Source organism: Cryptomeria japonica, chromosome 9 (genome assembly GCF_030272615.1).
Source record: "Cryptomeria japonica chromosome 9, Sugi_1.0, whole genome shotgun sequence".
Lineage (NCBI taxonomy): Eukaryota > Viridiplantae > Streptophyta > Pinopsida > Cupressales > Cupressaceae > Cryptomeria > Cryptomeria japonica.
In genome coordinates this window covers 605,470,560-605,614,738 of record NC_081413.1, presented here as the reverse complement: position 1 = coordinate 605,614,738, position 144,179 = coordinate 605,470,560, and the positions used below count along the sequence as shown (strand labels likewise).

Here is a 144,179-nt window from a genome sequence, read left to right as displayed (position 1 = left end):
TTCGCACATACCATGTTACAATACCATAAGCTTACATACCATACATTCCTATTATATCATCTCACAAATGAGATCTTACATAAATACAAAACCTAAGACCAAATGTGTAGGTCGGCTCACTAAGAATATTATAATTAAATCAATTAAAAATAACTCAAGATGTGATGCATCATGTTGACTCAATACAATTATAACAGTATCCAATCAATAAATCACCTCCATAACATGTCATGCCGATCTAGAATAGATAATGCATACCGATCCATAACCTAGACCAATTTGCCGGCAATAACAAATATGTCAACCTGATTAGACCAATAACCAAAACACCAAAACAAAGTATCCAAACCATGTCTCAACATAAACAACCGATCTCCAGATGATAACGAGTCATCATTAGTGCCAGTGAACAATATAACCTATCGGTGAACAATATACCGATGACTGTGCATAAGTCACTGAACTTATCTGTGAACACAATGTGCTGGTTCAACATAACCATAGATCTCCAGAAGGATAAGTGTTGACATCAAAGACAAAACTAATGCAACACATCCATAATACCAACAATCTCTACCTTTGGCATTGATGGCAACACTAGATGGAAAAACATATAAGTGCCAAAACAGAATGCCAAAAACCAAAAACCAAAAACCAACAATCTCCATAATAGATCAATACCAGAAATCAAAATACAAATGTATAACTCTCCCAATGAAATAATGTCTCCAAAAGAATAATCTCTCCCCCAAGGATAATGTTTTTCCATAGATATCTCTCCCCCTTTGACATCAAATACCAAAGCAATAATAATACCAGAACATACAATCAAATAATATAACCAATTACTATAACCAACTACTCCCCCTAAGAAGTAGCTCTCCTCCATGAAAGCCAAAAAAATGATTTCTCTGTTAGTTTCTATCGATTTGATGCCAATCTTCTATTGTCTAAGTCTCTATCGGTGAGGGTATTACCCCAAGCTACTCTTTGAGATATTCAAAGGTTTCTTTAGGCAAATACTTAGTAAAGATATCTGCAATCTGCTCTTTAGTATTCACATAAACCAATTTCACTTCATTTGCTTCAACATTCTCTTTCAGAAAATTATATTTGACAAAAACATGTTTAGTCTTAGAGTGAAATACCGGATTCTTTGATATATCAATTGTTGTTGAACTAGCACAATAGATGATTATAGGTTCTTTGCATTTTACCTTTATGTCCTTCAATATTTTCTTAATCCATAATACCTGAGTACAATTAGTTGATGTTGTTGATAATAATGTACAACTCTATTTCTTGCTTAACCATGAAATCAATTTGCTAACAAGAAAGAATGCTCCGCCAGTGGTGCTCTTTCTATCATCTACATCTCTTGCCCAATTTGAATCAGTGTATGCACATAAATCAAAATTTTCATCTTTAGGATACCATAAATCAAGATTTGTTGTGCCTTGTAGATACCGAAAAAATCCTTTTTATTGTCGATTCATGATTTTATTTAGGATTACTTTGAAATCTTGAAACAATACATACTGCATTCATTATATCTGGTCTTGTTTGAGTTAAATATAGTAAACCTCCAATCATAGATTTGTATATTGTCAGATTAATAGGAGCTGAATCATCCTTTAATGTCAATTTATTAGTTGTAGTCATAGGAGTACTTACCGGTTTAGAGTTTTCCATACCAAATTTCTTCAATAGTTCCTTCAATTATTTTGTTTGACATATGAATATACCTTTATCAGTCTGTGAAATATGCAATCCTAAAAAGAATTTTATTTCCCCAATCATAGACATTTCAAATTCTTCCTGCATCTTATTAGGAAAGTCTTTACACAATCCATCTTCTCCTCCAAAAATGATATCATCAACAAAAAATTCAATAACTAAGATGCCATCATTAGTCACTTTGAAATATAAGTTGTTGTCAGCATTACCTTTAGTGTAACCAAGCTTTAAAAGATATTTGTCCAATCTAGCTACCAAACTCTAGGAGCTTGCTTCAATCCATAAAAAGATTTTCCTTAATCTGCAAACCATATCTTTATCATTTGTCAACGAAAATCCATCAAGTTGTTCAATATAAACTTCCTCTTTAAGATCACCATTCAGAAATGCACATTTTACATCCATCTGATATACTTTATAAATCTTATGTGCTGCAAATGCAAGAAATAATCTAATTGCCTCAATTGTAGCTACTGGTGCAAAGGTTTCATTGTAATCAATTCCCTCTTTTTGTGAATATCCCTTACACACTAATCTTTCTTTGTTTCTGATTACCTTACTATCTTCATTAAATTTATTTTGAAATACCCATTTAGTTCCAATTACATTTTTGTCTTTAGGCCGGGGAACTAATGTCCATGTATTATTCTTTTCAATTTGTTCTAATTCATCTTCCATTGCTTTTATCCAATGTTCATCTTGACATGCCTCAATAACAGATGTTGGTTCAATTTGAGAAATTAAGCATACCTCTTCATTTGCCAGTCTTCCTCTTGTCATAACACCTTGATACTTATTCCCAATTATCTGACTTTCAGAGTGATTCAGTCTTACATACCGGATTATGAGGTTTTAGAATCTTAGGTAAATCCCTTACTGCCTTAGTTGAACTAATCTTTACAATGCAGTCAAAATTCACATGACAAAGTCTTTTATGCCATAACCAACTTTCATCAATATGTGCAATCAATCATATGTTATCACTGTTATTCAAATGAAAGATATTACCTTTAGTCTGATTACCAGTTGCAATCTCCAATCCAGTTCTTTTAATGATTTTGCATTTTCCATTTTTGAATTGTAACTAAAATCCCTTTTCAACTAATTGACCAACACTCAAAAGATTATGCTTCAAACCTTCAACATAATAAACATTGTCAGTGTTGTGCTTACCATCCAAAGATATAGTGCCTTTTCCTTTGATTAAACAAGATTTATCATTGCCAAATCTTACTAGACCTCCATTGTATTCCTGAAAAGATAAGAATTTACTTTTATCACCAGTCATATGATGTGAACATTCGGAATCTATAATCCATTCATCTTTTTCCTCAATTTGAGCTGCCAGGGCTTGCTCTACTGGTGGAACAGTAGGTGTCGGTTGATCTTATTTTATTGCAACAAAAGCCCATCATTTTCCGCCAGTTCTCAATCAGAATCATCAGTAACTCCTTCATCAACATAGTAACATGATTTATCTTTGTTCTTCTTAAATCTGCATCTTTGATATTCAGGGTTAGGCTTATATGTTCTTTTAGCTTCCTCTCTCAATCTTGCATGTCTATTAGGACATCTAGATACTATATGACCATCTTTATTGTAGTTAAAACATTTAAATGGTGCTTTACCTTCATACTTACTTCCAATAAGACCTTTAGGCATCTTCCTTGCAAATAGTGCTTCAAGTTCTTCCAGTTCTTCATTTTTCCTCCTGATATGTTCAAGTTCTTTTGCATAAAGTGCTTTCCAATCAGATTTGTCAGATGATGATGATGATTCTTTGAAGGCTAAATCTGTCTTAATTGTAGCAACATGACCAAATTCCTCAAGCTCAAATGCTGAAAGTTTTCCAACCAAGGTATGTCTAGATACTGATGTATTACGCATTGTTCTCAACTCATTAATAGCAGTTACTTTCATTTTATATGTCGGTGGAAAAGCTCTTAAAACTTTAGAATGTTGGTATTTTGGATATGTTGATATGGTTTTGTCATTGATGTCAACACTTATCAACTCTGGTCAGCCTACTGACACTTGGAGAATTGGCAATGTTCGCCTGCAAGCAAGTGACTTATGCACAGTCACCAATATCTTGTTCACTGCTAGGATATATTGTTCGCCGACACTTGGAATGACATGGAAAATATTTGGTTAAGTCGAAGATATCGTCTGGACAGTTTGTCTTGGAGATTTGTTCATTGGTATATTCGTGTTTGCATATTTGTTGTTATTGGCAAATAGGTCCAGAATAAGCACCGATAGGCTTATCTATTCTAGATCAACATGACATGCTATGAAGATGATTTATTATTGTTGTAAATGCATTAAGATGACATGTTGAATCGGATATTGCATCGGTTATTGTTTTACTTGCAAATTGTTTTTATTGTAATATATTTTAGAGTTGACCTACTAAAATTGGTCTTAGGTTATGGTATAAATGTAAAATCTCATTTTTGAGATTAGTGTGTGAATGTGAAAAGGATTGTAATTCGGTATATGCGAAAATAAGTAGAGCTATACACGTAGACATTATTCGAAGGTTGAAGGAAGGTTTTGTGAAGGCATATCAAAACTGAACTGGTATTGAATCCAACATATGAAGATGCTATTTTGAGCAGTACATCATTATTGGATTTAACCATCCAATTGTTGTCAGTGTGACTCCCATTTGTGTTTGAGCAATGAGCTTTAGGTGCTTGGCCTTTCTGAATATGCAGACCCCCTATTGTATACACATACTATCTACAATAGTACTATTTTATTGTGGGTAAGGTTTCCCACCGTGGTTTTTCCCCTTACAGGGTTTCCACGTATAAATATTGGTGTTATGTGTTTGTCTTTTTGTTTCATGCATTAATCTTTACCAGTACTAAAATTAACTGATAAACTGTCTACCGACATTAAGTTTGGTTTACCGGTATTAAGCATTAAGTTTGGTTAAGTTGCTTTTGGTTTGAATTTATTTGACAACTGATTCACCCCCCCCCCCTCTCAGTTGTCTTTGGGACCTAGCAATTGGTGTAGAGAAAAGTCATCTTTTTGCAGAAGTTTAACTACTTGAGGAGATCCAATATCTTCAAACTATTTCAGGAAGGACAGTCCTAAACTTGATGGAACAAACTATGGCATATGGAAGATCAGGATGGAGACACATTTGAATTGCATTGGAAAGGACATCTGGGAAGTGACAAAGAATGGCTATACTGCTCCTACTCAAAGTCAACATAATCCACCTAACTTGGCTAAAGATAAAGAAAATGATTGCAAAGCAAGAGAAGCACTTTTGAGCACATTATTAGATCAGCAAATCATGGGATTATCAGATAGATCTACTACTAAATCTATTTGAGACCATTTGGAAACATTGAATGAAGGAGATTCCACATTCAAAATTGCAAAACTTGAAAGATTTCGGGTTAGGTATGAAAATCTGAAAATGGAAGAAGATGAAAGGATTTCTGCTTTTATGGAAAGAGTTAATGAAATTATTTTGGGTATTAAATGTTGTGGAGGAACCTTAAGTAAAGATGAAATTGTTTCAAAATTTTTAAGAGGATTGCAACTGGCATACAAAATGAAAATTACTACTATAAATGAGTTAAGAACAATGCCTAGTACATCAGTAACTCGGGACACATTGATTGGAAAACTTTCAGCTTTTGAAATTGAGGAATTTGGTTCGGTTGCTACTATAAAGACACATTTATCTTTTAAGGCATCAAAATAATCTGCATCATTTGACAAATCTGATTGGAAAGCCCTTTATGCAAGAGAACTTGAAGAAAGCAGGAGAGAAAATGAAGAACTTGAAGCACTATTTGCAAGGGAAATGCCTAAAGGTCCAGTTGGAAGTAAGTATGAAGTTAAAGCACCATTTAAATGTTTTAACTGTAATAAGAATGGTTATATGGCTTCAAGATGACTTGATAGACATGCAAGATTGAAAGAAGAAGCTAGAAGAACATACAAGACTAACCCTGAATATCAGAGATACAAATTTAAGAAGAATAAAGATAAGTCTTGTTATCTTGCTAATGAAGGAGTCACTGATGATTCTGATGAGGATTCAACAGACAATGGATGGGTCTTTATTTCTATAACAAAAGATCAACCGACACCTACTGTTCAACCGGTAGAGAAGGCCCTGACAACAAAAATTGAAGTTAAGGATGAATGGATCATTGATTCAGGATGTTCACATCATATGACTGGTGATAAAAGTAAAAACTTGACTTTTTAGGAATATAATGGAGGTCTAGTAAGATTTGGAGATGATAAAGCTTGTTTGATCAAAGGAAAAGGTACTATATCTCTTGATCATAAGCATAATACTGACAATGTTTACTATGTTGAAGGTTTAAAGAACAATCTTTTGAGTGTTGGACAATTAGTTGAAAAAGGATTTCAGTTACAATTCAAGAATGGGAAATGCAAAATTATGAACATAACTAGTTTGGAAATTGCAACCAGTAGTCAAACTAGAGGTAATATCTTTCATTTGAACAAAAATGAAAAGACATGCTTGATTGCACATATTGATGAAAGTTGGTTGTGGCATAAAAGACTTTGTCATATAAATTTTGATTGCATTGTGAAAATCAGTACAACTAAAGTAGTTAGAGATTTACCTAAGATTGTTAAGCCTCACAATCCGGTATGTAAGGAATGTCAATTTGGAAAACAAGTTAGAGCATCTTTTAAAAGTATTCCAGAAAAATCCAATAATGCTCTTGATTTAATTCATACTGATTTATGTGGTCCAGTTAGATCTAAAAGCTTACAAGGTGATAGGTATTTCATGCTAATCATTGATGACTATTCTAGAATGTGTTGGGTTACTTTTCTCAGAGAAAAATTAGAAGCACTTGGGAAATTCAAACTATTCAAGGTAATGGTAGAGAATGAAACCAGTAAGAAAATCAAATGTCTGAGATCAGATCAAGGAGGTGAATTCACATCTAAGGAATTTAATACATTTTGTGAAGTAAATGGAATCAGAAGACAGTTATCAGCACCCCAGACACCACAACAAAATGGAGTTATAGAAAGGAAAAATAGAACTATCTTGGATGCAGCTAGAAGTATGTTATCAAAAGCAAATCTACCACATGTATATTGGAGAGAGGCAGTAAGCACAACAGTCTACACATTCAACAAAGTTCACATCAAAGGTGAAACTGGTAAGACCCCTCATGAACTATGGTTTGGTATTACTCCTACTCTTAAATACTTCAGAATATTTGGAAGTAAATGCTATATTAGAAGAGATGAGTATATTGGTAAATTTGATCCTAGAAGTGATGAAGGAATATTTCTTGGTTATTCATCTAAAAGAAAGGCATATAGATATTTTAACAAGAGATTGCAGAAAATTGTTGAGAGTACAAATGTGAAAATTGATGAACAGTTTAGAGAAACTTCAAGGTATATAGACTTTGAACCGGCAATAGAGATTTTGAAAAATGAGCCTACACTGAACACATCGGTATAGAATGAAGATCTAGTTACACTGATATCATCTGAAAATTCCACTGTAACTAAAGAACTGCAACAAACAAAGACACCCCAGTATGTAAGATTGAACCACTCTGAAGATCAAATAATTGGGAACAAATATCAAGGAGTTATGACAAGAGGAAGACAAGAAAATGAAGAGGTATGTCTTATTTCTCAAATTGAACCAACATCAATAAATGAGGCATGTGTAGATAAACACTGGATTAAAGCTATGGAAGAAGAATTAGAACAAATTGAGAAGAATAACACATGGACATTAGTTCCCTGGCCTAAAAACAAAAATGTAATTGGAACAAAATGGGTATTCATAAACAAACTCAATGAGGATGATAAGGTAATCAGAAATAAAGCAAGACTAGTGTGTAAGGGATATTCACAGAAAGAAGGAATTGATTATAATGAAACCTTTGAACCGGTAGCTAGAATTGAGGCAGCCATATTATTCTTGGCTTTTGCAGCACACAAGAACTGTAAAGTATATCAAATGGATGTTAAATGTGCATTTATGAATGGAGATCTTGAAGAAGAAGTTTACATTGAGAAACCTGATGGATTTTCTTTGATAGATAACAAAGATATGGTTTGCAGGTTAAGGAAAGCTTTGTATGGGTTGAAGCAAGCTCTAAGAGCTTAGTATGCTAGATTGGATAAATATATTTTGAAGATTGGTTTTTCTAAAGGTAATGCTGACAACAACTTATACTATAAAGTGACTAATGATGACATCTTGGTTATAAAAGTTTTTGTTGATGATATAATCTTTGGAGGAGAAGATGGATTATGTAAAGATTTTTTGTATTGAAATGCAGCAAGAATTTGAAATGTCTATGATTGGAGAGATAAATTTCTTTGTAGGATTGCAGATTTCACATACTGATAAAGGTATATTCTTGAGTCAATCCAAGTACTTGAAGGAGTTACTAAAGAAATTTGGCATGGAAAACTCTAAACCGGTAAGCACACCTATGACTACAACTGATAAATTATCACTAAGGGATGAATCTACACCTGTTAATCCGACTAGGTACAAATCTATGATAGGAGGGCTACTGTATTTGACACAAACAAGACCTGCTATTATGAATATAGTATGTATTGTTTCAAGATTTCAGAGTAATCCTAGAGAAAATCATGAATCAACAGTAAAAAGGATTTTTCGGTACTTACAAGGCACTACAAATCTTGGCCTTTGGTATCCTAGAGATGAAAACTTTATTTTATGTGCATACATAGGTGTAAATTGGGCAAAAGATGTAGATGACAGAAAAAGCACCACTGGTGGAGCATTTTTTCTTGGAAGTAGATTAATTTCTTAGTTGAGTAAGAAAAAAGTTGCACATATTTATCAACAACAAAATCAGAATATGTTGCAACAACAACTAACTGTACATAGGTACTATGGCTTAAGCAAATGTTGAAGGACATAAAGGTAAAATGCAAGGAACCTATAACTATCTATTGTGATAACACAACAACAATTGATATATCAAAGAATCCAGTACTACATTCTAAAACCAAACATGTATCTATCAAACTAAACTTTCTGAAAGAGAATGTTGAAGAAAAAGAAGTAAAACTTGTTTATGTGAATACTAAAGAGCAAATTGCAGATATTTTCACTAAGCCTTTGCCTAAGGAGACTTTTGAATATCTCAGAGATCAAGTTGAGGTCATACCCTCACTGGTAGAAACTTAGATAGTTGATGTTTGTCATCAACCGACAGAACTAACAGAGAAATATTTTACTCTGGCTTTGATGAGGAAAGCCACTTCTCAAGGGGAGTAGTTGGCATATTGAATAAGTTGTATTTTGTATTTGAACCTAGTTTTTGTATTGCTTTGGCATTTGATGTCAAAGGGGGAGAGATTGATATGGAGAAACACATGTTACTCCTAGGGGGAGAGACTTTATCCCATGGGGAGAGATTGTTATTTTGGGAGAGATTGATTACTCTCTATATCTAAATTTTAATTTCTGGTTATGATCTCTTTTGGGAGATTTTTGGTTTTTGGTATTTGGCATTTCTATTTTGGCACTTTGATGGCTTTTCCATCTTGTGTTGCCATCAATGCCAAAGGGGGAGATTGTTGGTATTTTGGATATGTTGATATGATTTTGTCATTGATGTCAACACTTATCAACTCTAGTCAGCCTATTGACACTTGGAGAATTGGCAATGTTCACCGACAAGCAAGTGACTTATGCACAGTCACTGGTATCTTTTTCACTGGCAGGATATATTGTTCACCGACACTTGGAATGACATGGAAAATATTTGGTTATGTCAAATACATTGTTTGGACAGTTTGTCTTGGAGATTTATTCATTGGTATATTCGCGTTTGCATATTTGTTGTTACCGGCAAACAAGTCCAAAATAAGCACCGGTAGGCTTATCTATTCTAGATCAGCAACACACTATGGAGATATGATTTACTATTGTTGTAAATGCATTAAGCCGACATGTTGTATTGGATATTGTTTTACTTGCAAATTGTTTTAATTGTAATATTTTTTAGAGTCGACCTACTAAAATTGGTCTTAGGTTATGGTATAAATGCAAGATCTCATTTTTGAGATCAATGCGCGAATGTGAAAAGGATTGTAATTTGGTATATGCAAAAATAAGTAGAGCTATAAACATAGACATTATTTGAAGGTTGAAGGAAGGTTTTGTGAAGGCATATCAGAATTGAACTGGTACTAAATCCAGCATGTGAAGATGCTATTTTGAGCAGTAAATCATTATTGGATTTAACCATCCAATTGTAGTCAATGTGACTCCCATTTGTGTTTGAGCAGTGAGCTCTAGGCTCTTGGCCTTTCTGCATGCATAGACCCACTATTGTATACACATACTATCTACAGTAGTACCATCTGATTGTGGGTAAGGTTTCACACCATGGTTTTTCCCCTTACAGGGTTTCCACGTACAAATAACGGTGTTATGTGTTTGTCTTTCTATTTCATGCATTAATATTTACCGGTACTAAAATTAACTGATAAAATGTCTACCGACATTAAGTTTGGTTTACCAGTATTAAGCATTAAGTTTGGTTAAGTTGTTTTTGGTTTGAATTTATTTGACAACTGATTCACCCCCCTCCCCTCTTAGTTGTCTCTAGGACCTAACATAGAAACATTCTCATCTTCACTTAAGGATCCTCCACAACATTGTATTCCTAAAATAATTTCATTAACTCTTTCCATAAAAAGCAAAAATTCTTTCATCTTCTTCCATTTTCAAATTTTTATACCTGACCCGGAAACATTCCAGTTTTGCAATTTTGACAGTGGTATCTCCTTCATTCAGTGTCTCCAATTTATTCCAAATATCTTTAGTAGTAGATTGGTCTGATAATGCGCTTGAAAGTGCTTCTCTTGCTTTACAAGCATTCTCTTGATCTTTACCCAATGTTGGTGGATTAGGTTGATTTGTAGTAGGACCAACATAGCCATTCTTTGTAACTTCCCATATGTCTCTTCCAATGAAATTCAGATGTGTCTCCATTCTGATTTTCCTCATACCATAGTTAGTTCCATCAAGTTTCAGACTATCCTTCCTAAAAAAGTTTGTTGCCATAGGATCTCCTCAAGATGTTAGACTTCTGCAAAAAGAGGACTTAGCTTTGATACCAATTGTTAGGAACCGGAAGGGAAACTGAGAGGGGGGGGGGGTTGAATCAGTTGTCAATGAATTTCAACCCAATTATAACTTAATCAAACTTGATACTTAATACCGGTAAACCAAACTTAATGTCAGTTGATAGATTAGCAGTTAATATTAATACTGGTGAAACATAATCCATAAAATAGAAAGAGAAACAACATCCACAACACATAACACAAAGATTTTAACGTGGAAACCCTATAAGGGGAAAAACCACAGTGGGAAACCTTACCCACAATCAAATGATACTACTGTAGATAATATGTGTATACAAATGGGGTCTGCACATACAAAAAGGCCAACCGCCTAGAGCACACTGCTCAAATAGGAGTCACAATGACTAAAATAGGATGGTTAAATCCTAGAATAATGTACTGCTCAAAATAGCATCTCCAATGCTAGATTCAGTATCGGTTAAGCTCTGATAAACACCTTCAAACCTTCCTTGAACCTTCTCTATGGTCTGCTCATATGATCCTCAATATTCGCACATACCATGTTACAATACCATAACCTTACATACCATACATTCCTATCATATCATCTCACAAATGAGATCTTACATATATACAAAACCTATGACCAAATGTGTAGGTCCGCTTACTAAGAATATTATAACTAAATCAATTAAAAATAAGTCAAGATGTGATGCATCATGTCGGCTCAATACATTTACAACAATATCCAATCAATAAATCATCTCCATAACATGTCATGCTGATTTGGAATAGATAATGCATACCGATGCATAACCTAGACCAATTTGCTGGTAGCAACAAATATTTCAACCCGATTAGACCAATAACCAAAATAACAAAACAAAGTATCCAAACCATGTCTTTGACATAAACAAGTGATCTCCAGATGATAACAAGTCATCATCAGTGCCGGTGAACAATATAACCTGTCGGTGAACAATATATCGGTGACTGTGCATAAGTCACTGAACTTGTCGATGAACACAATGTGCCAATTCAGCATAACCATAGATCTCAAGAATGATAAGTGTTGACATCAATGACAAAACTAATGCAACACATCCATAATACCAACACATAGATTTTTCATGTGGAAACCCAAATGGGAAAAACCATGGTGGGAATCGGTACCCATAAACTATGCACTCTTTCGGGTTTGCATATTTGTTGTTACCAACAAATAGGTCTAGGTTATGCACCGGCAAGCATATCTATCCCAGATTAGCACAATATGTTATGAAGATGATTTATTATTATTGTAAATGCATTGAGATGACATGATGCATCACATATTGATTCATTTGTAATTGATTTTATTGTAATATCTTCTAGTGAGCTGACCTACTCATTTGGTCTTAGGTTATGGTATAAATGTAAGATCTCATTTGTGAGATTGATATAGATAGTGGAAAAGGATTATAATAAAGTATATGCAAATATAAGCAGAGCTATACACGCAGACATCATTCAAGACTAAAGGAAGGTTTGAAGAAGACAAATCAGAGCTTAACTAGTACTGAATCCAACATATGAAGATGCTATTTTGAGCAGTACATTATCATTGGATTTAACCATCCAATTGTAGTCAGTGTGACTCTCATTTTGTGATTGAGTTGTGAGCTCTAGGTAGTTGGCCTTTCTGCATGTGCAAACTCCATATTGTACACACATACTATTTGTAGTAGTATTATCTGATTATGGGTAAGGCTTCCCACCATGGTTTTTCCCCTTACCGGGTTTCCATGTACAAATATCTATGTTATGTGTTGTGGATGTTATTTGTCTTTCTGTTTCATGCATTAATCTTACCGGTACTGCAATTAACTATTACGACTTGTCTACCGACATACAGTTTGGTTTACTAGTATTATGCATCAAGTTTGGATAAGTTATATTTGGTTTGAAATTTATGGACAACTGATTTACCCCCCCGCTTCTGAATTGTCTCTAGGACCTAACAATTGGTATTAGAGCCTAGTCCTCTTTTTGCAGAAGTGTAACAACTTGGTGAGATCCTATGTCTTTTAACTATTTCAGGAAGGACAGTCTCAAACTTGATGTAACTAACTATGGCATATGGAAGATCAGAATGAAGACACGTATCAATTGGATTGGAAAGGACATATGGGATGTTACAAATAATGGATATGTTGCTCCTACTCATAGTCAACCTATTCCACCAACCTTGGCTAAAGATGAGGAAAATGATTGCAAAGCAAGAGAAGAACTTTTGAGTGCATTGTCATATCAACAAATCATGGGATTATCAGATAGATCTACTGCTAAAGCTATTTGGGACAAATTGGAGACATTGAATGAAGGTGATTCCATAGTCAAAATTGCAAAATTGGAATGCTTCCGGCTCAGATATGAAAATCTGAAAATGGAAGAAGATGAAAGGATTTCTACTTTTATGGAAAGAGTAAATGAAATTGTTTTGGGTATACAATGTTGTGGAGGAACCTTAAGTGAAGATGAAATTGTTTCTAAAGTTTTAAGAGTATTGCCACCGACATATAAAATGAAAGTAATTGCTATAAATGAATTGAGAACAATGCCTAATACATCAGTATCTAGAGACACTTTGGTTGGAAAACTTTCAGCTTTTGAACTTGAGTAATTTGGTCCTATTGCTACAATTAAGACAGATTTAGCTTTCAAGGCATCATCATCTACAACATCATCATCATCATCTGATAAATCTGATTGGAAAGCCTTTTATGCAAGAGAACTTGAAGAAATCAGAAAAGAGAATGAAGAATTGGAAGAACTTGAAGCACTATTTGCAAGGAAAATGCCTAAAGGTCCAATTGGAAGTAAGTATGAAGGTAAAGCACCATTTAAATGTTTTAACTGCAATAAAATTGGTCATATGGCATCTAGGTGTCCTGATAGACATGCAAGATTGAAAGAAGAAGCTAAAAGAACATACAAGCCTAACCTTGAATATCAGAGATACAAATTTAAGAAGAATAGAGACAAATCTGGTTACTATGTTGATGAGGAACCGACAGACAATGGATGGGCTTTTGTTGCTATAACAGAAGATCAACCGACACCTACTATTCAACCGATTGAGTAGGCCCTGGCAGCTAAAATTGAAGGTAAGGATGAATGGATCATTGATTCTGGATGTTCACAGCATATGACTGGTGATAAAAGTAAATTCTTAACCTTTCAGGATTACAATGGAGGTCTAGTAAGATTTGGAGATGATAAAGCTTGTTTAATCAAAGGAAAAGGGACTATATCTTTTGATGGTAAGCACAATACTGATAATGTTTACCATGTTGAAGGTTTGAAGCATAATCTTTTAAGTGTTGGTCAATTAGTTGAAAAAGGATTTCAATTACAGTTCAAGCATGGTAAATGCACAATCATGAACAAAACTGGCTTAGAAATTGCAACCAGTAATCTGACTAGAGGTAATATCTTTCATTTGAATAACTATGAGAAAGCATGCTTGATTGCACATATTGATGAAAGTTGGCTATGGCATAAGAGACTCTGTCATGTAAATTTTGATTGCATTGTGAAGATTGATGAACAGTTTAGAGGTAATTCAAGGTACATGGACTCTGAACCGGCAATAGAGATAAAATCAAATGAACCTACAATGAGTACACTAGTACAGAATATTGATCCAATCACACCGACATCATCTGAGGGTTCAACAGTGACTGAAGACAAACAACAAGTAAAAACACCCCAGTATGTAAGATTGAACCACTCTGGAAGTCAGATAATTGGGAACAAGCATCAAGGTATTATGACTAGAGGAAGACTGACAAATGAAGATGTATGTTTAATTTCTCAAATTAAACCAGCATCAACTAATGAGGCATGTGAAGATAAACATTGGATTAAAGCTACGGAAGATGAATTGGAACAAATTGAAAAGAATAACACATGGACATTGGTTCCCTATCCTAAAGACAAAAATGTAATTGGAACTAAATGGGTATTTAGAAATAAACTTAATGAAGATGGTAAGGTAATCAGAAAAAGAAAGATTAGTGTGTAAGGGATATTCACAGAAAGAAGAAGTTGATTATAATGAAACCTTTGCACCGGTAGCTAGATTTGAGGCAGTCAGATTATTCTTAGCTTTTGTAGCACACAAGAACTATAAAGTATATCAAATGGATGTTAAATGTGCATTTATGAATGGTGATCTTGAAGAAGAAGTTTACATTGAACAACCAGATGGATTTTCATTGACAAATGACAAAGATATGGTTTGCAGGTTAAGGAAAGCTATGTATGAACTAAAGCAAGCTCCTAGAGCTTGGTATGCTAGATTGGACAAATATCTTTTGAAGATTGGTTACACTAAAGGTAATGCTGACAACAATCCATATTTCAAAGTGACTAATGATGACATCTTGGTTATATAAGTTTGTGTTGATGATATAATTTTTGGAGGAGAAGATGGATTATGTAAAGACTTTTCTAAAAAGATGCAGGAAGAATTTGAAATGTCTATGATTGGGGAGATAAAATTATTTTTAGGATTGCAGATTTCACAAACTGATAAAGGTATATTCTTATGTCAATCTAAGTACTTGAAGGAATTACTAAAGAAATTTGGCATGGAAAACTCTAAACCGGTAAGCATGCCTATGACTACAACTGATAAATTATCATTGAAGGACGAATCAGCACCTTCCAATCTGACTAGATATAAATATGTGATAGGAGGTTTATTGTATTTCACACAAACAAGACCTGATATTATGAATGCAGTATGTATTGTTTCAAGATTTCAGAGTAATCCTAAAGAAAATCATGAATAAGCAGTGAAAAGGATTTTCCGGTATCTACAAGGCACTACAAATCTTGGTTTATGGTATCCTAAAGATGAAAATTTTGATTTATGTGCATACACAGATGCAAATTGGGTAGGAGATGTAGATGACAGAAAAAGTACCACCGTTGGAGCATTCTTTCTTGGTAGCAGATTAATTTCTTGGTTGAGCAAAAAACAAAGTTGCACATCTTTATCAACAACAGAATCAGAATATGTTGCAGTAGCAACTAATTGTACCCAGGTATTATGGATTAAACAAATGTTGAAAGACATAAAGGTAAAATGCAAGGAACCTATAACTATCTACTGTGATAATATGGTAGAATCTGGTATTTCACTCAAAAACTAAACATGTTTCTATCAAATTCAATTTTCTGAAAGAAAATGTTGAAGCAAAAGAAGTGAAATTGGTTTATGTAATACTAAAGAGCAGATTGCAGATATTTTTACTAAGCCTTTGTGTAAGGAAACTTTTGAGTATCTCAGAGAGTAGCTTGGGGTTATACCTATTAGAATTCCCAAAGATACTAAGAGGGGGGGATGAATCAGTATCTGATCGGTAGAATAATTTTCTTGAATTATAACATGAAAACTATTTTAAAACCGTGTACCGATAAACCAAAATTAATATAGTAAATAAGAACAACAACCACAACATGAAAAGAACACCATAACACAGTATTTTTAATGAGGAAACCCGATGCGGGAAAAACCTTGGTGGGATTTGTGACCCACAATATTTGCTTACTGGCCAATAAGAGAATATTACTATTTACAATAGGGGCCTACACATGCAGGAAGGCCAAGTGCCTAGAGCTCACTACTCAATTACAAAAGAAGTCACACAGACTTACAAAAATGGATTATACAAATCCAAAGTCATGTACTGCCTCAGATCAACATCTACTATGTCTGGTTCAGTACCGGTTTAAGCTCTGCAATATACATAAACCTTTATCCAATATTTGCCTTACAATTCACATATTAAGTTTGCATTAATCTTTTCATTCATCTCTCTCCTAAATGATCTACAAGATCTCATACTTATATGAGTCTTATTACAATCCACCATGTCGGCTTACAAAAGATTTTATAATTAATTACAAAATATAATTACACAAAATTCCTATTGGCCAGGGTGCCAGTAATCTTCCTTCTCAGTGTTGGTGAACTGTATGCCCATGTAGAATCTGCCGGTGTCGGTGCCTGTTGGTATCACATGATTGTAAGGTTGCCCTCAATGACAATACCTTCAATCACCTACAATTTCTCATTGGAGTGTGCATTTTCCAACAATACCCCCACCGGTAGAGACTTAGACAGTTGATGTTTGTCATCAACTGACATAATTAACAGAGAAATCTTTTTTCGGCTTTCATGAGAAGAGCTACTTCTCAGGGGGAGTAGTTGTTTAAATTGACTAGTTGGTATTTTTGTGATAAGTTGGTATTTTGTTTGAATCTGGTTTTGTATTGTTTTGGTATTTGATGTCAAAGGGGGAGAGATATCTATGAAAAAACACATTATCTTTTGGGAGAGATTATTTGGGGGAGAGATTGTTACTCTCTGTATCTGTATTTTGATTTCTGGTTAATGATCTCTTTTGGAGATTGTTGGTTTTTGGTTTTTGGCATTTCTGTTTTGGCACTTTGATGGTTTTTCCATCTTGTATTGCCATCAATGCCAAAGGGGGAGATTGTTGGTATTTTGGATGTGTTGCACTGGTTTTGTCATTGATGTCAACACTTGTCAACACTTTTCAGTACTTGGAAATCTTTGGTTATGTTCACCGGCATGTTTAGTGACTTATGCACAATCACCGGTATTTGGTTCACTGGCAGGTTATATTGTTCACCGGCACTTGGAAGGACTTGGAGATTATTTGGTTATGTCTAAGGCATTGTTTGGACACTTTGTTTTGATGATTTGGTCATTGATTTAATCAGGTTTGCATATTTGTTGTTACCGACAAATAGGTCTAGGTTATGCACCGGCAAGCATATCTATTCTAGATCAGCACGACACATTATGAAGATGATTTATTATTATTGTAAATGCATTGAGCTGACATGATGCATCACATATGGATTCATTTGTAATTGATTTTATTATAATATCTTTTAGTGAGCCGACCTACTCATTTGGTGTTAGGTTATGGTATAAATGTAAGATCTCATTTGTGAGATTGATATAGACGGTGGAAAAGGGTTATAATAAGGTATATGTAAATATAAGCATAGTTATACATGCATACATCATTCAAGATTGAAGGAAGGTTTGAAGAAGACAAATCAGAGCTTAATCAGTACTAAATCCAGCATATGTAGATGCTATTTTGAGCAGTACATTATCATTGGATTTAACCATCCAATTGTAGTCAGTGTGACTCCCATTTTGTGATTGAGCAGTGAGCTCTAGGCATTTGGCCTTTCTACATGTGCAAACTCCATATTGTACACACATACTATCTGCAGTAGTATCACCTAATTGTGGGTAATGCTTCCCACCATAGTTTTTCCCCTTATAGGGTTTCCATGTATAAATATCTATGTTATGTGTTGTGGATGTTATTTGTCTTTCTGTTTCAGGCATTAATCTTTACCAACACTACAATTAACTGTTAAGACTGTCTACCAACATAAAGTTTGGTTTACTAGTATTATGCATTTTGGATAGGTTATATTTGGTTTGAAATTTATTGACAACTGATTCACCCCCCCCTCTCAGTTGTCTCTGGGACCTAACATCCTTGTCAACTCAATTTCACTTCGCTCATGCAGACATCTCAATCTAGTTCAACACACACACACTTCTCTTATCACTAAGACACTTAACTTTCTAAAACTTGACCTAAATAGACTTTACAATTAGGTCAGTTATAAAGCCTAACCTACAATGAATCTACATCATAAATTATATCAGATCATTACAACAAATTATAAGACAATTACAGTCATTGAATGATCATAAATCATCACCGCACATCGATCTGATAAGTTGTCAAACCTTTAACACATTCAGCTAAGCACTTCACTGCTTCCCAAGAAATTTGATCCTTATACATGCCAAAACAACATCTTATCTCTTTACATTGATTTTAACACGTCATCATTAACTTATGAACATGAAAAGAATCACCACCAAACCATAAATCATCATCAGTCAAAAATCTTGATACTATTGGCATTTGCATAAAGATTGCATTAATGAAATGTTATATTGTCATTGATGTCAATTAACTGGTAATTATGTTGTTATAATGTTTTTTTCTAGCCGGTAGGAAGAGCTAGTGAAGGGAACTACAACCGATAAGTGAGTTTGTAGAGGAAACCAGTATTGCTATGAAATGGAAAGATGAACCGGTAAACCCTACCTGTTGATATGATAAACCCTAACTGATGAAGTTTGGTGAATCAGTTGTATTGGTTTATGATCAAATGATGAGTGGTAATGATTATGACACATATGCATGTTGTATGAGAAGAGTTTCAAATGATTTTTGGTGCGTAGAGATAACAATTTTTATCTTGGGAATGAGAAAGTTCATTGCATGTAATGCAAACCACGTGATGAGTTACAATGTTTGATGAAGCGGTGATCAAGGAGCGGTCGAGGATATCTTGAATGATGTGCAGTGATTATTATGTAATCCAATGGTCATACTTGAACTGATTCGCTTGTTATCTCTATGAGATAATTAGGTTTGTGATGTGTTACCAGCTTAATGATTTGTTTATAAGGTCGATTAGTTGTTTTGTTGTAGAGTTGGTGATTTGTAATTGAGAGTAAGAGAGTGTGGTTGCAGAACTGGATGATGTATCTGCAGTATGTGTAAAGGAATATAGGAGCATGGAAAGGATCTGAACAAGCAAGTGTAGTGCTATTCAAACAAATCAGCAAACCCCTATTATTTTCTAACAATTACAATAGTCAAATCCCCTAACCGGTTAAGCTCTAACAAGCTTAGTGTTATTCAAATCCTCTAACTAGGTGATCCATTAGCTTGGATTTCAAATCCTCTACCGAGGTTACTCCTTACAGAGTATTTCTTCTAATACGACATTATAGTCAATCCCTTAATTGGGTAGTCCCTAACAGGATTCATTCTTAACGAGACTTTTTGTAAAGCTTTAATAGGCTTGGCTCCTAATACGGCGAACTTAAAAAAAGTTCAGAATACTTGTGGGTATTCACCCCCACCATGGTTTTTCTCATTTGGGTTTCCACGTCAAAAATATTGTGTCAAGTGGTGAATGTTTTTGTGGTTATGTTTACTATGGTTGAATTGCTTAATTGCTAAATCCACTTTGATATGTTATGTTAACCAACAACAATTTGAAATGAGGTTTTTGTTGGTGTAAATAAATATTCATTATGGATATTATTACACTTTACTTAAGTTAACTTAGGATAATGCATCTCTTCGTAGTTTGGATTTGAGACACTTAGGGAAGTGTGCACATAGGGATAGAGCTTGTAGGAGAAATTCCACCTTTTGTGGTCTTGTATTGTTGTTACACTCCACATTCGGTGGCTCCTCCACCTCTTGTGGAATATTATTTTATTTCTCCTACCTACCCCTAGTATTTCTTACCTATCCTTGTTTCTCATTGAGCCACATGTCATGATTGTGTGCTCGTACATCCATATGGCCTTGCTTATATAAGGAGGCCTATATTCATTGTATTAGGGAATCCGGTTGATCATTTTCATATTGATGAGAATACAGTTTGTTCTTGTCATTCTTTTGTCTCTATTTTTATACTTTTCATTGTGCCCTTGATCTTGGCAAAATCTCAAATGGTATCAGAGCCATTGGGGCTTCATTGATTGGTTTTGGGAGACATCGTGGAAGGCTACTATTTTCGGATCTGAGGAACTGTGCTTTTTGGAGTAATCTTGGAGTGTTTTCGACCTCACCATTGCGTCTGAGAGGCTATTTCAATAAAAATTGAGTATAAATTCGACCTATTTTGGCGAAAATCAATTTTTGGGTGTAGAGGAAATTTCTGCCCAATTCGGGCGGTACGGTACAAAATTTTTGGATTTTTTTCAAAAAAAAATTTTGAAAATTATTTTTGGGATCCGTACCTTCTGCCCAGTTAGCATTTTCTTTGGAAATTTTTAGACCCCTCTCCATTGAGCAGTTTGGTTTTCTAGGTCAACTTTGGAGGCCCATAACTTGCTCAATTTTGCTCCTTTTTGGGTGCAATTTTTTTTTATTTGGGCTAATTTTTTGTGCTATTCATAGTGGTGTGGTTATTTTCTAGTTTTGGTGCACAAAGTTTTTGGAATTTTCAGATTCTCTCAGCTGTACTTGTCCAATCTTCAATTCTACAACTTCAAAGGCCTCGTTTGAGCTCATACAACCTCCTTTTTCATGTGCCATTTTTTTTGAAAGTGCATGTTTTTTCATCTACTTTCATAATTTATCATCACATTTCAGAGATTGTACTTTCAGATATTGGTCTTATTTGGCCTATTTGGTACTTGTAAATTGCTTGGATCTTAGTTTAGATCTCTTGCATTATTAGTTTGAGTCTCTTTTGGCCTTATTGAGGTATATGTAAAATTGAAATCAAAAGTACACTTTGCCATTTTTTGCAAGTGGCCCATTGTACATGCACTAAGTATAAAGTGCCAAATCATCACTTTTGGAGGGGGGGTTCTTTGATTGAGTGATTTTGGGGGGGGGTGTATTGTGTGATTGTGTCTCTCTTTCCTTGTGCTCTTTCATTTTTGTTGCAATGAGTCCTCATCAATTTCCACCTTTAACTCCACATAATTATGCATCATGGAAAATTAAAGTATGGAGCAAATTAATGGAAAAAGGTCTCACGCATTACATAGATCGAACAATAGCAACACCACCTGATCCTAAGGTTGATCCAATGCTCAATTAGAATGGCTCACTAAGAATTGCATGGCTCTTGGAACTTTGCACAAGTATGTATCAGATGACCTCATCTTTCATATTGAAAAGTGTACTACAATCAAAGATGCTTGGGATATGTTTCAAAAATTGTATGGTCAAGTTGATGAAATCAGAGGTTATAAGATTGACAATGAGCTCACCAGCTTGGTTCCCAAGAGTTTTGATACAATCCAAGATTATGTCACCAAAGCAAATGACCTAAGAGCAAAGCTTAAGGATTGTGGAATTGACAAAAAGGATGCTCAGTTGATATTCAACTTGTTGGACAAGCTTGCACCAGAATATGCAACATTTGTGTCTAGCTTCCAAACTCATCATTTGATAGTGGGGAGTTCCTATGTTATGCCTTCATTTGATGTTTTCACAGAAATGTTGATATTGGAACAATCTAAGTTGTTGAACATGGGGTTTCTCAAGTCTTCAAAGTCCAAGGCTTTGGTGGCTAATCAAGGGAATCAAGAAAGTCAAGGCAAATATTCCAACAAGAAGAAGAAGCAATCTAAGTCACAGCCACAATAGGAAAAAGGACAATCATCCTCTCCATCACAAGGCAATTTTTCATCCTCTTCCAAGAAGGGGACACCACCTAAGAAGGATAAGCCAACTTGTGCATATTGCAAGAAGTATGGTCATGATGAGCATCGATGCCACACAAAGCAAGTTGATGAGTTAACTAATCTTCTTAAGAAACACAACATCAACTTGCCATCTGCCTACACAAAGAAGGATTCATCTCCTTCCTCTTCTTCACAGTCTAAGGGAAAAGGGCAAGCATTTGTGGCTACAACAAGTTCTTCACAGTAGTGGATACTTGACTCAGGTGCCTCATATCACATGGGTTCTACAAAGGAGCAGTTTTCTTCATTGGAGCCATCTAAGGTACCTCACATTTACATAGGTGATGATACACAAGTAGAGGTTGAAGGGAAAGGTTCATTTGACATGGATGATGGAAATTTTGAGAATTTTCTCTATGTTCCTAACTTGTCTACCAACCTTCTCTCTATCTACCAAATCACTCACTATGGGAATGGGAAAAAGGTTGAGTTTACACCTGATTCAGTTGTGGTAAAGGAACTTGATGATGATGCCCTGGTAGTAGTGGGACAAGTCAATGACAACTCAAGGCTTTATTCATTCTCCCACTTTGTGCCAAGTTCACCTTCTAGGGCCTTGCTTACTCATTCAAATTCTGAAACTAAGCTATGGCATGAGCGGTTTGGTCACCTCAACTACCACTATCTTCAACAGCTCAGCACTAAAGACATGGTCACAGGTCTACCTCGAATCAGTTTTTCAGAGGGTGTATGTTCAGGGTGTTCCATGGGCAAGCATCCCGAGGAGAAGTTTGATAAGGGGAAAGCTTGGAGAGCTTTGGAAGTTCTTCAACTTTTTCACAGCGATGTAGCAGGTCCATTTCTAGCACCTTCATTTAGCAAGGCCCGCTATGTCCTCACCTTCATTGATGACTACTCCCGATTCACTTGGGTCTACTTTCTTATTCATAAGAGTGAAGTTTTTGAGAGATTTCAAGACTTCAAGACTCGTGTGGAGAAGTAATCCGGGAAAGTGGTGAAGATTCTTTGCATAGATAATGGAAGGGAATATGTGAACAAAAGACTTGAGGATTTTTGTACATTTGAGGGGATTGATCTTCAGCATTCTGTCACATACACTGCACAATAGAACAGAGTTGCAGAATGCAAGAATAGAACTCTCAAAGAAATGGCTAGCTGTATGATACATGCATGTTCTCTTGATCCTGCCTTTTGGGCAGAGGCTATCAGTTGTGCCACACACATCCAGAATCGGGTTCCTCACAAAGCTTTGCAAGGTATTACTCCTTTTGAGGCTTGGGCTGGTAGGAAACCAATTGTGAGACATTTCAGAGTCTTTGGGTGTCTAGCATGGGCTCGCATACCTCCACAGAAATGCAAGGCATTGGAACCTCAGAGTCAGCCTTGCATATTTGTTGGATATCCTGAGGGTGTTAAGGCATATAGATTGATGGATCCTGAGACACATGAGGTGTTCAATGAGAGGAGTGTTCACTTTGAGGAAAGCTCTCCTAGCTTAGCCTCTCTACCTCCTCCACCTTCCTCCATTGTAGATAGTGATGCTAGTGATTCAGATGATGAGACTCCTTCAACTCCGACTCACAGGGTTACACCTCTGTAGGGTCCACTTGCAGTTGAGGAGCCTCATTCTCCACCTCCACCTAGACCTCGTTGGGCTCGACAGACACTTGAGTCTGCGGGTTCTCTTTTTGGGGATCCTTTAGATACATGGAGAACTTGATCACAACATCAGGATCTTCCACATGCATTCATTGCTACTGCTTCTGATCCACAGACATTTTGGGAAGCATCAGGGGTTCTTGAGTGGGACCAAGCTATGGAGGAAGAGTATAGTTCCTTGATGAGGAACAACACATGGGATTTAGTCCATCTCCCTAAGGGGAGAAAAATGGTTCAATGTAAGTGGATCTATCAGACCAAGTTTGTAGCCGATGGTAGTGTGGATACGTATAAGGCTTGGCTTGTTACGAAAGGTTTTTCTCAGGTTGTAGGTGTTGACTATACTGAGACCTTTGCACCCATAGCCAAGATGAACTCCATTCACTTGACACTTGCTATTGCTGCAGCTCATGGTTGGGTTGTACATCAGATGGATGTGAAGAGTTCTTTTCTTCATGGTGACCTTTATGAGGAGATTTATATGGAGCAGCCGCGGGGTTTCATTCAGGATGCTTCCTTGGTTTGTAGACTAAGGAAATCTCTCTATGGCCTTAAGCAGGCCCCCAGGGCTTGGTATGCCAAGATGGATTCCTTTCTTCTCTCAGCAGGGTTCACCAAGTGTCATTCTGATCCAAATGTCTATATTTTGTGATAGGATGACTCTCACTTGATCCTTGTGCTCTATGTTGATGATTTGATCATTACAAGGAGTACCGCATCCATCATTAGCAGGGTCAAATCTGCTTTGCATGACAGATTTGCTATGACTGACTTGGGTCTTTTGTACTACTTTCTCGGGAAAGAGATTTCACAGTCACCTTCTAGGATTACACTATCACAGCCCAAGTATGCTCTTGATCTACTTGCACGCTTTCATATGGCTGATTGTAAGCCTGCATCGACTCCCTTTCTTTCTGGAGTCAAGCTTGAGGCTCAGTGTTCTTCTCCACCAATTGATGCCACTTTGTATCGTCAGCTTGTGGGTAGTCTCATCTACTTGACCCATACATGCCCTGATATTTCATTTGCAGTTGGCATGGTTTCCCGCTTCATGCAGGAACCACATGAGCTTCATTGGAAAGCCTCCAAATGCATCCTTCATTACATCCAGGGTACACATCACTATGGGATTCACTATGCAGCAGGCACAGGACTTTACCTGGTTGGTTACATAGACTTTGATTGGGCTGGCGATCTTGATGATCATAAGTCTACTTCTGGTTACAGTTTTCACCTTGGTTTAGGCCCCATTTGTTGGTAGAGCAAGAAGCAGCATGCTATTGCTCTTTCTTTGACTGAGGCTGAGTATCGAGGTGCTATTAATGTAGCGACTGAGACCATTTGGCTTCAGTAGATTCTCACAGAGTTTGGGTTCACCACTCCATGACCGACAGTTCTACATTGCGACAATCAAAGTGCTATTGCTATCTCGAAGAACCCGGTCTAGCATCAGCAGACCAAACACATCGAGATCCATATGCACTATATCTGAGAGTTGATTCAGGAGCAGGTCATTGATTTGCAATATTGTCCTACAACAGAGCAAGTTGCAAACATATTCACCAAACCTTTCATCGAGAGTAAGTTCCAACAGTTGCGAGCTCTCTTGGGGGTGCGGGATGTGTCATTAGGGGGGGTTAGCTGACTTCTCCTTCCTCTCTTATGGGGGGGACTTTTTCCTCTTTGAGGTTTTGTCCTTCTTCTTTGAGAGTCTTTTGTACTTTCATCTCTCTTTTGGGGGGGAGTTTTTTCCCACTGGGTTTTCTCCTTTTCTCCATTTGTGAGAGATTGCATTGCATGGTTTTGCTTGCATTTGCATATTGTACATGGGTACCTATCATGGCCTAGTAGCTGGGACCCATCTTGCATTGTTGACTTGAGTCTTCATTCCCCTAAGTTGCACTTAAGGGGGGGTGTTGGTGTAAATAAATATTCATTATGGATACTATTACACTTTACTTAAGTTAACTTAGGATAATGCATCTCTTCGTAGTTTGGATTTGAGACACATAGGGATAGAGCTTGTAGGAGAAATTCCACCTTTTGTGGTCTTGTTTTGTTGTTACACTCCACATTCGGTGGCTCATCCACCTCTTGTGGAATATTATATTATTTCTCCTACCTACCCCTAGTATTTCTTACCTAACCTTGTTTCTCATTGAGCCACATGTCATGATTGTGTGCTCGTACATCCATATGGCCTTGCCTATATAAGCAAGCCTATATTCATTGTATTGGGGAATCCAGTTGATCATTTTCATATTGATGAGAATATAGTTTGTTCTTGTCATTCTTTTGTCTCTATTTTTATACTTTTCATTGTGCCCTTGATCTTGGCAAAATCTCACAGTTTTACTACTGCTAGTAAAGTATTTGAATGATTTAGTTAAATGGTTTGTAAGTTTTAGAGATGGTTTACTATTAGTCTATTATAATAGTCAACCGGTTTTAACTTGTCAGTAATATTGCATTTGAAGTTCAATGTTTAAACCAGTCAATTGAGAGGTTACATTGAGAGGTTGATTTTTGAGATTGGTGAAAGTCCATATAGTTTTACATCTACTGATTCACCCCCTTGCCCCTCTCAGTAGTCGATCAGATCCTTATTGTTTCATCATACCATCAATTGGTATTAGAGCTATTCAGGTCCTCTAATGTCTAAGCCTAACAACTTGAGGTAAAGATCTTGTAGAACATGATGAAGAAAGAAGGTCCAAAGTTTAATAGAGAGAACTACAAGATATGGAGTGATATAATAAAAGGGTCAGTGCAATAAGTTGAGTCCACTTTTTGGCCAAAAAGTGGAAGTGTTTTCCCTGATTTTTCAGGTTTTGTCTCATTTGAGCTTAAATTTTGAAACACTTGGAGATTGAATCTTGGAAAAAGTTAGATATATAAAAGATAGCCCTCAGAGTGTACTTTCCAAATATGTAATTTATTTTAATACCCACATAATAAAAAATAACTTTTGGAATGGAGTTCTAAAAACTATGTTTTAAAAATGTTTGTTTCAGGACCATACCATGCATGTGTACGACCCACACTTTTTGACACAATTAAAATTATTTTCTCAAACCGTTTTGGGAAATGGTTTGTAACTCACTGAAGATTGATGAACATATTTTTCTGTATTTTTTTTTAAATATATTTTTTTAATTAATTTTTTAATGACCGTAATTATGTTTTTAAACATTTGATGTGTACGACCCACATAATTGGACATAAACTTAACATCTTTTATTTTTTATTTTTTTAAATAGAAAACAATTTTGTGTAGATTGATGACATATAATTTTATTTTTTTCAAAATTCATTAAAATAACTTTTTTATTAAATTAACAAAATTAGTTAATATTTCAAGTTTATGGACCCGATTTAGTATAAATTAAATGAAAAATAGTTAAAATAATCAATTTTTAAATAAATTTACATATTTAGAATACAGTATAATCTGAAATGGGTTTTGATTTCGTATAAAAATTCTCTAATTATAGGCACACAAATTATTTCAGAAGATCATATTTGTGCTTTCATTCATGGAGATTTGAATTTGCAGGTTCATGTCTTAGGTGTGGCCATCCTAGGCCTATCATGGGCCTAATCCCTAGCCAAGTGGCATGTTGTGGAATCAACTTCCATAGAACAGTCCCCCATTTTCAAACAAGGGTATCTTGTGGAAAAAAAAGGAAAAATACGATTTAGAAACGGGGGCCCATTTTTAAAAACAGGCCTCCATTTTGTTTAAAAGCGAGCCCGTTTATTTTTGCTTCGGGCCCTCGTTACCTTTCAGCTTGGGAGCCCAAAGCATAAATGAGCCCCCATTTATAAGAGCACATTTTCCAATGCGTGGACTTCCACAAATTTCTAACTCATTACCTTGCACTTGCCCAAAAATTTATATCAACAATCTAGGAAGTCAATACTGGGAACATGTTGGTACTCAATATGTTGTACCTAGTGGGATTATGACTAATGATCGGAAGAAAGAGCAACAAGAAAACAATCAAGCATTGGAGGCTATTATCAATTCTTTGTTTGATGCAGAGTATGTAGATGTCCATGGTCTGGAGACTACATATGAGGTATGGAAGAAATTTGAAGAGATCTATAGCGGTGATGAGCATGTGAAGATTGCCAAAGAAGAGAGTCTAAGAGGAAAATTTGATGACATGCAGATGGCTGAAGGTGAAAATATTCAATAGTATGGTTAGAGGATCAAAGAGATAGTTGGTGAGATCAAGAGTGTTGGTGGTAAAGTGGAAGATTCCACGGTGGTTAGATATGTGGTGAGGTCAAGAGTTGCAGCCATTCGGGAGCTAAAATCTATTGACAAAACAAAGGTAGCCCTTGAATCTATCATTGGTAAGCTTATTGCTTTTGAATTAAATAGTTATCATGGTAGTGTTCAGAAATCTGAATTTGCATTTAGAGCTTCAGTTTCTAACCCTTCTATGAGGAAAAGTAGAGATGTCAGTCACAACTATGAATCTAGATCCAACAGAGAAGTTGATGATGAAGACAGTTTGGTTGAGCTTGAAGCATTGTTGGCCAAGCAGATGCCAGAGGTACCGGTAAGTACAGAGGTAAATTACCTTTGAAATGTTTTGCATGCAACAAGATTGGACACATTGCAGCTAACTATTCTAATGGTGACAATGAGCACAAGCATGAGAAGTTCAAGAAGTTCAAAGGAAAAGGCAAAAGAGATTGTCTTATTGCAGTTGATGATAGTATCACTGATGAGAAATATGAGGGTGATGCTAATCAAGACATTGTCTTTATATCCATTAAAGAGGAGACATTTGATAAGAAAGCATTATTTTCTCACATGGATGATTCTGATAATTGGATCATTGATAGTGGTTGTTCACATCACATGACTGGTGACCGGAGTAATTTCTTTCCTTGAAGGAATTTGATGGATGAGTTGTGAGATTTGGTAATGACTCACCCTGCATGGTAAAAGGTAAGGGAACAATTTCTCTTAATGGAAAGAGCAGCGCAGATGATGTCTACTAGGTTGAAGGATTAAAGCATAATCTTTTGAGTGTTTCTCAACTCAATGATAGAGGATATCCATGTTGGCATTTGCATTTTGTTGGCATTTTGCATAAGAGATTGCATTAATGATATGTTGTCACTGATGTCAATTGAACCAGTAATGGTATTCATGTTATTGTTGATATTGTTGTTTTTCATATTGGCTAGTAAACCGGTGTAAAGGGTTAAACCTTTCCATGCATTATAAACGGTAAACCTATTAGTTGTTAAACCCTAACCGATCAATTTTGTTAAGTTATTATCTAATAAGAGGTAACGATGGAGACACGTGTGATCATTTTATGAGGATAAGTTGAAACTATTTTGGTGCATTTGTTTATTGTCTAGGGAAGGAGCAAAGTGGATTGCATCTAATGCGCAATGCGTGATGTGTTACAAAGTGATCATGGAGCGGTTGGAATATTCTTGAAGAGTGTGAAGAGATTGTCATGATTTCTAATGGTCAAGATTGTATAGACTTGTTTGTAATCTTGATGATGTGAATTAGTTTTTTGTTGTGTTACTGACCTAATTGATTTGTATTTAAGGTCGATGAAGTTGTTTGTAAAAGTTGTTGGCAAGATTGGCAGAAACTTGTTAAGTGTGTAGTTGCCTAACCAGTGAATGGATCCGCACTTTGAGTGAAGGCAAATTGAAGCTTAAAATGATCTGATCAAGCAAATGTAGTGCTACTTAGATAGATCAATAAAACCTATTATTTTCTAACAATTATAGCAGAAGTGAAATCCCTTAACCAGGTAACCTCTAACAAGCTTGGTAACTCATTAAATCCTCTAATAAGGTGGTCCATTAGCTTGGATTCTTAAATCCTCTAGCAAGGTTACTCCTAATAGGGTATTGTTCTTTTCATCAAGGCATATTTGTAAATCCCCTAACCGGGTGATTCCTAACCAGAATTAGTTCCTAATAGGACTTATTGTAAAGCTTTAACAGTCTTGGTTCCTAACAGGGAGAACTTCAAAAGAGTTCAGATAGCTATCCTTGTGAGTCTCATCTCACTGTGGTTTTTACCTATTTGGGTTTTCCACATATAAACATTTGTGTCAAGTGGTGAATGCTTTTGTGGTTATGATCTTATTTGTTGATTTGATTAACTTTTGATAAGGCATGTTAACTAGAAGTATTGAGAGATGAATATGTTGAGTTATGATTAAGCATTGTTGATGTTTAAAAGATTGAAGTTGTTTACTGTTAAGTTGTCATAATAGTTAAACCAGTTAATGTCAAGTATTCTCATGAATATTGATGTTAACTGTGATTAGTTTACTTTGTGTGGTTGAATTTGAGTTTGGGGACTTTGTATTAGTTTTTCAATATACTGATTCACCCCCCCTCTCTCAGTATTCTATCAGATACTTATTCTTTCATCATACCATCAATTGGTATCAAAGCATCTTAGGTCCTCTTAATCTAAAAGCCTAACAGCTTGAGGAAAAGATCTTGTAGATCATGATGAAGACACAAGGTCTAAAGTTCAACAAAGATAACTATAGAATATGGAGTGACAGAATGAAGATTTACATTAAGAGTCTTGGTAGTTAGTATTGGGATCATATAGAAACCAAGTATATTACACCAACTGGAACCCTAATTGTTGATAAGAAGAAAGAACAAGAAAATCACCAAGCATTAGAGGCTATTATCAGTTCCCTATCAGATGCTGAATATGTAGATGTTCATGGTCTTGAAACTACATATGAAGTGTGGAAAAAACTTGAAGATATTTATAACGGTGATGAACATGTTAAGATTGCCAAAGAGGAAAGTTTGACGACATGAGAATGTCTGAAGGTGAGAATATCCAGTAGTATGGTCAAAGGATGAAAGAGATAGTTGGTGAGATAAAGAGTGCAGGAGGGAAAGTGGAAGATGCCACTATAATTAGTAAGGTACTGAGAACCCTGGTACTGGTCTATGTTATTTGAGTTGCAGCTATTTAGGAGCTAAAATCCTTTGACAAGACAAAGGTAACTCTTGACTCTATTATTGACAAACTTACTGCTTTTGAACTAAATGGCTATGATGGTAGTGTATAGAAATCAGAATCTGCATTTAGAGCTTCTATCTCTAACCCATCTGTGAGAAGAAGTAAAGATACCGACCATAGCTATGAATCTAAATCCAGCAGAGATGTTGATGATGAAGACAACTTAGTGGAACTTAAAGAATTGTTGGCAAAATGACTTCTTAGAGGCACTGGTAAATATAGAGGTAAGCTACCTTTAAAATGTTTTGCATGCAACAAGATTGGTCATATAGAAGCTAATTGCCCTAATGGTGAAAATGAATACAAGAGAGACAAATTTAAGAAGTATAAGGGTAAAGGTAAGAGAGATTGTCTTGTAGCTATTGGCAGTGGTATTACTGATAAAGAATCTAATGATGATGCTAGTGAAGATATTATGTTTGTAGCTATTAAGGAAGAAATATCAAATCATAAGGCACTAGTATCCAGAATGGATAACTCTAATGATTGGATCATTGATAGTGGTTGTTCAAATCACATGACCGGTGATTAGAGAAAATTTCTTTCCCTGAATGAATTTGATGGCGATGTTGTCAGATTTGGAAATGACTCACCCTGTATGGTTAAAGGTAAGGGAGTTATTTCTCTTAATGGGAAGAGTAGTGCTAATGATGTCTATTGGGTTGAAGGCCTAAAGCACAATCTTTTGAGTGTGCCACAACTTAATGACATAGGATACCCATTGAAGCTTAGAAATGGTATGTGCAAAATCTTTGACAACAAAGGTGAATTGATTGCAACCGGGAAATAGACTAGAGGTAATCTATTTCATCTTAATCCTAAAGTTAGCAACTATTTGATTGCAAAAATTGATGAGCTGGCTTTGGCATAGGAGATTTTGTCATATAAGTTTTCACAATATTGTTAAAGTAAGCAAGTCTAAGATAGTAAGAGGTTTGCCTCAGCTAGACAAACCGGTTAATGATCTTTGTAAAGAATGTCAACTAGGAAAGATGACTTCTTCAACTTTCAAGAGAAAGTCCTTCTCAGTAGAGCACTTGTTAGATTTGGTTCATACAAATCTATGTGGACCAATAAGAATAAGAAGCATTCAAGGTGACAAATATTTCATGATCTTCACTGATGATTATTCAAGGATGATGTGGGTCACATTCTTGAAGGATAAGAATGAAGATTTTGGTAAATTCAAAGCATTCAAAGCCTTACCTGAGAAAGAGAGTGACAAAAAGATAAAACGGCTGAGAACAGATCAAGACAGTGAATTCACTTTTGTGGAGTTCACTAAGTATTGTGATGATAATGGTATCAAATGACAACTTTTTGCACCAAGGACACCACAACAGAATGATATAGTAGAGAGAAACAATCGGTCAGTGGTTGAAGCTACTAGGACTATGCTGATACAAGGAGGTGTAGCAACAACATTTTTGAAAGAAGCTGTAAGTACAGCTGTCTACACAATGAACCGAGTTCTAGTGAAAAGAGGTAAGGACAAGGCCCCATATGAATACTAGTATGGGAGATCACCTGATGTTAGCTATTTTAAGATATTTGGAAGTAAATGTTTTATTAAAAGAGGTGATTACATAAGAAAGTTTGAAGCTAAGAGTGATGAAGGCATATTTCTTGGCTATTCCACCAAGAGTAAGGCCTATAAATGCTTCAACAACCGGACATAGAAAAATTGTTGAGAGTGTTGATGTTTGTGTAGATGAATATCCTGAAGTTTTAGAAGGAACCAGTTTTGAGAAGAAGGATGGAGATCCTTGCATTTTGCTTTTGGAACCTGAAACTGTTAAATAAAAAACTAGTAAAGAAAATCCTGATGTACTTGTTCAACCGAAGCAAATAAATTCAAAAGAAGATGGCAATGAAGAAGCTAAACCTGAAGAGAATGATCATGTTATTCCTAGGTATGTGAAACTATATCATAGTCCTGGATAGATAATTGGGGATAAGGATGTAGGTGTACTAACCAGAAGGAGAATAAGAGAGAACTCTTGCATGATCTCCACCTTTGAACCTAGAAGTGCTAAGGAGGCATTTGGTGATGATCAATATGTGAAAGCTATGGAGGAGGAGTTGGATCGAATTGAGAAAAACAACACTTGGACCTTGGTACCCCAGCCAATAAACAAGAATTTCATAGGTACAAAATGGGTGTTCAGAAACAAGTTAAATGAAGATGGTGTTGTAGTTCGCAACAAGGCAAGACTAGTATGCAAAGGTTATGCACAAGAAGACGGAGATGATTATGGAAAAACTTTTGCATCAGTAGTGAGATTGGAAGGTGTCAGAATATTACTTGCATTTGCAGCTCATAAGAAGTTCAAGGTATACCAGATGGATGTCAAGTCTGTATTCTTGAATGGGATACTGGAAGAAGAGGTTTATATAGAGCATCCTGATTGTTATATGCATTGACACATAAAGAAGACATGGTATGCAAATTGCATAAAGCTTTGTATGGATTGAAGCAGGCACCTAGAGCATGGTATGAATGACTTCATACTCATCTGATGAAGATGGGCTTTGCTAGAACCAGTGATGACAACAACAATTATCTCAAGTCTGAAGGAGATGAAATACTGATTAGTGAAGTATTTGTTGATGACATTATATTTGGAGGTAATGATGACATGAGTAATTGCTTTGTAGATGAAATGTAGAATGAATTTGAGATGTCATTAGTAGAGGAAATAATTTTTTTTATAGGATTATAGATACATCAGATGAAGAATGGTATTTTCATTACTCAATCCAAGTATGTGAAAGAGGTTTTGAAGATTTTTGATATGAGTGACTGTAAACTAGTTGGAACCCCAATGGTTACAAGTTGTAAATTGTCCAAGGAAGATGCATCTAAGTCTATAGATGAAAAGGAATAAAGGTCAATGATTGGAAAATTATGCTATGTTGTTCACAGTAGACTGGATATTGCCCATGAAGTTGGTATTGTTGCTAGATTTCAGAAGAATCCAAAGGAGGCACATCTGATGGCAACCAAGAGAATTCTTAGATATCTGAAAGGTACTATTGACTATGGGTTATGGTATCCATATGGTAGAAATTTTGATTTGAAAGCATACACAGATGTTGATTGGATAGGTAATAGTGATGACCAAAAGAGTACTACTAGTGGAGCATTCTTTCTAGGAGGAAGGCTAGTCTCATGGAGTAGTAAAAAGCATAGTTGTACTTCACAGTCTACTGCTGAAGCTGAGTATGTAGAAACTTATATGAATTGCACACAATCTATGTGGATGAGGCACATTTTGGAAGGTTTGAAGATGGAAATCTCAGAACCAATAAATATTTTGTGTGATAATACAAGTGCAATAAACATTTCAAAAAATCTTGTTTTGCATGCAAGGACTAAGCACATTGAGTTGAAGTATCACTTCTTGAGGGAAAAAGTTCAAAGTAAAGATGTTATCTTGGAGCATGTCTCTACCAAGAAGCAACTTGCATATATCTTTACCAAACATCTGCCTAAGACCACTTTCGAGTATCTTAGAAGTCAATTAGGGGTTGTACCTCTTCATGAAGTTAGTTGAGCATGATGCTGATTGCATCAATCCCTGAATTACTTGTAGAATCTTACATGGATTGATGAAGAAGTGGATGTATTCCACAGGGGGAGCATTAAGTTGTATTATGATGTTGATGCACACTGAGAGAAGAATTACATGTTTTTACTTTCACTTTGGCATTGCTATCAAAGGGGAGAAGAATTATGTGTCTAATTAGGTGAACCAGCGATAGGCTGAAGAAGGATAGAGAAAGGTGAATATTTGGTAATGTAAACCAAGATTCATATTCACCAATCTTAGTAGCAAGCAAAGGCATTGATATTTGTATTGCCATCAATGCCAAAGGGGGAGATTGTTGGCATTTGCAGTTTGTTGGCATTTTGCATAAGAGATTGCATTAATGATATGTTGTCATTGATGTCAATTGAATCGTTAATGGTATTCATGTTATTGTTGATATTGTTATTTTTGATATTGGCTAGTAACCGGTAAGAAGAGCTTTATGGAAGATGTTGTAAACTGGTATGTTAAGTTTGTGAGTTGAATCGGTAAACCGGTGTAAAGGGTTAAACCTTTCTATGCATTGTAACTGGTAAACCCTATCAGTTGTTAAAACCTAACTGATCAAGTTTGTTGGTTTATTATCTGATAAGCGGTAATGATGGAGACATGTGTGATCATTGTATAAGGATAAGTTCAAACTATTTTGGCATGTTTTTTTATTGTCTAGGGAAGGAGCAAAGTGGATTGCATCTAATGCACAACGCATGATGAATTACAAAGTCCGATGAAGCAGTGATCGTGGAGTGGCTGGAATATCCTTGAAGAGTGTGAAGAGATTGTCATGATTTCTAACGGTCAAGATTGTACCGACTTGTTTGTAATCTTGATGATGAGAATTAGGTTTTTGTTGTGTTACCGACCTAATTGATTTGTATTTAAGGTTGATGAGGTTGTTTGTAAAAGTTGTTGGCAAGATTGGCAGAAACCTATTGAGTGTGTACTTGCCTAACCAATGAATGGATCTGCACTTTGAGTGAAGGTAGATTGAAGCTTAAAAGGATCTGATCAAGCAAATGTAGTGCTACTTAGACAGATCAAGAAAACCTATTGTTTTCTAACAATTATAGCAGAAGTGAAATCCCTTAACCGGGTAACCTCTAACAAGCTTGGTTACTCATTAAATCCTCTAACAAGGTGGTCCATTACCTTGGATTCTTAAATCCTCTAGCGAGGTTACTCCTAATAGGGTATTGTTCTTTTCATCAAGGCATATTTGTAAATCCCCTAACCGGGTGATTCCTAACCGGAATTAGTTCCTAACAGGACTTATTGTATAACTTTAACGGGCTTGGCTCCTAACAGGGCAAACTTCAGAAGATTTCAGATAGCTATCCTTGTGAGTCTCATCTCACCGTGGTTTTTACCTATTCGGGTTTTCCACGTAGAAACATTTATGTCATGTGGTGAATGCTTTTGTGGTTATGATCTTATTTGTTGATTTTATTAACTTCTGATAAGGCATGTTAACTGGAAGTATTGAGAGATGAATATGTTGAGTTATGATTAAGAATTGGTGATGTTTAAAAGTTTGAAGTTGTTTACTGTTAAGTTGTCATAACAGTTAAACTGGTTAATGTCAAGTATTCTCATGAATATTGATGTTAACTATGATTAGTTTACTTTGTATGGTTGAATTTGAGTTTGGGAAGTTTGTATCACTTTTTCAATATACCGATTTACCCCCCCTCTCAGTATTCTACTAGATACTTATTATTTCATCATACCATCAATCAATTGGAGTTTAAGAATGGAATGTGCAAAATCTATGGGAGCAAAGGTGAACTGATTAAAACTGGCAAGCAGACTAAAGGTAACCTATTTCACCTGAATCCTAAAGTCAACAACTGTTTAATTGCTAAAGTAGATGATAGTTGGCTTTGGAATAGGATATTTTTTTATATAAATTTTGATAACAATTTTAAAGTGAGCAATTCCAATACAGTGAGACGTTTGCCTTAGTTGGAGAAACTGGTTAATGCTCTATGTAAGGAATGTCAGTTGGGAAAGACGACATCCTCAAATTTTAAGAGAAAATCTTTTTCAACGAAACATCTGTTAGATTTGGTTCATACAGATCTTTGTGGACCCATAAGGACTAAAAGTATTCAAGGTGACAAATATTTTATGATCTTCACTGATTATTACTCAAGAATGATGTGGGTCACATTCCTGAAGGATAAGTTAGAAGATTTTTGTAAGTTCAAGGCATTTGGGGTCTTAGCTGAAAAGGAAAGTGACAAGAAGTTAAAGTGTCTGAGGACTAATCAAGGTGGTGAATTCACTTCTATGGAATTCACTAGATATTGTGAAGAAAATGGTATCAAAAGGCAAATTTTTGCACCAAGGACACCACAACAGAATGGTATTGCAGAGAGGAACAACTGGCCATTTGTTGAAGTTGCTAGAACTATGTTGATACAAGGAGGTGTAGCAAAAATTTTTTGGAGAGAAGATGTCAGCACAACTGTCTACATTATGAACCAGATATTGGTAAAGAGAGGTAAGGATAAGACTCCTTATGAATACTAGTATGGTAGATAACCTAATGTCTATTATTTTAAGATATTTGGCAGTAAATTTTTTATTAAGAGAGGTGACTATGTTAGTAAGTTTGAGGCCAAAAGCGACGAAGGCATATTTCTTGGTTACTCCACCAAGAGTAAGGCCTACAAATGTTATAACAACCGGACATAGATAATTATGAGAGTGCTATGTTAGAGTGGACGAGTATCCTAAAATCTTGAGAGAAACTAGTGTGGAGAAAAAGGATGAAGATCCTTGCATTCTGTTTTTGGAACTAGAACTGCTGAAATACAACAAATGAAGAGTGGTATTTTTATCACACAGTCTAAGTATGTGAAAGAGGTATTAAAGACATTTCATATGAGTGACTGTAAACTAGTTGGGACACAAATGGTTATAGGTTGTAAATTGTCTAAGGAGGATGAAGCCACATCTGTTGATGAAAAGGAGTATAGGTCAATGATAGGGGAAGTGCACTACGTTGTTCACAACAGACAAGATATAGCTCATGCAGTTGGTCTAGTTGCTATATTTCAGAAGAATCTAAAGAAAACACACCTAATATCAACCAAGAGGATATTCAGATATTTGAAAGGTACTATTGACTATGGTTTATGGTATCCATATGCAGGTAACTTTGATTTGAATGTGTATACAAATGCAGACTAAGCAGGTAATGTTGATGATAGGAAAAGCACAATTGGTGGAGCATTCTTTCTTGGTGGAAGACTTGTTTCATGGAGTAGCAAGAAGAGGACCTGTATATGACAGTCTATTACTAAAATTGAGTATGTTGCAGCTTATATGAATTGTACCCAGGCTATGTGGATGAGACACATTCTCAAAGGATTCAGGTTGAAGATTTTAGAACCAATAAAGATCTTATGTGACAATACCAGTGCCATAAATATCTCAAAGAACCCTATTTTTCATGCACAAACTAAGCATATTGAATTGAAGTATCATTTCTTGAGAGAAAAAGTGCAGAGTAAAGATGTGTTATTGGAGCATGTTTCTACCAAGGAGCAGCTTGCAGATATCTTTACTAAACATCTGCCTAAGACTAATTTGAGTATCTTAGAAGTTAGCTAGGGGTTGTACCCCTACATGAGGTCAATTGAGCATGATGTAGAGTACACCAATCTTGAAGTTACTTGTAAAATTTTACAACAGGATTGGTGTAGAGTGGAGTTATTCCACAGGGGGAGCATCAAGTTGCAGGTTGATGACGCTTCATAGTGACGTTTGACATTGCATATTTTACTTTCACTTTGGCATTATTGTCAAAGAGGGAGAAGAACTATGTGATTATGGGGAAGAAGAACTATGTGATTATGAGGGAGAAGAACTGTATGATTGATCTATAGCCAGTTACCAGCTGAAGACAAGGAGAGTACATGGTAAAATGTAAACCAGGATTCCTACTCACCATCATAGCAATCAAGGGTATTGATACTTGTATTGCCATCAATGCCAAAGGGGGAGATTGTTGGCATTTGCATGAAGATTGCATTAATGAAATGTTATGTTGTCATTAATGTCAATTAACTAGTATGATGTTATAGTGTTGTTTTCTAACTAGTAGGAAGAGCTAGTGAAGGAAATTGCAACTGATAGGAAGAGCTAATGAAGGGAACTGCAACCGGTAGGTGAGTTTGTGGAGGGAACTAGTATTGTTATGAAATGGAAAGATGAATCAGTAAACCCTACCTATTGATTTGATAAACCCTAACCAATGAAGTTTGGTGAATCAGTTGTATTGGTTTATGATCAAATGATGAGGAATAATGATTATGACACATATGCATGTTGTATGAGAAAATATTTAAATGGTTTTTGGTGCATAAAGATAATGGTTTTTATCTTGGGAATGAGAAAGTTCATTGCATGTAATCTAAACCGTGTGATGAGTTACAGTGTTTGATGAAGCGATGATCAAGGAGCGATTGAGGATATCTTGAATGATGTGTAGTGACTATTATATAATCCAATGGTCATACTTGAACCGATTTGTGTGTTATCTCTATGAGATAATTAGGTTTGTGATGTGTTACAGACCTGGTGATTTGTTTATAAGGTTGATGAGTTGTTTTGTTGTAGAGTTGGTAATTTGTAATTAAGAGTAAGAGAGTGTGGTTGCCGAACCAGATGATGTATTTGCAATATGTGTAAAGGTAGATAGGAGCATGAAAAGGATCTAAACAAGCAAATGTTCAACAAACCCTTATTGTTTTCTAACAATTACAACAGTCAAAGCCCCTAATCAGGTAAGCTCTAACAAGCTTAGTGTTATTCAAATCCTCTAACTAGGTGATACATTATCTTGGATTTCAAATCGTCTACCGAGGTTATTCCTTATAGAGTATTGCTTCTAATAGGGCATTATAGTCAATCCCTTAACTAGGTGGTCCCTAACAGGATTTGTTCGTAATGGGACTTTTTGTAAAGCTTTAATAGGCTTGGCTCCTAACAGGAAAAACTTCAAAAGAGTTTAGAATACTTGTGGGTATTCATCCCCACCATGGTTTTTCCCATTTGGGTTTCCATGTCAAAAATATTGTGTCAAGTGGTGATTGTTTTTGTGCTTATGTTTATTATGGTTGAATTGCTTAATTGCTAAATCCACTTTGATGTGTTATGTTAACTGACAACAATCTAAAATGAGGTCTTACTATTGTTAGTAAAGTATTTGAATGATTCAGTTAAATGGTTTGTGAGTTTCAGAGATGTTTTACTATTAGTTTGTTATAACAGTCAACCGGTTTAACATTTAAAGTTCAGTGTTTAAACCAGTCAGTTTATAGTTTTCTTTGAGAGGTTAATTTTTGAGATTGGTGAAAGTCTATATAGTTTTCTATCTACTGATTCACTCCCCCTCTCTCAATAGTTGATCGGATCCTTATTCTTTCATCATACCATCAGATACCGATTCTCAAACCCTAGTTGATTATACAACAATCAATAACAAACATGACTTTCAGTTATCCAAACATAATGTGGTTTAAGTCATAGACTCCTTATGATGTCATAAGAACACATTCCAAACCACAACACCTGACTCAACATGGATCTCTACCGCAACCATCTCCTTCACTATTCCTGCTTACCAGTTCACTGTCAGTAGACAATTTTCTTTCCAACTTAATTTTCAATCTATTACTGGTTAGACTTAACTAGCAGACTTAGATGACATACCAACCATAAACAAACATGGACAAATATGGTTGCCATCAATGACAACATAATTAACTGATCATCATATCATATTTATATCATCACCAATTGTCCTTTACCGACACACCATCATCTCCATCAGTTATGCCAACATGCCAACAATGCAGGTTCCCTCTTGTGGCATCCGATCTTGTGTGTCGAAGATAAACTTTTGAAACTACTAATGTTATTTGATGCAGGATGCATGTCAAAGGATTTGTGATTTGAAATTGATTGTTTGATTTTTAGATTAGGTCAGATTTCAAATTGGTGCTTTAAAAATTAACCAGTGTATTTTGTGTTTTGAGCAATAGGATCTTTTTGTTTTACCTTTTAGAGGGTCTGCCTCCCAAGAAGCCCTTAAGGCTTGGTGAGAGGGAATGAACCAAGTGGTAATGGGATAAATCCAATTTCTTCCTAACCACTATAAATAAATGTGTTTGTGAATAAAGTTGCAAGCAACATGTGCTGATTAGTTCATACCGACGACTCTCCCCATAAAACCTATAAAGAGAAACCTCTATAGGTTGGGAGCCTTCCTTAACGGAGCATATGTTGCTGCATGTATGGCCATTCGAATGGATGCCCTTACTAGACACCTTTTGTTTTAGAAGCCAAAAAAATCTTCTAGTTGTTGATGCAGGAGGTCGGACGTCTGAAGAGGCTCACATTCTTATAGTTCTTAGTATAGATACAAAGTTCACCATGGGGAATTTTCATGGGGACTGGTGCTTGGCTGCCCTAGAAAAGTGAGTGCCAAGGGTGGAGCTAGTGGGATCATGCATATAAGTATCCGCTTTGAATTGTGTAGCTTGGGGTAACCCTCCAAGTGAGATTCAACAACTATTGTCTTGCCCAACCTTAGGATTGTGATTGAATGTGTTTTTATTGTAAAATCAAACAAATATTTTGTTTTCCATATTTTCTATGTGTATGCAAAACAAACAAGAACATTTCACAATAAACACAACACTTGAAATTGAAACATTTTACAAAAACCTTAGTCTAAACTTTCAAGTATCCATCCACGTTGTAAAAAAAAAACATTGCAAAATAACATTGTCATTGAAACATTGAACCTGTGTTCTCAAAACAATCATTTCAAATCTCTTGAGTCACCATTTTTCAAGTTTTGATCTTTTAGGTCCTCACATAGTCATGTCATCCTAGCTTGCCATTATTTTTATGTCCTTTCATAGTCTTTACGTAGTTGCATCTTTCATCCTTTCATATCTCATTTAATTATACCTAGTCCTTTTCATACCACCCTTAGATCAAACCTTTCTGTAGCACCCTTAGATCAAACCTTTGCATACCAACATTAGGTTATAACCTTGTTTAATTCTCTTAGATCATACCCATAATATTTGCATAGCCTTATGTCATTTTCTTAGGACATGATAAATACGTTTCTTGCTCCTTACATACCTTCATTAGGTCATACCTAAATTCTTGCACATCATCATATCCCTTTAGGACATAACTCCACCTCTTGCATACTTCAATCAAAATTCTAAAAACCCCAAAAGCATTGCTTGCACTTAAGATTTATCATCTTAGGTATGACATTAACTTTCAATCATCAATCACCCTTATCACTTGAGGTGAGTCTTCCTTGAGTTAGGGAAACTATTAGTGTCTTTAAGTTGGTATTCTGCTTGGAGTTCATCATCTCCTATCATATCATGCCCTATCTTTGATCACTTATCCTTGTGTCTAATCATCATAGCACAAGTCAAACCATACATTGCAAATATTTTCAGACCTAGAGTTTCCTTAGTCCTTGCATCAAACATTATTCATCCTCATATCCCATTTAGGTTTTAGCTACACATCACTTTCCTATCATATAGTTGAGTCTGCATTTTTAGCTTTTGCATTCCATCTAGAGTCTCATACATTATCCTAGGTCAAAGATCATAACTATCATAAATCTCTATGGCTACCTTGGCCCAACAAATTCAAGATCTTAAGAGAGAAATATATTACATTCAAGTCCAACAAAAATATTCAATGACCCCTCTTGAGATAAAATTTCATGATATCAAGAATAACAAACTTCAAGGAATGCTAAAATGAGTGTATGATGTCGAACAAAAAGTAATTGAAAATCAAATGCCAAACCTCAAGCAAGATCACAAGACATATTCACCAAGACAAAAATAGATTTCCTCCAAGTATCCCCTAGATAGACAATTTACACCTTTGGGACAATCTATTGAGTCATCTTTGAAAGAGCTTCTTAAGAACAATCTTATGACATTGCTTAACACAACACCACGAGGATGTAAATTTTTTAGTAACTATTGTGCATATCATAGACAAAATGAATATAATACTTAAAAATGCATGGAACTAAAGCATAAGATTCAAGACCTCCTTGATAATGGTTTCATCGAAATTGAAGATTCTAATGACTCACCTAAAGAGAAACAAGGTACTACTCCTAAGTATGATCAAAATTATGAACCTGTGTCTAGCAATGGCCCACATGTAGCCTCCATCTCTTTCATGATGCCTCCATCTCCTAAGGCTTCTCAACAAAAATCCATACCATATCCTTCAAACAATGAACCTAATGATGCAACTTCTCATGTTGACCCTGAAGGGCTATCATCAACATGAATCCAAGATAATCCATTTTTTTAATACAAATCCTTTATATGATTCAGATATCTTAGATTCCATGCCATCACGCACTCCAATTTCAATCACACCCACTCTAAAAGGCCCCATCCAAAATTATTCCCCATCATGCAAACATGTGAACACCTTTCGAGAATCCCCCATACTTATAAAAAATACTACCCCTTCCTTAGAAGTGGCTTCATGTCAAGAGGATAATCTAAAAAATGAAGAAACAAGTCCTATCATAAATCAAGATCAAGACATGAAAACTCTCCAATCCCATCCAATGGTTGAAAAAGATCCTACCTCCCTAGAATCCCATGATGATCCCCTTATACCTTTCAGTTTCTTCCAAGATGATCCCCTTCCATCTCAAGAGTTAAGCATCCTTCCAAAACCTATTCCTAATCCACCTCCTAAGCAATATCATGATGCATCTTCCAACTTTTCAAATGATCCTATTCAAGATGAAGAGTCAAACACCCTTTCTACTCTATCCAATGGTCCTCTTCCATGTCAAGATCAAAGTATCCCTTCATTCCCTTGTCATAATTCTCCATGTTTACCTCAAGAGTCCATAATTCCTATAAAGCCCTCTCATGATCCTCTCATTCCTTGCAAGTCACCTCCACCTCAAAATGGACTTGCCTCTGGCATCAAAAGTAAGAAGAAAATCTTTATTAAAAATATCTTCCAAAGAATGAATTATCAAAGAAAAGGGTTAGAAATTCATGGACAAGATATATTAGAACTCCCTGATATAAAAGAAAATCTTTATTATAATGGCTACATTTCTCACTCTCAAGATGTTGGTATCTCTCATAAATCCTACATTTCTCCAGTTAAATCCAAATGCACACCTTTTGGATCCTCCAAATCTATTTTGGATCCCTATATCCCAAAATCAAAGCCTTCAAACCTTTCATCTATCTTGGGTCCCTATATCCCTCCATCTCCTATCCATGCTACCCCTAGCTTTCAACCCACTAACCTTACCATAAGTCAAGATCAACAAAGAGACACATCCTTGAGAACCTTCCAACGACCTACCCACATGAACCCTCCACATCATTCATATCCATCCATAAATCCTAATGCCATTGGAAGCAACTTGGATGCCAAGCATAAAATTCCAATATTAAAAAATCCACATGAATCAAAGGATCAACATGTCCCATCTAATCAACATGCAAAAACAAAGAAAAATTTGATCCAAAAAGAAAAAGAAATATCCAAAAGGCCACAAAGGCCCACAAAGAAAGAAGAAAATTCAAAATTTGTATGGCTTCCTAAGTCTTAATCAAGGAAATGTGTTCTAAAGTATCACAAAAAAATGAAAAATCAAGAACCATGTGGATTCCCAAGTCGCTCGTACAAGACTTGTACACTAAAGAAAAACCAAATTTGGCATTCAAGTTTGCTACCCCAGCTTCTCCCACATCCACTATCCTCAAACCTATGTCACCTCCTTCATCCATTTTGGCTCTTTGTGTCCTAAAATCCACATCAACCTTTCCATCAAAATCACAAACTCCAAAATCCACTATTCCTCCCTCATTTCATCACCCTTCAAGGTGTGTGCCAATGTTTGTTACAAGCTAGGGTTTTTGTTGCATCAAAAGGTCAACATGTCAATGCCTGATACAACCACTAGACTTATAGAATCCATAGGAGGCTGTTAAACCATGTCATGAATCCCCATGAGGGATGCTAGCCTACTGCCAACAATCCCCTCCCATACCACTTGTTACAAGCTAGGGTTTCCATTGCACCAAAAGATCAACCTGTCAATGCATGATACAACCACTAGACCTATAGAATCCATAGGAGGTTGCTAAACCATGTCACGAATCCCCGCGAGGGACGCTAGCCCACTGCCAACAATGTTAACCTTGTTGATATTTCCATCCACTCCTAGACAAATCTTGCAATATCCTATCCATTAACCAGCACCTATGTTATATCCTTCCACCTATGTTATCCAATTCTTTGCATAAATCCTTATAACCTTCCTTTCCATCTTATCATCCATTTCATCTCCCTTTACTATCACCCTATCGACATATTCAAGCATACCTTCAATAGCCATGGATCATTATAGAACATCTTTTAGGGGTACTATCTAGAGAACAACTTGATTCTAGAGTCATATCTCCTATTGTGCATTCATTATCTTCCAAACAAAGTCAAAATGAAAAAAAAATTTGAAAAAAGTGAAAAATAAAAAATATAAATAAAAAGAAAAAAAGAAAAAAGTTAAGAGAAATAAATTCGTCCATGTGTGAAATCCTCTTTAGTGGTGCCTTGGGAAAGTGCCGTGATCAAAACCTGGCAAACATGTGTCATGCGTAATTCATTATCCTTTTGTGCTTTACACTGAGGGCAAGTTCCATCCGTGCGTATCTATCTTTTATCCCTCATCCTCCATTACCCCTCATTTACTCTATATCCATACATATCCCTTTTCCACCTTTGATCTTGACAAGGTTAAGGATATTTACAGGCTTTGTGTGTCCTATCTATTGCACTTGATCCACACCCTTTAGTTCCTATCCATTATTTTTTGCCATTTCTTGCTTTCATCCTTCATTACCACCTTTGATCTTGCTTGTCTTATTTTCGTCCTATCCTGATCAATCCTTTGATCTTGATCAAAATTAGGGACACAAAATGTAAAAAAATTCTTGATATGGTCATTTCTTTTGGATCTCATGACATTTGTTACAGCATATCCTTTCTTTATATTGCTATATCTGGTCCCTGTGCTTGGATTAACATGTTATCCTATTGAGAGGTAGTCCTTGAAAATCGCATAAGCCTCCTCCATCATTCACTTATCCATTTTCATCTCATTCATTCATTTATCCACTCAAAATCCCTTTTGCATTGCTAGACACTAAGGGCAAACATTTCAAAAAATCCTAAAAATCCTAAAAACTCCTGAAAAAAAAAATCATAAAATGTCATGAGAAAATCATAAAAATCATAAAAAGTCCTGAAAAAAATCTTAAAAATCATAAAAAGTCATGAAAAAATCTTTAAAATCATAAAATATCCTAGAAAAACCCTAAAAATTAAAACATTTAAAAACCCTAAAAATCATTAAAAAAATCCAAAAATGTGTAATAAACATTGCGATGACACAAACATTTCAGACAAGCATGCAACTTTGAAACTTTAACGAACTCATGACATGACGAGATTACGTTTGAGAAAAGATAACAACATCTGATCGACTTATTAAAACCAAACACATTAACTGTAAAAAAAATCATTTGGCATGAAACATATTATTTGTTTGTTTGTTTGCTTATTTTTCTTTTGATTGTTTTTTATTTTCTTTTTTTCGTGACATGTCTTTTAGCTTTTCAAGATGTATTTGACTAGACATTTTATCTCCATGATGTCTTTGACTAGAAAGGCGAGGATGGGGTATGTTTACCTGTTTGCTTCTTGTGGATTGTTCCTTAGTAATATGATGACTCGTCTTAGGACATGATCATTTAAGATCACTGAGGACATAATAGTCTAATCCAAACTGAGGCAATCCTTCTTGTTTGATGTGTTTTCTTTCATGCAATTGGTATGCCAATTCATTTGGGTCTAATCTGTATCTAGATGAGTTTTTCCATTTGCCATAATAAGCTTGATGATGACTTTAGCACTTCAAAAAGCATAAGAATTTTCATCACCTTCATATCCTCTTTCTCATCACTCATTGTTATTTCTCATCACTTTTCCCCTTTCATCACCCCTTTCATCTCTCTTTTTAATCACTTCTTTCATCATCTTCTTTATGCTTCTCATTGCAGCAAGATCAATCAATACTTTATCCAACTGATGCAAGTCTCTTACTATTTATCAATCACTCTATCAATCAATAAAATGGTTTGTTGAAATCTCCACACCCCTAGATCAATCAATCAATCAATCATTGAATCATCTTACCTTGTGCTATCATCAATCCCAATCATCTTAATCAGCTCAATCAGCTCCATCAACTTGGCTATACTGTTCATTTTCATCAATTGTTCAGTAATGACTTCCAATTGTGCATTTCCATCAAATGTACATCTCAATTTAATCACTTGCGCAATATCAATCATCCAATCCTTTATGTAATCTATCGAGAGATCAATCTCCATGAAATTTGTTCGATCAATCTCTCGAGGGGATAACCAATCAATCATCACCCTTATTAGGATATCTCTGGGGCATGTATTAGTTAACCATTTTCTTTGAAACAACGCGACAAACTACATTGTCTCAAAGAGGGGAAAAATGTAGGCACATAAAATTTGCCATCTTAATCCCGGGTGCATCCACCTCATTTTTCATGCATTATTCCATCTATTGTCATTTATCATCATTTATCCATTATTAATAATATTAATATTATTATTGTTCACCATTTATCCATTATTAATATTATCATTAATTATTATTATTTATCATTTAATATCATCAATAATATCTATATTATCATTAATATTATAATTCTATTTATCATTTATTTTGATTAAGTAAAAGCAGGTATTTGAAAGGTACCCGAACCTTATACAAGCCAAGAAAACAAAAATGCTAAAAAAAGTTCCTGATCACTTTCAAAAAGACAAAATGAACCCACCGAAAGGGAACAACTTAATACATCATTACATTAAAAACTCAGAAGAAAAAGGAAAGCACAAGGATAGAAAAGAGACAGAACCAAGGACAACAACTGGAACTAAATACTATTTAGAATTTCCTCAGTGTGAACAACCATTTGTTTCATGTTGTTCACTGAGGTTTTCATATCCTCCAGCTCATGACCATCGATGTCGACCTTATTCTTTGTGTTGGCTCTGGTCCTCCTTTCATGACCCTATTTGTTCACCTGCTCTTCATCACCATCCTTCTCTTCATTATTCTCGAACCTGTTGATAAAGATGTTCATGTTGTCTACCGAAGATTTGAGGATTTGGAAAATTTGATCAGCAATCTGCTTGACGTTGTGCTCTAGCCTGTCGATTCTGCTGCCAAAATCTTTCAGTTTTTTTTCCATTTCCTTTCTATCTCCCATCTCATTGCCCTTTTTTTTTATTGCTAATTTTTTACCAACCATACATTCAATAGCTTCCGCATTATGCAGAACGACCACTAACTCTTTAACATGCTCTGCCAAGGGCTTGTCACCAACTGTAATTCTTGCCATGGCCTGTGTATCAGTTTTCAAACTATTAATATCCTTCACCATAGTAGCAATGGTATCATAGAAAGTCTTAATAGTATCTTTGTCACCACTATCACTTTGACCCCCTTTTTCCTTGTTATGCAAACTAGTGGTGTTCACAGTCACCAAATTATCCTTAACCGGGTTACCCTCCCCTTCTTTGTCATAACTATCAATCCTCTTATTTTCTTCATCCTCCTCCTCAAATTCAACAAGAACATAATTGAGATCATAATTGCTACCCTTTTTAGTGTTCTTTTTCTGAGCGTTCTTTCTAGAGGCTTTCCCTTTCCTCCTTTTAATAGGTTTTTCCTCAAGGGATTCAGTTTTAGAATCCGACATTTCAGATTCCACAATAATCCTCCTCTTCTTGGCCCTAATCCTCCCTTTTTTTCTAGTTTCTTCTGACTCTCCCTCGGTCTCTGAATCAAAGTTGAAACCACTATCCTTACTTTCCGTAGTCTCATCTCTGGCATTTTTGCCTTTAATAGGCTTTTCAATGCACTTCCCCTTTAGCATTTTATAAACCAAGACCATAAGCCCCTGGTGGAGGGCATGATCACCTTTAGGGTCCTTCTGGATCTCCTTTATAGTATGATCCATTGAACAAGCAAGGTAATAGGGAAGGCTAACCCTTTCACCATGACGGAAATGGTTGAGAAGGACGAAGTGATACCCATATGCCCTAGTAAACCTACCATCTAAGGTAATATATTCAATAGAAGCAAATAAGACAAACCTCCATGGCCTACAAATTCTCTTTGGGGAGTGGTAGGAGTTGTCAATTTTGATCATCTTTCTTCTCTCACCATCCATAATAGGAAACTTGTCTGCAACTTTATTTGATATCCCTCTGTCCCTGTAAAATTTCATACCCTTGGTAGTCATCCCTGTGGCCTCAGTGATAACCTCTTCATCTACATTCATCATATGTGATCCAATCAGAATTTTTCCATTTTTCCAGTTCTTGATGAAATAGCTGGTGATTATGGGGTCCTTCCCATTTATTCATTCCATGAAAACATTGAGACCCCCCTACTAAAGGATACCCCAGACTTCTTCTTTCTTTCTCCATTCAGAGCAGGACGCAGGTTCAAATCTTTTCTTGTTACCTCCCATTCTTCCAGCACCTTCCTTTCAATGCCTTATCTCATTTTGATAACTTTTCCTTTGGTTTTTGTGGTTATTCTGTAAGAGCGCCCATAATCCATGCCAAATATTAATGATATGACACCTATTTAATAGCTCATTATCTTCAAGCAAGCCCTACATTGAAAAAGGCGGAAAGGTCATTAGAAATAATGATTAAAAGTACCACGTTGCCTTGTATAGCTTTGGTCCTGATTGAGAAAGGATTTCATTTCACTTGCAATCTCCATTTCACTATAACTAGTAATGATGTCTCTCGATTGGCAAGCCAGGTTGGCTGCCCAATTAGCGCAAGAGTTGGCCTCCCTGTAAACATGTGTAAAAACACACATTTCAAACTCTTCACTGATTTTTCTAGTAGCTTTAATAGCATTACTAATCGACCATGATGGTGGGAATTTCATATTTAAACAATTGATAATGTTTAAGGAGTCTCCTTCACACCAAACTTTAGTGCAATTGGCTTCTTTGGCAAGGATAATCCCATGATAAGTCGCCATGGCTTCGGCAACATGATTGGTCTGATTTCCTATAGGAATACATTTTATGATTTTACATATTCCCCATTCATCCCTTAGGACCACTCCACATCCTGTAACCCCCGGGTTTCCCTTAGAGGCCCCATCAAAATTGATTTTCATCCATCCCCTAGGTGGACTAATCCATATCACTCCCTCTCTAGGATTACTCTGGATGCTCTCTTGAGCTTTTAATCTCCATTTTTTATAGACAAATTGATCCTCCTTAGTGTTAGGATTACCAATACCACCTATAATATTCATGTTTTCCACTATACTTCTTCTTATTTTTTCAAACACAATGTTAGCCTTAGTATTCTTCTCTCTGAAAATTCTATCATTTCTCTCTTTCCATATACCCCAGCATATGTGAGGTAAAGCAATTCTCCATAATAAGGTAGTGGTTCTATTTTTTGAAGGATGATGCCATGACTTGAAAATCTCCTAAATCGAGTTGAGGAAGCTCCAACTGATATTGAATTGATCTAGACAACTTCCCCAAACATCAGTTGAGAAAGGGAAATGAAAGAGCATATGACTTATTGTCTCCTCATTTTGCTTACAGAGAGTACAAAAACTTGGCATGCTAATAGCTCTTTTTCTAATATTCTCTATAGTAAGAATTTTGTCTTGAAGGGATATCCAAAAGAAAATGTTGATCTTGGGGGTAAGACCTTTCACCCAAGCTTTAGCCCAACAAGGACTTTCCATGTTATTGTACTGTTGATGATAAAGAGATGCCACAGTAAAAGTACCACTAGCTGTGAGTTTCCAAATTAACTGGTCTTCTTCTTCAATCCTCACCATTGAGTTCATGACTTTGTTCAAACTACCCAAAGACTGATCCACTTGAGATAAGTCTTTCCATTGTCCATCTTTCCAATAATCCTCCACCTTGGTTCCAAATCTTTCCTTGCATTGGTTCTGATATCTGTTCCACTCAGGGTTTTCATTTAAAGGGAGCTCCAAAAGCCAAGGGTCCTCCCAGAACTGAATAAGATTCCCTTTCCCCAACTTCCATTTTGTGCCTTTGATAATTAAGTCTCTAGTCCTAGAGACATTTTTCCAAATATTAGATCCAATTGGGATAATCTCCACTTTGAGGAAACTTTGAAGATTCGGACATTGGCTTTTATATTTTTTGTCCCATATTTTTTTTCACTCTCCTTGATTTCTATATCCTCTCCAAATCTGCTTGGCCATAAGGTATTCATTTATGTCTCTTATTCTTCTAGGGCCCGGACCACCTTTATTCATAGGTTTCCAGACCTTCTCCCAAGCAATTAAGTTCATTCTCTTCTTCTCCTCAACCTGTGTCCATAAAAAGGATCTCTGAATTTTTTCAATGGCCTCAACATACTTAGTAGGAATCCTAAACAGATTGATGGCATAGAGAGGGATACTTTGAAGAGTGGTTTTTAGCAATTGAACTTTACCTACTTGACTAAGTAGAGATCCCTTCCATCCAGACATCTTTTTATGAAATTTATCCACCAAGGCTCCCCAAAAGGTATCCAGAGGATCCTGACCTAAGGGGAGCCCCAAATAGGAAGCAGGCAAGCTACCAATTTGGCCACCCAGAATGTTACTAATTTTAATCCTCCTTCTCTTCGGGGTATTGATAAAATAAACAAAGCTTTTAGACCACTTTATAAGTTGACTAGTAGCCTCTCCATAGTTATCCAAAGCCTTTTTTAGTCTTCTCGCATCCTTCACAATGGGTTTTCCCATTATTATAGAATCATCAACAAACTACTGATGAGAGCATATTTGATCTGTCGAAGAAGGATTCAAACCACAAAATTCCCTTTTCTCAACCAGCTTTCCAATACATCTCCCCAGACATTCCGCCATGATGATAAAGATCACTAGAGATAGAGGGTCCCTCTGCCTGAAACCTCTTGAAGCTTTAAAGAAAGGAGAGGGGGAGCCATTCATTAACACAGAGAAAGTAGCCGAAGAAACAAGTTGCTTGATAAGGCCAACACTCCTAGGATTAAAACCAAAAGTAGAAACAACATCCATCATAAAATCCCAATCCACTCTATCATAGGCTTTAGAGAGGTCAAGCTTCAGAAAAAAACCTTCTTTTTTAGAAAAGGCTAGAGAATGGATATTTTCATGAACAAAGATGATAGAGTCCAAAATTTGCCTTCTCGGGACAAAACCACTTTGTTGAGGTGAAATAATGGAAGGATGCAATTTTAGAATTCTAGAGGTAAGGACCTTAGAGATAATCTTATAGAGAGAGTTGCATAAGCTTATAGGTCTGAAAAGATCCATTGAATCTGCCCCCAACTTTTTGGGTATAAGAGCTATAAAAGTACCATTAACTTATTTCAAAAGTTTTCTAGCACCAAAAAACTCTTTCACAGCTATGGTAACATCATCTCCAATAATATGCTAGTACATTTGGAAGAAGAAAATGGGAAAGCTGTCCGGACCTGGGGCCTTGTTGCCCTCAAAGGAATTAACAGCTATCAAAATTTCATCATGGGAAGGAATGGCAGTTAAACAATCATTCTGATCATCCCCCAAAATGGTAGGTATACTATCCAGAAGTTCCCTTTGGGCCTGTATATTCAAATTCTGATCCTTAGAAGGTAATTTAGAGAAAAAATCCATAGCAGCCTTGCTCATGGAATCATCATCTTCAACACATCTGCCATTCACTTTAATCTATACAATTCTATTTATGGCCTTATGTCTTAGGGAGGACATATGGAAGTATTTAGTGTTCCTATCCCCCTCCTTTAACCAAACATTTCTCGATCTTTGTTTCCAGTAGGTTTCCTCTTTAGCTATTATTTCATGATATCTTATAAGAATAGCATCTTCAGTGTTTCTAGACATATAGGTGTAACCATTGTTCCGTATCTCATCCTGGATTTCCTTGAGTTCTAAGAGGGTTGTCACTTTTGAGGTAAAGATGTTCCCAAAGCAATCCTTATTCCACTTCTTGACATTATCTTTAACATTCTTCATCTTTTTGACTACTTTATACATGGCATTGCCTTCAATACTAACTTGCCACCAGTCCTTAATCTTACTTTCTAGATCCAGGTTTCTAGTCCACATTTTTTCAAATCTATAAGGGAAATGTCTCCTTCTTTTCTTTACTTCAGCTGTGAAGGTTATAGGGTAATGATCTGATCCTACCCTTATGTGAGAAGATAAAGAACATTCATGAAGATAAAACCAATCTAAGGAAAGAAGAGCTCTATCAAGTCTAACCTGAATCAAATTCTCACCACTTCTTCTATTAGTCCAAGTGTATTTGACTCCTTGCAACTCCAGATCATGAATGGCATTATTGTTTATAAAGTCCATAAGGTCCAATCTGCTATCCAGATTAGCATGACTCCCTCCCTTTTTCTCATTTTCCTTCAAGGGAGTGTTGAAATCTCCCATAACTATCTAGTTGTCCTCAACAAACCTTCTTCTCAGCCCAGTAAGGTATCTCCACATCTCACTTCGACCAGTCTTAGTGTTAGGAGCACAAACATTAGTTAGGAGCCAAGTAGTGCAATTCTTAATGTGCTTAAATCTAATACAGGCCAGATTGTTGTCCTGAATTAACACCTCTCCTTCTATATTGTTTTTGTTCCAGAATGTAACAATTCCTCCCAAAGCACCTTCTGAACTACCTCCGCTGACTCCTCCATTTTTGAAAATATTCAAACTTTCAACTTTATCTTTAACCATCTTAGTTTCTTGAATCAAAAAAATGTCAGGGTTTTTGTCTCTAATCATGTTTTTAACTAAATTATGTTTGTGAGGACTATTAAGTCCCCTAATATTCTAGGAGATGGTTTTCATGGATTTTTAGAAATACCTGCCTCAAAGATGGTTCTTTGGGTACCATCTGCTAAATTCCTGCTTGTTTCCAATGATCTTTTTTTGGCATTTGAGTGTCTTCTTGGACAATTGTGTTGCGCTCCTACATCACCAAGCCTACTTCTAGTGTATCTAGTTAGCATACTATTTATTGGGTTATTGTTATTCTTTTTTTTGTGCTTGTTCCTTCTATTATCCTCTGCACTTCTTCGTCCTCCTGCTTTGTTTCATTCTTCCCTAGTGCCTTTTTTATGTCCTCTTCATCTCCCCATTTTGGATCTTGTTCCTCCAAGTAGGCCAACTTTCCCTTTGTTGGGGTGGTTAATGAGATTTCCGATAGCCCTTGGCCCAAAATGGTATCACGTTGGGCCTTCTGGAACTAGTCTATTTCTTTATCTTGATCTTGAGATTTTGAAACAAGGTTGAAGTTATCTCCTTCCTCTTTATTATCTGTGGGCTGTTTATCTACTTTCTCTACCTCTGTCTTGTCCTCTTTCTGATCCTCTTGCTGAGTGTTGTCTTTTTCTTTGTGTACTAATTCCTTAACACCCTGTTCCAACATCTGAATCTTTAGTTCATTACCCACTTCACTGGTGATTTCTTCCTCCACCCGTCCTCTCTGAGACTACTTCTCTTGATTAGGATCATTGGATTCCTGAGCTTTTAGTGGCTTGTCCACTTTTTTCCAAACCTTAGTTTGGATATGGGGTTTATCCTCTATAGATGGACATTTTTTAGCCCAATGTCCAACTTTTTTACAATGAAAATAGGCGAAGGGGATTGTTTCATAAACAATATTCTGCTTCCACTTCCCCAGTTTTGATTCTATCTCTATTTCCTCTGGCATGTTCGTATTAGGTCCAATTCCAACACAGATCCTAGCATAGATCAGCCTTCTTCTAGAAGCCATGATTTGATCAATAGCGATAAGCTCCCCAAAGGTATTGGCAATTCCTACAAAAACGTCTTCCTCCTAGAATTCCATTGGGAGCCCAGGGAGCTTGACCCACACCAGAACTTGGGCCAAAAAATTCTTTCCTTTTGCTACATTAGGGTACCACTTCTAGATGTACATGATGTATTTGCCTATTGCCCAAGACCCACTACATAGGATGTTTCTTCTATCCTCATCACAAGAAAAGGAGAAGGATAGACAAACTTTGTTCATTGCTACCACATCAACTTGACCTTTCAGGTTCCACTTTCTTTTGACAAATCCACAAACTATTTCTATGTTAGGTCTAGATCCAAAGAAATAACCAATGAAATTATTTTCCATTCTAGCAATGTTTTGATCAATGATTTGGTCAGGAACAATGATAGCAAACTTTCCTTGAGACACATTCGAGGAGTTTTTAATAGGAGGCGATGAGGACTTACCTTTAGGCTTAACCCCAAACAATGAGGACCACTTATGTGTCTATCCATTGGGTCCCCCTTTAGGGTCCATTGACGAAAGAACCTTTTTCGAATGATCTTTACCTTCCACCGTGTTCTCTGAAACACAAGTCGTTTGTTGTCCTTGGGCTCTTTCCGAGTTGCCATCTTCTATTTTTGAATTTTGAACTTGCCCTTTCCCGCTCTCTACTGCTAACTGCTCTTCACGTGGTGTTGGTCCTCCCCTTGGGTCCTCCAAATTCACGGGATCATCGGGGTCCTTACCATTCGAACCTCCTCCTTTAGCAGGAATCTCTAAATCATCTGTTGCATGCTGTCCTGATGCCGATCCAGAATTCCTGCTCAAACTTGAATTCTGGAGCCGCCTGCCTTCCATGCTATGGGATCCTATTGATGCGAATAATAATACATTTTTCATCATTCCTCTCCCCCTTTGACAACAATTCTATTTATCATTTATTAATATATTATTATATCACCTATTTATCATCTATCACCTATATATTTTATAGTAATATCATTTATCTATTTTCACAAATACATGCATTTGAATTTATACTTTCTCCTCTACCCACTTACATTCACCTCGCACATGTGGGATCAAACTCTCAAGTCCAATCTTTTATCCCACATTCATCACATAACTTAGATTCACCCGAAGAATGCATATAAGTAGAGCCTGTTGGCTTGATGATGATTGTAATAAATTCATCACTTGTTGTCATTGATGAAACACTCTCACACACACATATGATCATTTTGACTACTAATGTAACTTCAATTGTTTACACTGTTAATCGATATGTTAGAGGTTTATCTTTAACTGGTACTTTGTGTCTACCGGTATGTGCATAAGAGATAACCTATGGTTATACTAAGTCGGCATCAAGATGAAGATCCAGATGGAGATCAAGCGAAGATTCATGGACAACAGTTCATATGCTTTATTCAAACTGGTATTTGGTTATTTATGTGATGAGTTACCAGCACCAACTACTTGGCGGTAATTTTTGTGATGAGTTATGATCACATGTCTAGATACACTACACCTAGGAAATTGTGTTTTGATTTCCTTAAGCTGACATGAAATTTGAATGTCTATATATATCAACATCTCAGTAAAACTTTTACAACTGATGGTATGCATGAAGAGAGAAAGTATTTGTTGAAGAGAAATAAGTGTTAAGATTAAGAATGTGTTGAAGAGAAGTATTGAATGTACTTAGAAGGATTTGATCAAGCAAGTATTGTGCTACTCAGGATAGATCAAACCATTCTTGTTGTTTTCTAACCACTACAACATAATCTAATCCCTTAACCGGGTAAGCTCTAACAAGCTTCAATGTACAAATCCTCTAACAAGGTGATCCATTAGTTTGGATTCTAAAATCCTCCAATGAGGTTACTCCTAATAGGGTACTACTCTTAATAGGGTATAAGCTTCTAATCAAGCTTTGGGATCTCTAATTCACTCCTAGCAGAGAACTTTGTAGACCTTAACCAGTCAGTTATCTATTACTGCAGATAGTTAACTTGTGAGTTCCATCTCACCATGGTTTATACCTATTTGGGTTTTCCACATATAAAAAAACTTGTGTTATGGTAGATGCTTTACTTTTTGTGGATGTTGTTATATCAGTTTGGATTGCATGCATTGTGTTTACAAGTTTTGTTAAGTTCATCTACCAGTTAGTGTTTGAAGTAGTGTTTTATCTGGTGTCATTGAATCACCCCCCCCTCTCAGTTCTTTTCAAGTCCATCAATTAGTATCAGAGCCAAACTTCTTTGAAGCCTAACCACTTAGAAGGGAGTCTTGAAACCACCATGGGGGACAAGAGCTACTTCGAGATGGCTAGAGAGCTAGAAGCTAGAAGAAATGAACTTGAATCCCTTAGGGTCAAAATGAAAGCTTCTCAAGTCAAAAGGAGAGAGCTAATTGAACAAATATTAGAGATATATGATAATAGTTCTTCAGATGAAGCCAATATTCATTATTTAGCAGAGGAAGTTGAAAAGTTGAATGGTGAGAAACTATATCTAAGGAGAGAGCTAGAAGGTCTCACTATCCACATGAGTCAGGAATTGGAAGCTATGAGAGCTGCTGAAGATCTTATCAAGGAAAGAGATCAAGAGATTACAAAGAGAAAATGGGAAAAAGACACTATGTATGAGAATTTGATTGCTGAAAGAGAAGAAAAGGAGAACCTGCAGCTAGATCTTGTACTTGCATCATCTCTGAAAGAGAACCTGTCTAAGCATAATGAAAATCTCATCAAACAACTTATTGAAGACAATGAGAAATTGGAAAAGTTCATCAAGAGTTCTACCATGCTGGAAGAACAAATTCAATCATAGAGAATGAAGGGTGATATCTCTGGACTTGGTTTTCACACAACTGAAAAAGGTGAATCCTCCGGTGAGCAACAATCCTAAGAACAAATCTGCCCCTAAGATCAATAAGCCTACCATTAAGTAGGTCTTTAAACCTGTCTGTATTGTTTGCCATAAACCTGGTCACACTGCAATTGTTTGTAGGGACAAACCTAACAAAAATGCAAATTACAACACTAATGCTAGGTATGTGTCCAAAAAGTTTGAAGGTCATTGCTTCACATGTGGAATGTATGGACATAGATCCGTTGAATGCAAATATGGAGCAAAAAATCTTGTGCCACACATGCATGCAAGACCAAATGGTGACCGGAAGAGGAACTTTGATAACCGGGTAAACCTGAACTGGCAAAGATCCTACGACAATCGGTTTAGTCCATTTGAGATGGAAAAGGTAACAAATGTTATTTGCACCTTCTGTAATAACTTTGGTCATGTGGCTATGAACTACAAAAGAAGAACAGGAAGAGTAAATGCAGGACCTTGGAGATCATCAAGTATGGCCTGTTATCACTGTAACAAACCGAGGTACTTAGCAAAATTTTGTAGATCTAGAAATAGAAAACCGGTCAACTCTTCTAAGGATCAGAAAGGAAAGAAGAAAGTTGATATTAAAGAAACCAAAGAGGATATGAATCAGATTTGGAAGAAGAAAAGTGATGACTCACCTAGAGAAGAAATTGTTCCTTCACCCAGTGAAGAGAACCCTGCACCAGTGATTTAAGCTTTTTTTTTTGGCTAAGGAGAGCTTAATAGTAAAACATCTCCAGACCCCTTGTGAAAAATTTGCATGAAAGAATTTTGAATCATGAAATTTTGGTAACTTTTTCTTAACATGTTATCAACTAGTTTTCCACTTGAGAGGTAAAATTAGGGTTTGTAACCCTAAATGGGCGAGCATTTATTGCAATAGATAATTAGGATAAAAGCAAGTTTTACTTTGTCATTTTTACCCTAACTCATTTGAGAAAGAAATTTGAAGCAATTGCAAAGCTGAGTAAGATTGTCTTCTTGTTAATTGTGGAATTATTTCATGATTTGAAAATTTAAGTTGAATTGAAGGTTGCAGAAGATTGAATTGGTGTGCACTTGGGCATTTCAATCGGTAAAAGGAGCGACGTACGCGAAACAAGGTATTTCTTTGAACACACTGTTTTGAATCTTGTATGTCTAGAATGGCATCTTCTTCAAAGTCTATACAGAGGTTGATGATCACTTCAGAGCCTATGGAAGCTCTAAAGGTAGATGAAATTGTGTCATATAATGCATTGTTGCAAGTTGCGAGCGGAGTTGTGGTAAATGGTGATCTATCCAGTTATATTGACTACAAGTTAAAGGACTAAGGGTCACTATACATCTACACAAATGAAATCACTTTGCGATGAGAATGGCAAGATTAAGACACAGTATGCCAACATTTTTGAAAAGGGTTTTCATAATGCCTCTTATTTTCTTGAGGATTTTGAGGAAGTACATATCAGAATCATATTGAGTCGGGTTCATGGAGAAAACATGTACTTAGAAAGGACTCACACAATCACCAAGGAAGCTATTCAGGCTGTGACTGGCTACTTTGCAATCGATGAAGTACCTGAGCTAAGGAAAATTTATAAGGATACTGTCTTTGATTTAACCGATTCTACATCCAATAGCCATTCTTTTTCTGTCAACAACATTAGGGACCCTACAGTGAAGTTAGCAGCAATGGTGATTGGCTAACGAGTATTTTACTCCAGTAGACTTAACAGTGTTCCATCTACAACAATTTACACAGCTCACAAAATGATTGTGGATAATGCTAACTATGATATCTATGAAGCTATTAGAAGACAACTATTTTTGAATTTGAAATCTATCAAGAAGGATAGTAGTAAAAAATTCAAGTTTGGTCAGCTTTTAGTTGGCCTATTCTTTTACTTTCAGAATTTTCTACTAGGAATAGGATACATTGAGTGGTCAAAGGACTCACCGGTCTCGGCACAAATCAAGAACAACATCAAGGCGGTCAAGAATACTTTCCATGCTACCCTGAACACGTATTTCAATGAGTTCAAGAAGAAAATGAGTATGAGAATAAGAGTACCACAAGAGGTGGTAAAGAACTTTGAGAAGGATATAATCTTCACCTTGACCACTAATTTTTGTCTAATCAAGCTATTGAGCCAAGAGAGGAAGAAATGGAAGACATGAGTTATGAAGTAAACTATGATCTCCTGGTTGGCTATGCTAACACCTTATTGGCATCACCGATAGCCAAAGAGAAAAGAAAATTGGACATTATGGCAGTCCAAAATGAAGCTGCACAAATTGATACTGCACCGGTGAAAAGTGCAAAAGGAAAGAGTAAAAAGTCTAGTGAAGCATCTTCAACAACAAATAGTACTAGGGTTACCATGAGTGTCCTAACCAAAAAGGAACTGGAACCCAAAGTCTCTATTAAGAAAGAGACGAAAAAGAGAGGCAGGAAATTAATATTGCAACCAGAGTCTAAGGGAACAGATTCTGATGAAGAGCCAAAGAAAGAAAAAGCAACCGACAGAATATCCAAGAAGATAAAGGTACTGCCAAAGGCAACTACACCTATTGATATAGCTGCTTACAAACTGGATACCCATTTTGAAAGAACAATAAAGACACTAGGGAGGAATAGGTTTGAGAATGTCAAAGAATATTTTGATTCCTTCACTGAAGATGAGAAAGAGCAAGTGATTCAACATGTATTCACCTATTTGTGTCATTATAGTAGATTTCCACATGATCTGGAAAAGATCATTTCAATCTCTTTGTATAATATTCTTTTAGATAAATGGGACGATGCTATAAAATTGGAAAAAGAAATTATTGATGAAATATATGTACAATATTTTCCCAATTTATCTACGGATGGAATTAGTGCTTTAGTTGATCAGTACAAAGCACAGTTTTCTTTTAAAGCAAGAAGATTGAAGCTTCTTAATGGTAAAAGGACAATTGTCAAAACTGAGACACATCAAATAGCCTGTGAAATCAGAAAAATGAAGGAGCTCATCCAATGTTCTAAGAATAAGGATACAGAAGAGATAGTTGATGATGTTATTAGACTGGAAATGGATGAAGAGGAAATTATTCAACCTGATGAGTTCTATCCACTCAAAAAGAAGGATTATTTCATTATTCTTGTTGATGATAATGTTGAGAACATAGTGGAACTATCTGGAGACATCAATGCACTAGATTTGGAGCCCCCAACAATCACTAATGTACAAGTTACACTTGTTGAGCAACCAGCTACTCAACCAAAAGTGGACAATCCACTGGCAATAGAACAACTGGAGAAACCCCAATCTCCATCGGCCATTCAAGAAATTTAGAAGGAGACTACTAAAAATGTTGCCACATAGTCACCTGAAAAGACAACATAGGAGAATATAGAGAAAGATGTCATTAAGGTTGTATCCCCTAAACTGGCAAAACATAATCTACTTGAAGATGATGATGATGATTCTTTAAGTATTTAAGGACCTATTGCTATGAACACTCTGAGCACATCAAAAATGATGAAGATTGCTAATGTTATGCAATCTAGGGCACACAAGAAGAGACTGAAAGAGAAAAGGGTTGAAGCAGAGACAATTCAGACTGTAGTAGAAATTTTGTCTAGTTTACTACCGGAAATATCTATAGCACATCTTTCTACACCCATTAGCAAACTTGGTCAACTAGTTGCAGATGCATCTGATCAAATTAAATCACTAGAAGATGCTACTCAACTGTATGTTGAAAAAAGCCACAAGAAGAAATATCAAGATAAAATGGCAAAGGATATTGATAGTAGAAAAATGGATCCATCTCATAATAAAAGTTTTCTGAGTCAAGCTATTGAAACATGGGGAAAGTATCTTGCTTCTACCTCCAATGTTACTTTCTTTTATTTTGACATTTCAAAAAGTCAAGTTGAAACAAAGCAAGAAATGGAACGGATATGCAAGGCATATGTCCCACTCTAGGATTCCATACATGCCTTTAGAAAGTTTGTAGATGATTTGCATAATAGACTACACATCTATGATAATGAGAAGACAAAGAGATTCTGATCTCTTAAAGACCTCAAAAGTCTGCTCACATCACAAGTATACATTCTTCAGAGAGCCCACTCCAATGCAAAAGCTATTCTTGCAATCCCTGAAACCTACACACTGGACTCAATGGAAGAATTCCATTCTCAACTGACGTCTACATTCGAGTATATTGCAAATATTCTGCAATCATGGGAAAATGCCTTGTCCCATATGAAGAAGAGCTTAAATGATATATTTTTATGAGATTATCTAATGCATGAACTTTTTTAAGTTATTGTTCTATATGCTGAACACTTTGATACAAATTTTATATATATATATATGTGTGTGTATATATTTATTCGTTTCAATTTGGCATTGTTGTCAAAGGGGGAGTAGAAATATGTATGTGCATTTTATTGAAAATTTAGTATTTATGCATGCATGAAGGGGGAGTATGAGTATATGTGTAAATCTGTTGCGTATGCACACTTAGCTATATTCCTATAAAATTCTCTAAGTGTTGCCATCAATGCCAAAGGGGGATATTGTTTCCTTGATGATGATGATTGTAATAAATTCATCACTTGTTGTCATTGATGAAACACTCTCACACACACATATGATCATTTTGACTACCGGTGTTACTTCAATTATTTACATTGTTAAACGGTATGTTAGAGGTCTATCTTTAGCCAGTACTTTGTGTCTACCGGTATGTGCATAAGAGATAACCTATGGTTATACTAAGTTGACATCAAGATGAAGATCCAAATGGAGATCAAGCGAAGATTCATGGATAATGGTCCATATGCTTTATTCAAACCAGTATTTGGTTATTTATGTGATGAATTTGTTGGCAAATGCACACTCCAATGAGAAATTGTAGGTGATTGAAGGTATTGTCATTGATGGCAACCTTACAATCACATGACACCGGCACTGATAGACTCTACACCGGCATACAGTTCACCGGCACCGAAAAGATGATTACCGACACCCTGGCCGACAAGATTTTGTTTATTGCATAATGTATTTAATTGTAATATCTTTTTGTAAGCTGACATGGCATATTGTAATAAGGCTCATATATAAGTATGAGATCTTGTAGAACATTTGTAATAGGAATATGCATAGATGGATATTATGTGCGAATATTGAGGCAGATTTTGGAGTAAGGTTTATGATTATTGCAAGAGCTTAAACTGATACTGGATCTGGCATAGCAGATTCTTTTTGTAGCAGTATATCTTATTGGATTTCTTTAATCCACTTTTGTAAGTCAGTGAGACTTCCTTTTGTTATTAAGCAGTGAGCTCTAGGCACTCGGCCTTCCTGCATATGTAGGCCCCCATTTTGTAAGTAATATTCACTTATTGGCCAGTGAGTGAATATTGTGGGTCACAAATCCCACCAAGGTTTTTTGCACACTGGGTTTCCTCACCAAAAATATTGTGTTATAGTGTGCTTTCTATGTTGTGTTTATTGCTCTTATTTACTGCATTAATTTTGCTTTACCGGTATACTGTTTTGGAATGCATTTTGTTTAATAAGATCAGAAAATCCATTAACCAATTAGATACTAATTCACCCCCCCTCTCAGTATCTTTGGGAATTTCTTGGTCTCAGAGCTTGGTCCTCTATTTTCAAAAGCCTAACATCTTGAGGAATATTCTAACACCGGTAGATATGGAAAACTTGAGAAAGCAATTGGAAACAACTCATTTAGACTATGATGCAAAAAAGTTAAAAAACATGAAACTTGAAGATGATCTGAAGGCTGCATAGGAAATTATTCAAGGACTTCAGAAAAATCTCACTATTGCAAAGAACAAAAGAAGAGAACTTTCTGAGAAGATGCAGAATGATGATGATGAGAAATAAACTCTTAATGACCTTGCGAACAAACTAAGACAAGAAAATAGTACAATGAAGAATGAGATGCAAGATATGACTATGAGGTTTTGTAAAGACATTGAAGATAGAAAAAGAATGAAGATGACTTGGTTAGAAGACTAAATGATGCTAGAAATGAGAACACAAGATCGGTCATGAAAATGATATGTTGAAGACAGATTTGATGCATACACAAAATGACGGAACTAAACTCATAATACAAAAAGGAATCTTGGAAAATGAATTAGTTGCTACAAATTGACACAAAGAGAAATTCAAGAAAAGTTCAGAGGAACTTGATAACATGCTAAAGAATCAGAAACCAAATGGAGATACAAATGGCCTTGGCTTTAAAGTTGGTGAAAGCTCTGGTACTGCAAACAATCATGATCATAACAAATCGGTAAGACAACCTAATGCTTACAAATTCAATGGGAAATGCTTTAACTATAACAAGTATGGTCATAGAGCAAATAAGTGTAGATCTAGAAACTATCAGAACACTAATGCACCCACTGGTCAATGTTCTAAATGCAATAAAATTGGTCATAACCCATAAATTGCAGAATGAATGTAAGATGCTATGTTTGTGGAAGATTTGGACACTTATCTAATCAATTCAGAACACATACCAACATAGGATATGGAAAAGATATTCGGAAAAACAATGTGACTTGTTATGCGTGTAACAAAATTGGACATATTGCAAAATTTTGTAGAAGGCATCATCGACAAATAACAAAGGACCCAACCTGAAAGGTAAAGAGAAGGTTGATGAGGTAAAGAAAGAATTTTCAAAACAATGGATTAGAAAGTCAGATCTGAATGTTAGTGAAGCTATTCCTTCACCAATAGAACAGAGTATCACTCCACTGGCAGGAGATTCTTCATCTAACTGAAGAGAAACCTTTTGGGGGTATGGCAACAAATTGAAAAACATGCTAATTTACCCTCGGTTGATGGTGAGAAGTTGAATTACTTCTTTACCAGAAGATGTGTTAAGTTTCACTTAACCGATAGGCATTAAATGTGGTAGTTGAAGGAAATAACACTATAAAGCAAGTGTTTTTGGCTCTTTTTCATTCACCGAGTATTCAAATTTCTTGAGTGTGCAAAAATCCTGAGCGAAGGCATCCACAGCGAGAAGTAAAGCAAATCATTCAAGCACTCCTACCTAAAGGCAGATTAAGGTATTAATGACAATGGCTTCCTCCTTTGCACCTGAATTCATTGTAAACCCTACTATGATTGAAGTTATTAAGTGCCCTAGACCCGTATTTAAGATTATTCCTGAAATTGCGAAGAAAGATGATACCCTAGGAGCATTTTCAAAAATTCCCAAAGGAGTAGTATATGCTGAGGATCCTAGAATTTATATACATTGTCATATTGAAGAACTAGGAGTTGATGAGATAATGAACATGTATAGAACTATTATATTTGATGTAAATGGAAATGTGAAACCGGAACATAAGATAGTCAAAACCCTAGGTTTTGTGGACATTCTTAATATTCCTGATTTTCCCAAGGATGTTATAAGGATTGTGCTAAGAAGAGTACATGGGGATTTCTTTTGGTTGGATTCAATTCACAAGATAACCAAAGAGGCAGTTAGGGCAGTGACATGCTTACCTTCCACCGGTAGCAGGCCTGATAAAACTAAAAAGGTTTCAAATGACACTGTAATGATCCTAACCAGTGCAACCTTTGATAAGAGATCCTTGAGAGTAAATGATGTTAAGGATATCAATGTGAAGTTCATTATCATGATTCTTGGATACAAAGCTACTCATGCCAACTGATTAAACTCTATTTCCAGCTTATGTATCAAAAGCGCTTATGACTTGGTAAACAACAATGCCAAGATTGACATATGTGAATGGTTGAAGGATGAACTGATAGACAACCTAAAGAAAATCAAAGGTGACAAGAAAGGCACTTTCAGATTTGGCAACTTACTTGTGTGTTTAATGTTGTATATCACCAAGGAAGTTCCCGGTATTTGTAAAAAGGATTTTGGTTTTGACATACTGATAGGAAAACAACTACTGGACATTTTAAATAACATGGGAGATGACAGGGAAAAGAACATAAATGAACATTTTCAAGCATTGAAAGCTAGGATGAAAAAAAGCATAAGGCTATCTCAAGCTATTGTTGACAAATATCAAAAGGAGATATGCTTTGTAATAAAGAAGGATGAAATTTGGATGAAGGCAGTTGTCCCAAGGATAGTCTGGGTTACTTAAATGGGATATGAGGCAGATGAGAATATAATTGAAACTTATGCAATATCCCTCTTATAAGCCCCTAAAGAACCGACATAAAAAGTATTTGGGAATGCTAAAACAATTGAAAGAAAAATTCAATCAGAGAAAAGGATAAATAAAACTGAACAGATAGTTAGGAAAGGAACAAGGCAGGCTAAAGCAATCAAAGAGGATGTATTAAATAGAACTGGTATTAAGGAGAATGACTTGGAAGGACTACAATTGGAAGCACATCTTTCATCGGTTGCCACCTCCTCTGACAATGAAATACCAATAGAGTTCAAAAGGGTAGAAAGAAAAAGAAAACCGTCACTAGCACCCTCTCCTGCACCAAAGAGAACAAGACAGAAACAACAGGCAGTTAGGCCTCCGACAAAGAAACTGACACCAAAGAAAAGGAAAGAAAAACAAGCTATCCCTCAATTGGACAAACTTTTGAATGAGATAACTAAAGATGGAAAATTGACAAATATCAACAAGTTGTATAACACACTTTCAAATGATGAAAAAAAAAGTATAAAAAATAGTGTTATCTTACATCTTGATGTCTATAAGAATTTTTTGATGGAAATTGTTGATGATATATCCAATGACTTGTATAGAAGGTTAGAAGCAAGAAGGGTAGCTATTGTTGAATTGGATAAAAAGATAAAAATAGAAAAATTGCTTGCAGTTCACCCAGTGAACTCAACACAAGAGATTGATGAATTAATCAGTGAGGCTAACCGGACAGTATTCTCAACCGGTCACCGACATGTAGCACTAATGGCAGGAAGAGTTAATGAAATATCAGAAGAAACTGCAGACAAGTGGGACATATTCTTTGTTGAGAAGAAAAAGCAAGAAGAGCTCAAACAACCAAAGACTCTCAGAGTCTATCAAAAGGATAAGGATAAGGGGAAAGGCAAGGTAGGTGGTCCTCCTAGCATAAAGATGTGTAGGGGAAAAGCGAGACTAGGCTAACATGTCCTAATCCTACCTTTTGACACACATTGTGGAATACAAAAGAGCTTAGAGGTATCACACAATTGGCTACTTCTTTTTGTGAAAGAGAGAGCCACGGGCTACCTATTAGGGTTTCTATTCCTTTGTTGTAATTGAAAGATAAAATGATGCAAGTTCAATTCCTAACCTCAAAGTGCTAACAAAATTGCAAAATTGAAGTTAAACAATGGAAAGCTGTAAACACAAGGACAAGACAAGAATACAGATGCATACTCAGAGTTGAAATCTGAGTGAAAATGTTCAGGATGGGGGTGCGGGCGCCACTGTCCTGATTCTGCTCCTGAAACCACACCTGAAACTGCTGTTTGGTAACCTGAAAAACTGTCTGGAACTTGTTGCCTGACAGAAGGACCAGGGCACCCAGCGCCCCTATCTCAGGGACCAGGGCGCCTAGCACCCCTATCCTAGTAGGACCAGGGCACCCCACGCCCCTGTCCTGGTCTTTTGCTCTGAAATTTGATGTGAAGCTCTGTCTCGGTCCACTTCCGTTGGATCTGCAACTTACGGCGTCGTCCGAATCCCGAAACCTGCACTTATATCTGAAAAGGTATGGTGGGTGGCTATATAGGGTTTTGCCTTAGTCAAACCCCCGCTTCGGTGATTTCCACCTCCAAGAATAGCCAAGTTGTATTGTAAAAGTATTGTGTGTGCAGACCTTGTGTGTGTGCTAGATCCTAAAATGCAAGTAAGCAAACTAGAGCAACCTAGAAAGTAAACCCTAATTGCTTGTAAATGATAATGTAAATGCTCCAAATCAAGATGCAATGTGATCTAAAGCATGAATACAAATGATATAATGAGGCTTATCCAAAGACATGAAAACAACATGAAATCATACCCAACCCCAAGGGAGGGGTACAAGCCAATCTTCAGTTGGTGATCCCTTATTGCTCTTCAATATCTTCAAAGCCCTAAATGGATGAATGAAATTGATGAATGCTTCATGGATGAATGTTGAATTTTGTTGATGTCTTCAAAGATCTGCTCTTTCACTGCATAGAAGGTCCCTAAAACCAAAATTCCCATCCTTTCAAATGAGGAAAGAGAGCTCTTATATATGAAACCCTAGGTCTTAATTTCAACTTTTGGCCGACCTAGAGATTGAATCTCCCGCCAATATCTTGGGGTTAAGCTTTATTTTATGATTGGATTGCGCTCCTCAAATTTCGAGAAAAATGTTCGGGACCGTGTGCACTCCGGGTGCCATGGTCCTGACAACTTTTCACCAAATTTTCAGGGCCGTCGGATATGATGATTTTAGAGAGAATCCCGAAGTTATAGGTGATTTCGAGATGTTTTGACCCCCAAAATCAAGCCCCCAAGTTCAAAATAGGACCTAATTAGGGTTTTTGATTAAATGATGTATTAGAGGAATAAAATGAAAGGGGCATACTTTAATGAAAGGGCCCAACTGGAAGATGATGAAATAGGACCTTAGACCTAATTAATTTCATTAATTAAGTGCTAAAGGGGAAATGCAATGCAAAATGCAAAATGCGCCAAGGTGGGTGCTAAACTAGGTGTGAAATTGTACCATCCTAGCAAGTGCGTACAATTTACGACGCTACATTTAGCCCCCACTTTAGCGATCATATGAGTACTACGTGCATATGCAAGCTAAAGTACAGGAAAGTAAACATTATTTGAAAAAGGATATATCCATAAGTCTGTCGAATGAAGCCCCCAGCGGTATCTGCAGTACACAGTTAGGAACCTCACCCTACAAAACACACATTAGATCACAAAATCACCTAATGCTTACTAAGGAAAGTGATGAAACTTGCAAGTAGCTATATGCCCCCCCTATTTCGGCTTGCTTATTAGGGAGGTGAAACAGGGTAGCATGTTTACTTACGACAAATTGTGTGAGAGATTATTGATGAGAGATGTTCACCAAAGAGGCTTCATCAGAGCACGTTTTGGAACATCCAGGGAGTAAGGTGATGAAAATATGATTCCGACACAACAAACAGTTCGAAAATTGCATCTCCCAAACCCAAGTTATGATAAAATGAGTGATAGAGGAAAATTAGGGTTTTGAAATCAAAGATAAAGGAATGAAAGTATATACCTCGAAAGTGACACTTGCATTTGTCACTTTGTTGATTTCTGAGTATTGTTCATTGCAGCGGAGCCCACATAGCCATCATCATGCCTTCACGATGAACAGAGCGTCCCACGAGGATGGAGATCATGCGACAGGCCGTGATCAGCGATGAGCCACTGGATGAGGTGAGTTGATTGAACTTTGACAATCTGCATTTCTGTTGACTTTGAGTTTCTGTGATCGAATGCGGGCCCTAGACTCTGACCCTGGGTCCCACCCAGGGTGCCATGGTCCTATCAGGGTGCCATGGTCCCTGAAGGGCGCCATGGTCCTCTCAAGGCACCATGGTCCCTGAAGGGCGCCATGGTCCTCTGAGGGCACCATGGTCCCAATCAGGACTTGGCAAGGGGTGTCAGGGTTAGCTTTCGATGTTCGACAGTTTTCATTTTTCGCATAAATGACTTTGATGATTGAGTACTGATTACACTGATGTTTTTGCATCGTAGGGTCTCCCATACATGAGAGAGCACACTATGGGGCAGATTCTTCACAGTATGCGAGATCAGATTCCCCGGCTGACTCAGGCAGAGAGGGATACGCTATCGATAGTAGGTTTGTGGTATACTATCCTTATGCTAGCCATTTGATTCCATCCTGCGATGTTGATGGCACTTATGGACTGATGGGATCCTGACGCATGTACATTCCATCTCCCAGTAGGAGAGATGATGGTTACACTTGAGGATGTGTACCGCATACTTCGCCTACCCATCAAAGGAGCTACCATGACATACGTGACTGACCAGTCAGCGGAGGACCATCAGAGGGAGCAGATATACTGCATAGGGAGAGTCATGCCGAGTGAGATGAGAGGTCGCATCATGGTTAGTTGGCTCTTACATCCTACAGGAGAGGTGCCCCTCGTGAGACACCTTATGATTGCCATCATTGCACTAGCCGTCTGCCCTAATGGGTGAGGTACGCACATGCATGGGGGTCTCACATGGTGCATCAAGGCTATAGAGAGACATAGGAGAGTATATGCCTGGGGTCGGAGTATGCTTGCACATCTCTATCACGACCTCGAGGAGTATGATTTTGGACAAGGTTGTAGCTTGATGACATGTACACTTCTGCAAGTGTGGATATTTGAGCACTTCACATGCACCAGGCTTGTCGGCTATCCGATGAGTGCGGCTAGCAAGCGACCTAGGGTGTTTGCCTATCCACTTACCAGCGAGTGGAGATTTGGGGATCTACTATATTAGAGAGTGACATTCGATAGATTGACAACTGAGGTGACAGTATGGAGACCATATCTGCGGATGCACAGATGGGATGGAATGGAGGGGCAGCTAGCATGCTTACAGAGGAATTGCCTACTGAGAGGATGATACTCACATATCATAGTCCCATTCTACTTTGACCGAGTACGGAGGTAGTTTGGGCTAGAGCAGTGTGTTCCAGCCGATGTACCTATCTATACTCAACACTCACGAGTCCTTCCCAGACCCAGAGCAGTAGCGAGACCTACAATAGATGATATCAAGATTACAGATATAGAGGGGTCCAATCAAGATGTGGTCACTAACTACTCCACAGATCCCAGAGCACAGCGCAGGTATCTCTCATGGTTTGTGAGGACATACCCAGGGCCTATCTTTCCACCAAATTACCCAATAGGTCATCCAGGTCCATGGAGACATGGAGACTGAGATGAGGATCAAGGATCCAGATCGGAGGAGCCAGAGGAGGGAGAGGGTCATGAGGAGGCAGGAGGTCCTGATCCACCCATAGGAGATCAGCCTAGTGACAAGGAGGAGGAGGAAGGAGAGGAGGATGACACAGATAGAGATGATGATGAGGAGAATGAGGTTGTGGGTGAGGATGCAGATGAGGATGAGGATGATGTAGAGGAGGAGTCAAATGCATCTCCCCACCATTCAGGAGATGATACCATAGCCTTGGATCCCCCTCTCATTCCCCAAAAGGAGGAACACGAGGCAATACGGAGATCGGTACCCATCGTGCACAGATCACTTGAGCGCAGGGAGCCTAGTAGTTCCCAATCACAGATGCTACCATATCACGATCCCTACTGGCGCGAGGGAGATCCAGGTATAGTAGGTTTATATTGATTGATTAATTTTTTGATGACATAGAATGGTATTGATACAAAATCTGTTCTACTACTACAACTAATGTGCAGGAGTGGCATTCCTTGATCTAGCAAGCAGTGACAGATATTTCTATGACGGCACAGATCCCTAGTTCCTCACAGGTTGCTTATAGGCCTCAAGGGAACGTGGGTCGGCATGATGACTTGTTTTCCCCATTTCGAATACAAGTGGAAATATGGAGGGAGAGAGAGAGAGTTCTATCAGAGGACCTTTAGCGGGCACAGCGTGACCTAGCAGCAGCTTAGGCCGAGGCTACCTCGTATCACGCGATCCTTATGGATAGGGATCGTAGGAGTTCCTCTCAGAGTCATTCACGGTCTATATCATGCTATACACCTATGGGTCCACCTTCACGGCTGGATCAGGAGGGAGCGTCTAGTCGTCACTCTCCAGCCACTAGCCCTAGGGATAGGAGATGATCTCATGATGTAGGATAGGTCACATTTTGGGATGTATAGTGACCTACTTTTGTATATTGATCCACACACACACACACACACACACACACACACATATATATATATATATATATATATATATATATATATATATATATATATATATATATATATATATATATATATATATATATATATATATATATATGTACATGCTTCTCTTTGTCTCAAACGTGTTATCTTTAATGTCTAAAACAATGTATATTTTGATTAAAGTTAATACATTTGGTAGATGTACATGTATGTTCTGAATTTAATTTCCATGTGATTGATTTTTCAATGCTCCATGATTAAATTGATACATGTGTGACTTAATTAAAATATTTTAATCAAGTACTACATTGATGATAGAGAACAAATATGTGTTAAGCCTAAGAATCATATAAGTAATGTGATTTAATTTAAACACAACATGATACAATTCTACTTAACACATAAAGACATTGTATAATATGCCAGCATAATGAAAATGTAAATCTTTTGTAATTTACATAGATGAATTCAAGACAAACTATAGAGTAAAGAAACACGCTTGTCAGGAACAAAGCAATATAGATTAAACACAACATCATTTAGTTCTATTTGCTCTAACAAAGATATGCTAACATATTATCCAATTTTGAAGAAGTGAAAAGAAGATAAATGAAATGAAAGATAAGGAATGAGGAATTAAGCATAGTATCTACGCAAGTGCATAGCATTTATAGGTTCTTTAAGAGGCGTACCATCTACATCCACTATTTTGTAAGCACCTGATCCATAATCTTCAATAACAATATACGGTCCAATCCAATTAGGACTAAATTTTCCCTTTTCTTCACGTAAGGCATTCACATTGCGCTGATTCTCATAGAGAACTAAGTCACCCACTGAGAAGGAATGTTGAATAACCTTATCATTATAGATTTGTTGTAGAGTTTTTTGATACGCTTGAATATGCTCAAGAGCATTTATACGCTATTCATCAAGCATCTCAAGCTGTTGAAGTCTTTGTTCTCTATAAGAGTCATCATCTACTATACCTTTGAGAGAAACTCTAAGTGATGGAATCTCCAACTCTAAAGGCATAATAGCATCAGCACCATAAACAAGATTATAAGGGGTGGTTCCTGTAGCAATTTGTACACTCGTTCGATAGGCCCAAAGAGCATAAATTAGCTGAGTACTCCAATCCTACCATGCTTATTCACGGTTTTGCAAAGAATTTGTTCAATTATCTTATTTGATGATTCGGCTTGACCATTTGATTGAGGATAGTATGGTGTAGAAAATTGATGTTTGATATGATATTTCTCGAGGAATTTCTTCACGTCCTTGTTCTTAAATGATGTCCCATTATCTGAGATTATAGTGGAAGGTATCCCGAATCGAGAAATAATGTTTTCTAGAAGAAATCGACAAATCACTTCAGCAGTAGTAGAGCGAAGGGGAACAACTTCTACCCACTTTGTAAAGTAATCTGTTGCAGTTATAATGAAAGTATGTCCTTGGGATGAAGGAGGAGAGATTTTACCGATGAGATCCAACCCCCATGTAGAAAAAGGCCAAGAAGCTACATGAGAATGAAGTTCTTGGGCAGGAGCATGAATCAGATTATTGTGTTGTTGACATTGATGACATTTCTTAACAAATGAAAAAGAATCCTTCTGCATAGTTTGCCAATAATATCCCATATGAAGCAACCTTTGAACCAAGGATTTGCCTCCAAAATTCCCCCCACAGGCACATGAATGTGGCTCTTCAAGAGAAATAGGGATTTCCAATTTGTTAAGACAACAAAGGAGAAGACTGTTATAACCCCTTCGGTAAAGAACATTAGAAAGAATGATATATCTAGCGAACAGCTTACGAATTCTAGCCCCAGTGTTCCTATTGGCAGAATCAGGAAAGGTACCATCGGTCAAGTATCTTACGATATGCGAATACCATTCATCTGAGTCTAAAAAGTCACAACATGTCACCAAGCTAGAATCATCTACAATGGCTGGAGAAATAAGGTTGTGAATAACAAATTTAAGATCAAACACAGGGTCCTCTAAAGATAGAAGAGAAGCCACACATGCCATTGCATCCGCATGTCGATTATCTTTTCAAGGAATAGGTTCCATGGTATAAGAATCGAATTTTTGTAACAAAGAGATAGCGAGGTCTTTATATTGTGATAATTTGTCTTGTTTTGCTTGATACAGTCCTGTTACCTATCTTATAATCAATTGAGAATCTCCATAAATATGTATGTGCTTTACATTCAAAGCCAAGGCTGCCTTTATTCTTGCTATAAGAGCCTCATACTCAGCAATGTTATTGGTACATAGGAAATTGAGACGATAAGATAAGGGAATGGATTTCTTTGTAGGAGAAATCAGAACAACACCTGCCCCCGATCCCGTACGACACTTAGAGCCATCAAAGTACAACTCCCAAGTTTCATCTTTCTTTGTACAAAGAATGAAGTCGTCAGGAAAAGACTTAGGGTTAGGGAAGGAGAAAGGTGAAGGGGCCTCAACTAAGTGATCGGTCAACACTTGCCCTTTAATTGCTCTTTGTGAAACAAATTTAAGGTCAAATTCAGTTAACATCATAACCCACTTAGCTAGGCGCCCTGATAAATCAGTTTTAGAGAAAAGATGCTTCAAAGGATCAAATTTTACCATGACATGGACTTCTGAATTTAAAAGATAATGTCTCAATTTCTGAGTCGCAAACACCAAGGCCAAGCATTGTCTTTCTATCACAGAATATCAGGTCTCATAATCGAGTAAGGTACGACTTATGTAATAAACCAGACACTCCTTACCATCTTTATCATGTTGTGCCAATAATGCTGCGAGAGCATGAGAGGAAGCAGTTGTATAAAGAAGAAAGGGTTTAGAAGGTTCGGTAGGTTGAAGGATAGGAGGATTAGCCAAATATACTTTTAAATCTTCAAATGCTTGCTGACAATCTTTGTTCCATTGAAAAGTGATATGTTTTTTGAGAAGTTGAGTAAAAGGAAAAGTATGATCCGCAAGTTGAGATATGAATCTACGAATAGCTTGAATCTTTCCTTGTAAGCTTTTGAGTTGAGACACATTTCTAGGAGGTGGCATGTTGACAATAGCATCTATTTTCTTAGTGTCCACCTCAATCCCACGATGCGAAACTATGAATCCTAATAGTTTTCCACTATCCACACCAAAAACACATTTTCGGGGATTCAAGCGCATGTGATATTTACGAATTCTTTCAAAGATTTGACGAAGGATCTTAATATGATCTATACGAAGAATGGATTTGGCTAAAATATCGTCAACATTATCTTCTAAAATCTTATGCATATAATCATGAAAGATAAGGGTCATCGCTCATTGGTAAGTTGCACCGGCATTTTTAAGTCCAAAAGGCATCATCACCCAACAAAACGTACCCCAAGGAGTGGTGAAAGCAGTTTTGAATTGATCTTGAGGATTAATGAAAATTTGATTGTATCCTGAAAAACCGTCCATGAAGGATAACAAAGCATGTCCTGCTATAGAATCAACTATCATGTCAATGTTTGGGAGAGGGAAATCATCTTTTAAAGAAGCCTTATTTAAATCCCAAAAGTCAGTACACATTCTTATTTATTATCTGATTTAGCCACAACAACAATATTTGAAATCCACGGGGAATAATCAATAGGGCGGATAAATCCAGCCTCCAATAATTTTTCAATCTCAGCCTTAACAAGCAAAGCTACCTTAGGATTCATTTTTTGAATCTTTTGTTTCACAGGCCTAGCATCGAGGACTAAGACAATATTATGAGTAACAATCTTAGGATCTATACCAGGCAGGTCAGAATATGTCCAAGCAAAGATCTCAGGGAATCCATGTAATAAATCTGCATATTGTTTTTGTTCTTCTTCATCCAAACATTTTCCAATTTTAATAACTTTTTCTTCGTTGCAAGGATCCATCTTAACATCAATGGTGTCACTTATGAGAAGATTACTTTGTTGAGGAGTATCCTTTAATTGAGGGAACTTTTCCACAATCTCATCATTATCAGTCTCTTTTCCAAAATAAACTTCAGTGTTCAAACAATAAGGAAATCCCCTATTGTGATGATAATGAGGAAGAGTATCATATGCTCCTAAAAACTCAGCTAAAGCATCATCGGTAGGAAAGACATCCAAAGCATAGGCACACGATGGATCCCCATCAATATACTCAGGGTGTCTCATTGGTAGAGATGTAGAAATAACATTAACACTAATACATGGTCTCTTAGAAGCTTTAGTGCGTTTGTAGGGATTATAACCAAATCCAAAGGTCACATCATAAAGATTATTCTCTAGAGGAACCTTTATCCCTTGTTCATGAGCACCACAACCATTTCCATTATACCCATGCTTAGCTAAAATATGAAAACCACGACCATAACGATCAGCCATTTCAGAAAGAGAAGGTGGTTTTTCATAAGACAAAGAATCAAATCCCTCAGAATTAGAGGTGTGAGGAGAAGAAGTTTGAGAAGCGGCCACAAAATTATTGCTCATAGGTTCAGGTATGATTGATCGATTTTTAGCTTCTTCCTTCTTTTCAACTTTAAGCTCTCTAGGAGGAACCCTATACTCACCTACAAAGGTGGGATTAAAATCAAGAGATCCCCAATTGTCTTCTGCGAGAACCTTCTCAGGATCAAAAGACTTCTCATGCGTAGATTCAAGTTAAGAAGAATCTTCTTTAGGAACTTCAGACTCATCCAAAGAATTTTGATCATCAGAGAGTGAGGATTCATCCATAGGTATCTTGTTTAAAGAGTCATCACTAGAAAGAGGAAGGCTTAGAAGAACTCCCTTTGGAAGTAGATGTTTGCAAACAAGCTTGAAAATTAGTATCACCTATCAAGGTATATGTCTTATTGTTATAAATAAATTTAACTTGTCTATGCAATGTCGAGGGGACGGCTTGCATACTGTGAATCCAAGGTCTCCCTAATAACAAGTTGTATGTTAGATTTCCCGACATAACATGGATAGGAGTAGGCAAAGTAACAGGCCCCACTGTGAGGGGTAAGGTGATAATACCTAATGAAGACTTAGCCACATTATCAAAGCCTCGAATGGGACGAGAGTCAGGTTCAATAAGGGATGTATCCACATTCATCTTATGCAATAGATTAATGCTACACACATTAAGGCCAGAGCCATTATCTACCAGTGTTCGTCTTATAGCAGTGTCATTTATGATAACCACAATCATCAAGGGATCATATTGATGTTGAATTTCACTAGTAGGTAGCTCATCTTGAGTAAACACAATTTGAGCTTTAGGATTCATCACAGAGTTAACCAAAGACACTATATTACTAGATGCATTAGGTGGAGGAACATTCAAATCTTTCAAGGCATCTTGTAACATTCCATGATGAGCAGAAGAAGTTTGGATCAAATCCCAAGGGGATATCTTAGCAGGGGTAGCCTTAAGTTGTTCTATGAGATCATATTCCTTACCAAGAACCTGTGAAATATGTGGAGCTTGCGGAAGAATTGGTTGAGGATTAGGAAGAGAAACTGGAGTAACAGGAGGAGGATTAGGCTGCCTATTATTTCTAGTATGATAAGTATGGGCAACCATATGATAACTCTCTCTAGTTAATTGCTTGGCATAACTATAAGGACTCATAGGTTTTCTTCCTTGCACAGTGATGATAGGTTTATTCGGAGTAAGAAAGGAATCTTGACCACACCCTCCTTGGATAGTAAGGAGAGGTGATTTAGGAACTTGAAAGGTGGGAGAAGGATAAGCACCTTGGACTTCAAAGAGAGGCTTATTATGCTCTTTTAGGTTTATCATGTTAACTAATTTAGAAGTTTTGTTCTTGTTTAAAGATTTCGATAAAGCCACCAAGTCATCAAGAGCATCATCCAACAAAGCATGATCATATCTATTAAAAGGTTTATCTTTTGATTCAAAAGGAGACATCTCTTCATAAAGGGGATCACTGAAAACAACCATGTTACTAGATTTAGTGGAAGAGTTGATAGGAATGTATCCTTGAGAGGAATCATTTGACTTATCTTTCTCATCACAACGAAATGGCATAGTAACAATGTTTATGAGTTTTTGGTAAAATGAAGGTTCGGTATCTTTAGGGTTCAAAAACTCATCTAAGACTTCATCTAATTCATCTTGGCTATGCTTATAATCGACATAATTGCAGACATCATCATAAATATGAACATCTTGTAAATAAAAATCCGACATTTTGAAATAAAAGTTGCATAAAACTTAAACACACAATGCAAAGACACAAAGAAACACACTCTCTTTTTTTTTTCTCTTCTTTTTTTTTTTTTTTTTTTTTGAAAATGAACTTAAATGAAACACACACTAAATCTAGATCTAGATCTAACAAATGCAATGCAAGAGAAAGCAATAATAAGATTCATGTCAGGTTCACCAAAATGTGTAGGGGAAAAAGCGAGACTAGGCTAACATGTCCTAATCCTACCTTTTGGCACACATTGTGGAATACGAAAGAGCCTAGAGGTATCACACAATTGGCTACTTCTTTTTGTGAAAGAGAGCCACGGGCTACCTATTAGGGTTTCTATTCCTTTGTTGTAATTGAAAGATAAAATGATGCAAGTTCAATTCCTAACCTCAAAGTGCAAGTAGGAACTAATAACAAAATTGCAGAATTGAAGTTAAACAATGGAAAGCTATAAACACAAGGACAAGACAAGAATACAGATCCGTACCCGGAGTTAAAATCTGAGTGAAAATGTTCGGGACGGGGGTCGCGGGTGCCACTATCCTGATTCTGCTCCTGAAACTGCACCTGAAACTGCTGTTTGGTAACCTGAAATATTGTCTGGAACTTGTTGACTGACAGAAGGACCAGGGTGCCCAGCGCCCCTGTCCCAGGGACCAGGGCGCCTAGCACCCCTATCCTGGTAGGACTAGAGCACCCCATGCCCCTATCCTAGTCTTTTTCTCTGAAATTTGATGTGAAGCTTTGTCTCGGTCCGCTTCCGTCGGATCTGCAACTTGCGGCGTCGTCTGAATCCTGAAACCTGCACTTATATCTGAAAAGGTATGGTGGGTGGCTATATAGGGTTTTGCCTTAGTCAAACCCCCGCTTCAGTGATTTCCACCTCCATGAATAGCCAAGTTGTTTTGTAAAAGTATTGTGTGTGCAGGCCTTGTGTGTGTGCAAGATCCTAAAATGCAAGTAAGCAAACTAGAGCAACCTAGAAAGTAAACCCTAATTGCTTGTAAATGATAATGTAAATGCTCCAAATCAAGATGCAAAAGTGATCTAAAGCATGAATACAAATGATATAATGAGGCTTATGCAAAGACTTGAAAACAACATGAAATCATACCCAACCCCAAGGGAGGGGTACAAGCCAATCTTCAGTCGGTGATCCCTTATTGCTCTTCAATATCTTCAAAGCCCTAAATGGATGAATGAAATTGATGAATGCTTCATGGATGAATGTTGAATGTTGTTGAAGTCTTCAAAGATCTGCTCTTTCACTGCATAGAAGGTCCCTGAAACCAAAATTCCCATCCTTTCAAATGAGGAAAGAGAGCTCTTATATATGAAACCCTAGGTCTTAATTTCAACTTTTGGCCGACCTAGAGATTGAATCTCCCACCAATATCTTGGGGTTAAGCTTTATTTTATGATTGGATTGCGCTCCTCAAATTTCGGGAAAAATGTCTGGGACCATGTGCACTCTAGGCGCCATGGTCCCGACAACTTTTCACCAAATTTTTAGGGCCATCGGATATGATGATTTTAGAGAGAATCCCAAAGTTACAGGTGATTTCAAGATGTTTTGACCCCCGAAATCAAGCCCCCAAGTTCAAAATAGGACTTAATTAGGGTTTTTGATTAAATGATGTATTAGAGGAATAAAATGAAAGGGGCATACTTTAATGAAAGGGCCCAACTGGAAGATGATGAAATAGGACCTTAGACCTAATTAATTTGATTAATTAAGTGCTAAAGGGGAAATGCAATGCAAAATGCAAAATGCGCCAAGGCGGGTGCTAAACTAGGTGTGAAATTGTACCATCCTAGCAAGTGCGTACAATTTACGACGCTACAAAAGATAACTGATAACTTGCCCCCACCTCCTTCTGATACTCCATTGACACAAACTGTTGAGACACCACGGGTAACCAAGAGTATGGGAACACCACATGAGAACACAAATCCTAATTCTGAGGTGTTATGTACAATGAATATTGACACACAGGAAGTCAATATTGTTGTGGATAAGGAATCAACTGAGAAGAGAGATGTGGCAACTGAGCCATCGGGAACAGACATCACAGTTGGAAATGTTGAAATTGGGAATGAGCAACAAACTGAAACATCAAATGATCCCCTAGATACAGGAAAGGCAGATACCACAGGTGTACATACTAATGTATCTACTAAGCAACTGTCAACTAATGAGACTGAAAAATCTACTGAGTCACCGATAGTAGACAATATTGAGGCAAACAAAGAGAAATCAACAAAGACACATACTGAGAAATAGGTAGAGAAACACGCTCATTTACATGTACATACACAAACAGTGCCACTGGCTACAACTGAAAAACCTAAACCTTTGGTAGTGGAAATGCAGACACAAACTAACCCTCCAGAGAAAGAGGAAAGCAAAACTATTACTACCACTGGAGGATTACAAATTGTGAAGGCAGTTGGTCAGTCATCAGGAACCTCTATGACTGAATTTAGGCCAACTAATGTGACAGAGGTACTATTAGATTCAATCAAGAAAATAACAGATTGTAATGCACTAGCATATAAGGCTATAGATGACACTTTACCAATTTTGAAGATGATTGCTCCTAAGTGTAACATAGACAATACAAATTCTTTGAGCCAATTAGCCACATTGTCTAAGTACATAACCGTCAACCTGCTAACAATTGATCAAATCAATGAGGAGACTTTCAGAGAGAAAATGAATAAAGAGAAGGAAAAATTCTTTGAGGAGACAATCAAGAAGAATAAGGAACACATGGATACATTATTACCGGTACTAGGTAGGACAATTTTGGATTTCAAGAAATTATATAGATGTACATGCAAGACTAACATTTTGATAGAGGATATAGACATAGATATCAACAAAGAACATAAGGAAATAAATAATATTGCTGATAATCTAATAGGTTCATCAGATTCAATATCAGTAGTAGAACAAGAAATTGCAGTTTTTGAAGATAAAATAGAAAAACTTGAAAAAGACAAGGAAAGACTAAATTTTAAGGCAAAGAAACTGAAGTGTAGACTGGGTCCTTAACTAGATATCCCCATCTCTTTGAGAAAAGAGATTTTTGAGGCTCTTGTTCTAGGACTTAAGACACCGGAAGAGAAAATGCACTTACGCACCGGTACAATTCAGAGGATTGAAGCAGCACTAAAGGACAGTGAACGATTCTACAACCATCTGAATGTTGCTTTAGCGAATCTTTGTCAGATAGTAACCCATCAGTTATAGGGAACTAGATAGGAACTACACTCAATTGACATTGACTGACAACCTTTATCATTGATTCCAAAGGGGGAGTAGTAGAGGATGAGAAAAAGGAATAAGGATGAAAATTGCATGACAGAAGAGATCATCTGCTCAGGGGGAGCACACAGTTTTAAAGCAGACAATTTTGGTAATACAGTTTTGATAGTTTTGGTAAAACAGTTTTGGAAAACACTTTTTGGATACACTTTTTGGCTTTTTCTGATGAGTGTTGCCATCAATGCCAAAGGGGGAGATTGTTGGCAAATGCACACTCCAATGAGAAATTGTAGGTGATTGAAGGTATTGTCATTGATGGAAACCTTACAATCATATGACACCGGTAGGCACCGGCACCAGCAGACTCTACACCAACATATAGTTGACCAGCACCAAAAAGATGATTACCGGCACCCTGGCCAACAAGATTTTGTTTATTGCATAATGTATTTAATTGTAATATGTTTTTGTAAGCCGACATAGCATATTGTAATAAGGCTCATATATAAGTATGAGATCTTGTAGAACATTTGTAATAGGAATATGCATAAATGGATATTATGTGCGAATATTGAGGCAGATTTTGGAGTAAGGTTTATGATTATTGCAAGAGCTTAAACTGGTACTGGATCTAGCATAGCAGATGCTTTTTGTAGAAGTACATCTTATTGGATTTCTTTAATCCACTTTTCTAAGTCGGTGAGACTTTCTTTTGTTATTGAGCAGTGAGCTCTAGGCACTTGGCCTTCTTGCATGTGCAGGCCCCCATTCTGTAAGTAATATTCACTTATTGGCTAGTGAGCGAATATTGTGGGTCACAAATCCCACCGAGGTTTTTCCCACACCAGGTTTCCTTGCTAAAAATATTGTGTTATGGTGCACTTTCTATGTTGTGTTTATTGCTCTTATTTACTGCATTAATTCTGCTTTACCGGTATACTATTTTGGAATGCATTTTGTTTAATAAGATCAAAAAATCCATTAACCGGTTACATATTGATTCACCCCCCCCTCTCAATATCTTTGGGAATCCTAACAGAGTTACTGACACCGACTACTTGGCGGTAAATTTTGTGATGAGTTATGATCACATGTCTAGATACAATGCACCTAGGAAATTGTGTTTTCATTTCCTTAAAAGCCAACATGAAATCTGAATGTCTATATATATCGACATCTCAGTAAAACTTTTACAATTGATAGTATGCATGAAGAGTGAAAGTTTTTGTTGAAGAGAAATAAGTGTTAAGATGAAGAGTGTGTTGAAGAGCAGCGTTGAATGTAACTAGAAGGATCTAATCAAGCAAGTATTGTGCTACTCAAAACATATCAAACCATTCTTGTTGTTTTCTAACCACTACAACAAAATCAAATCCCTTAACCGGGTAAGCTCTAACAAGCTTCAATGTACAAATCCTCTAACAAGGTGATCCATTAGTTTGGATTCTAAAATCCTCTAGTGAGGTTACTCCTAACAGGGTACTACTCTTCCTTCAATGTCAGCCTAGACAATAATTACAAAATGATTTACAAAATAAATCTTCCTTCAATGTCGGCCTGGACAATAATTACAAAATGATTTACTAAATAAATCTTCCTTCATGTCGGCTTCCTTCAAGTAATGATGCTGGTGCCGGTGTAATCTTGGATACTCCAATGCCGATGTCTACCGGTATATGACTTCCATCTAATCTTGTTGCCATCAATGCCAACAAAATGAATCCGATGAGTATCAGTTGCCAACAATCTCCCCCTTTGGTATTGATGGCAACGGTCATGTGAAAAATGGATTCCCTATCGGTTCAACTCAAAAATGCCCCCCTGAGCAATTTACTCCGTCTGATATCCTAATATCCTTCCCATGTGATCCTGTTTAATTTTTTTGATAGTTTTCGCATATATACATACTCCCCCTTTGGAATCAATGCCAAAGACTGGTGAAAACATTGAAAGAATTCATAACAAAAGAATGAATGAATACTGTTAATTTCACTAGAGTTTGACCAACTTCAAAATTTTGCGGTAAGCCCTATGCAATAACTAAAGATATGTGTCCCAGCTGGTTTTAAAAGTTTCAGAAATGGATGCTAGTCCACTTAGTAAGTGGGCAAGTGTTTCCTTCTCTTTGACATCTGCTAGTGTGGGTTTAGCAATCATGTCCATGCACACTCTCTTATGAACACCTAATGAATCTAATCTGGGACTCACCAGTCCTCTAAGACTTCTTGCTCTCCTAATGATTTTATCTCTTTCCTTCTCAAAAGAAAAAAATTGGTTCTCCAAGGATAAAATTTGTCCTTGAATAGATGTGGTCAGTGTGGTTAATCCATCAAAAGAGTTTGCAATGCTAGCTACCTTATCATGTAACTCCTTTAATCTGCTATCTACATTTGTTGTACGAATTCCTATGTTACAACAGAACCTGTCGATATTTGTACCTTGTTTCAAACAATTCTCAATAAGAATGAGTTTGGCCTCAAATTTCTTTTTCTCCATTTCTATGATCTGGTCAAAGGCTGCTCTTTTAGCTGTAGTGAATCTTTCTAAATCCTGCAGGTCTGCAATCTACCTCAGAGATTGAAAATTGTTAGAAATATGTTTTGTTAGAGTCTTGAGCTTGCTGGAAGGGCTTGCTCCATCTTCAATCTGACAATCAGGTATCAATCTGTTTAACACTGTAACTGATTGATCAATTATTCCCTTGTCTACATTTCCCTCCTTCAATAATTTCTGAGTTGGCATCATCATCAACTCAGTTGGACTCATCTCAGTGATAGATTTATTCTCAACCTGAGAAGTGTCAATTGCCAAAACCTTTGTCGGGGAATCATTTTTAACTGTCGGTATAGACTCAGTTTCTTTTACCTTATCCTCTACAAACTCTTTTGCACCGGTGGCTTCGCCCCTTGGTGTAGTGTTAATTACTGTTGGTGGAGTATTATCCATAGTATCTACAGTATCTTATACATTTCCTTGCTCAAAAATAGTTTGTGCCGGTATAGATTATACACTCTCCTTAGCTGGTTGTGTTTGTATATCTATAGTTATTGCCGGTGTAGTCAAAATTAGAGTTGAACTATCCAAAATACCTTTCCCTTTTGTTTTGTTAGGAATGGTGGAAGATGTAGCCTTTGCAAATTCTTCTTGAGATGTAGGAAAATATGGATTCTTCTGGAAGAATTTGGTCCAACCCTTATCGGTCTCATTTATCACCTCATTTACTTTGCCCATCATAAGACTTATCTGTTGAGGTTTACTACTGAAACTTGTCCTATTTGCAACATCTATGCATATTTTCATTGTTTAGAGAACCACACATTTCCAAAAGTGCTACTTCCTTAATCTCCCTATCCCTCTTGACAATGTCAAGTCTTCTAGCATCAAGTTTATTATATGGTGATAGAAGAATTTCCTTCAAAATTTCTACTAAGGCTTTCTTATATATATCCATGTACAACAAAATTGCCTCTTCAATCTCATTTTGCTCATCCTCCTCTAAATCTTCATAATACTTAGATACATTTTTCAACATTCCATCCTTTTTAATTTCATCAATTAATTCAGCACAAGTCATTTTAGTCTTTCCGGTTTCAGTATCATCACTCTTCTTCTTTTTGCTTGGGGTTTTCGGTGTAGATGTGACTGGTTTCCTCTTTTGTATAGGCTTCCTTTTCGGAGGTGGTGGTGCAATAGGTTTAGTTGCCTTTCTAACAAGTCTCCTACTAGGGTCCACTTTCTTCCTCTGTACCCTTCTAAAAGCTAGAGGTTCATTGTCCTCATGGTCAGAATTAGAAGTGATGGTAGAAATGTAATCTTCAGGCTTCTTCACCTCTACAGTACTAACCACTGCCGCTTATGCTACCAGTTTGGATCCAGAACCTAGTTGAGTGTCTATCTTATTAATTACATCTTGTACATATGTAGACATATTTTCTATTTTCTTCTCTCTTCTCTTCCTGTTGAAGCCAGTTTTGACTTCAAGGGCCTTCTCTTCTATTGTACCAAAATGCTCTGTTTTGTCATCCAATGGAGCTTCTAGCAGCATTTTGCATAGAGTTCAAAAATGCTATCATCTACCTCATATCCAAGCTTTGTAACCCAGATTGTCCTAGGTTCAAGTGCCTCCATAAGGGTTTCATCAGTTTTCACCACAAAACAGATATCAGTGGAGTACTTCTCCATAATTTTATTTGATATTCTCTCCCTCTGCCTCATGTTTTCTTGGAATATTTTGAAATACCCCCAAAGTTTCTCATCTTTGCCGGTACCTAGACCAGTGATTGCTTCCTTGATTTTCATACCTACTAGTATGCAATGAGCCTAGCGCTTCTTCCCAAGACCAAGTAGCTCATTCAGGAAGTAAAGCATTAAACAAACAATCAAATTTCCATATCTAAAAGTTCATTTCTTAACTCCCTTGATCTTTCCAAGGTTCAACATCAATTCACTCCTCATCCATTCACATAAATCATATTTTGTATTATTCCTCAACATCTGATATGCAACATAATTCAATCGGTTGGATTGGGTTACCTTATAACTTATTATCATGCTTGCAAATTTCACATCAATGTCAGTGATTGTGTTGATCCTCATTGATCTGCTATCAGGAGTTGCACCGGTGAGTTTCTCGACCTCAGTGTTGGAAACTTTCTTGCTAGGTTCTTGTCTGACTTTGGGTAAGGGTTAGTGCAGGATCATGGGGGGCCAAAAAGTTGCTATGTGAAAAAAATAGCCTTCTCCACCCGCCTAAAAACATGAAAATCCGTGTTGACTTTTTGCTTGGTCTGGGTGTCAGTACACCTTGGCATGGTAAACACCTTAGCAAATTGGATATCAGATATCTGATTTTTATAGGTAATTTTAAATAAAAAATTATATTATATTATATATTGTATATTACATATTATATAATATATAATATATTATTATATTATATTATATTATATATTATATAATACATAATATATAATATAATATTAGATTATAAAATATTATATTATATTATATAATATATAATATAATATTATATTATATATTATATAATACGTATTATATTATATTATATTATATATTATATATTATATAATTATTATATAATACATATTATATAATATAATGTTATTTTAAAATAATTTAAGTATAAAAATCGGATATCCAATTTTAATGTATAAATCTGTGGTCCCAAAATTTTTTCCCGTTGCTGGCTTTTTTTTACTGTTTCCACATTAATGGCAGTGATAGAAATCGGATATCTAATTTTACTACTCATATTTTAGAGAGAGAGAGAGAAAGAGAGAGAAAGAGAGAGAAAGAGAGAGAGAGAGAGAGAGAGAGAGAGAGAGAGAGAGAGAGAGAGAGAGAGAGAGAGAGAGAGGATATAGAGAGATAGAGATAGAGAGAGAGAGAGAGAGAGAGAGAGAGAGAGAGAGAGAGAGAGAGAAAGATAGAGATGGAGAGGGTGAAGGGAGAGAGAGATGGGAAGAGGGAAGGGAGAGAGAGAGATAGAGAGATTAGGGGAGAGGGAGAGAGATATTATGGGTCCTATGGTGTCCTAAGGGGTCATATTGTGTCCTACAACCCCTTAGGACACCATATAACCCCTTAAGACACCAAATTGTGTCGTTATGGGTCATATTATATTCTAAGGGGTCATCTTGTGTCATATGACCCCTTTAAGACATCATATGACCCATTAGGACATAATATAACCCTTTATGACTCTATATGGTGTCATTATGGGTCATATGACCCCTTATGACACCATAAGGTGTCGCTAGGGGTCATATGGTATCGTTAGGGGTTATATGATGTCCTAAGGGGTCATATTGTGTCCTACAACTCCTTAGGATACCATATGACCCCTTAAGACACCATATTGGGTCGTTATGGGTCCTATGGTGTCTTAAGGGGTCATGTTGTGTCCTACAACCCCTTAGGATGCCATATGACCCCTTAAGACACCAAATTGTGTCGTTATGGGCCATACTATGTCCTAAGAGGTCATGGGACACCATATGACCCCTAAGGACAACATACGATGCCTTATGACATCATATTGGGTCGTTATGGGTCCTATGGTGTCCTAAGGGGTCATATTGTGTCCTACGACCCCTAAGGACACTATATGACCCCTTAAGACACCAAATTATGTCATTAGGGGTCATATGGTGTCCTAATGGGTCATGGGACTCCATATGACCCCTAAGGACAACATAGGACTCCTTACAACACCATATTGGGTTGTTATAGGTCCTATGGTGTCTTAAGGGGTCATATTGTGTCCTACGACCCATTAGAACACCATATGACCCCTTAAGACACACTATTGGGTTGTTACGGGTCCTATGGTGTCCTTAGGGGTCATATTGTGTCTTATGACCCCTTAAGACACCCTATAACCCCTTAAGACACCAAATTGTTTCATTATGGGTCATATGGTATCCTAAGGGGTTGTGGGACACCATATGACCCCTAAGGAAAATATACAACCCCTTCTGACACCATATTGGATCGTTATGAGTCATATGGTGTCCATAGGGGTCATATTATGTCCTATGACCCTTGAGGACACCATATGACCCCTTAAGACACCAAATTGTGTCATTATGGGTCATATTGTGTCCTAAGGGATCATGGGATACCATATGACCCCTAAGTTCAATGTACAACCCCTTATGACACCATATTGGGTTGTTATGGGTCCTATGGTGTCCTAACGGGTCATATTGTGTCCTACGACCCCTTAGGACACCATATGACCCCTTAAGACACCATAATGGATCGTTATGGGTCATATGGTGTCCTAAGGGGTGATATTGTGTCCTACAACCCTTTAGGACACCATATGACCCCTTAAGACACCAAATTATGTTGTTATGGGTCATATGGTGTCCTACGGGGTCATGGGACACCATATGACTCCTAAGGACAATATACGAGCTCTTATGACACCATAATGGATCGTTATGGGTCATATGATAGGGGTCATATTATGTCCTAAGACCCCTTAAGACACCATATGACCCCTTAAGACACCAAATTTTGTCGTTATGGGTCATATTGTGTCCTAAGGGGTCGTGGGACACATATGACCCCTAAGGTCAACATACGACCCCTTATGACACCATATTAGGTTGTTATGGGTGCTATGGTGTCCTAAGGGGTCATATTGTGTCCTACGACCCCTTAGGACACCATATGACCCCTTAAGATGCCATATTGGGTTGTTATGGGTCATATGGTATCCTAAGGGGTTATATTGTGTCCTACTACCCCTTAGGACACCATATGACCCCTTAAGACAATAAATTGTGTCGTTATGGGTCATATGGCATCCTAAGGGGTCATGGGACACCATATGACCCCTAAGGACAACATACAAGCCCTTATGACACCATATTGGGTCGTTATGAGTCATATGGTGTCCATAGGGGTCATATTGTGTCCTATAACCTCTTAAGACATCATATGACCCCTTAAGACACCAATTTATGTCGTTATGGGTCATATTGTGTCTTAAGCGGTCATATTGTATCCTAAGCGGTCATATTTTGTCCTAAGGGGTCATGGGACACCATATGACCCCTTAAGACACCAAATTGTGTCATTATGGGTCATATGGTGTCCTAAGGGGTCATGGGATTCCATATGACCCCTAAGGACAACATACGAGCCCTTATGACACCATATTGGGTCTCTATGAGTCATATGGTGTCCATAGGGGTCATATTGTGTCCTACGACCCCTTAGGACACCATATGACCCCTTAAGACACCAAATTTTGTCGTTATGGGTCATATTGTGTCCTAAGGGATCATAGGACACCATATGACCCCTAAAGACAACATACAACCCCTTACGACACCATATTGAGTCGTTATGGGTTATATGGTATCCTAAGGGATCATATTGTGTCCTACGACCCCTTAGGACACCATACAACTCCTTAAGATACCAAATTATGGAGTTATGGGTCATATGGTGTACTAAGGGGTCATGGAACACCATATGACCCCTAAGTACAACATACGATCCCTTATGACACCATATTGGATCATTATGAGTCATATGGTGTCCATAGGGGTCATATTGTGTCCTACGACCCCTTAGGACACCATATGACCCCTTAAGACACCAAATTTGTTGTTATGGGTCATATTGTGTCCTAAGGGGCCATGGGAAACCATGGGACAACATACGACCCCTTATGACACCGTATGGGGTCATTATGAGTCAAATGGTTTCATTAGGCATCCTATGGTGTCCTAAGGGGTCATATTGTGTCCTACGACCCCTTCAGAAACCATATGACCCCTTAATACTTCATATTGGGTTGTTATGGGTCATATGGTGTCCTAAGGGGTCATATTGTGTCCTGCGACCCCTTAGGACATCATATGACCCCTTAAGACACCAAATTGAGTCGTTATGGGTCATATGGTGGCCTAAGGGGTCATGGGACACCATATGACCCCTTAAGACATGAAATTGAGTCATTATGGGTCATATGGTGGCCTAAGGGGTCATGGGACACCATATGACCCCTTAGGACAACATACAACCCCTTATGACAACATATTGGGTCGTTATGAGTCATATGGTGTCCATAGGAGTCATATTGTGTCCTACGACCCCTTAGGACACCATATGACCCCTTAAGACACCATATTGGGTCGTTATGGGTCCTATGGTGTCCTAAGGGGTCATATTGTGTCCTATGAACCCTTAGGACACCATATGACCCCTTAAGGCACCAAATTATGTCGTTATGGGTCATATGGTGTCCTAAGGGGTCATGGGACACCATATGACCCTTATGGACAACATATGACCCCTTATGACACCATATTGGGTCATTATGAGTTATATGGTGTCCATAGGGGTCATATTGTGTCCTACAACCCCTTAGGACACCATATGACCCCTTAAGACACTATATTGGGTCGTTATGGGTCCTATGCTGTCCTAAGGGGTCATATTGTGTCCTATGACCCCTTAGGACATGATATGACCCCTTAATACACCAAATTGTATCATTATGACCCCTTATGACACCATACGACCCATAACGACCCAATATGGTGTCATAAGGGGTCGTATGTTGTCCTTAGGGGTCATATGGTGTCCCATGACCCCTTAGGACACAATATTACCCCTTAGGACACAATATGACTCATAATGATAGAATTTGGTTTCCTAAGGGATCATGGGACACCATATGACCCCTAAGGACATCATACAACCCCTTATGACACCATATTGGGTCGTTATGAGTCATATGGTGTCCATAGGGGTCATATTGTGTCCTACGACCCCTTAGAACACCATGTGACCCCCTAAGACACCAAATTGTGTTGTTATGGGTCATATGGTGTCCTAAGGGGTCATGGGACACCATATGACCCCTAAGGACAACATATGACCCCTTATGGTCACTCTCTATTTCCCCCACCTCTCTCTCTCACTCTCTCTCTCTCTCCCCCCTCGTCCCTCTCTCCCCTAATCCTTCTCCCCCCCCTCTCTCTCTCCCCCCTCGCCCCTCTCTCCCCCCCTCTCTCTCTTTCTCTCCCTCTCCCCCCTCTCTCCCCTAATCTCTCTCTCTCCCCTCCCCCCCCTCTCTCTCTCTCTCTCCCTAATATCATATACTAAATTATTTATAAATTAATATATTAAAATACTATATATTAATATATTAATAAATAATAGATTAATTATGTGCAAATTTAGTTAGTGAATTTACTTATTAAAATCGGATATCCGATTGTACCGGATATCTGATATTTGTTGTACAAATTTCAAATTTAAAATTTTGGCTCGGGAATGCTTTGGGATTTGGCTTGGAAGTGACAAGCCTAGAAAGTCAACTGAAAAAATGTGTTTTTTAGTATTCCTTGATTTTCCAGACTTTACACTAATGGCTAATGACTTTTTTTTGTAGCCAAAATTGATAAAACAAAAATAGTTTTTTAAGGACGTTCTCAGCTTTCCAAGAATATAAGGTTTGTCTTATTTCGACTTTAATAAATAATAATTATTTATTTTCTAATTGAATTCTAACAATAGTCCTGATTGATAGACTAATTGAAAAACACTCATAACTTTCAAACGGTATAACATTTTTTGAATCCGAAACATGAATCACATCCTATGCTTCGTCTACTATAGGGAAAAATTAAAAAAATTAAATTTCATAAGGTTTTGACCAAGTTAAGGTGGTAAGACGTAGGAGTTTCTGAATTTCTGAAAAGCTGCAGTAAAAAATTCATAAGTAATTATTTAATTTATAAAAAAATATAAAAAAATATGTGTCACATCTGGACATGAGTCTAATACTTATATTATAAATATTATAAAAAAATATTATGATTTGATTGTGATTAGGGTGGTCAGACATATGTCTACTTCTTATCTTTTTCCTGAAATTTTAGCACCACTGCATTGAAATTTGAAATTTTCATCAAATAGGATTTTTTTTTTCAAAAAACAACTAGTAGCTTAGAAACTAAATTCAACTTTATATAGATTCTCTTCTTACATATTTTAAAAATAATGTTCACAACTTATTCAAATTTTCATGTCAAGTTGCATAACTCTAATTTTTCTGAAATTTCATTGCCACTTAAGGGTTTGTTTTGGCACACCATGATCCTGCACATACTCGTAAGCTGGTGACTACTTGAATAGCCTCCTTCATTATCATGTAAGGTCGATCCAGCCAGATAAACTTGTTGTGAAGCCTACTTAGAACGTATCTAATGATTTCATCCTTGAATTTTAGTATGTTCAGAATATCGGTTAACCCTAGATCCTCAATTGCTTTGTATTCTGACTTGATGGTTCTGGAGTCTCCCATTATCATGGATTGATACATGATTTTGATTTCCTCTGTGCCTAGATCTTCCAGGGTGTAGTGAATGTATGCCCTTACATCTTCAACATACATCATGCCATCAAGAACCCTAGAAAATGCTCCCGCATAGTCTTCTTTCTTAGCAATCAGGGGAACCTCCTCGAATACGGGCCTTAACCTATCCTTGACTTCGATAATGGTGGGATTTGCAATGAAAGTATGAGTTGAAGATCGAAATGTCATTTCCGAAGAATACCTGAAAGTGAACGCTGGTGGAAGATTTAGTGCTTCTCAGATAATTGATCGAAATCCTTTCACAATGCCTTTACTTTCTCTTAATTCGCTTGGAATTTGCCTTTTCTTCACTTTGAATGCTTGAATGCTCAATGAGTGAAAATGAATTCACTTACCCTTTTTATCAGCGAATAAAACCATAATATTTCTCTATAATAAATTCTTTGCGACCAACCCTACTGGGTGCTGGTTTCACAATCTTGTGTCGGGTGAACCTTTATCTATGATTAACACAACTCTCCAGTTCTCCTTAGATCTCCTCTAGGGTAATATGCAAGATTTTGCAATGAATTTTCCAAGCCCTAAGGCTTATTCCTCAATTACCAGTGGAGGAATACCCTGTTCTACCAGTGGAGTTACCGGTGTAGATCCATCTCCACTTGGTTCTTTAGATTTTCTAACCCATCTCTTGGTGTGATCTTATTGTATTTCATCTACCTTCCGCTTTCATTTCTCATTATCTTTATCATTGTTAACCGGCTGAGTCTTGCTTCTGCAATACTTAGCAATATGACCTATTTTGTTGCATGCATAACATGTAACATTGTTCTTCTGAATTGCTTTGACAAATCCAAAGTCATTCCTTGACCTAAAGTGATTAGAAAAATGTCCAAACTTTCCACATGCATGACATTTAACATTCATTCTACAATCTTCTGATCTATGATCATATTTCTTGCAATTTGTACATTGACCGGGAACAAAATTGTAGTTTTGATTTGGTTTATTTCTACATTCTTTAGCCATATGCCCAAATTTATTGCAAACAAAACATCTTCCATTGAATTTATAAGCATTATATTGCCTTACCGGTTTCCTCTGTTCTGATGAGTTCTGCATACTGTTTGTCTGATCTTCATTTGTAGTACCGGAGCTTTCACCTTGTACAAATCTAAGTCCTCTAGAATCATCAATCTGCCTTTGTCTTTTCAATAAGTCATCCAACTGTGCAACACTAATCCTGATTTTTTCTTTATATTCACTTGCAGTAGTCAGATCATCTCTTAGAGTAGTTATTTGTCTTTCAAGTTCTTGTTCATTGTTTTGGGAGCGTGTCAAATAAGTTCTCAACAAATTATTCTCATGATTCAATTTGCCACATTCATCAAATTTGTTCTTCAGACATATAACAAGATTATCTTCCTTTTTCTTTCTGTCCTCAATATCTTTTGATAACCTCATAGTCAGATCTTGCATTTCATTCTTCATGAGCATGTTTTCTTGACTTAGTTTCTGACATTGTTCCTTAAGTGCATTCTTCTCCTCATCATCCGGGTTTTGCAAAAGTTCCTTTCTCTTGGCTTGAGCTGATGATAACCTTTCTTGGAGGATACGAATGAACTCATTAGTAGAGTTCAATTCATCTTGCAATTTCAAGTTCTTTATCCTTTCCACATCATAATCCTCAAGAGCCATCTCAAGTTGCTTCTCCATAGCCATGTTCAAAGATTCCAGTTTCAGGATCTTCCTCAAGCTGTTAAACTTCTTCCGAGGTACCAGGCTCTGATACCAAATGTTGGGATCCAAGAACATTGAAAGGGGGGGTGAATCAGTGTTCTACCGATAACACAAGATTTTACCCTTTTATACCATACACATATAATCCAGTAAACAAATAAAAATATAACTTGAAGCAAATAAACCATCCACATAAATGAACACCATGACACATGGGATTTATATGTGGAAAAATCAAAGAGGAAAAACCATGGTGGGATTTGTGACCCACAATATCAGTTCACTGGCCATATGAATGGATATTACATATAATGGGGACCTGCACATGCAGGAAGGCACATTGCCTAAAGCATACTGCTCATCACTAAAGAGTCTCACTGACTACAAGCTTCTGCTGAAGTAAAACAACAAAATTGAACTCAAAAATGAATCTGCTATAAATAGAGTTCTGGTTCTAGCTCTGCTCTATACCGGTTCATAAAGCTTGAACACTACTACCGATATATCTTCTCCTCTAAGAATTCTTTCCAAGCTATCTACAGATCATTGCAAAATATAACACTCGCATACAAATGATCTACATACATATACTTCATAGTATATAGTTCTGCTATATTCTCCTATGTCGCATCCTATCTCATATCCTATGTCATATTCAAAATGACCTAGCAAACTGACCTATATACCCATTACAAATAATATGCCTTATATCATCTTACAATACATTACAAAGATATTCAATGTCGGCCTCGACAATAATTACAAAAATGATTTACTAAATAAATCTTCCTTGATGTCAGCTTCCTTCAAGTACTGATGCCGATGTAATCCTCGATACTCCAATGTCAGTTTCTGCCAATATGTGCTTCCTAATGCTAGTATATGACTTCCATCTAGTCTTGTTGCCATCAATGACAATAAAATGAATCCGATGAGTGTCAATTGCCAACAGATACCACCCCTAACAACACCTGAGGGGTCATATAATGTCGTTAGGGGTCATATGGTGTCCTAAGTGGTCATAGGACACCATATGTCCCCTTAGGACACCATACGACCCTAATGACACCTAAGGGGTCATATGGTTTCGTTAGGGGTTGTATGGTATCCTAAGGGGTCATATGGTACATGATACGACCCCTAAGGACACCACATGACCCCTTAGGTGTCCTTAGTAGTTGTATGGTTTTATTAGGGGTCATATGGTGTCCTATGACCCCTTAGGACTCCATATAATGCCTAAAGAAACCATATGACACCTTACGTGTCATATCATGTCCTAATGGGTCATATGGTGTCCTATGACCCATTATGACACCATATAAGCCCTTAGGACACCATATGGTGTTGTCAGGGGTCCTATGGTGTCCTAAGGGGTCATATGGTGTCCTATTACCCCTTAGGACTCCATACAACCCCTAATGATAGCATATGACACCTTAGGTGTCGTTAGGGGTTGTATGGTGTCCTAAGTGGTCATATGGTGTCTTAAGGGGTCATAGGACACCGTATGACCCCTAACGAAACCATATGGTGTCCTAAGGGATCATATGGTGCCACTTAGGTGTTGTTAGGGGTTGTATGGTGTCCTAAGGGGTCATATGGTGTCTTAAGGGGTCATAGGACACCATACGACCCCTAAAAAAATCATATGGTGTCCTAAGGGGTTATAGGGCACCATATGACCCCTTAGGACATGATATGATCCCTAATGACACATAAGGGGTCATATGGTGTTATTAGGGGTCATATGGAGTCGTAAGGGGTCATAGGACACTATATGACCCCTAATGACACTATACGACCCCTAAGGACACCTAAGGGGTCATATGATGTCGTTAGGGGTCATATAATGTCCTAAGGGGTCATATGGCGTCCTATGACCCCTTAGGACACCATACGACCCCTCACAACAACATATGACCCTTTAGGTGTCATTAGGGATTGTATCATGTCTTAAGGGGTCATATGGTGTCCTATGACCCCTTAGGACACCATATGAGCCCTTAGGACACCATATGCTATCATTAGGGGTCGTATGGTGTCCTAAGGGGTCATATGGTATCCTATGACCCCTTAGGACACCATACGACCACTTAGGAAACCATATGACTCATTACGTGTTGTTAGGGGTCGTATGGTGTCCTAAGGGGTCATATAGTGTCCTATGACCCCTTAGGACACCATACAACCCCTAACAACACCATATGACAACTTAGGTGTTGTTAGGGATTGTATGGTGTCATAAGGGGTCATATGGTGTCCTATGACCCCTTAGGACTCCATATAAGCCCTTACAACACTATATGATGTCGTTAGGGGTTGTATGGTGTCCTAAAGGGTCATATGGTGTCTTATGACCCTTAGGACACCATAAGACTGCTAACCACATCATATGACCTCTTAAGTGTCATATTGTATCCAAAGGGGTAATATGGTGTCCTGTGACCCCTTAAGACACCATATGAGCCCTTAGGACATCATATGGTGTCATTAGGGGTTGTATGGTGTCTCTAGAGGTCATATGGTGTGCTATGACCCATTTGGACTCCATACGACCCCTAACAACACCATATAACACCTTAGGTGTCATTAGGGGTTGTATGGTGTTCTAAGGGGTCATATGGTGTCCTAAGAGGTCATAGGACACCAAATGACCACTTAGGACACCATACAATCCCTAACGAGACCATATGGTGTCCTAAGGACTCATATGGGGTCATAAGGGGTCATAGGACACCATATGACCTCTGAGGACATGATACGACCCCTAACAACATCTAAGGAGTCATATGGTGTCGTTAGGGGTCGTATAGAGTCCTAAGGGGTCATAGGACACAATATGACCCCTTAGGACACAATACGACCCCTAAGGACACCTAAGGTGTCAATGTTGTCGGTAGGGGTCGTATGGTGTCCTATGGGGTCATAGGACATAATATGACCCCTTAAGACACCATATACCCCTAAGAACACCTAAGGGGCCATATGGTGTCATTAGGGGTTGTATAGTGTCCTAAGGGGTCGTAGGACAGGGGTCGTATGGTGTTCTATGACCCCTTAAGACACCATACAACCCCCAGCGACACCATATGACCCCTTATGTGTTGTTAGGGGTCGTATCATGTCCTAAGGGGTCATATGGTGTCCTATGACCCCTTAGGACACCATATGACCTCTAACGACATCATATGACCCCTTAGGTGTTGTTAGGGGTCGTATCATGTCTTAAGTGGTCATATGGTTTCCTATGACCCCTTAGGACATCATATGAGCCCTTAGGACACCATATGGTGTTTTTATGGCTCGTATGGTGTTGTAAGGGGTCATATGGTGTCCTATGACCCCTTAGGACACCATACAACCCCTTATGACACCATATGACACCTTAGGTGTCCTTAGGGGTTGTATGGTGTCTTAAGGGGTCATATGGCATCATATGATCCCTTAGGACACCATACAACACCTACCAACACCATATAACCCCTTAGGTGTCATTAGGGGTCATATCATGTCGTAAGGTGTCACATGGTGTCCTATGACCCCTTAGGACATCATATGAGCCCTCAAGACACCATACATGGTGTTGTTAGGGGTTGTATGGTACCCTGAGGGGTCATATGGTGTCCTATGACCCCTTACGACACCATACAACCCCTAACGACATCATATGACCCCTTAGGTGTTGTTAGGGATTGTATTGTGTCCTAAGAGGTCATATGGTGTCCTATGACCCCTTAGGACACCATATGAGCCTTTAGGACACTATATGGTGTCGTTAGGGGTCATATGGTGTCCTATGACCCCTTAGGACACCATACGACCCCTTAGAATGCCATATGAAACCTTAGGTGTGCTTAGGGGTCGTATGGTGTTCTAAGTCAACAGAAAAAATGTGTTTTTGAGTATTTTTTTATTTTCCAGACTTCGCACTAGTGGCTGACGACTTTTTTTTTTAGCCTAAATTGATAAAATGAAAAAGGATTTTTAAGGATGTTCTCAGTTTTCCAACAATATAAGGATTGTCTTATTTTGATCTTAATAAATAATTATTATTTATTTTATATTTAAATTATGACTAAAGTCTTGATTGATAGGCTAATTAAAAAACACACATAATTTTCAAATGGTATCACATTTTTTGAATCTGAAACATGTGTTACATTCTATGCTTCATCTACTATATGAAAAAAAAATGAATTTCATAAAGTTTAGACCAAGTTAAGGTGGTTAGACGTAGGAGTTTTTGAAATTTTGAAAAGTTGTAGTAAAAAAATCATAATTAATTATTTACTTCATAAAAAATTACAAAAAAATATGTCACATCTAAACAAGAGTCTACTATTTATATCATAAATCTTATAAAAAAATAGCATTTTGATTGTGATTAGGGTGGTTAGACATACACCTACTTATTTTTTTCCTGAAATTTTAGTACCACTGTATTGAAATTTCAATTTTTGATCAAATGTATAGTTTCTTTTTAAAAAAAAACAACTAGTAGCTTAGAAACTAAATTGAATTTTCTACAGATTCTCTCCTTACATATTTTTAAAATAATGTTCATAACTTACTCTGTTGGCAAATGCACACTCCAATGAGAAATTGTAGGTGATTGAAGTTATTGTCATTGATGGCAACCTTGCAATCATATGACACAAGAAAACTCTACAACGGCATACACAACATCGGCACCAGAAAGGAAGATTACCGACACCCTGGCCGACAAGAATTTTGTGTATTTATATTTTGTAATTAATTGTAAAATCTTTTGTAAGCCGACTTGGCAGATTGTAATATGACTCATATAAGTATGATATCACTATAGATCATTTAATAAGTGAAGTATGAAAATATAATAGCAGACCTAATATGGCAATTATTGGATAAGGGTTTATGTATGTACCAGAGCTTAAACCGGTACTGAATCTGGCATAGCAGATGCTAATTTGAAGTAGTACAAATCATTGGATTTGTATAATCAATTTTTGTAAGTCAGTGTGACTTCTTTTGTAATTGAGCAGTGAGCTCTAGGCACTTGGCCTTCCTGCATGTGCAGGCCCCTATTGTAAATAGTAATATTCCCTTATTGGCCAGTAAGCGAATATTGTGGGTCACAAATCCCACCGAGGTTTTTCCCACACCGGGTTTCCTCGTTAAAAATATTGTGTTATGGTGTGCTTTTCATGTTGTGCTTGTTCTTATTTGCTGCATTACTTCTAGTTTACCGGTACATAGTTTTAATATGCTTTTCATGTTATAAGTTAAGAAAATTCTTTTACCAGTCAGATACTAATTCACCCCCCCTATCAGTATCTTTGGGAATCCTAACAATTGGTATCAGAGCCTGGTCCTCTATTTTCAAAAGCCTAACAACTTGAGGAAGATCTTGACACTGGTACATATGGAAAACTTAAGGAAGCAATTGGAAATAGCTCTTTCTGACTATGATGCAGAAAAGGTGAAAAATATCAAACTTGAAGATGATCTGAAGGCTGCACAGGATATTATTCAAGGACTTCAAGAAAATCTTACTATTGCAGGGAATAAGAGAAGAGAACTTTGTGAAAAGATGCAGAACAATGATGATGAAAAAGAAACTCTTAATGATCTGATGAACAAATTGAGACAAGAAAACACTACAATGAAGAATGAGATGCAAGATATGACTATGAGATTTTGTAAAGAAAATGAAGATAGAAAGAAGAATGAAGATGACTTGGTTAGAAGACTGAATGATGTTGGAAATGAAAACACAAGACTTAGTCATGAAAATGATATGTTGAAGATGGATTTGATGCATAAACAAAATGAGACAAATGAACTCATGAGACAAAAAGGAATCTTGGAGAGAGAACTGGCTGCAACAAATCAACACAAGGAGAAATTCAAGAAAAGCTTAGAAGAACTTGTTGACATGCTGAAGAACCAGAAACCTCAAGGAGATAGAAATGACCTTGGCTTTAAAGTTGGTGAAAGCTCTAGTACTGCAAACAATCATGATCATAGCAAACTGGTAAGACAACCTAATGATTATAAATTTGATGGGAAATGCTTTAACTGTAACAAGTATGGTCATAGAGAAAATCAGTGTAGATCTAGAAATTTTCAATACACTAATACACCCACCGACAATGTTCTAAGTGCAACAAAATTGGTCATAATTCAGAAAATTGCAGAATGAATGTAAGATGTTATGTTTGTGGAAGATTTGGACACTTATCTAATCAATGCAAAACACAAACCGGCATAGGATATGAGAAAGCTATTCAGAAGAACAATGTAACTTGTTATGCTTGTAATAAGATTGGACATATTGCAAAATTTTGTAGAAGTAAGGCATCACCGACAAATAACAAAGGTCCTAGCTTGAAAGGTAAAGAAAAGGTTAAAGAATTCTCAAAACAATGGATCAGAAAGTCAGATCAAATTGTTGATGGGAATACTCCTCCACCGATAGAATAGAGTATCACTCCACCGGTGGGAGACTCTTCATCTAACTGAAGGAAAATCCTTTGGGGGTTTAGCAACAATTGAAAAACATGCTATTATAACCTCAGTTGATGGTAAAAGTTGAATTACTTCTATACCAGCAAATGAGTTAAGTTGTGACTTAACCGACAAGCATTAAATGTGGTAGTTTGAGAAAATAACATTATAAAGCAAGTGTTTTGGCTCCTTTTTCATTCACCAAGCTTTCAAATCTTCAAGAGTGCGAAATTCCCGAGCAAAGGCATCCTTAGCGAAGTAGCGAATCAGTTCATCCAAGCATTCATCCTAAAGGTAGAGTGAGGTATTTATAATCATGGCATCCTCATCCAATCCTAAATTTATTGCAAACCCTACTGTGATTGAGGTTATCAAGTGCCCTAGACCTGTATTCAAGCTTGTCCCTAAAATTGCGAAGAAAAAAGATACCATAGGTGCATTTTCTCAAATTCCTAAGGGAGTAGTCTATGCTGAAGACCCTAGGTTATACATACATTATGATATAGAGGAATTAGGTGATGATGAGATCAAAAATATGTATAGGACTGTGATTTGTGATGAATATGGAAATATCAAGCCGGAACATAAGCTAGTGGAAACCCTAGGTTTTACTGAAATCCTTAGTATCCCGAATTTTCCCAAGGATATTATAAGGATTGTGCTAAGAAGAGTTTATGTGGAATTATTTTGGTTAGATTCAATCCATAAAATCACCAAGGAAGCCATTAAGGTAGTAACAGGGTTACCTTCCATCGGTAGCAGAACTGACAGAACCAAAAGAGTTTCGAATGACACAGTGATAGATTTAACCAGTGCAACATTTGACAAAAGGTCTCTAAGGGTAAATGATGTAAAGGAAATAAATGTCAGATTTATCAGTATGATCTTAGGCTACAAAGTTACACATGCAAATAGGTTGAACTCAGTTTCTAGCCTATGTATTAAAAGTGCATATGACATGGTTAACAACAATGCTAGAATAGATGTGTGTGAATGACTCAAAGATGAATTGATAGACAATCTGGGGAAAATAAAGGGAGATAAGAAATGAACCTTTAGATTTGAAAATTTACTTGTATGTTTAATGTTGTACATCACAAAACAAATACCCGGTATTGGTACAAGAGATTATGGCTTTGACATACCGGTAGGAAAGAAACTATTGGATCTATTAAACAACATGGGAGATAACAGGGAGAAAAAATTAAATCAACATTTTCAAGCACTAAAAGCTCGAATTCAGACAAGGATAAGACTGTCACAAGCAATTGTAGATAAATATCAGAAAGAAATTTTCTTTGTAATTAAGAAAGATGAAATCTGGATGGAGGCAGTTATCCCTAGAACTATCTGGGTAACTGAAATGGGCTATGAAATAGATGACAACATCATAGAAACTTATGCAAAAGCCCTCCTTGAAGAACCAAAGGAACCCACTGAGAAAGTCTTTGGAAATGTAGAAACAATTGAAAGTGGAATTCAGTCACAGTAAGGAAAGGGACCTGATAGACAAAGGTAATTAAGGAAGATGTTTTGAAACAAACTGGTATAAGTGAAAGTGAGTTGGAAACACTTCAACGAGAAGCTCATCTTTCACCAGTTTGAACTTCCTCTGAGAGTGATATACCGCCGGTATTTAAAAGGGTAGAAAGGAAAAGAAAACCCTCATCGGCACCCTCACCTGCACCCAAGAGAACAAGACAAAAACAATAGGAAGTGAGGCCTCTAGTAATGAAGTTGACTCCTAAGAAGAAAAAGGTAAAGCAAGATATTGCTCCACTAGATAAACTTCTTAGTGAAATAACAAAGGATGGCAAATTGAACAACATTAGCAAACTGTATGATACACTTTCTGCTGATGACAAAGAAAGCATTGAAAATAGTGTAATTTTACACTTGGATATTTATAAGAAATTTTTGATGGAAATTGTTGATGAGATACCCAATGAGTTGTATAGAAGACTAGAAGCCAGAAGGGTAGCCATCGTTGAGTTGGATAAGAAAATTAAGATTGAGAAACTACTTGCAGTTCATCCAGTTAACTCACCTGAAGAGATTGATCATTTAATCAGTGAAGCAAACCGGACTATATTTTCAACCACTCACCGACTTGTAGCACTGATGGTTGGCAGAGTAAAAGAAGTTTCTGAAGAAACATTAGATGGATGGGACATATTCTTTGTTGCAAAAGAGGAACGAGAAGAACTAAAAAGACCCAAGACTATTAAAGTATATTAAAAGGACAAGGATAAGGGGAAAAGTAAGGTAGGTGGTCCTCCAAGCCTTAAAATAACTGATAATATACCCCCACCTCTTTTTGATACTCCACTGACACATTGTAATGATAGTCAAATGGCCACAGAGAGTATGGAGACTCCACTAGAGGATACAAATCCTGAGTCTGAAATTTTTTGTATACTATGAATATAGATACTTAAGAAGTAAATGTTGTGGTTGATAGAGAGACCACTGAGGACAAAAAGAAATATGTGACTATTGAGTCACTGGCTGCAAATGCCGAGGTTGAGGTAAATGAAACTATAAATATAAACACAGAAAAACCTACTCAGACAGAGCAACCGGCAGAGGATACCACTGGTAAACCATTAAAAGAACCGATAGATAAAACTAGAAAACAATCAGGAGAACTGGCAATGGATAGTGCAGAGGTACAAACTGAGAAACTAGAAACACATACAAAGACTACATTAGAGAAACCGACAGTTGAGAGCTAAGAGAAACCTTTTGAGACACAGATGGAGAAACCAGAATAGAAACAGGTTGAGATACAAGTTCAGACCAAGACAGTGCCACAGGCACAAACTGAAAAGCCTAAACCCTTGCTATTTGAAATGCAAACACATAATGACCTACTAGAGGTCAAAACCAGCAAGGCTATCACCACAACCGACAACAAGGACATTGTGAAAACAGTTGGGCAGACATCTAGCACTTCAATGTCAGAATTCTGACCTACAAATGTAACTGAGGTCTTATTGGACTCCATAAAGAAGATCACAAAATTTAATGCACAAACCTATAAGGCTATTGATGACACAATTCCCATTCTTAAATTGATGGCACCAAAGTGCATTGTAGATAAAAAAGATTCTTTAGGTCAACTAGACACATTGTCTAAATTCATCACGGGCAACATTTTGACAGTTGATCAAATAAATGAGGATACATTTAAGGAGAGAATGATTAAGGAAAAATATAAATTCTTTGAGGAAATTGTAAATAAGAATAAGGAGAAAATGGACACCCTATTACCGAAACTAGGAGAGACAATTTTGGAGTTCAAGAAACTGTATAGAGATACTTGTAAAATAAATATTTTGATAGAAGACCTAGACAAAGAAATCAACAAAGCACAAGAAGAGATTAACAATATTGTTGACAATCTGATAGTTACATCAGACTCATTTTTGGAGATAGAAAAGAAAATTGCAGATCTAGAAGAGAAAATTGAGAAATTAGAGAAGGACAAAGAGAAAATAAAGGATAAGGCAAAAAGCTTAAAATGTAAACTTGGTCCTAAACTGGATTACCTCATTTCTTTGAGAAAAGAAATTTATGAGGCTCTGGTTCCTGGAATTAAGACACCGGAAGAGAAAATGCACATACTCACCAGTATAGTTCAGAGAACACAAGAGGCATTATAGGATAGTAAAAGATTCAGTGACAATTTAAATCTGGTACTGACAAACCTTTTTCAGATTGTAACCCACTGGTTACAAAAATCTAGGCAGGACTCCACTGACAATGAATGACAACTTTTGTCATTGATGTCAAAGGGGGAGTAGTGAGATGAGAAAAATGGTCAGAAGAAAAGACATCATCTTCTAAGGGGGAGCACTCATTTTTGAAACAACATTTTTGGTAAGACAATTTCGGCAAACCATTTTTGATACACAGTTTTGGATTTTCTCATGAGTGTTGCCATGAATGCCAAAGGGGGAGATTGTTGGAAAATGCACACTCCAATGAGAAATTGTAGGTGATTGAAGGTATTGTCATTGATAACAACCCTGCAATCATATGACATCGGCATACTCTACACCGGCACCGAAAAGGAAGATTACCGGCACCCTGACCGACAGGAATTTTGTGTATTTATATTTTGTAATTGGTTGTAAAATCTTTTGTAAGCTGACTTGACGGATTGTAATATGACTCATATAAGTATGAGATTATTGTAGATCATTTAATAGGCGAAGTATGAAAAGATAACAACAGACCTAATATGTGAATTATTGGATAAGGGTTTATGTATGTAGCAGAGCTTAAATCGGTACTGAATCTGGCATAGCAGATGCTAATTTGAAGCAGTACAAGACATTGTATTTGTATAATCCATTTTTGTAAGTCAGTGTGACTTCTTTTGTAATTGAGCAGTGAGCTCTAGGCACTTGGCCTTCCTGCATGTGCAGGCCCCTATTGTAAACAATAATATTCCCTTATTGGCCAGTAAGCGAATATTGTGGGTCACAAATCCCACCGAGGTTTTCCCCACACCGGTTTTCCTCGTTAAAAATATTGTGTTATGGTGTGCTCTTCATGTTGTCGTTGTTGTTCTTATTTGCTTCATTACTTCTGGTTTATTGATACACAGTTGTAATATGCTTTTCATGTTATAAGAAGAAAATTCGTTTACCGGCCAGATACTGATTCACCCCCCCCTCTCAGTATCTTTGGGAATCCTAACATACTCAAATTTTCATGTCAAGTTGCATAACTCTAATTTTCTAAAATTTCACTGCCACTTAAGGGCCTGTTTTGGCACACCATGATCCTGCATATACCCAAGTATATCCTTTGTAGGGAAATTATCCTTTCTATCATCATTATTCATGTCCTCTTTGGTTGGTTGGGAAGAAAGGTCCTTATCATCTAAGGCTTCATCTTTTCTTAGTGTTATGTGAGGAGAAAGATCGTGAATAAAATGCATAACATCATCTTTACTTTAATATGTTGATGATCAAGATAAGCTCTAGGAGAATAAGGAGGATCTAGAGAGATTGATACAACGACATTTTGATCTTTCCCCCCTTGTGGTAGAGTATACATGTATAGGAAGAATATGGTGTCATGGTGTCATTGTGTCGTGATAGGAGTATTTATTATTTCCTCATTCTCATGGGTTACCCTAGGAGAGGTACAAGTGTTAGCCTTGTCAATGTAATCTCTAGAATTATCATTGTCTACAAAAGATTTAATGTGATCTACATATGCAATGCATTTTAAAAATAATATCATCATAAAAAACCATCAAGCATGGATAAAATATTTGAGAGATGATTTGCAAGTAGGAACTATCTTTGAAATTCTAATGATGCCATATGCAAGAGTACTATGAATGAAAATAAGTAATGTTAAATGAAAGAAACCATTATCCAACACATTATTTTGATAAATGTAACTAAGAAACAATTTAATCATATGTGAAATAACAAAGCAATTAGATTTAGTGAATACCATTATGAAGCACCCCAAGTCAGATTTGAAAATCAAAAGATGGTCCAAGTATAAGATACGTCGGGTTCACCAAATGTGAGGTGGGGGAAATTAGGTTTTCACAAAGTAAGATACTAAGATCACTAATCTCACCAAATGAACTTTAAATTAAAGGGGAGGTAAATTCAATAGATCTAGCGACAATTTTGTTACAATTGTGAAGTTGATTGATGTATCAGTATGGTTGTCGCTACTATCAATGTATTGATTCTGTGTTTGGTTTTTTCTCCGGATTCTTTGATGTATTGTAGATATATTAATTATATGTTGGCATGTTGCTTTAAGATTCTACTCTTGTGTTTTGGTGGTCCAAAATTCGTGCTTCGAAAGTCTTTGTAGTGGTGATGTTGATTGTCTGGCAGAGTTTGCAGAGCTCCACACTGCTCTACATTTTTAGTTGTCCTATTGTGTTTTTGGATTTATGATATTCATGCATGTATCCTTGTTATTCTGATCCAACACATGTTGTTGTGCTCTGAAATTGTATTTTTGGCCATGTTCTTTCCCAGTCCATTGGACCCCGGATACTCCATCTTTTGGTCCGGTGATTGCGATGTTTGCATAACGTGTTGTTGCATTGTGGTGTGGTCCAGTTCTGATTTCTTTCCACTGTGGGAATGTTTATTGATAACCTATTTTAAATTATGTTTTATTATCTCCTTGTCTGACTTGGAAAATTTATTTTGGAGATCTGTGTACATATATAAAGAATGATTGTAATGAAATATCGTAAGAGGGATAGATAGAAGGAAGTTGATTATAAAAGGAAGATTTGTCTTTGTTGATGCGAAGTGACTGATCAATATGGTTGTAAGCTAATTCTTTTTGGTACTGGTGGCACTGAGCCTAAGGTTTCTTCCAGCATTGTAGCAGTTTGGTTGTTGTTCCTTTGTGGTGGATTCTTTCTTTCTTTCTCTAGGCAGCGAGCCCTCCTTTTTCTAGTGGTTTTAGCCGGGCAATGATCCCACCTGTAGTAAGCAATTCTACTAGTGAGCCATCTTATAAAATCACCTTAACTGGTGTCACCCTAATAGGTATTTTCATATTGAGAACTAATATTCTCTGTGGTTTTTTCCTTCTTGGGATTTCCTTGTCATATATGGTGTTTTGTGTGTGTATTCTTTCACGTTCTTATTTTTCATGTTTAAGCATTTAGAGTTTTAAGTTACTAGATTTATTTCTATATGAAAAGGAATATATTTTTAATATACAATTGATTCACCCCCTCTCATTTGTCTAGAATATTCAATAAATTCAATTAGGGAAAAGGGTTGAGATATTAATTAAATTTACCTATAGGTTATCTCCCCTTTTAGAGTTGAAATTGGATTTGTATTATGAATTTATAGGGTAAAAAAATAGAGAATTGGAGTAAAATAGTAATAATAGGGTGTTCCAGATTTCAAACAAAGCCATAGATAGAGACCTGAGAAGATGAAGTGAATAAGAACATGTAGCTAAAAATTTAGGTTAAATTGTCAGAACTAAGGTGGTAGGTCGTCTTGGTAGTACAACTTTTGGATGGGCAAGTGGGATGTTTTTTTGTATTAGGGAGATGCACAAGATCCATTGTCGGAATATTGGGCAACATTCTTTGGACCAGGGTGGTAGGTCGCCTTGGTGCTTTGCTTTTTGCTCTTGTAAAAGTTGAACTTGTTTGTTGCCTATTCTATCAAAATCTTTGATCACAACTCTTGAATCAATTTCCAAAACACGGAAAGAGAGAAAAAGGGTTATGGATAGGGGTTTTCCTTGGGTCAAACCCTAGTTTAGGAATTAACCTTGAATTGAATTAGGGAATACAAATACTGAAGTAAAATGTTGGAAGATATACCTCAGATCTGCAATGGTTGATAGAAAGATTGATGATGCAATTCTCTTTAGATGTGATCACAAATGCTGAATGCAATAACATGAAAAGCACATGAACATGAATGAACTAATCAAACACACATGCTTTGATGAATATTGATTGATGAATTTTCTCCATGATGCTTGAAGGATATGGTGGTGAAATGTTGCCTTGAATGCTTGAGAATACTTGATGGATACATGAATGATAGGGTATGTTATGTCTTTAGGAGTCTTATATCTAAAATAAATTGATATGATGTACTTATATAGGGTTTCCTAGGTAAATTACTAATTAGGCCGACCTCCAATGATCAAATGTAGCCATGGGGACCAAAATTCATTAGGGAGGGGGAATGCCCACCCATATTTGAAATGGGCCTTGTTTAAGGAGGACTAGGGTGGTATGGCACCTTGGTCCAAACAGGATACCACAATGACCTTGTCCTCCAAAAGAAGGACAAGAAGACCACCAAAGGAAGGGGAATGACCCTAGGATGGGGCCCACTCAGCTATGCCAATAGGTGACATTAGATTCAAAGTAAAAGTGGCCAAAACAGGCTTAAGGGGAATGAAGCTAGGACACACTAAAGTAGGAGAACAAATATGAGGTGTAAAGTGTACAAGGTTACAATTTATGATGCTACAACAACATTTAATAACTTTTAAATGATTTATAAGAACATTCATAAGTGAGTTTGAATGTGAAAATTTTGATTGTGATGGAGGATTGGAAGGGATATATTATGTAGGTAGGTGGAAAATTATGGTAAGTGGGTGGAGGAGTTGGTTGATGCATGTTTTGAGAAACAAAGGGGAGATTGGTTGAAGATGGAACATAAGCATATTTATTGATAGGATTAATCCCATTACTAACATGTGTAACATTATCATTGTGTGCAGTGGTAGTGATGATAGAATATGTGTATGTAGGAACTTTGGGTGTTGTTGTAGGCATGGGAATTGGTATCTCAAGTTAGCTTTTAACAACAGAATATCTAAGAGCTTCTGCACAACTTCATAGTATTTTCATCAATTATGTGAGCTATGTTACATAGAACATCCACACCATGTTCATCAACTTTTATAAAATTCATTATATTCTCAATCAAGGGGATTGCCTCCCCAACTGAGTATTCTTTACTCACAAGCTATTGAAGATCTTCCAATTCCTTGTTAATCGTCACTAGTTCTTCATTAGACAATTGTATTGAAGGGGCATCCTCATCATGAGAAGCACAAGGGGAATAATTTTAAGTGTTGGATTGCTTGAGAAGATGATTATCCCAATCTTTTAGTAGGGAATAAGTTAACATTAAACTTGGGCTCAACACCATTAGCATTTAACATATGTGAAGCCATAAATATATAATTTCTTCTCATAAGAATATCAGATTCAAAACAACTGGTTATGAAACTCATAAAAAAGTACAAGCTCCAACAACAAACAATTTCTCCTAGGAAATAAAGAAGGAAAGCTAGAAGCAAGGATAGGGGAATTGGTTTATGCTTGCAGTGCCTTCAATTAATTGACAAAATATTTTGCAAATGTGAATAATGACAATGCAATCAAATAATCACTGATATAAAATGATAGCAATGATGAAATTGATTAAGAAAATGATTAAACTATGTGATATAGAAATGAAATGATCAATTAACTACCTAATTGAGAAATATGAGCTAACAAAATGATGATTAATTAATGAATGCAAGTGCACAAAAGATGATTTAAAAAAAATAAAAATTATGCCTCTAAATATAAATATTTGTTTAAATTAAACTTAAAATTAAACATCCAAATTAGAAATAGTGCTAAAACAATCATGTTCATCAAAATGAAATGTTTGAAAATGGATCCTTTTCATAGAAATACAAACTAGGAACTTATTCATTCACCATTTTCAATTGGGAATCATTCATTAGGAGAAAAATAAATTTGGGTCAACTTTAGTCCTCATGGAGCATAAGAACTTTGATTAATTATTCCCTTTGTTGATTTCATATGATTATAATCTGTTAATGCAAGATCTAGGTGAAATGGTAAAAAGTTGAGACGATTAAACATAAATAGACAAAAATAGAATTGAAAGTAAACACAAAAGTACATATTTGGAATTGAGGGACAAAGAAGAATTTGTGACAAAAATTTGGGGTAGAAAGTGTTGACTATAGAGCTGGGTAACTTAGTCCTAAATGTGCTTCTATTAGCTAAAGGTTCCAAATTTTAGATAAGAAGACTCTATAGATTCGTCTCTTAGAAATTTGGATAAAAAATGCTAGACTATGGAGTTGGGCTCCAACGTCTAGGAGTTTTTCCTTGTTAAAAATCTAGAAATATGCATCTCAATATACTCTTTGCAATTCCATAACTTTTGACTGCCAAATCTATAACTTGCAGACATAGAACTGTGAAAAATGTTGTGCTATATAGGTGCTTGCCTAATTCATGTTACACCTTCACTACAGTAATGTTGAATGAATCTCTAATAAGGAAAAGGTTGAGAAACCTTAAAGGAAATACTTGAGATGACAAATGATACCTTAAATATGAAACTCCTTCCCTTGAAGCCTCACACAAAGATTGATGTTTCTTGATGGGTGTTAATGCATGCTTTCATCATGGAGGAAGATATAGCTTGATCATGATTGTTGAACTTGAATGCTTGAATGGTCATTTGTGGACTTCTAAATTGTTTTGAAGATGCTTGATTGAATTCTCAATTGTATTTGATAGGAATGATAATTTGAGGGATATGATTTCAAATGAGGGAGTGAGTAGTATTCATATACAAATTACACATTTTTCAATTTAATTTGTAAATAAGGTTGATATCAAGGAGAAGTTTCTTGCTACTTGCAAAATTGATTGTTATAATTTTAAATTTGGGGCCAAAATGGCCCTAAACTAGGGAATTAGGTGCCATAGTCTAGGAAGATATGGGTGCTAGGCACTCTAGTTTTTTCATTTTAGGCCAAAACAAAGGTCAATGAGCAAAGGATTGTGCTAGGCTTCCAAAATGTTCATGAACTGGGAACAATCGGGCATGAATCAATAGCATGAGGCACAACCAACAAAGAATGCCTAAGATGAGTGTGAATTTGTAAAGAGATACAATTTATGACATTACAATAATCATTATAGTAAATAATTAAATTTATTAAAATATTAATATCCCATAGTAATGAAACTAAAGAAGGTAGTATTAATCTAGTAGTAGGTTAGAATGATAAATTGGATGAATTTTGAATTGCTAAGGATGAAATGGTCATACTAACCTATAATATGTGGATTGAAGAAGATCTTGTAAATGAAGTTTTAGGATACATTTGAAATATCATGCCCCACTAGATAGACAAACATACATTATGGTTGAATTTGATAATTATTCTGGGATTCTATTTGAAGATGTATCTCCAAATTTAATACCAATTTCACCAATATAAAGGAGTTGCACACATTAATTTCCCTTACAATTATCTTGGGCACTAACAATCGACAAATCACAAGGATTGTTTCTTTCCAAGGAAACAATTGATATAGGACCAAGAGAAAGAACAAGATTAACATTTTTTTAAATATCATGTGTTAAGTTTTTGGATGAAAACAAAATCTCATTACCATTTTCATGTGATCATTATGAAAACATGAAAATAGGAAAGGTATTCATCAAAAGGAAAGTTGAGGAAGAAAGCCTCTAATTTTTGAAAAAAATAATAGTTTTATGTAATGTATACATCATTAGATATAATTCTTTTATTAAATTCTAATTACTAAATATTGAGATTATATTTTTGATTTAAATATGAAATGTCTCATTTATTATCTTTTAATATGTTGATTGTGCATTTGAAAAATATAAAATTCTTCAATAATTTTTAATAGATGATATTTATATTATACATTTCAATAAATATGATAGACATCATTATTTTACAAAGGATAATAATACTTTATTCAAACACAAAAAAAGTGGTAAACTAATATTTTACATACCATTCAGATGTTACTAGAAATATGTTAAATACATTTATCTAAAAGACACAGGGAGATACATTTTCAAGGTGCCTATCTATTTTTAATAACAATTTAAATATAAATATCTTGAAACTAAAATCTTTTATATAGATGTATTTAAGATATCTATGCTAATAATAGGAACATTTTCAAGGTGCCTATCTATTTTTAATAACAATTTAAATATAAATATCTTGAAACTAAAATCTTTTATATAGATGTATTTAAGATATCTATGCTAATAATAGGAAAATCTTTTCTATCTCATTTCCAACGGTAAATATAATTTGAATGTTTTAAGTTTACCAATTCAGATATTTTTAATTCTTTTCATAAAAGATGAGGTAATTTTTCTAAATATATCGCTTATGGAAGAATATTTGACTTTGAATATGAATTCCAAGTTTATTTGTTAATTCTTTCCAGAATGTATGAGTTAAGTTTTCTTGATATATTGCTTAGTGAAAAGTATTTGACTTTGAATATGAATTCCAAGTCTATTTGTTAATTCTTTTCATAATGGATGAGGAATGGATGAGGTAAGTTTTCTGATATATTGCTTATATTTGACTTTGAATATAAGTTCCAAGTCTATTTGTTATTTTTTTTTTTAAAGAATGAGGCTTTTCAATGCCATGTAAATGATTATCATGATGCGTTGTATTGAGTATTTTATTGATATAGAGACTGATGGAGATTCTTTAAAACCTTCCCCGGATTCTTTTGTGAATTAAATAAGGTCATGGTGCTTACTAGCCCATGCAGAATGACAGAGCAGATCTTTGTTTAATACTGGCACGTTCTGTCAAGTTTTAAATCTTGACTTCAGAACAATTAAAGCTAAAAAATAGAAGCTTAACAAAGTCAAAGGATAAGAGAATATTAATTTGCATATAAATTGGGCTTCCCAAAACGATACAAAGAGGTATGAAGCTTTGATAAAGAAAACAGTGCTTGATGACTTAGAGTTGGCCATGGAGGGACTAAATCTGAATCTAAAGCTAAAAGCCTTGGCTTTTTTTATGTTGGTTTCCTCGATATGTGTTGTGTATGCTCAACCAGGTAAGAAATTCAGACCCCAACATAATCTGTTATTAAGAGTTGATGATACTATTTACATGGAATTCATTGCATTAGATGCGATATGCAATTTGGGCTTCACTTGGAAAGTTTTGAGTACATTTATATTGATATATAGAAATTCAGAAGAATTCATCTTTTGTTGGTTTATCATTACATTTAAGTACTGTTTATATGAAAGCTTTTGGTTAAATTTTATTATTATTTTTATTATTTTTTATAACTGAGATGATTGTGGGCTGGTAAGTATTTTTTGGAAAGCAATAAGTTATGAGAAAAATTGATACTGTTGATTTTTAGGTTATAAGAGTGAGGAAAGCATGGAAAGGTCATACTATTAGAGAGTTTTCAGTTGATTTGTAAATAGAGAATTATATGAGAGGATGTAGTTTAGAAATTTTTTAAAATATTATAGAGGTTAATGATATCAGAATTTCACAATTTATAGTTTTATAATGCTGTTCTTTTTGGATTATACTGTGTGAGAATTTTTTGTATCAATATTTCAGATCACACTCGTGATCTATCACCAGAATAGAAGAGAGATAAGAAAGACATAAGATGGATCACAGATTGTGATCTAAAATGTTGATATAAAAAATTCTCACAGAATCTAATCTAGAAAGAACAGCATTATAAAATTATAGAGATATTTCGTCTTAATGTTAATTTATCTTTAAATTGGGGATAACTGGAATTATGAATCTGTGATGGGAACCTCATCTTTAACCTGAAAAAGTATAACCCTAGAATTTTACTCAATCAAACTCTCTTTTAACTTTTGCATTTTGTTTGACAGGATTCATCAGCCTTGCTTGTGGAGGAGGAGAAGGGGCATATAATGACAGTAATGGCATACAATGGACATCAGATAAGCTCTACATAGAATCCGGAGAAACCCACACGCTCTCAAATGCTGCTCTAGATTATCAACTGCAACACGTCCGAAGTTTTCCCCAAGGAAAACGAAACTGCTACGTCCTACCTGCAAATCGGGGAACAAAATACCTAATCCGCGCCTCTTTTCTTTACGCCAACTACGATGGCCTTCAGGCGCAGCCAAAATTCGAGTTGCTTATAGATGCGAACCTCTGGACTACTGTTATGATAAATAACACGTGGGATATTGATGTGGAGGAAGCGATCATGATGGCGAAGACGACATCAATCAGCATATGTTTGGGGCGCAGCGGCACTGACACCCCCTTCATTTCTTCGCTGGAGCTTCGCCCCATCAAGCCTTCCATGTACGCTTTGGTCGGTCTTTCTTTCTCTATGTTTGGTGTCACGCGTGGAGACTTTGGAGCTCCGCTGAACTCCTCGATAAGGTTGCAACTTTTCTCCCCTACATTAAAAACAGTTTATAGCAATTTTATATTTAAAGTTATGAAAGTTATGCATTAATTGATTTGAAATGATCACACATTCTGTAATTTATCATCAGAATTAGAATAATAGAAAGCTATTGAAGTGAATCTGGTCACATTTTATGATCTATCATGGAATAATAGAGAGTAGTTGAATTGAACAAGAACATACTTCGTCATTCGTTATAAGAATAAGGATAATAGAGAGCAGATGAATGGAATTGGATAGCACTCTCACCATCATCAAGATGATAGATCATAATATATGATCCCAAACATGAATGAAATTGTCATTGTCATGGTCTATAATGTTTATTTCATATAATTCTTGGATTTAACTATATAGAATTGTTTTGCAGCAATATTTTCAATTATCTATTAACAGAATGATAGAGAGTAGCTGAATTGAATGAGACGACACTTCTAACCCATCATTGGAATAATAGAAAGCTATTGGATTGAATCTGATGACACTCCATGATCTATCATCAGAATAATAGAAAGCAGTTGAATTGAATCGGATCACACTCTTGATCCATTATCAAAATAATAAAGAGCAGTTGAATTGGATTGGATAGGATCACACTCTGTGATCCATCATCAGAATTATAGAAAACAGCTAAATTGAATTGGATAACACTGTAACCAATCATCAAGATAATAGATCATAAAATATAATCTGAAAAATTAATGTTAAACAAATCTTTCACTTTTATATATAATAATATGAAAGTTTGTTTCATTTAATAACAACACTGTGTGTGATGCAGATATCCAGATGATGATTATGATAGGATCTGGAGTGGGCAAGGAACAGGAACAGGTCTAAGTTACATGACAACCAGTAACAAAATTGATACATCGAATATAAACCTTCCGTCTTCTGTGATGAGCACTGCGTGGGTTCCTACCAATGTTTCCTCGAAGGGAGTGTATGTGAGTTGGGATTTTGACCAGATTGGTTTATACTATTTTGCTGTGTCTTTCGCAGAGCTTGAGGTGCTAAAACCCAATGACACGCGGGAGTTTAATATTAGCATAGGTGGTACCCTATGGTATGGTAACGAAAAACCTAGTTTTCTGGTGGGGAACACTGTTTATTCCAGTCCAACCTATATGATTCTATCCACGGGACAGACGAAATTTTCGCTGGTTGCTACCACCCGATCTACTCTTCCACCTCTTATCAATGCCTGGGAAATCTATCGCTTTAGCAGCGTACTTGTCAACGGCACCGACTCTAACGATGGTAAATTTTTATTCATATCTGCTATCGAAATTGCATTTTTAACATTTTTAAAACCGTTTTAATAGCTTATCCAATATGTATTAGGTAGGTGGAATAGTCAGATGAATAGTTATTCAGTTTTTAGGATGTACTAATGTATAAGTTATGGTGTATGAAGGTAATTTATGCATTGGTGCATCTTAGAGACTGGATAGTCATTTCCTTTCATGGGAATGTGCCCCCCAAAAACCTACATTCTTTGTAGGGGGACGAATCTGAGACTTGGGGACAGCACCACCACTTCTGCCACCTCTACTAGAGATGCTATAAGATTGCTTGATATATGTCACATCCTATTACATATTGATTACAACCTTTAACTTTGTGAAAACTAATTGGCCTTTCATGAGGCACTCACAAAGATGTACTGCAGATTTTGCCTTGAAGATTTCAATTCACCACTATCTTTATATCAACACTGTCCCCACCATCTTTTCGACGTCCCCTTGCCATCCCTAAATTTGATCCCCCCGTTTGTGAAACCTATTCCTCCCATTGTACCCCCATTAGGAAACTCCCTGGAACTATAAGTTCAATCAATCTAAATAAAACACAATAACACAATTATAATAATTCTGAAATTTAATTAATTGATAAATATGATCATATGTATTGTTAAATGTGAATTTTTATCTAAATAATTTATATGTTGATTATGATATACTGAATTTTATATTAAGTCATGTATTCATTTGATTATTTTTTAAAAGTTATAAATTTTGTAATATGAAGTTTAAATGATATATTTATTTTAAAATTATAAACAAAATTTAATTACTAACAAATATGGTATTATACAGTGGTTGCAGCTAATGACATTTTGAGACACTTTAATTTCGAAAAGGATTGGACCGGTGACCCTTGTGTACCACAAAAATACTCTTGGGATTGGGTGAATTGTAGTACAGATTCATCACCAAGAATTATTGCAATGTAGGTCTTCTCATAGTCCTTTATTATCAAAGAATAATAGATATTTTACTATATGTGAATATATATTATATATGTTTGGGATCATGTTTATTTATGCATTTCATCTTTATTAACTTCTCTATTTGACATTAATTTGGATTATCATAAATTAAATTTTATCTTATTTATTTAATCTTCATTATTTGTGAGTATGTTTAGTGTAAATGGCTTGAGTAAAAAGTAAAAATAATTAATTTGTTCACAAGATTTCTTTATTTTAAGATTCATTATATTTAAGACTTTAAATAGTTTAGATTAACAAGTTGACAAAAATAAAAATATCTAGTCAGGTTGTTCACATTAAAACAAAAGAAAAAGTAGAATATTTATTTTTTTCAGAAAATAAAGAATTCAAGTACTAACATATTTGAATTTTGACTATGGTTGAAGTAAAAGTTATGTATAGTCACAACTTGCATGCATATATTGTAGCTAAGTCATAAACATGCATGTGAATTGCTTCGAATTGAGAGGCATCTAGTTGTCATATATGACTCAAATTTGGTCCCATTCTTAGTAAACTGCTTACAAAAATGTTGACTTAGTAATAGTATATATGTATGAGTCACAACTTGCATATATTTTAGATTAGTTATAAGATGTACATGTTAGTTGATTGAGATTGAAGATATCTATTTGATCTCATTCTTTGTGATTTTTCACAAGTCAAATATTTTCACTCTTTTTGATATGGAGTCTTGGTGGGCTCATTAAGAACCTTTCAACTGCACCAAAAGACCAAAAACCCATTGACTTTTCTATCTTTTTTTTAATTGAAATATATATTTCACCTACTTTCAAAATTTATTATTTTTTAATTAAATGATTTCATTCCTGTTTTAGAGCAACAACTAACAATATATTTATTATTGTCGATTATGTAGGCAACTCTCGGGGAAGGGGCTCAATGGCACCATACCTGCGAGCTTCGGCAATCTCTCTGCTCTTGTTAAATTGTTAGTAATTTTCAATGCCAACAAATCACTGATGTTTCAAAATCTTTTATTTTTCTGTTCTGAGCTATTTGTCTGTTAGTAAAGCTCTACCATTTACTTTCAGGAATTTGTCAAACAATAACCTAAGTGGTTCAATACCGGAGGAACTGACCCAGTTATCCAATCTAAACGAATTGTAAGTTACAGCATTTTATTTCGCATTGACACGATGCTTTTACAATGTGGGTCATTAAATTTTGTATTCAAATCGACCTGCATCATATATACTTCTTTTTCAAATTCAGGGATTTGACAAACAATAATCTAACTGGATCCGTGCCCGATGGTCTGGCTGATAAGCAGAGAAATGGAAAATTGGATTTAAGGTGGAGTTTCCTCACTCAACAATTGTACATGCATCTAGGGAATAATATTACTATCTTCTACTTATGTTTGAAATGCTTTTGTTTGATATTGCAGTATTAATGGGAATAATCTGGATTGTGTATCCAATGCTTGCTCTAATTCTACCACCAAAAACCATAGCAAGAAAAAAGTGGCTGTGTGGGTGATCATAGCTGGAGTTGCAGCAGTTGCAATTCTCGCTGCATTAGTGTTATTGATAATATGGATAAAATCAAATAATCGCACTCCATTGAGTACAACAAGTAAGTCATCTTCTCTCCCCATGATGAGAGGAATTCCATTTACTGCAAACCATTCTTTTCCACTGATAAAAAGTGGTCAGCTGTTTTTCCCACTGCCTATATTTTTCATTTTCAAAAATTCGAAAACCTAGGTGAATAATAAATGAGAGAATTTATCAGGCAAGACAGAAGCATCATCTATGAAGGGAGATATTGTCAATCCGGAAGCATGCCGGTCATACAGTTATCAAGAGGTGAAAGAGATGACTAGTGATTTCCACAAGCAGATTGGAAAAGGAGGATATGGACCAGTTTATCTTGGTTGGCTTCAAGACAGGGAAGTAGCAGTCAAAGTATTATCTGATAAGTCACATCAGGGTCCGAAAGAATTTTCCACCGAGGTGCACAGTTTTTTTAATTTATTTTTCCCATATGAATTAAGTCATTGTTGTGTAAGATTTGTTTTTACAAAAATTGTATATTTTGAATGGAAGTTTTGAATTGCACTCAACAATCTATTATCAAAATTGAGAACCTTCATTAAAAAATATATAAATTTTAAAAAAACAAATTTTACACATACTAGATAGATTGTGGAAAACTCATAATTTTTTAATTTAAAATAGATTCACATAACTTGTGCTGCAATGCAGGTGGATATGCTCTCTAGAGTACACCACAAGAATCTAGTAAAACTCATTGGGTACTGCATAGAGGAGGAAAATATGGTGCTAATCTATGAATTTATGTCCAATGGAGACCTACGAAAGCGTCTCGATGGTAAAATACATAACATAACAAAACCACTGCTAAATTGAACTATATATTTACAAGCATTTTGATTTACTCTTTACGCTAAGAGTGTGCAAAATGTGCATTCAGGCCAAAATTGTCGTGGAAAATGCCTTGATTGGCAAACAAGGCTCAACATTGCATTGGATGCCGCCCAAGGTTAGTAAACCATCATTTCAATTGCCTAACACCATACAGTTGGTTGTCTGCATTTTGGTTTAAACAAATATTCTAATCTTTTAAGTAGGTGGTCTAAAATTACAGTAAATGATGAATTAATGAATTACATGATGAGTAATTTCAGATGAATCACCTATACAATTTAGAATACGTTATTTAAACTTAACCATTGTTCATGAACCTATTCCCTCCTGTGTGCTGTGGAATAGATCATTTAAATTCTTCCTTTGCACTCGTTTACTATCATGAAAAGCAACATCATCTAAGAAGTCTTGTATTTTGCAAGCAGGTCTGGAGTATTTACACAATGGCTGCAACCCAGGCATAATTCATAGAGATGTGAAGAGCTCAAATATTCTTCTCAATGGAAGCATGGAGGCAAAAGTAGCAGATTTTGGATTGTCAAAATATGGTCCTTTGAATGGAGCTACACACATATCTACGCTAGTGAAAGGCACCCCAGGATACCTAGATCCAGAGTAAACCTTTTCTATACCCAAACATTAAATTTGAAATTCTATTATAACGACACCGAGCAGTTTTTTACTTAATTTATATTTGCAGATATTACACTCTTGATCGATTGACAGAAAAAAGCGACGTATTTAGCTTTGGAGTTGTTCTATTAGAAATTATTTCTGGACACCAACCTGTGATTTCTGAGTCCTCTACAGAAAAACAAGCGCACATCAGCAGCTGGGTAATGTGCCTAAGAGAAATCAAATCAAAATGCCATTCATATCACCATGAAATGATTAATGATTGATTTTTTTAATTTTTTTTTGGTAAGGACAGGCAAGGAAATTCATGTTGAAGGGAGATATAGAGAGCATTGCAGATCCTGCTATGGAAAAGAAGTATGAAACAGAGGACTTATGGAAATTAGCGGAGTTAGCAATGGCATGTTGCTCAGAGGAGTCAGTGCAGAGGCCTACAATGAGTGAAGTGGTGTTGCAATTGAAGGAATCGACGAGATCCCCAACTCCACCTCATCCTCTTCATTTATCTTCTCCTGAAATATCACATCTATCTTTATTAAATCCACGCCCAAGATAAAGTTGAGGAGAAATCACAAATAGAGTTTCATCTGGTCTAAAACGCTCGAAATCACAGATAGAGATTCATTTGGTCTGAAATCACAAATAGAGTTTCATCTGGTTTGAAAGTCTTTGTGGTCTTTATATTACAAGATTTATCAGTTGTCGAAGCGTGGCTCCAATGATTTGTCAGCTGTCTATAATCATTCGGTCAGGCACATTTACTATTTTATAGCTGAAATTTGTGATATGTCTTATTGACATTTTATAGTTAAAGATTTGATAAACTATAGATGGATTCTCTCCAGTTGAAGATTTTGAAGAAATTAAAAAAGACGGAAATTGCTATGGCAAATAGAGACTTTCTTATAATACATGAATCTTTATTCACTCAAACTGGTTACATGAATTTCTTGATCATGCGATCAGGATGAACTGTTCTTATGAGAAAAGATCTAATGTTCAATCATGTAAAAATTGAAGATCAAATAATCTTTTTTTATTCTCAAATTTTATTCTGAAACAAGAGTGTTTTTCGCATGCAAAAATTAGACCTTTTATACAAGTGGGAGAGATTACAAAGATATTCATACTTTATTCAAACACAAATTAGTGGTAAATTAATATTTTACATATCGTTGATGATGCAATTAACATAGATATCTTAAATACATCTATCTAAAAGGCGTTGAGAGATATATTCTCAAGGCGTATATCAATTTTCAATAACAATTTAAATATAAGCACCTAAGACTAATATCTTTTAAATAGATGTATTTAAGATATCTATCTTAATAATAGGGAAATCTTTTATGTCTCATCTCCAATGAATGTAAACATGATTTGAATGATTGATGTTTACTAATTCAAGGATATTTAATTCTTTTCATTATGGATGAATTAAGTTTTCTCTATATATTGCTTATTAAAGAATATTTTTATTTATTTTTAATGCGTGAGATATTTCAATGGTGTGTAAATGATTGTTATGATGTGTTGTCTTGAGTATTTAATTGATCTAGAGACTCAAGAAGATTCTTTGAAACCTTCCCCAGACTCTTTTGTGAATTAAATTGTGTTACATCACTTACTATATTATACAGACTAACAGAAAAGATCTTTGTTTAATATGATACGTTTTGTTAAGTTTCAATCTTATCTCCTGAATAATTAAAGTTAAAGCTTAAAAAAGTCAAAAGGATAGAGAATATTATTTTGCATATAAATCAAACTTCCCAAAACAATACAAATATGTAGGAAGTTGTGATAAAGAAAGTAATGCTTGATGACATAGAGAAATCTGCTTTAGCTACATTGCCTGGGTCCCATACTCCCCCATCACTCCTGTTCCTCATCAAAACAAAACCACAGTCAGGAGAAGAACAATGTCCCAAAGCCACACACCGGAACACACCGAACAGGGCAGGTAGAGAAGCATCGACACTTCTCCAACTTAGCGCATATGAGAAGCCACAAGCTAACACCAAGGCCCAAAAAGGAAACAAGAGGGTACATGCCACACCCACCTTAGTCCCCAAGCCTGCATCTTCCTCCTCGTCCGCCTCCTCAACATCGTCTTCCTCCGCATAAACCCTCACCCCTGGGCTTCACCCGCTCCCATTCATTTCAAAACTATTGTTAATTATGTATATTGATGATGTTATATACATGGAATTCATTGCATTATATGTGATATGCTATTTGGGATTCATTTGGAAATTTCTGAGTAAATTTATATTGATATATGTTTCTTAATAAAAATTCAAGAGTGTTAGCGCACACAACTTGTCTCTTATTTATCCATGCTTTATGGATAATTGTTGGTGCTTCCTTGTTTATTCCCATGACTTGGAAAAATAGTTGTTGCTTTTTTTAAGCTAACAAAGGAACATCTCTAATTTTTTCATCTTTATTCTTGTTTTTCCTCCCTTTTTGGTTTGATAAAGGTTTTATATATTGTAATTTCATTCATTTGTGAACTAACGAAACACTTTTTGATTCTTATTTCTCTTAATTTTTCTTCTATTTATCTACAAGTTTTTTTTTAGTTTTTCCTAGGTAGATTCATACCATCCTTTGCAAGTTTATTTAAAAATTTATAGGGTATTAGAGAAGACTTTAACTAGAAAGGAGCATAAACAATCTTTTGTGAGCACTAAAGATTAGAGATATTAGAAGTAATGTTGTTTCAAACCTTTGCAATTATCAAACCATATAACTATTTCAAATGGAAGACAAAGATTTTGTTTTAGCTCAAAAGTAGAGGCTTGTATCAGATAGTCATGCAACAAAGATTGAACCAAAATTTTTAGTTGAAAAGTATAATTTAAACTGCATGGATGATTACTTCATTCTCTTATGTTTATCCATGTCTAAGGAATTGTTGTTTCATGTGTAAGTATGAACAAACCCAAACTAGGATTGGACTATGCTAGAAACTCTTTTTGGGAAGCAAGATGTGTCGCATGTTTGGGTAGAATGAGATGTTGGTGTGTTGTCATTGATGTCAACATGCTTTGGTTGTCATTAGTGAAACGCTGGTATAGTTGATGTTGAGTTTCTTGTGTAGTTGTGCTGAGAGATTTGCTCCACATTTAGTTTATACTATACATCTACTCATGTGGGTTGGATATGTTGTTAAGCATTGTTTAGAGATGTTAGATTCAAGATTTGGCGCTTCGAACAATAGTTCTAAGGAAGTTGTCTTCACCACTGCGTGACATTGTTTGGTTCATGTGAAATGCGTGCTCCACATTTCTCTAATTTGTGGTTTCTGGTGTTCCAATTTTGATAAGTTAGTAATGTCCTTAGTTTCGTTCTATTTAGTTGGCATGAGTTCTTGGGCTTTAGAGGCATGGTTTCAAAGTTCAATGGTGTTTACTCTAGGTTTGGCCGACCTTGGGTGTTTACACTTGACATTGTTGCTTCAATGATTATGGATCGATGTGTAACATGTATGATTTTTATTTTGGTCTCAGTTAAGATGTTGTGGTCCGCTTTACACTCTTTTCCACTGCGGGAATGTTTAGTGCTGACCTAGTCTGAATAGTATTTGGTTAATATTCTTAGCCAACCTTGGAAGAGTTTGTGTATGTAAGGATGATATAAATAAAGGATAATTTTTTGAGGATGAACATGGGAAAGGAAATGTGAGTCATGGCATATGTGTATCGGTGCATGCAATGAAGGTGTGTGAAAGAGGATCTATCTCCTTGATTATTTGAGTTAGAGATAAGTGTTGTTTGAGTTGGTAAAAAGTGCTGAGCATTATGGAATTTCATGTGTTAGATACTGGAAGCAGCGAGTCAAAGGTATCTATAGATCATATAGTTTTAGAGGTATATCAAAGGTGGATCTTTATATTTGGGTTAGTGCAGGATCATGGGGGGCCAAAAAGTGGCGATGTAAAAAAAAATAGCCTTCTCCACTCGCCTAAAAACGTGAAAATCTGTGTTGACTTTTTGCTTGGCTTGGGTGTCAGTACACCTTGGCATGGTAAACACTTGAGAAAATTGAATATCTTATAAAATCGAATATCCGATTAAATCGGATATATGATAATATTGAATATTGGATAATATCGGATATCCAATTTTTATAGGTAATTTTAAATTAAAAAATAAATTATATAATATATAATGTAATATAATAATATATTATATATTACATATTATATATAACATAATATTAGATTATTAAATATTATATTATATTATATAATACATAATATATAATATAATATTAGATTATAAAATATTATATTATAATATATTATATAATTATATAATATATATAATATAATAATATATTATATAATACGTATTATATAATATATAATATATAATATATAATATATAATATATAATATAATATAATATTATATATTATATAGTATGTATTGTATAATATAATGTTATTTTAAAATAATTTAAGTATAAAAATCGAATATCCGATAAAATCGGATATCCGATTTTCTGAGACAATATAATTGGACTGTGACAGCTCGTGAGTTATTTTTAACACATGGGCTGCACGATTTTTTTGGAATCCGATATCTTGTTGGACCCAATATCCGGTTATTCGACCCAAATTTGCTAAAAAAATACATTAAAAGGTAGGATTTTTATTTTTTTCATTCAATTTTTGTAATATTTTAATGTTTATTTGTTTTTTCATTGAAAATATGGTTTTTTTTCATGAAAACTAGGTTTTTTAAAATCAAATACAAAATTGTTCAAATTTGTTAACTAAATTCAATTGTTTACATTCAATTAGGTTAAAAATGGGGGATAACAATGAAAACATTGATCAACCATAACCGCAACAACCAATCCCTCCTTTGCCAAACCCCCCGTCAATTCAGGATTTAATTGTACAAAATTTGAACCAATTGAGGGGGATTGCAAATGTCTATCATATGATCCCTCACCTAAACCCAATGTTCGATCCCCTCACGTCGATCATAAAGAGTATAGAAACCATCACTAAGGAGCACAATGTTGCTCTTTTGTGGTGAGATTCTATGAGGGAACAATATACGAATGGCTTGTCCTATAAGGAGATCAAGGTTCTTGAGATATCCAAAGTCGCTATCGCCACAATTTTTGTGAATCCTCGCACTGGTCAACCCGTAGACCCCTCAAAAATAAAACTTTCTATTAATGGTGCACAAATGATGGTATTGTGAAAAACTTTTGGGATCGTTGGAGGATGGTTTTCGACAAACCACCCAACAACAATCTTGATGTCCCCTTCTACTTCATAAAAAAATTGTATGCTGAGTTTGTTTTAGGAAAATATGTGAACTACTTTGACATCCAACATTTCCAAGGTGTGGGTTTAGCTATGCCCCAAAATAGACCTGAGGTAGTCAGAGTAGTCCAGGCCCCATATGTCCCCCCTCCTCCTATTGATCCCCCAACTCCAGTGCAACATCCAGATATAATTTGTGAGGTGGCATCATGAACCACATCAGCTATTCACTGTTTGAGTAGCCTTTTGGTTTCTCGGGATGGGTTAGTAGCTCAGCCTACTTTTGATGGTAGCGGTGCATCCGGTGGCACTGATACGTCCTCCTTGGCTGCACACATTTGCGTGCCCCATAGTTGTCTCATGTGTGGGCATGTATGCTTGGATCCAGTTGGACAACCTGTTGACCCTCCTACACACAGTGTAGATTATGAGGTGCATGAGATGCACGATGCACCAGATGTTATGACACAGACTGGAGGACACAGACTAGAGGATACCCTAGGGAGTCCTCGCATGCTAGAGGCAAGGAGGCACCTTCATCGTACATTGATGATGTAGTGGTAAGATTTGTATTTTCACAGTTCATTCTATATTTTAAAAGAATATGTATAATCTAAATAATATTAATTACCAATTTTTATTTACATGGTCTATTTAACAGTTGATAACCGAGGAGGAGTTGACACAGATCCAGGAGGGCACCTTGATGGCCATTACATTTGGCCTTGATAGCTTGACGGTACATATATTATTGCATCAAGTCGTTTGTATTTTATTGTACATACATGCTCTTCATTTATATTGGTATTAATTAGATTATGTAGTAACTTGCATGTATATCTTATTTTACTCTTGTAGGGCACAAGCAACATGAGTGTGGGGCTGTGTGATTTAGGATCTGGTAGTGCAGTTGGAGACAAGGGAAAGGTAATTAAATGCAAATATTATTGAATAAATAGTTTAAATAACTTATAGTGATTATACATGTCTAGACATAGATTGATAGTTTCATATACTTGTTGTATATATGTATAGAGAATTCTTGGCTTCACATCCTTGTTGACTACATGCAGTATACCTGAAGATGAAGAAGAAGAAGAGATGCCTCGAGTACATGTGTGTTTATTTTATTTTGTGTTTAGTAGATATAATTTGTTATTATCAATGACAATTATATGCTAGCTTGTATTAATGCCATGTTTGTGAACATATGTAGGTTGTGTATGAAAATACTGAAAGCATACCTCCTCTACCGAAGACATACATCAAGAGTCCTGCAAAGCCGAAGAGAAAACGTGGAGATGAGGTAAACAAGAATAGTTCAATTATAGTTCATTTTTATGTTAACTTTTCAAATGTGAGTTATATAATATAACTAATCTTAATCGTGGTTTGTTTTTTCTTGTGCAGGATCCTTCAGAGCCGAGCAGTGCAATGAAGAGGATTGATTTTGATGATCCATCAGCAGCTTAGGATGCTATAGATAGTTTTTGGATGCTTACATGTCTAGTTGGCATGTATATTTTGTATATGGACATACATTCATGTATATAGACATACATTTTGTTTGAGTTGGCATCTATGCCATATTTGTGTATGGACATACACTTGTAATCATTTGACATTTTCATATATACAAAAGTTGATATTTGATCATATGAATTGTTGCTCATCTATGCATGGTGTTATCATGGAAATCTTTAATATTCATTCAAATAATTAACAATGGTTAATAATGGTTATTTAATGAACAATACAATTCATTTCATTTCATTGTAAGTGTTGTTTGTATAATGAACAATACAATTCATGAACAATACAATACAATTAATTATTACCCTACGCATGCTCCTATTTCCCCCCCCCACTCGGTTGAAGGCTCGGGGTCATAGCCTACTGGTGTTGTCCCTTAAGCACCCTAAGTGCTAAAAATTGTCAAACTTTGATAGGCCCCAACTCAGAATTTGCGGCACCTGTAGACAATCCGTTTAAACCTATGGGTCCACAAGAGGGGTCCCTACAAAAGTGTATCTTGGTTTTTCATGTTTCTCTATAGTTTTATTAGGGCAACATTTTTTTGGTTGGCAAAAAAATCATCAGTCTTATTCAATCAAATGTTGTCGTATGGCCAATTTCTCATTCTTCTCGTCGTGATAACCAATTGTGGGCTCTGACATGTCTAGTTAGGTATTATTACCCTATGCATGCTCATATTTTTCCCCCACACTCAGTCGAACGCTCCAGGTCATACCCTACCGGTGTCGTCCCTTGAGCACCCTAAGTGCTAAAAGTTGTCAAAATTTGACAGACCCTAACTCGGAATCCATCGCACTTGTGAATGATCCATTTGAACATACGGAGCCATGAGAGGGGTCCCTACAAAATCCTATGTGGTTTTTCAATTTTCTCTATGGTTTTATTAGGGCAGCATTTGTTCGGTTGGCAAAACAATCATCAGTCTCATTCAATTGAATGTTGTCATGTGGCCAATTTCTTGTTCTTCTTGTTATGATAATGAACCATGGGATCTAACATGTCGAGGTCATACCATATCGGGGTCATACCATACCGACGTCGTCCCTTGAGCAACCTAAGTGCTAAAAATTGTCAAACTTTGACGGGCCCTAACTTGGAATCCATAGCATGCATGAGCGATCTATTTGAACCTATAGGGCCATGAGAGGGGCCCCTACAAAATCCTATCTCTGCTTTTCAAGTTTCCCTATGATTTTATTAGGGCAGCATTTTTTTGGTTGGCAAAAATATCGTCAATCTCATTAAATCGAATGTTGTCATGTGGCCAATTTATCGTTTTGCTCATCTTGATAACGAATCATGGGTTCTGACATGTCCGGTTAGGTATTATTACCCTATGCATGCTCCTATTTCCCCCCCCCACTTAGTTGAACACTCCGGGTCATACCCTACCAGCGTCATCCCTTGAGCACCCTGAGGGCTAAAAATTATCAAACTTTGATGGGCCCTAACTCGGAATCCATTGCACCTGCGAATGATCCATTTTTCACCTACGGGTCCATGAGAGGGGTCCCTACAAAATCCTATCTTTTTCAAGTTTCCCTACGGTTTTATTAGGGCAGCATTTTTTTGGTTGGCAAAAAAATAGTTAGTCTCATTCAATCAAATGTTATCGCATGGATAATTTCTCGTTCTTCTCATCGTGATAATGAACTGTGGGCTCCGACATGTCCAGTTAGTCATTATTACCCTATTCATGCTCCTATTTTTCCCCCCCACTCGGTTGAATGCTCGGGGTCATACCCTATCGGTGTCATCCCTTGAGCACCCTAAGTGCTAAAATCTTCAAACTTCAACAGGCCCTTACTCGGAATTCGTGGCACCTACGAACAATATTTTTGAACTTATGGGGCCATGAGAGGTGTCCCTACAAAAGCCTATCTTGTTTTTTCAATTTTCCTTACGGTTTTATTAGGACATCATCAGTTTCATTTAATCGAATGTTGCATGGCCAGTTTCTCGTTCTGCTCGTTGTGATAACAAACCATCGGCTCAGACATGTCTAGTTAGGAATTATTACCCTATGCCTGCTCATATTTCCCCCCCCCCCACTCAGTCGAACGCTCGAGGTCATACCCTACCGGCATCGTCCCTTAAGCATGTTGGCATTTTTTATGTTTATGTTGTGATTGTCATTGATGGACACACACTTGCATTAAGATCCTCTTTATATGTATGAGTTAGAGCACAACTGGTATTTGTTCCAACTGGTATGTTGTATTATAGTCTTTAGACTATTGATGTTTTGCAGAATGTGTTTCCCGATCTGAAGCGGCATGTTGATACCAAGCGGTATGAGGGACTAAAGCGGCATAACACATTTTTACCAGTCTTCATTTTTGTCAAACCGGCAACCGGCATTTTGTATGAACCGGTAATACTCTCTGATGAGTTACCAACTGGCATTTTGTGATGAGTTACAATCCACCGATTGTTTGACCATGCCGACACCTAAACGGTGCCTTTTTGTGTCATGGTACCAAGTATGTCCAGGTTCATTGAACCTAGGAAATTGTTATGTAATCCTATTGGACCGACATGAAATCAGATTCCTTATAAGGACATCATGTCTAGGGTTTTAGGTTGTTGATGTGGATATAGTGAAAGTTTATGTTGTTGCTAGGGTTTAAGGTGATTGAGGAGTTGGAGAGAATATGAATGTGTAGAAGACTGAAGTAATGCTGGAGTGCATTAGGAACGAGCTACCAAGGATCTAACCAAGCAGTCTGTGCTACTAGCTAGATCAAACACTTGTTGATTACTCACATCTTTGACAAGTCTGTAGCCCTTAACCGGGTAGGCCCAAAAGCCTTTTGTAAATCCTCTAACAAGGTGGTTCACATCTGTGGATGTAAAATCCTCTAGCAAGGTAGTCTTTAATCGGACTTATCTCCTAATAGAGATTGAGATTCCTAACAGGATCTGTTCTAGTAAAGAACATTGTAAGACCTTAACCAGTTTGGTTCCTATTCTGTAGATAGTTACTTGTGAGTTCCATCTCACCATGGTTTTTCCCATTTGGGTTTCCACGTCAAAATCTCTTGTGTTATGGTGTTTGTGCTTCTGTGGGTGAATGCATTATTAACTATTTGGTTTGCATGTTTGTTAACTGGTTTGTCTGCTAAATTGTTTTACCAGTTTACTGTTAGTGTTGCAAAGTGTTTAAGTGCAAAGATTTTCGGCATACTAATTCACCCCCCCCCTCTTAGTATTCATCAATTAGTATAAGAGCCTACCTTTCTATAAGTTTAACCACTTGGAAAGAGATATGGGGGAATACTCTATAAGGGAACTTACTCATTGACTCACTCAGTCTGAGCAAGCCTATGATGATCTTATGGTCAAATACAAGGCATCTCAAGAAAAAAGGAGAGAACATGCAGAAAAGCTGATGGAGCTATCTGAAAATAGTTCTTCAGATGAAGCAGACATGGAAGCCCTAATTGCAGAAGTAAATAAGTTGAATGAATCAAACTCTAACCTGAGAAAGGAATTGGAAGGACTGACTATCCAGATGTGTCAAGATCTTAAGAACTAGAGGAAAGCTGAAGATCTGGTGAGAGAAAGAGATGATGAGATCTCCAAGTTGAAACAAGAGATCAGTGCCCTAACTGCTCAAATCCATGCAAGCAAAGTGGAAAAGGAAGACATGCAAGGAGAATTGAACATTGCAATTGCTGAGAATGAAAACCTGTTGGAAACAAATGCTGCTATTTCCAAAGAACTCTCTAAGTCAAAGGAAATACTTGCTAAGTTCAACAAGAGCACTATCAAGCTAGAGTAAAAGCTTGAATCTGCCAAACCAGTCAAGAATACCAATGGACTTGGTTATTCCGGTCATGAGGAAGGTGAGACCTCTAGTACAAATGCTGGAACATCAAAGAAACAATCGACATCAAAGGATAAAGGTAAGCAAAAGTTTAAACCTGTTTGCTTTAACTATCTTAAAGAAGGACATACTGCAAATGTGTGTAGGAGTAAGGCTTACAACAATTTTCCTTATTTCCTAAATGATAAGCCTAGATCCTATAGATTTGATGGTAACTGTTATGCATGCAACAAGTATGGGCATAGAGCATCTGAATGCAGGTCTGTTATGAATAACACTGGAAGATATCCTTAGAGGATCCAAGGAGTTGGTCCTGAACCTTATGTGAATCGGAATCACAACCGGTTTAATGCCTTCAATCATCAGCAAAGAAGCAGTGGCTATCAAGCAGCAACCAAATGGAGAGAAAACTATTTGGTATTTCATGGTCATGGTCACACTGCTGCAACATACAAAAGGAAGAATGGAAACATGAACAATGGACCTTGGAGAGCACCTGGATTGGTTTGCTATCACTGCAACAAACTAGGTCACATTGCTAGATTCTTTAGATCAAGAAAGGACATATCTGATGATATACCGGTCACTCCAGAAGGAAACATTGATGTTGACATTGTTCAAGTGGACATGAAGAAAACCTGGAAGAAGAAACTAGTTGTGTTACAAGAAGAACCGGTTTCTACACCTAGTGTGGAAATCACGGAACCATCAAACTAAGCTTCAGAAAAGCTTAGGGGGAGCAAATGGAAAAATGTTTCGAACCCCCGATTTACACTGGTAAAAGACCTTAACTGGTATGTGATACCTATCATCTGGTAGAAGATCGAAAACAGTAAAAAGGCAAATTAGGGTTTATGCCCTAATTGAGGAGCATTAATTATGGTAGGTGAGAAATATGATTAAAAGGATTTTTCAAATCATTTCTCACTATCAATTTTTGAGCGAAGAAAAGTTTTTCAAAGAGCAGAGCGACGAAAAGGCGATTTGAGCTGAGATTTTGAGAAATTGAGAAACTGCGAAGGAGATTCAAATTCAAACTACAAACGGTCAAGTGGAGAACACAAAGCGGTGATTCAACAACCAACGGAGTTTGAAGTAAAGGAGAATCGGCAAGCCCTAAATTCACGTGTTTCAAAAGGTATTTCTCGAGTTCTTGAAATTTCTATCATGGCTTCCGCATCTCATACCAGTTCTAGTGCATCTGTCGAGTCTGCAAGTTTTATTCAACGAAAGTCTAAGTATAATGCCCTATCACAAGTCTCGATTGGTGTGATAGTAGAAGAGGGAATTTCTGACTACATAGATTGCAAGATTGAAGACCTAGGGTCTCTAGCCATCCACTCCCAGTTAGGTTTATTTTGTGGCAAGGATAAGAAGATCAAACCGGAGTTTAATATTTTGGAGAAGAAGAAGCTCCACAATGCTGTTTACTTCCTGGAGGATTTCATAGAGGATCATATAAGGATCATTCTAAGCAGAGTCCATGGTGATAAGATGTACCTAGAGAGAACACATGACATCACGCTACAGGCAATTCATGTAGTCATCGGATTCTACAACATAGGGGAAGTGCCAGCCCTAAGGACGATAAGAAAAACTGAAATGTCCAAGCTCATCGGTTCAGTGAGCGACTCATGAGGCATGACAATCAATTCAATCAAGGATGATCTAGTGAAGTATGCATGTATGGTGATTGGATACCGGACATTCTCAGCCAATAGAATTAACTCTGTATCTGCTACAGTGGTAAATGTTGCTTACCGGATGATAAAGGAGGATGCATCATTTGATCTATGCACCGGTATGTAGAGACAACTCCTGTTGAATCTAAAGTCGATCAAACAGGATAATGCACTAAGGTTCAAGTTTGGGCAACTACTGGTTGGGTTGTTCTTCTATTTCCAAGGCTACTTTCCAGGAGTAGGAGATGTCCAGTGGTCTACTGACCAATCGGTGACCAAGCAAATCAAGGAAAGCATTGAAGCAATTGGAACCGGTTACCCTGATGTTCTAAACAAGTATTTTGATGAGTTCAAATGGAAAATGAGCCAAAGAATGAGAATATCTAGTGACATCGTCAAGAAATATGAGGACAATATCTGTTTCACCATCAAGGTGGATCAATGCATAATGGAGGCTATTGAGCCTAGATAGGAAGAAGTGGAGCCAATGGGCTATGAGGTGATGTACAATATGCTGGAAGGGTATGCCTCTACCCTTATTGCCTCACCTCTTGATCCTAAGGCAAAGAGGACCAGAACCTATCTGGAAAGGGTTACACTGGTCTAGGAACCCTCTAAAAATAAAGGAAAAGAACCTACAGTGAAGAAGGCAAAGGCAGTGCCTACAGCATCTGTACCGGCTACTACTGCAACTCCAAAAGTGACCAAGCGGTCACCAACCAAGAAGAAACCTGAAGCAGTATCGACTAAAGTGTTCAAGAGAAAGAGGAAGACAAGGAATACCTCTCCAAACTCAGAAGAAACCATGTCTGAGGAGAAGCCAAAGAAAACACATCAAGCAAAGAGGAAGACAAAGAATGAACTGACATCATCTGCACCAGTAAATATAGATATCTCTTCCTATAAACCTTTGACACATTGTCAGAGAACAATAAAGAATATTAGGAGAAAAGTGCTACATGACTTAATTGAGTGTTTTGATGAATTTAATGATGATGAAAAGGAAGCGGTTGAAAAGGAAATAATTCAGTACTTATGTGTTAATGACTGGTCGCCCTCAAAGATTAAGTCTCAGACACTGGATTCTTTATATATGTCATTAGATAATAGATGGCGTATTGCCATAGAAAAGGAACGGGAAATTAGGGAGAAATTTTTTGCACGGTACTTTCCCGACCTGTTAAATTCTGAATTATTTGATGTTATTGACCAAAATAAAGGACTCTTCTTCACTAGAAGAAGAAGACTTTGGCTGTTAGAAGGTAGAGTTGATGATGTTGAAAAAGACACTCATCACTGTATGACAACTGCTATCTAGTCTCACAAAGCGCGTCTAGCCAACCGGCAAGCTAAAAAAGAACCGGTTATATCCAAACCGGATGAAGTATTTGATGATGAAGGAAATCCGGTTGTTGAACCGATCGACACCATTGATGTTGATGCTCTAGAGGTAGAGGATGTTACTTAGGAAACACCATCTGAGGCAACAGAATAGGAGCAAGAGGCTAAACAGGTTGATAAGCAAGCCGAGGACAGTCAGGAAGTGGCAAAAGATGAAGAAGAAAGAGGAAGATAAGGAACAAGAGAAGAAGAAGGAAGCATAGAGGAAGAAGAAGGAAGAGGAAGATAAGAAACATGAGAAGAAGAAGGAAGCAGAAAAGAAAAAGGCTGAGGAGGACAAGGAAGCGGAGAAGAGGAGAGAAGCGTAGAAGAAGAAAGCAGAAGAGGACAAGGCAGGAGAAGCGGAGAAGAGCACCGAGATGGAGACTCCGAAGGCAACCGGGAGTCATGCTAAACCAGCTGATCTCACCAGTCCTATCGATCTCCAGTCTGTAAGTGAAACGGAGCTAATGCAGAGCATCAAGATAGCTCAAGAGCACCTTGAAATCATTTGAAGGAAGAAGGAGTAGGATGTAATTCAAGCAGGTGTGGAAACTCTTACCGGTTTGATACCTGGTATGAATCTTCCCAACACCGATTCATCACTAGCTAAAATTAAGCTCCTATGCACAGTAGTGGATGATTAGGTGCAGAGCCTAGAAGAGGTAGCAAAGACAAATGTGAAGAAGGAGCATCAAAAAGCTCTTAATATAGCTCTGGTGAAGACATTGAATGAGCTCCGATCTGAATTGAAGAAAGAACAAAAGGTTATAAGGGACGCTCTTGATGAGGGGAATCTGCTACTCAACAAGATCTTCCAACCCCATCTGTTCTATGATGATGTGCTAGCTCATAAGCAAAAGCTTCAAACGGACTTGCAGTCCTACATGAGCACATTCAAACCACCTTATGATTCCCTTACAACTTATGGGCAAACTGTTCACCGGTTTCACATCTAGTCAGCAAAAATGGAGCAAGAGATCAGCACCCGGTCTAGAGATTTGCAGGAGCTACAACTAGTTCTACTCCCACGACTGCAAATTCTTCAGAAGTGCTATCTGAACCTAGATGCCTTAATAGTTACACAAGAGATGAGCACAATTGATGCCATGGAAGAATAGGTCTCCTAGATGTAGACAGAAAAAGAAGTAGCCACCTCCCTACTTGAGTCATGGTCTTTATCGATGAAACAATTCCTGCAGGACTTTAAATCTTTTTTTGGCAAGTATCATTCTTTATTGTCATAAACTTTTATTTTTCTAATATCAAATGGAAACATGGTTGTACTTTGTCATTGTTGGCAAAGGGGGAGAATAATTCTATTTGGAAGAAGTATCTGGTAATTAAAATTTTGATTATATGCTCTGAATATCTCAATGTTTATGCTCTATATGCAAAATTGTTATACATTGCATTGTCAAAAGGATAGTGTATATGCTTAGGGGGAGCAATTTTGCAAATGACATGATTTTGTTGTAAAACACTTAGATGTCAAAATTTTATTTTCCGAAGTGTTGCCATAAATGCCAAAGGGGGAGATTGTTGGCATTTTTGATGTTTATGTTGTGATTGTCATTGATGGACACACACTTGCATTAAGATCCTCTTTATATGTATGAGTTAGAGCCAACCCGTATTTGTTCCAACCGATATGTTGTATTATAGTCTTTAGACTATTGATGTTTTGCAGAATGTGTTTCCCAGTCTGAAGCGGCATGTTGATACCAAGTGGTACGAGGGACTAAAGCGACATAACACATTTTTACCAATCTTCATTTTTGTCAAACCGGCAACCAACATTTTGTATGAACCGGTAATACTCTATGATGAGTTACCAACAGGCATTTTGTGATGAGTTACCATCCACCGATTGTTTGACGGTGTCGACACCTAAACGATGCCTCTTTGTGTCATGGTACCAAGTATGTCTAGGTTCATTGAACCTAGGAAATTGTTATGTAATCCTATTGGACCGACATGAAATCATATTCCTTATAAGGACATCATGTCTAGGGTTTTAGGTTGTTGATGTGGATATAGTGAAAGTTTATGTTGTTGCTAGGGTTTAAGGTGATTGAGGAGTTGGAGAGAATATGAATGTGTAGAAGACTGAAGTAATGCTGGAGTGCATTAGGAACGAGCTACCAAGGATCTAACCAAGCAGTCTGTGCTACTAGCTAGATTAAACACTTGTTGATTACTCACATCTTTGACAAGTCTGTAGCCCTTAACCGGGTAGGCCCAAAAGCCTTTTGTAAATCCTCTAACAAGGTGGTTCACATCTGTGGATCTAAAATCCTCTAGCAAGGTAGTCTTTAATCAGACTTATCTCCTAACAGAGATTGAGATTCCTAATAGGATCTATTCTGGTAAAGAACATTGTAAGACCTTAACTAGTCTGACCTTAACCAGTCTAGTTCCTATTCTACAGATAGTTACTTGTGAGTTCCATCTCACTGTGGTTTTTCCCATTTGGGTTTCCACGTCAAAATCTCTTGTGTTATGGTGTTTGTGCTTCTATGGGTGAATGCATTATTAGCTATTTGGTTTGCATGTTTGTTAACTGGTTTGTCTACTAAATTTTTTTACTGGTTTATTGTCAGTCTTGCAAAGTGTTTAAGTGCAAAGATTTTCAGCATACTAATTAACCCCCCCCTCTTAGTATTCATCAGAGCACCCTAAGTGCTAAAAATTGTCAAACTACGACGGGCCCTAACTTAGAATCCGTGGCACCTATGAATGATCCATTTGAACCTATGGGGCCACGAGATAGGTCCCTAAAAAATCCTATCTTGATTTTTCATGTTTCCCTACGGTTTTATTAGGGAAGCATTTTTTCGGCTAGCGAAAAAATCGCCAGTCTCATTCAATCGAACTTTGTCACGTCGACAATTTCTCATTCTGCTCATCATGATAATTAACCATGGGCTCTGACATGTCTAGTTAGGCATTATTACCCTATGCATTCTCCTTTTTTTCCCCCCCCACTCGGTTGAACGCTCGAGGTCATACTCTACCGGTGTCGTCCCTTGAGCACCCTAAGTGCTAAAGATTGTCAAACTTTGACGGGCCCTAACTTGGAATCTGTGGCATGTGAAAAGGATCCATTTGAACATACAGGGCCATGAGAGGGGTACCTACAAAATCCTATCTCAGTTTTGGAAGTTTCCCTATGGTTTTATTAGGGCAACATTTTTTCGGTTGGCAAAAAAATCATCAGTCTCATTCAATCGAATGTTGTCGTGTTGCCAATTTCTCATTTTACTCATCATGATAATGAAAGTGGGCTCTAACATGTCCATTTAGGCATTATTACCTTATGCATTCTCCTATTGCCCCCCCCCCCCCCCACTCGGTTGAACGCTCAGGGTCATACCCTACCGACATTGTCCCTTGAGCACCCTAAGTGCTAAAAATTGTCAAACTTCAATGGGCCCTAACTCAGAATCCGTAGCACTTGCAAATAATCCATTTGAACCTATGAGGCCCAGAGAGGGGTTCCTACAAAATCCTATCTTGGTTTTTCATGTTTTTCTATGGTTTTATTAGGGCAACATTTTTTTCAATTTGCAAAAAATTCGTCAGTCTCATTCAATCTAATGTTGTCGCGTGACCAATTCCTTATTCTTCTTGTCATGATAACAAACCATCAACTCAGACATTTCGAGTTAGGAATTATTTCCCTATGCATGCTCCTATTCCCCTCCCCCCCGTCACTCAGTTGAACGCTAGGGGTCATACCCTACTGACGTCGTCCCTTGAACACCCTAAGTGCTAAAAAAATGTCAAAATTTGACGGGCCCTAACTTGAAATCCATGGCACTTGTGAATGGTCTATTTGAACCTACGAGGCCATGAGAGGGGTCTCTACAGAATCCTATCTCGGTTTTTCGTGTTTCCCTACAGTTTTATTAGGGCAACATTTTTTCGGTTGTCAAAAAAATCGTCAGTCTCATTCAATCGAATGTTGTCGCGTGGCTAATTTCTCGTTCTTCTCATCATGATAATGAAACCTTGGCTCAGACATGTCCAGTTAGGAATTATTACCCTATCCATGCTCCTATTTTTCCCCCCACTTGGTCGAACGCTTGGGGTCATAACCTACTGACGTCGTCCCTTGAGCACCCTAAGTGCTCAAAATTGTTAAACTTCAATGGTCCCTAACTCAGAATCCGTGGCACCTAAGAACGATCCATTTGAATCTATGGGGCCACAAGAGGGGTCCCTAGAAAATCCTATCTCGGTTTTTTAAATTTTCGTACGATTTTTTTAGGAAAACATTTTTTCGGTTGGCAAAAAAAATATCTCTCTTTCAATCGAATGTTGTCGCGTGGCCAATTTATCGTTCTTATCATAGTGATAACTAACTATCGGCTCAGAAATGTCTAGTTAAGCATTATTACACTATGCAATCTACTATTCCCCCCCCCCCCCCCCAACTCAGTCGAACGCTCAGGGTCATACCCTGCCGGCGTCATCCCTTGAGCACCCTAAGTGCTAAAAATTGTCAAACTTCGACGGACCCTAACTCGGAATTCATGGCACTTGCGAATGATCCATTTGAACCTATGGGGCCATGAGAGGGGTCCCTACAAAATATTATCTTGGTTTTTCAATTTTTCCTATGGTTTTATTAGGGCAACATTTTTTGCAAAGTTGCAAAAACATCGTCAGTCTCATTCAATGAAAAATATAGCTAAACAAGCATTACACTGTAGATAGATAATGATCATCAATATTTCCATTTATTGTATACACATAATTACCATTACACTTGCATGTGACATCCATGAAGGGATATGCAAACATGATTTTTTTTCATTATCAATACAACTACACCAATGTACTCATGTACAGATACATTGTATATCATCAATATAACTAAACTAATTTACTCATGGACATTGTATATCATCATAAAAAAGTTACATCAATTCACATCCATATACAAATACGACATCCCACTTTATTTGCATCAGAAATCCTCATGTCCTAAGAGAAAAGTTTATGTACAACAATCCCTGCATATAAATGAAGACCAAAATAAGCAACCTTTTTATGTGGAATGAATGTGCTACAAGAAAAAAATTATAACACTTAATAAAAATTATTTTGTCAAATTATAAATAGAAAATTTGAAACATTTTTAAGACGTACAAGATTGTATAATTATGAAACTTACCAGTTTTTCTGCAAAGTATACAAGCATAGCTTTGAAGAAAGACACATGTTGATTAAAGCCCTTCTCATTGCATTTCTCTGCATGGTTGAAGACGATGGTATATATGGTCATTTCTAAATAGCAATACATTCACTTGACTTAGTGTTTACGCACAAAATTTAATCTCATTAATGCACAAATGAATATGTACCATAAAATGCATGGATGAACATAAAGGCTTTATGATAATTACTTCAATTGAAATGCATGATAATAAATGAAAAGGTGGGATTATATACAATAAAAATACATCCCTTTGATTATATGAAGAGAACTCACTATGTTGATGCAAAAATCATAATGCAATACTATTGTATATCATCAAAAAAGACCTACATGAGCACAAAGAGTTTGCAATAATTATATCATCAAAAATTGTCAAATAGTGTTGTCTAATAACAAATAATTTTAAGCTCATCAAATGCATGATAATAAGTTGTGTTGGAAAAATACGTCCCTTCCAATTATATCGAGTGTACCCGCTATGTGCATGCAAAAACCGTGTTGCAAAAAAAAAATGTTCATCAATAGACCTACATTTTGAACACATCCTTATTATACACGTAGCAAACTTGAACATTAAGGTTTAATGATCATTGTTTGAAATGAAATGCATGATAAAAAAAATAAGGCACCATTAAAGACCTACTACTCAAGTATGCCTGAAGGGTCATCTCTTTGCTTAAGAGTATCGAGTATTGCTTCATGATCAGTAGTAGTCACTGTCCATATCTCTTTGGTCTTCATTTTTTCTTGATGCTTCAACGACTTGACTTTTGTAGCTATAATAAGGTGTGAATACATTAGAATGGTTTTGTGTCTCTCATAGTCTTCAAATGCAGGTATGCCATTCTGTCTAATCATGTATGTTTGCAACCAAGTTCGTAGAAAAAAAACTAAACCTGTAGGACATGTGAACCCATCATCATCTATCACTGGTTGTGTTAGCTTCTGTTTTCCCTATACACATCGTGCCAACCAATATTCTGATCTCTCTTCATTCCCTTGTGGTGCAACAACTGCAAAAACATGTCCTGGATGTACAAGATCTGATAGACGGTCATACTCAAGTGAACTTTCCATGTCATTATTTGACAAGGATATTGTTTGAGATAAAGGACTTAGATATTGGGGAACCCATGTATCAACCCACTCACTTGACTCGCACTGATCCAAATCACACCAAACACAACTCTAATAAAAACAAGCTAATGTCTGTGTCCAAATGGTCCATATACTTGCATCTGAGCTGAGAAATGATTGCATCTTTGACGAATATTTAATTGTTTAACAATCCAATCTGTATCCCACGATGCTCTCCTCAACCAACCAAAAGAATCAAGTCACTGCTGAATCAAGAATACCTCCATGTGACAATGCTGAACTACACCAATCAACAAAAGAACATGCATCAGAGAAATTTGAACCTGAAATCCTCAATTGCTGCTTAACTAGAGCTCTCTTCAAACATGCACCTGCTCTATCATGCTCCCCCTTCCCATGCCCTACCTCAAAAAACCACGAAATATGGGGTATACGCCTCTCTACATGCATTCTACTCAACCAATAAAACATACGGGCATTCTTGAATTGACCCGCATAGTTATCTGACCATATGATATGTCGATCAATTGCAATATCTTTCTCATGCAAGAACTCAAAAAAATTCTCAAAATAATGTTGCACATACTCAGAGGAGTGTGATCTATCATCACTCATATAAAAATGATACTCCCTGATTATCTTCCTGTCCTCTTCTGTACTATTAGGAGCATGTGTATATGTAATGTAAATAAAAATAGCAATCTGGATTGAATTGTAGTACTGAGACTGTACCTCATTTTGTGGTTGCAATGTATAGTTCTCTATGAAATCAACCACTGATACAATAGTGCCCATCGAGAAAGAGTTCTTACACATCCTGAACTATTGATCCAACCACTGAGACCTATGGGTGTGCCTTGCATACTTGTAAAAAATATTTTCCTTAAAATCCAAAAATAAAATCAGCAACACTCACTTCTCTTGAGACTAATTCACATCTAGAACCTTTACCTCCACTCTTTAAAGTATATTTCATTGTCTCATATATTTTTTTCTCAACATAATTCTTTCCAAACTCGTGTTCACTGCCCTCATGAAAATATGAAACAAACTTTGACAACCCACCACTTTCTGAGCACTTCTCATTCAAACAATTATTTCTATAAAAATAGCAGCCATCATCTCTAGGGCATAAAAATAGATCTTGCAAGTCTCTTGATGATCCCGGAAATAGCATTGCACCACACTCCTACAACATTTCATTAGTATGCATCATAGAATGAATATGTCATAAATGTTCATCGTACATTGAAAAATCCACATGGTACTTGCAACAACAAGTATTACGAATCTTAAGAGGAACACAATAAAATGGCTTCAAATATTCAAAGGCCCTTTGTGATATTTGCAAAGTTGGATGTACTTCATAAAAATTTTTGTAAAACATTGTTTGGCTTGATTCCAAGAAATTTTTGGGATGCGGTGTGAGGTCTCGGTTGCCGATTCTTAATTTCAAAACATCCTTTACATTGGGTGACACTCTAGAATTAGTGTCAAAATTGTTGAATCTCCTCCTTCACATTGTCAGTCAACTTTCTATCAACACGTGGACCTCCCACCAAAAGCCCATGTATCATGTTGAAGTGGATCATCAAGTCTTTGTCTTCGTGCAAGTGCTCTATCCAAAGTTTTACGGTTTATGTTAAAATCAACATAAGTTTATCTCATTTGACAAGCCTTCCTTAATTAATGGCTTACTAAGGAGGTTGTAATCACTCTTCAAGTGAATCTCTTATCTCTTTCTTTTCTATTCTTTCCAATAGAATTGAGAGCATCAAATAGATTTTTGGCAATAATAGAATTTCTCTCCATTTTCTTGCTCATACGAATCTTCAATTTGTTTAGAAATGGTCTCATCTTTATCATCTTTAGCAATTGAACAAAGAGCTAGCATTTCTAGGTCAATGTCTTATTGCTAAAATTTTGATCGAAAAGTTGTGTAGCCCACAACCGAACGTTTCTTGTTGACCTCTTTCCTTCAAGATTCACAATAATGTTCTCATCAATTTAAAGTAACTATTTTGGGGTTCTTGAAGGTCTTGGATTTGGAATTTGTCTTTCATCCATGAGAGGGTCTTCATTTCTAAAGTAATTAGGTGTTACATATTGTTCACTTGGTTGAGAAATTCCACCTTCAATGTCAAATTTTTCCACATTTTCACCTCCAAAGTCAAAATTTTCCACATTTTCACCTCTTATGTCAATTTTTTTTACATTTTCACCTCACAATGTCAAAAAATTTCATATTTACACCAAAACTATGGACACCTTCATTGTCAACTCCCAAATTTCTAAAGTAATTAGGTGTTATATATTGTTCACTTGGTTAAGCAATTCCACCTTCAATGTCAAAGCTTTCCACATTTTCACCTCCAATGTCAAAATTTTCCACATGTTCACCTCCTATGTCAAAATTTTCTACATTTTAACCTCCAATGTCAAAAAATTTCATATTTACACCAAAATTATGGACACCTTCATTATCAACTCCCAAATTTTCACTTTCCATTCTCACGTCATGTTGAGCATTTTCATTATCACTTTCAACATTTTCAACATATTCAAAATTTTCACTTTCAAAATCTAAATTTTAATTTTCAATAACTTGTTCAACATTTTCAAATTTAATTTCCTCTTCATTTGAAGTAACATTAGCAATATTTAACATACCTTGTCTTATCCTCCTATGACCTTCTCTATCTCTTTCTCTATACACTTCACTTTGGTCATTTGAAAGTTTTCTTTTGCGTTTAGACTTCCGGTGACTACTACTCCCCTATTTACCTCCACAAAGATGCTCCTAAATGATTGACAATGTAAGATTTGACTTTAAGAATCTCTCAAAAGCACAAATTTGTCTCAACCTGTCTAAAAACCCTATCATCATTGACAAAAAACAAAATGTGAAGACTGTGGGTCATTGGAATCCACAAAATGGCCCACAAGGTTCTTTTTTATTTATAAAAATCGGATATCCGATTTTAATGTATAAATTTGTGGTCCCAAAATTTTTTCCCATTGCCGCCTTTTTTTAACTATTTCCACATTAATGGCAGTGACAGAAATCAGATATCTGATAAAATCCGATATCCAATTTTATTACTCATATTTTAGAGAGAGAGATTATGGGAGAGGGAGAGATTATGAGAGAGGGAGAGAGAGAGAGAGGGGGAGGAGAGAGAGAGAGAGAGAGAGAGAGAGAGAGAGAGAGAGAGAGAGAGAGAGAGAGAGAGAGAGAGAGAGAGAGAGAGAGAGAGAGAGAGCAAGAGAGAGAGGGGTGGAGAGAGAGAGAGATTAGGGGAGAGACAGGGGGAGGGAGAGAGAGAGAGAGAGAGAGAGAGAGAGAGAGAGAGAGAGAGAGAGAGAGAGAGAGAGAGAGAGAGAGAGTGACCCCTTAGGACACAATATGACCACTTAGGTAAGGGGTCATATGTTGTACTTAGGGGTCATACTGTTTATATTATGGATGTGTTGCATCAGTTTTGTCATTGATGTCAACACTTATCCTTCTAGAGATCTATGGTTATGTTGAACTAGCACATTGTGTTCACTGGCAAGGTCAGTGACTTATGCACAGTCACCGGTATATGCTCACCAGCAGGTTATATGGTTCACCGACACTGATGATGACTTTCTATCATCTGGAGATCACTTGATTATGTCGAAGACATGGTTTGGATACTTGGTTTTGGTAATTTGGTTATTGGTCTAATCGGGTTGACATATTTGTTGTTACTAGCAGATAGGTCTAGGTTATGGACCGTTTCATGTTATCTATTCCAGATCAGCACAACACGTTATGGAGATGATTTATTATTGGTTATTGTATTGAAGATGACATCTTGTATTGTATCAAGACTTATTTGGTAATTTATTTGAATGTAATATTCTTAGTGAGCCGACCTTAGTGTTTGGTCTTAGGGTTTGTATAAATGTAAGATCTCATTTGTGAGATGAACATGGATGTGATAATGGTCATGGTATGATATTGTAATCTAGTATGAGAGAATATTGAAGTTCATATGAGCATATCATAGAGTGAATCAAGAAGACATAATTTGAAGGTTAGAGGAAGGTTTGAAGGTGTTTATCAGAGCTTAAACTGGTACTGAATCCAGCATTGTAGATGCACTTTGAAGTCGCACATTATTCTAGGATTTAACCATCCTACTGTAGTCATTGCGACTCCCATTTGAGCAGTGTGCTCTAGGCGGTTGGCCTTTCTACATGGACAAACCCCATTTGTATACATACTATCTACAATAGTATCATCTGATTGTGGGTAAGGTTTTCCACAGTGGTTTTTCCCCTTACAGGGTTTCCACATAAAAAATCTTCATGTTATGTGTTGTGGATGTTACTTCTCTTTTTGTTTCATGCATTAAGTTTCACTGGTATTGATATTCACTGTTAATCTGTTTAACCGACATTAAGATTGGTTTACCGGTATTAAGTATTAAGTTGAAGTAAATTATAATTGGGTTGAAATTAATTGACAACTGATTCACCCCCCTCTTAGTTGTCCTTCTAGTTCCCAACACATACGATGTCCCATGACCCCTTAGGACACCATATGACCCATAACGACATAATTTTGTGTCTTAAGGGGTCATATGGTGTCCTAAGGGGTCAAAGGACACAATATTTCACCTTAGGACACTATAGAACCCCATACGACCCAATATTGTGTCATAAGGGGTTGTATGTTGTCCATAGGGGTCATATGGTATCATAAGGGGTCGTATGTTGTCCTTAGGGGTGATGGGACACCATATGACCCCTAAGGACAACATACGACCCCTTATGACACCATATTGGGTCGTTATGAGTTATATGGTGTCCATAGGGGTCACATTGTGTCCTACAACCCTTTAGGACACAATATGACCCATAACAATACAATTTGGTGTCTTAAGGGGTCATGTGGTGTCCTAAGGGGTCGTAGGACACAATATGACCCCTATAGACACCATAACAACCCGATATGGTGTCATAAGGGGTCATATGTTTTCTCCAGGGGTCATACGGTGTCCCATGACCACTTAGGATATAATATGACTGATAAAAAGACAATTTGGTGTCTTAAGGGGTCAT

General features: G+C 36.5%; 1 protein-coding gene across 1 annotated transcript; it reads left to right on the top strand.

The window, feature by feature from the left end:
- Positions 1–59,577: 59,577 nt before the first annotated feature.
- On the top strand, positions 59,578–119,600 carry LOC131044390 (probable LRR receptor-like serine/threonine-protein kinase At1g51810). The gene is made up of 16 exons (XM_057977739.2): positions 59,578–59,958; positions 60,310–60,696; positions 79,569–79,689; positions 113,163–113,610; positions 114,501–114,979; positions 115,819–115,951; positions 116,875–116,946; positions 117,050–117,121; positions 117,231–117,311; positions 117,406–117,593; positions 117,753–117,973; positions 118,226–118,352; positions 118,455–118,523; positions 118,834–119,023; positions 119,109–119,249; positions 119,345–119,600. Exons 1-16 carry the CDS (start codon positions 59,578–59,580, stop codon positions 119,598–119,600), a joined length of 3,366 nt encoding a protein of 1,121 aa, XP_057833722.2.
- The last annotated feature ends 24,579 nt before the right edge of the window (positions 119,601–144,179 follow it).

Excerpts from the sequence above, each read along its gene's own strand:
- LOC131044390 (XM_057977739.2), top strand. The coding sequence starts at position 59,578 with ATGGAAGACATGAGTTATGAAGTAAACTATGATCTCCTGGTTGGCTAT. Across the intron at positions 114,980-115,818 it reads CGGCACCGACTCTAACGATG|TGGTTGCAGCTAATGACATT; the intron begins GTAAATTTTTAT and ends GGTATTATACAG. Across the intron at positions 118,524-118,833 it reads TGCATTGGATGCCGCCCAAG|GTCTGGAGTATTTACACAAT; the intron begins GTTAGTAAACCA and ends TTTTGCAAGCAG.